Below are 144,179 nucleotides of genomic sequence, written 5' to 3'. Positions count from 1 at the left end.
GTATTACTGTGTACCTAAATAGTGTACATATTTGTCAATTTTGATGGCATTTCATCACACTGGTGTGTGTTGCATTTTTTGTAGATGCAATAATGTGCTTAATAATGTACCTTTCATTGAACATTTGAGTTATTTTCATTTTTCCCCTTAAAGATAAGGTTGCTATAAACATCCTGGGATACATCACTCTTTATTTTTTCTTAGCTATGTCCTTAGGCATATGCCTGAAGACTCCCTTCTATAGGTCCCTTCCTCACATCCACCCTGTCACTCTACTGTGACATGCCATCAGTGTGACAAATGTGATGAGTTGGTTTTCCTTCTGTATAGTTGATAGCGTGCAACTCAGGCTGGCGTATACACAGAAGAGACCTTATTGGCTCATAAAACTGAAAGTCCAAGGGCGGGGCTGGCCACAGTACTTCAATGCAGAGGCTCAGAGCACATCAGCTGGCCGTTTTTCTAATCTCTTTGTTCTGCATTCTCCAGCAGTTGATTTTGTCCTCTGCTACATACTCCATGGAACTGTGAAGGCAACAGCAGCTGCTAAGCTCACACCTTCATAAAATACAGTAAAAGAAAATGTACCTTTCCCACAAGCCCCAGCAAACATCTTTATTCGTCTCATTGGCTCCAAATGAGTTATATACCATCTCTGAACCAATTACTGTGGCTAGGGGATTGAGGTGGTTGGTGAAATACAGTGATAGAATTAAATTAAGGGTGGCTGGGTGAGTGGTCAATCTATTCACATGGTGGAATTGAAGATGTTTCCTCAAGAAGATTTGGACTTTTGTTGTCAGAAAGAAGGAGCATGCAGTCCACTACAACCATTAATATGTCTCTTTCTCCGTATAGGACTATAAACTCTGAGGACAGACTATAAACTCTGCAGACTTCACCATTGTGTTCACAACACCCAGAACAATGTCTGACACAGGGAAGGTGAGTAGTTAGTGACTATTCACTGAATGGAAAAAAATTCCCCAAAGTGAAATAACCAAGCCAGAGGAATTAAGCATTTTTTAAAAAAATATAAATTTCTTTATTTTAATTGGAGGTTAATTACTTTACAATATTGTATTGGTTTTGCCTAAAGGTCTTATTACCTGCTGCCAGATTCATCTCCAGAAAAAAAAAAAAAGTACCAATGTATAATAGAATTGTGGTAAAGAATAGGTTGATGGTAATGCACATCAGGATTACAACAGACTAGTTCCAAATTGGGAAAGGAGTACATCAAGGCTGTATATTGTTACCCTGCTTATTTAGCTTCTATGCAGAGTACATCATGAGAAATGCCAGATTGGATGAAGCACAAGCTGGAATCAAGATGGCCAATACCAATAACCTCAGATATGCAGATAACACCACCTTTATGGCAGAAAGTGGAGAAGAACTGAAGAGCCTCTTGATGAAGGTGAAAGAGGAGTGAAAAAATTGCCTTAAAACTCAACGTTCAAAAAACTAAGATCATGGCATCTGGTCCCATCACTTCATGGCAAATAGATGTGGAAACAATGGAAACAGTGGTTGACTTTATTTTGGGGGGCTCCAAAATTACTGCAGATGGTGCAGCAGGCATGAAATTAAAAGACTCTTGCTCCTTGGAAGAAAAGTTATAACCAACATAGACAGCATAGTAAAAGGCAGAGACATTACTTTACCAACAAAGGTCCATCTAGTCAAAGCTATGCTTTTCCAGTGGTCATGTACGGATGTGAGAGTTGGACCATACAGAAGGTTGAGTGTTGAAGAATTGATGCTTTTGAACTGTGGTGTTGGAAAAGACTCTTGAGAGTCCCTTGAACAGCAAGGAGATCAAACCAGTCAATCCTAAAGGAAATCAGTCCTGAATATTCATTGGAAGGAATGATGCTGAAGCTGAAGCTGAAGCTTCAAAACTTTGGCCACCTGATTCAAATAGCCAACTCACTGGAAAAGACCCTGATTCTGGGAAAGATTGAAGGCAGGAGGACAAGGGTCTACAGAGGATGAGATGGTTGGATGGCATCACTGACTTGATGGACATAGTTTGAGTAAGCTCCAGAAGATGGTGAAGGACAGGGAAGCCTGGCATGCTGCAGCCCATGGAGTCGTAAAGAGTTGGACACAACTGAGTGACTGGACAACAACAATATTAGGATAGCTATGCAAGGGACTCATGCAGTACATTCTGTTTGTTGTTTATTTATAAATAAATAAATATGTATTTATTCTTTACTTTTGGCTCTGCTGGGTCTTTGCTGCTGCTCAGGCTTTTCTCTAGCTGTGGCGAGCAGGCGCTACTCTATAGTTGCAATGCACAGGCTTCTTACTGCAGTGGCTCTTCTTGTTTCGGAGCATGGGCTCTAGGGCGTGAGAGCTTCAGTAGCTGAAGCACGTGGACTCAATGGCTGTGACTCCTGGACTCTAGAGCACAGGATCAATAGTTGTGGCACATGGACTTAGTTGTTCCACAGCATACGGGATCTTCCTGGATCAGGGATCAAACATGTCTCCTTCATTGGCAGGCAGATTCTTTATCAGTGAGCCACTACTGAAGCCCCTGGTTCATTTCTGATAATGTAGTATGTGTCAGCAGATTTTTAGGATGCTTTATTTTATGCATTTAATCATTAACAAAGTTGATCACTAGCAGGGCTAAAATATTATATAAATTTGGCCAATACAATTTTTCAAAATAGTAAGATTTTATAAATCCTTCTTTCCAACTTAAATCTTTCATTATATTTCCACATTTTATTGGTCTCTGAAGATTTTTTTAATTGTAGTAAAATACACATAGCATAAAATTTGTCATCTTAGCCATTATTCAGTGTACAGTTCAGTGAAATGATGTGAAATGAACTCGGTCAGTCATATCCGACTCTTTGAGACCCTGTAGACTGTAGCCTACCAGGCTTCTCCTGCCGTGGGATTCTCCAGGAAAGAATACTGGAGTGGGTTGCCATTTCTTTCTCCACAGGATCTTCCCGACCCAGGGATCGAACCGAGGTCTCCCACATTGTGGGCAGACGCTTTACCCTCCGAGCCACCAGGGAAGCCCATACAGTTCAGTAGTGTTAAGTTATATTCACATTGTTGTGAAACCAATCTCCATTACTCTTTTCATATTGTAAAATTAAAATTTTATACCCATGAAACATCACCTCCCCATTCTCCCCTTCACCCAGCATCTAGCAACCACCATTCCACTTTCTGTCTCCATGAATTTGACTGTTGCACTGGCCATAACAAACACCCTCTTCTGAAAACACAAGAGAAGACTCTATACATGGACATCACCAGATGGTCAACATCAAAATCAAATTGATTATATTCTTTGCAGCCAAAGATGGAGAAGCTCTATACAGTCAGCAAAAACAAGACCAGGAGCTGACTGTGGCTCAGACCATGAACTCCTTATTGCCAAATTCAGGCTTAAATTGAATAAAGTAGGGAAAACCACTAGACCATTCAGGTATGACCTAAATCAAATCCCTTATGATTATACAGTGGAAGCAAAAAATAGATTTAAGGGACTAGATCTGATAGATAGAGTGCCTGATGAACTATGGACTGAGGTTCATAACATTGCACAGGAGACAGGGATCAAGACCATCCCCATGGAAAAGAAATGCAAAAAAGCAAAATACCTGTCTGGGGAGGCCTTAAAAACAGCTGTGAAAAGAAGAAAAGTGAAAAGCAAAGGAGAAAAGGAAAGATGTAAGCATCTGAATGCAGAGTTCCAAAGAATAGCAAGAAGAGATAAGAAAGCCTTCCTCAGCCATCAATGCAAAGAAATAGAGGAAAACAACAGAAAGGGAAAGACTAGAGATCTCTTCAAGAAAATCAGAGATACCAAAGGAACATTTCATGCAAAGATGGGCTCGATAAAGGACAGAAATGGTATGGACCTAACAGAAGCAGAAGTTATTAAGAAGAGATGGCAAGAATACACAGAAGAATTGTACAAAAAAGATCTTCATGACCCAGATAATCATGATGGTGTGATCATTGACCTAGAGCCAGACATCCTGGAATGTGAAGTCAAGTGGGCCTTAGAAAGCATCACTACGAACAAAGCTAGTGGAGGTGATAGAATTCCAGTTGAGCTATTCCAAATCCTGAAAGATGATGCTGTGAAAGTCCTGTACTCAATATGCCAGCAAATTTGGAAAACTCAGCAGTGGCCACAGGACTGGAAAAGGTCAGTTTTCATTCCAATCCCAAAGAAAGGCAATGTCAAAGAATGCTCAAACTACCGCATAATTGCATTCATCTCACACTCTAGTAAAGTAATGCTCAAAATTCTCCAAGCTAGGCTTCAGCAATATGTGAACTGTGAACCTCCTAATGTTCAAGCTGGTTTTAGAAAAGGCAGAGGAACCAGAGATCAAATTGCCAACATTCGCTGGATCATGGAAAAAGCAAAAGAGTTCCAGAAAAGCATCTATTTCTGCTTTATTGACTATGCCAAAGCCTTTGACTGTGTGGATCACAATAAACTGTGGGAAATTCTGAAAGAGATGGGAATACCAGACCACCTGATCTGCCTCTTGAAAAATTTGTATGCAGATCAGGAAGCAACAGTTAGAACTGGACATGGAACAACAGACTGGTTCCAAATAGGAAAAGGAGCACATCAAGGCTGTATATTGTCACCCTGTTTATTTAACTTATATGCAGAGTACATCATGAGAAACACTGGACTGGAAGAAACACAAGCTGGAATCAAGATTGCCGGGAGAAATATCAATAACCTCAGCTATGCAGATGACACCACCCTTATGGCAGAAAGTGAAGAGGAACTCAAAAGCCTCTTGATGAAAGTGAAAGTGGAGAGTGAAAAAGTTGGCTTAAAGCTCAACATTCAGAAAACAAAGATCATGGCATCCGGTCCCATCACTTCATGGGAAATAGATGGGGAAACAGTGGAAACAGTGTCAGACTTTATTTTTCTGGGCTCCAAAATCACTGCAGATGGTGACTGCAGCCATGAAATTAAAAGACACTTACTCCTTGGAAGGAAAGTTATGACCAACCTAGATAGCATATTCAAAAGCAGAGACATTACTTTGCCAACAAAGGTTCGTCTAGTCAAGGCTGTGGTTTTTCCTGTGGTCATGTATGGACGTGAGAGTTGGACTGTGAAGAAGGCTGAGTGCTGAAGAATTGATGCTTTTGAACTGTGGTGTTGAGAAGACTCTTGAGAATCCCTTGGACTGCAAGGAGACCCAACCAGTCCATTCTGAAGGAGATCAGCCCTGGGATTTCTTTGGAAGGAATGATGCTAAAGCTGAAACTCCAGTACTTTGGCCACCTCATGCAAAGAGTTGACTCATTGGAAAAGACTCTGCTGCTGGGAGGGATTGGGGGCAAGAGGAGAAGGGGACGACAGAGGAGGAGATGGCTGGATGGCATCACTGACTCGATGGATGTGAGTCTGAGTGAACTCCGGGAGTTGGTGATGGACAGGGAGGCCTGGCGTGCTGCAGTTCATGGGGTCACAAAGAGTCGGACACGACTGAGCGACTAATCTGATCTGATGTACCTCATATAGGACTTCACTGGTGGCTCAGACAGTAAAGCGTCTGCCTACAATGCGGAGACCTGGGTTCGATCCCTGTGTCAGGAAGATCCCCTGGAGAAGGAAATGGCAACCCACTCTAGTAATCGTGCCTGGAGAATCCCATGGACGGAGGAGCCTGGTAGGCTACAGTCTATAGGGTCGCAAAGAATCAGACACAACTGAGCGACTTCACTTTCACTTTCACTTTTCATGTATCTCATATACAGTATTTGTCCTCGTGACTGACTTGTTTTACTTACTACAATGTCCTCAAGTTTCATCCATGTTGTAGCCTGTGTCAGAACTTCCTTCCTTTTTAAGGCTGAATAATATTTGGCTCAGTGGTTTAAAAAAAAAAAAAAAAAAAGAAGCCAATGCAGGAATAACAGGAGATGTGGGTTCTATCCCTGGGTCAAAAAGATCCCTTGGAGGAGGAAATGGCAACACATCCAATATCCTTGCCTGGATAATCCCATAGACAGAGGAGCCTGGTGGGCTATAGTCCATGGGGTCACAAAGAGTTGGACAGGACTGAGTGACTCAACACACATGCAATATTTCATTGCATGTGTATGTTACATTGGTTTATCTATTCGTCTGTGGATGAACACAGGTTGTTTCCATCTTTTGGGTATTTTGAGTAATTCTTCAATGGACATGCTTGTACAGATATCTGTTCAAGGCCTTGTTTTTCACAGTGACAATGCCATTACATTTTATTTTCCAACCAATAGTGCATAAATGTTCTAATTTCTCCATTTTCTCACCAACATTTTCAAGAACCCAGAAAATTTTGGAGAAACCATGGGTTGTTTCCCATTGAACTGTCTTCCTGGTGTCATTGTCAGGAAGCCAGACATTTCCTGAGGATAAAAAAATAATGGCATCTCTTAACATATGTAACAGCAGCAAAAGAGAATAATGGGAAAAATATAAAACAAGAGGATAAATGATAGAAAATATTATGGATTTCAAGGAATATAGACCACAGTTAGGAGAAAGAGAGTAAAAGAAACCAAGCTTCCTGTGAATAAGAGCCTACAAGTCTTCCACAGGTCATAAGCAATAAGGACAGTAGAAACGAGGTAGGAGATAAATAGGCCCCTGGGCTGGACACCTGGTGTCTGTCAAGTGGGGCAAAATTGAAAGCTCTCTTTCCTAGAGACTCCAAGGACAAAATTAATGACAGGAGCTCAGCTCTGCTGGAGTAAAGAGATAAGATGACCACTCCTGATGTCAAGATCTACCTAACTAAAGAAAGACTCCTCCGGAGTCAAAAAGAGAAGGGCACCACCCCATAATAGGTGATATCAAGCCTCCCCCAGACCTCTGTGCTGAAATCCATCTTAGAAAAAGATGCGCATGCAGATAGGGGAGGGTCCTAGGGAAGATCAGATGTGGGAAAAGAAGTGAGATAACTGGACAAAGGCAAAACTGTTCTATATAATGATTTAATCACCTGTTTATGGTGCTCTTCCTCAGGGAGGATACCCACACCCTTTCTCTTTAGGTGCATATTTCTGCCTTGCTTCTGTCTTAACTAAACAAACCCTTTCTCTGTGTGCTCTGCCATATGTTGTACTGTGTCTCTAATAGTAAACTTTGTACCCATCTCTACCGTTTTTGACTCTTTGAGAAATTAATTTTTCAAACAGGGCAAGAGTCAGGGAAACTGCTTCTAGTTTCCAGTCCTCGGTGATCTAGTGGTCAGGATTCCTGGTTTTCCATCCAGGCTACTCAAGTTCAGTTCCTAGCAGGGAACTAAGACTCTGCTTCAAGACCACTTGCTGCTATCTTCCCAAGATCAAAAACACCAACAGAAACATCTTGAGAGAAGTTAACAGACGGTGATCGAAGTTCATTTATTTACTGAGCTTGTTCTATGTGTCAGGCACTTTTGGAGACACTGGAGGTTAGACCATTGAACAAAATAGACAAGCCCCACCTTCATGGAGTTTTCATGATAGAGAAGGAAGCTGATGATTGAGGAAATATATAGCATTTTAGATGGCAAGTTCTATGGAGAGAATGACAGAGTAAGGGTAAAAGTAGTACATTGGCAGGACTGGTATGTGTTCCCATGTTATACAGAAAGACCAGAAATAGACCCTCTATTATAGTGACATTTGAATAGAGATCTGAAGGAACAGAGGGATTGAGAGGAGTGAACCATTCAGGTATCTGGGAGAAGAACTACCAGACAGAAGAAAGAGAATGAGAAAAACCACTAGGGTAGAAACAAGCCGAGGGATGTTGGAGGGACAGTAAGGAAACCCATGTGGCTTGAACGGACGGGAGAAGGGAAAGTGAGAGGAAACAATGTCAAGAGTAGCAGGGGACCAAATTGTGCAGGGACTTTGGGTCTTATTCTGAGAGAGCTGGCAAGCCCCAGAGGAGTTAGAATGAGGGATGGTTTGACCTAACTCCTGTTTTTTACATATCATTCTGTTGGAGTATTTGGCAAAAAGAGGAAACTGTCTAGGGCTGATTGCAGGCAGAGAAGCCAGTTAGAATGCAATTGACATAATCCAGGACAGATGGCAGTAGCTGGGATGAGGGTGGGAGTGATGGTTGTGGAGGAAGTTGTCAGGGTTTAGATATATTTTGAAGGTTAAGCTGTCAACATTTGGTGATGATTTGGACGTGGACTGTGAGGGAAAGAGAGGGTTAAATGATGTCCGGACTTTGGCCTGAGCTACCTGTAGGTTTGGCTTGCCATTTGCTGAGAAGACCAAAGGAAGAGAGATTTGGTGAGAGGGACCGGGAGTTCAGGTTTGGACTTAGTCTTAGAAGCTGACTAGATGTGGAGTGGTTGAGGAGGTGGTTGTATGCAACTGGCAGCTCAGGGAAAGTTGGGGTGAAAACGGCAGCCCCAGACATAGCCCAGTCACCTCTGACTGTGAATGTCACCACAGCCAAAGATTAGAGGCTGGAACATAATTCACATGTCTCACTTTTTTATGTTATAAGGTATTTGCAATGAGTTGCATAGATCTAAAACCTAACAGAATTGAGTAACAGCAATGTATATAACAATATATTTTCAAGTAATATCTTTCAGTAAAGACTACATCCTCCCCATGAGCCATTTGTATTCATCTTGTCTCTTGTCTCCCTGTTAGAGCCCCCCATGTCGCCTCTCACCACCCAGAGCCTTGTGCCCCAACAATGACCCAGGAAACTCTGACTGCTCACCCTTCAGACCTTGGTTCCTGTATCCCTTTCCTCAGAAGCCTCAAGCCCTGAGCTCCAGCCATCCTACAAGTGTCAACCCTTCTTTCCAGGGGAGTTTTATATTTATTCTAGTGATCATGTGATTAACATCCCTCTTGCTCATTAGAGTGTAAACCTAGTATAAAATTTTATTCACAGTAGTTTCTCTGGGACCTAGCCTATATCTGGCACAGATACTCAATCATTGTTGCATCAGTGAGTAAAGAGAAAGAAAAACAGACAATAACATTTTACCTTAATCATTTGAGAAACCTGAGCAACGAGTGTGGTCACTAAGGTCCAAGTCCTCTAATTTAACATTAATAATCCCCTAAAAACCATGATAAAGTGAAAGGAAAAATTTAAATGTGTTTACATGTTATTTGTTGTTCAGTCACCCAGTCACGTCTGACTCTGCCACGCCATGGACTACAGCATGCCAGGCCTCCCTGTCACTCATCATCTTTTGGAGTTTGCACAAGTTCGTGTTCATTGCATTGGTGATGCCATCCAGTCGTCTCATCCTCTGACGCCCTCTTCTCCTTCTGCCCTCAATCTTTCCCAGTACCAGGGACTTTTCCAATGAGCCATCTTTTCGAATCAGATGACCAAAATACTGGAGCTTCAGCTTCAGCCTCAGTCCTTCCAGTGAATATTCAGGGTTGATCTCCCTTCAGATTGACTGGTTTGATCTCCTTGCTGTCCAAGAGACTTTCAGGAGTCTTCTCCAGCACCAAAGTTTGAAGGCATCCTATAAGAGGATCCTATTTCCCAAAGAGCTAAAAAAAATTATAAAATTGCTCCTCACACCTTTGCATTTCATATTTGATGACATTTTCATCATTCTTTAAACATTCCTAAATTTTGTACTTTTTCTTTGACAATTTTTTAAAGAAATTGAACACATTCTCAACTGGCTTAATTGTAAATACCAGTCAAATGAGGTTAAAGTTTCACTGTCAGCATACCTGATGGTTTGTATCATTGTTTTAATCAAATTAAGTTTATAAGATCTATACTTTTATCACTATTATTGGCATTGTCATTTTCCTTTCATTTTTATAAAATAACAAGGGACAAATGTACTAAAATACTTAAATGCATACACTATTGTACAGATGGAAATGGTGACAGTAAAACAGACTGGGAAGTTCAAGCAGTCCATCTTTCCACTTAAACAATGATCCAACTGGCCACAACTGTCTGGAGTAACAATTTTTGAACCCTATCATCTAGTTAAACACTTGTAGTATCCAAGGGAGACCTTGATAAAGAGGATAGCATGTTTCAATGAATTTCAGCCTGTTGTATATTAGATTACCAGTCACCAGTGCCTAACCCTGTGGCAGGCATCTGTGGGGATAATTGCCAGCACTCCTGGTGTGGCTTCCTAGAACCAGGCTGGACATAGGACCTTCTCTTCCAAATGTCAAGACTGTGTATTCTGATTGCTGGTTGCTGCTTTTGGTCACTGAGGGACCAGCAGTCACTGTTTCAGCTCCCATGGGCTGCAGTGGCTTCCCAAGAACTTAAAGAGACTCTCCTTTTTGGAGTCAAACATTTAAGTAAATCTTTGTCAAGACACTGACTGCAGAGAAAATGGAATAGAAACTTCAACAACAATACACAACAAGGAATACACACTTTGCAAAAATAGTCTGGAAAAGTCACAAAAGATGGCTCCAACTCTCAAAAAGCAACTCCTGAGGACTTCCAGAACCACCATAATATCTGAAATGTCCAGCTTCTCAATAAAAAATTATAAAACTTACAAATAAATAGGAAAACATAGCCCATTCATGGGAAAGAAGCTTTTGAACTGTGGTATTGGAGGAGATTCTTGAGAGTCCCTTGGACTGCAAAGAGATCCAACAAGTCCATCCTAAAGGAAATCAGTTCTAAATATTCATTGGAAGGACTGATAGTGAAGCTGAAACTCCAATACTTTGGCCACCTGATGGGAAGAACTGACTCATCTGAAAAGACCCTGATGCTGGGAAAGATTGGAGGCAGGAGAAGAAGGTGATGACAGAGGATGAAATGGTTGAATGGTATTACTGATTCGATGGACATGAGTTTGAGTAAGCTCTGGGAGTTAGTGATGGACAGGGAAGCCTGGCGTACTGCACTTCATGGGGTTGCAGGGAGTCGGACATGACTGAGCAACTGAACTGAACTGACTGATCCCTAGGGAAGCCTAGACATTGAAATTATTACTCACAATGTTAAATCAACTGTCTCAAATATGTTCTGTGAGCTAAAAGAAATCATGGACAACAAACAAAAGGAAATCAGGGGGACAACATATGAACAAAATAAGAATGTTAATCAAAATATTGATATTATAAAAAGAAACTGAGCACATTGTGGTGCTAAAAAGTACAATAACTAAAATAAAAACTTTACCAGAGGAGTTCAATAGCAAGTTGAGTAAGTGGAAGAAAGGATCAGTGAATTTAAAGAGAAAAACATTGAAATTATCCTTTCTTTGGCGCAGGAAGAAAAAAGAATGAGGAAAATGACCAGAGGCTGAGGGAGCTATAGAACACCATCAAATGCACCAGTGTTCAGATTATCAGACTTCCACAGGGGAAGAAAGAAATGAGCAGAAAAATAATTTGAGAAAAAATAGTCCCAAGCTACCCAAATCTGAGGGAAGATATGAATATACACATTCAAGAATCTCAGGTTTCCAATCTCAGAACTCCAATAAGGATTAAATTCTAAAGACATCCACATAGAATTAAAAAATAAATAAATAAAATAAAATTTCAATCAAAAAAAAAAAAAAGATACTTGAGACCCCCCCAAAAAGAAAGAAATCCACATAGAAACACATTAGAGCCAAATTGTTAAAACACAAAAACAAACAGAGAATCTTGAAAGTAGCAAGAAAAAAAATGACTCATTATGGCCAAGCAATCTTCAATGAAATAAATAGTTAATTTCTTCTCAATAACCATAAAAGCCAGAAGACAGTAGGACTTCTATCAACCTAAAAGTCTATACCTAGCAAAACTATCTTTCAAGAATGAGGGAGAAATTAACATATTTCTAGATAAACAAATGCTGAGAGTTAATCACCAGTAGACCTGCTTTGTAAGAAATGCAAAAGAGAATTCTTCAGACTGAAATTAAAAGCCACTACAGAATGGCTTCAGTCAGTAAAGAGTCTGCCTGCAGTTCAGAAAGCCTGTGTTCGATCCTTGGATTGAGAAGATCCCCTGGAGAATGAAATGGCAACCCCCTTCAGTTCTTGCCTGGAAAATCTCATGGACAGAAGAGTCTGGTGGGCTACATCCATGGGGATCTCAAGAGTCGGACACAACTTAGTGACTAAACTACCACCAAGGATGTCATCAAGAGAGTGATAATATAGTGCACAGAATGAGAGAAAATATTTGCAAAAACAAAAAAAATCTACAAATCATATATCTGATACACAGTTAAAATACAGAATATATAAAGAACCTCTAAAACTCAACAACAAAAAAATCAAACAGCCCAAATCAAAAATGGACAAAGGATTTGATGGACATTTCTCCAAAGAAGATATACAAATGGAAACAAATACATGAAAAGATGTAAATAACCTTAGTCTTTAGAGAAATACAAATCAAAAAACTGCAATGAGATACCACTTCATATCCACTAGCATGATTATTACGAAAAATTAGAAAATAAAAAGTGTTGGTGAGGATGTGAAGAAGTTGGAACACTTAGACACTGCTGGTGAGAACATACAATGTTATAGTTGCTGCATCACACCATTTAGTGGTTACCTCAAAAAGGTAAACATAGAATTACCATAAGATCCATCAATTTAATTCTAAGTATATGCCCAAAGAATTGAAAGCAAGTATTCAAAACAGATACTTTTATACTCATGTTTACAGCAGCATTGTTCACAATATACCAAAAGGTGCAAAGAGTTCAAACATCCATCAGCAGATGGATGGATAAAGAATTTGTGGTTGGGGGTGGAGGGAAGAAGGAGAGGGTAGGACAAATGGAGAGAATAACATAGAAACATATACACTGTCATGTATAAAATAGCCAGTGGGAATTTGCTGTGTGACTCAGGAAACTCAAACTCAGGCTCTGTAACCACCTAGAGGGGTGCGATGGGGTGGGAGGTAGAACAGGGACGGGACATATGTGTACCTTTGACTGATTCATGTTGACGTGTGGCAGAAACCAACACAGTATTATAAAGCAATCATCCTTCAATTAAAGATAAATAATTTTTTTAAAAAAGAAACCATACAACAGAATACTATTTAGGCCTAAAAAAAAAGAAATTCTGACACATCCTAGAACATGGATGACCTTGAAGACATTATGCTACATAAAATAACCCAGACACAAGACAATAAATATGGTAATAAGTCCACTTATTTGAGGTATATAGAATAGGTAAACTCATGAGACAGAAAGCAGAAGTAACTTGAGGCTGCTCAGTGTGGTAGTGGAGAGGTATTGTTGAATGCATACAGAGTTTCTATTTAGGATAATGAAAATTATCTGGAATTGAATAGTGGTGGTGCTTACACAACAGTGTGAATGTATTTAATGCCATTGAATTGTTCACTTAAGATGGTTAAAAAAGGAAATTTTTTTGTATTTTGTCACAATATAAAAATAATAAAATAAAATAGGGCTTCCCTGGTGTGCGGTGGTTCAGTGGTTAAGAGTCTGCCTGCCAGTGCAGGGGACACAGATTCAATCCCTGGTCTGGGAGGATCACAGATGCCATGAGGCCACTAGGTCTGTACACCACAACTACTGAATCCTGAGTACCCTAGAGCTTGTGCACCATAACAAGAAAAGCCACCCCAGGGAGAAGACTGCATGCCGCAACTAGAGGGCAGCTCCTACCCACTGCAGCCAGAGGAAGCCCTTGTGCAGCAACAAAGGTCCAGTGCAGCCAAAAATAAATTAAATCAATAATAATGTAAAATAAAATAAAAAGATCAACCCAGGTACACTGTCCACATTTGTCATTTTATCACCAGCGCCTGACTCACTGCAGACACTCAAAAAGTATTTGTTGAATGCATGCATGAATGAATGAATGTTAGCAAGAAGCAGTTCTCAAACTGTGTGATATCAGAGTATCTCTGTGTCAGAATCCTTGGAGGCCTTGTCAGCGCATAAATTGCTGGGCACAGATCAGGGATGAAACCTGAGAATTTGCATTTCTGACAAGTTTCCAAGATAACACTGATGCTGCCAGTCTGGGACCACACATTGAGAACTCCTGATTTACGAGAATAATCACCACTGTTGAAGAACAAGGCCCCTGCTCAGATATGAAGTAAATAAGTAAAGCCTTAGATTCCTCTCAAAATCCTAGTCTGGGGAGCCCAAAACATGACTGAATCTCTTATCACCCTAAGTGGAGGATACAGAAAGCCAGATTTAATAAGATTGAAAGAGAAAGTAATAAAGCTTTTTGTGTATGTGACTATTAAATTTTTACTCAATAAAGCAGGTAAAGAAACCAGTTCCTGAAGGAAGTTAGTCCTCAATGAGACCCATAAAGGCAAAACCAGAAACGGATTGAAATTCTGAGTCTGCTGCTCACTAGTTGGGTAACTTAGGGTGGAATATCCACCCTAAGTTGCTCTCTGAACTTCAAATACTATACCTTAAAATAGAGATGGGCTTCCCTGGTGGCTCAGGTCAGTTCAGTTCAGTCACTCAGTCATGTCCGACTCTTTGTGACCCCATGGACTTCAGCAAACCAGGCTTCCCTGTTCATCACCAACTCCCGGAGCTTGCTCAAACTCATCCATCAAGTTGATAATGCCATCCAATCATCTCATCCTTTGTCATCCCCTTCTCCTCCTACCTTCAATCTTTCCCAGCATCAGAGTCTTTTCTTTTTAAAAAAATTAATTTATTTTAATTGGAGGCTAATTACTTTGCAATGTTGTGGTGGTTTTTGCCATACTTTGACATGAATCAGCCACAGGTGTACATGTGTTCCCCATCCCTCTGGGTTGTCCCAGTGCACTGGCTTTGAGTGCCCTGTTTCATGCATCAAACTTGGACTGGTGATCTATTTCACATATGGCAATATACATGTTTCAGTGCTATTCTCTCAAATCATCCCACCCTCTCCTTCTCCCACAGAGTCCAAAAGTCTGTTCTTTACATCTGTATCTCTTTTGCTGTCTCGCATATAGGGTCATTGATACCATCTTTCTAAATTCCATATATATGCATTAATATGGTGCTTTCCTTTCTGGCTTACTTCACTCTGTATAATAGGCTTGAGTTTCATTCACCTCCTTAGAATTGATTCAAATGCATTCTTTTTAGTAGCTGAGTAGTATCCCATTGTGTATATGTACCACAACTTTCTTTTCTAATGATTCGGCTCTTCAAATCAGGTGGGCAAAGTATTGGAGCTTCAGCTTCAGCATCAGTCCTTCCAATGAATATTCAGGACTGATTTACTTTAAGATTGACTGGTTTGATCTCCTTGCAGTCCCAGGGACTCTTAAAAGTCTTCTCCAACACAGTTCAAAAGCGTCAATTCTTCAATGCTCAGCTTTCTTTATACTCCAACTCTCACATCCATACATGACTACTGGAAAAACCACAGCTTTGACTAGATGGACCTTTGTCAGCAAAGTAATGTCTCTGCTTTTTAATATGCTGTCTAGGTTGGTCATGCTTTTCTTCCAAGGAGCAAGTGTCTTTTAATTTCATGGCTGCAGTCACCATCTGTATTGATATTGGAACCCAAAAAAATAAAATTTGTCACTGTTTCCATTGTTTCCACATCTATTTGCCATTAAGTGATAGGACCGGATGCCATGATCTTAATTTTTTGACTGCTGAGTTTTAAGCCAGCTTTGTTAGTCTGCTGTTTCACTTTCATCAAGAGGTTCTTCAGTTCCTCTTCACTTTCTGCCATAAGGGTGGTGTCATCTACATATCTGAGGTTATTGATATTTCTCCCAGAAATCTTGATTCCAGGTTGCGTTTCATCCAGCTGAACATTTTGCATGATGTACTCTGCATATAATCTAAATAAGCAGGGTGACAATATACAGCCTTGATGCACTCCTTTCCCGATTTGGAACCAGTCTGTTGTTCCATGTCTAGTTCTAACTGTTGCTTCTTGACCTGCATACAGATTTCTCAAGAGACAGGTAAGGTGGTCTGGTATTCCCATCTCTTGAAAAATTTTCCAGTTTGTGGTTATCCACACAATCAAAGGCTCTAGCATAGTCAATAAAGCAGAAGTAGATGTTTTTCTGGAACTCTCTGGCCTTTTAGATGATCCAGCAGATGTTGGCAATTTGACCTCTGGGTCCTCTGCCTTTTCTAAACCGGGCTTGAACATCTGGAAGTTCATGGTTCATGTACTGTTGAAGCCTGGCTTGGAGAATTTTGAGCATTACTTCGCTAGCGTGTGAGATGAGTGCAACTGTGAGGTAGTTTGAACTTTCTTTGGCATTGCCTTTCTTTGGGATTGGAATGAAAACTGACCTTTTCCAGCTGCGTTTTCCAAATTTGCTGACATATTGAGTGCAGCACTTTCACAGCATCATCTTTGAGGATTTGAAACAGCTCAGCTGGAATTACATCACCTCCACTAGCTTTATTCATAGTGTTGCTTCCTAAGGCCAACTTGACTTGGCATTCCAGGATGTCTGGCTCTAGGTGAGTGATAACACCATCATGGTTATTAAGATCTTTTCTGTATAGTTCCGTGTATTCTTGCCACCTCTTCTTAATATCTTCTGCTTCTGTTAGGTCCATACCATTTCTGTCCTGTATTGAGCCCATCTTTGCATGAAATGTTCCCTTGGTATCTTTAATTTTCTTGAAGAGATAGCAGTCTTTTCCATTCTATTGTTTTCCTCTATTTCTTTGCACTGATCGCTGAAGAAGGCTTTCTTATTTCTCCTTGCTATTCTTTGCAACTCTGCATTCAGATGGGTATATCTTTCCTTTTTCCTTTTCCTTTAGCTTCTCTTCTTTTCTCAGCTATATGTAAGGCCTCCTCTAACAATTTTGCATTTTTTTTCCTTGGGGATGGTCATGATCACTGCCTTCTGTAAAATGTCACAAACCTCTGTCCATAGCTTTTCAGGCACTCTGTCTATCAGATCTAATCCCTTGAATCTATTTGTCACTTCTACTGTATAATCATAAGGGATTTGATTTAGGTTATACCTAAATGTGCTAGTAATTTCCCCTACTTTCTTCAATTTACATCTGAATTTTGCAATAAGGAGTTCATGATCTGAACCACAGTCAGCTCCTGGTCTTGTTTTTTGATGACTGTATAGAGCTTCTGGTGGTTCTGACAGTAAAGATATGCCTGCAGTGTGGGAGACCTAGGTTTCGTCCCAGGGTTGGGAAGATCCCCTGGAGAAGCTCATGGCCATTCCAGTTTTCTTGCCTGGATTATCCCCATGGACAGAGGAGCCTAGTGGGCTGAAGTACATGGGGTCACAAAGAGTTGGATATGACTGAGCAACTAAGCACAGCACAAAATAGAGATGGTAACAGAAAACTGATGGGGTTATCATAAGCTTTAGAAGAAAAAGAGCAAAATTAAAATATAGGCAATGCTCTCTTACCCAACTGCTACTTGTTGGGAAGCCCAGTACAAAATAGCCGGTTGGAGGAAGTCCTTGGGAAAATGGCAAAGGGCCAGAAATACCCCGGCTTGGTGTGCTTGGGCAGAATAACATCTCCTGCCTTTGGTTATGCCCGGTGCCAAGATTTAATAATAAGTATTAAGGATGTTGCTTGAGAGAACAGGTTATGGGATAAGCACATGGGTCACTTAGAGCACGCTGTCCTTGAAATATTTTTACTGATTAGGTGTTAACCCTGTACGCGCTCTGCTGGCTATATACTCTAAGCTCTTTGTTCCTACTTCTATAAAAAGGCTTGACTGCAGAAATAAACTTGTCAGTCCTTGCAAGAGACTGTCTGAGTGTCCTTCTTTCAGGTTCGTCGCTTCCAAGTCCCGGGGAGAAAAGTCCCCAACAAGTGGCGCCACGAACAGGGACTTGAAAAGAAGGCTGAACAAAGCAACGAGCCCCTGCAGAAAGAGGTAAGCAGGATGGGACAACATAGCAGTAAAATTCCTTTCATTTCTACAATACATCATTTTTTGAAACAAAACAGTGTTAATGTTTCAAGAGATCTGTTGAATGACTGCTATCATATTTTACTGGAACAATTCATGGTTCCCAGAAGAGGGAACACTCAATCTAGACATATAGAAAAGGGTTAAAAATAATGTTTTGCGAGCATATTGGCAAGGGTTACATGGTCACTCATACGGGCTATCATAGAACAAATTGAAGGGCATAATGTTAATTTAGAAGTAAAAAACTATTCAATCTTTACATGAACATGAGCATAAGGAACAAGATATGCAAGGTGCTTTGAAATATAAGAATGTTATGCTCAATCAGACACAGTCCTTAAAAAAACAACTTAGAGACATATATACAGGATGTGTCAAAACTGAAGCCACTTAGAATGGAGGTCATTTCATTCAATGGACAGCCCAAATCTGAGGTTTTTCCTTCTGCTCCACCTGTAACAGCAATTGCTAACTTTGCTCGTACTAATCATTTCACTTCTCCTCAGGAGATGCCTGCTTGCACTCTCGCTTTCCCAATGCAATTTAATCAACATGCCCAAGACCAAAATACTTGGGCTAATCTAGATTTTGGCATGTTTTCTATCTTTAAGAAAGCATGCACTCTGTATGGACCTACTTCTCCTTATTGTATAGAATTTCTTGGAGGATGGGCTGACCATTGGATGCCATATGATTTTTTTCAAATAGCAAAGACAATTCAAAATCCTCAACAATTACTTCAATGGCAAATATGGGTTAATGATGAGGCCCAACAAATGCTGATTGACCAGCAATCTCATGGTAACCCTGCCAATTTAACCTATGATGTACTCACTGGAACAAGAGCCATGGCCGATATGATTGCGCAATTAGCTAATATTACCCCTCAGATGTTACATTTCATTAAAGAAACTGCCTGCAGGGCATAAGCAAAGGTTGATAGCAATAACTCTGATGGTTCATTTGTTAAGATTATTCAAGGACATGAAGAGTAATATTCTCAATTTATAGGAAAATTAAAGGATGCAATTGAGAAATCTATTAAGGATGTGACTTTACAAAATATTATTTTAAAACAACTTGCTTTTGAAAATGTTAATGAGGAATGTCAATCCATGCTTAGACCAATTCAAGAGACTAGCTCTCTTATGGAATATTTGAAAGCTTATAAGGATACCAGATCTAATTTCCATAGAGCAAAATTGGCAACATTAGAACACATGTATACCTGTGGAGGAATCATTTTGATATTTGGCAAAACTAATACAATTATGTAAAGTTTAAAAATAAAATAAAATTAGAAAAAAAAAAAAGAAAGAAACCTTTAATGTACAGAAAGCTACTAATGCCAAATGTTTTAACTGTGGGAAGCCCAGCCATATGAAAAAACAATGTCGCATGCCAACACAGGCCAGAAAAAATAATACTACTTCTAATAAGAAGAGACCCCCAGGAGTATGTCCAAGATGTAAAAAGGGGTTCCATTGGCTGAATGAATGTCATTCTAAATTTGATAAGGATGGAAACACTTTGAACCCCGGTGCACAACAAAAACAACAGGGAAACTGATAAAGGGGACATCCTCTAGCCCCACTACAAAAGGAGGACCTAGCGTTATGATGCTACAAGCAGCTACATCTAAGAGTGCTTGCATTGATATACCTAGTTCTTATGATATGGAACTAATAGAATTATACAACCCCCACAAAATTCCCACTGGATATTATGGCCTGATTCCACCCGGGACAGTGGGACTGATTTTGGGACGTAGTAGCTGCACAATGAGAGGTTTAGTGGTATTGACCGTTGTTGTGGATGAAGATTATGAAGGGGAAATAAATGTTATGGTAAATGTTGTGAAAATGGGAAATATATACTTACAAATAGGAGAACATTTTGCACAATTATTACTTTTGCCATATGTCAAACCAATGAAGGCATCTGATAAAGTTTGGCAGGGAGGCTTTGGCAGTACCAACCTTACTGCTGCACTATCCGCCTTATTAAGGAACATCAGAAACCCATACTTACTTTACGCATACGGGAAAAAATTTTCACAGGCATATTAGATACCAGAGCTAACATTTCAATCATTAGAGCTGCAGAATGGCCCCTTGATTGGGGTAAGAGTATGGCTCCTTCTAGACTATTAGGAGTGAGTAAAACTGATGCCACACAAACTTTTGTCAGTGCATCCTTTTTACAAGTGTATGGCCCTGATCAAATTGTAGCTTATCTTAAACCATATATTACTAATATCCCTATCAGTTTATGGGGATGGGATTTTCTTGAACAAACGAAAGCCACAATTTCTTTAAATGAACCTTCTTAATGGGGGCCATTGAGTTAACACTGCTGCCTTTCGATTGGGAATCTGATACGCCAATATGGACACCTCAATGGCCCCTAACTAAAGAAAAATTGGCAACTCTTACACAATTAGTTGGAGACGGAAATGGCAACCCACTCCAGTGTTCTTGCCTGGAGAATCCCAGGGATGGGGGAGCCTGGTGGGCTGCCGTCTGTGGGGTCACACAGAGTCGGACACTACTGAAGCGACTTAGCAGCACACAATTAGTAAATGAACAATTACAAAAAGCTCATATAGAACCTTCATTTTCCCCATGGAATTCCCCTGTTTTTGTAATAAAAAAGAAATCAGGAAAATAGCAAATGTTGATAGATTTAAGAAATGTTAATAATACCATGTTACCTATGGGGCCCTTACAACCCAGATTGCCCTCCCCTTCTATGGTACCAAAAGGATGGTCTATAGTTATTATTGACTTAAAAGACTGCTTTTTTACTATACCTTTGCACCCTAAAGATAGAAAACGTTTTGCCTTTTCAGTTCCGTCTATAAATCCTGTTCATGGCTCCTGTTAAAAGATTTCAATGGAAGGTGCTACCTCAGGAAATGATGAACTCTCCTACCATTTGCCAATATCTCATATCTGTTTTATTACAACCCACTAGAGATAAGTATCCTACTGCATTTATAATTCATTACATGGATGATACACTTCTTTCTATGGAACCTGAACTCTATTTGCAACAGTTATATAATGAAGTTACTACTACTCTTCAAAATCATGGCCTGCTTGTTGCGCCAGATAAAATTCAGTGGAAAGCACCCTTTAATTATTTAGGACATGTTATGGAAGAATCTAAAATCAAACTTCAAAAACTCAAATTTCTGTGCAGTCTCTATGCACACTGAATGATTTTCAAAAATTGCTAGGAGATATTAATTGGCTGCGGCCATCTGTTGGCATCCCCACCTATGCCTTACAAAATCTATTTAAAATTTTAAAGGGATCCCCTGACCCTAATAACCCTAGGCAGCTAACAAAAGAGGCCAAAGAAGAACTGGCCTTAGTGGAGAAACGCATTCAACAATCTTTTTCAACTCGGCTAGATTATGATCAACCAGTTTCTTTATATATATTCCCCACTGAACATTCGCCCACTGCAATTATAGTTCAGCATAGTCCAATAGAATGGGTATATTTACACACTAAACAGTCTAAAAAATTGTATCATATATTGAGAAAATAGGGCACTTAATTGTGTCAGGAAGAAGCTGTATACAAACTTTGACTGGATTTGATCCATATGCAATACACATTCCCTTGACAAAAAAGGAATTACAAATTGCCTTACAGTATAACTTGACCATGCAAATGGCATTAAGTGATTTTCAAAATGTTATCTCATTTCATTTGCCGAAAGGAAAATTATGGGACTTTCTACAATGTACTAAATTCATTGTAACTAATATCATTGCATCCCAGCCTATTTCCAATGCACCCACCTATTTCATTGATGGCAACAAGAAAGGCATAGCAGGGATTGTCGGCCCTGATATCAAAGAGAAATTACCCACTACCTATTCTTCAGTACAAAGAGTTGAGTTGTATGCTTTATATGCTCTTTTGTCGCTTCAACCATTATCCTTCAACGTATATACTGATTCCAAATACCTTGCTTCCCTTTTTCCTGATTTTGTTACCGCCTTTTTATACAACCTAGATGAAGAATTATATACTCCCTTTTCACAGACTCAGGCTTTAATTCGCTCACGTATGGAACCTTCCTTTATTGCACATATACGTGCTCATTCAGGTTTACCTGGCCCTCTGGTTGCAGGAAATGATGCCCTTGACGGGCTCATAGCTCCCATTTTTACGTCTGCCAGTGACGAACATGCTAATCTTCATACCAATGCTAACAGATTGCACTCTAAATACCATATTCTTCTCACTGAAGCGTGGCATATTAATGAAACCTGTGATGTCTGCGTCCCTCTGCGCTTACGAACTACGAGTTCAGGAGTTAATCCCCGGGGGGAAACAGCCTAACTCCCTTTGGCAATCCTGTTTCACTCACTGCTCCTTAGGAAAGTTTTCCTTGCTTTTTGTCTCAGTTGATACATTTTCAGGCTTTATCTAGGCAGTACCTGTCTCTTCAGAATCCAGTAAACACGCCATTTCCACACTCTTACTCACCTTCCCCGTTATGGGGATTCCTTCTTTCTTGAAAACAGACAATGGACCTGCATTCACCTTGCATTCGTTTCGTTCATTTTTATCAGAATGGAACATAACACACATTACAGGAATACCCTATATCCTCAGGGTCAAGCCATTATTGAAAGAGCCCATCGCACCCTAAAAACTCATTTATTAAAACAGAAAGGGGGAATATGGAAGAGGAGATACACTTCTTATCCCATGAACCCTCAATTACTATTACCTTTAACTCTTTATTCCCTGAATTTTTTAAACTTAACAAAAAATAATTCTGATACTCGTGCAGATAGACATTTTGCAGAAGACAAAAACAGCAAATTAGAAATCAATACACCAATATGGTATAAGCAATTTAATCAGTGGCTTCCAGGAATCTTATGACTCCTAGGCAAGGGTTATGGTCTTGTCATTGCAGATGGAGAGGAAATCTGGGTTCCCCTTTGCCATGTCCGTTACCGAGAGGGGCCCCAAGACTGGACTCCCTCGGGAAGTGACGAAGTTGAGGAAAAGGGTCTCGTCAATGACTTTGGAGGAGCCAATGAGGAAACGCCATCGTCTGAATCCTTACCTGACATGGACTAAAGTGAAAAACATGACTCGTCAGGCTGAGCAGACACTGAAGAGTACTGGAACTCCTATGACTCCAGATAAGCTGTTTCTGGCAATGTTAGCTGTTCTTTCCTGTTCCTCTGGGGTAAGTGCAGAATATGTTTATTGGGCATACATACCCAACCCACCATTTCTCTCCATAATGGATTGGGTAGATAAAGCCCCTATGATCTTTACTAATGACAGCATGCATTTTCCAAGTCCCTGGTCCACAAAGCGACCAATTCATTAAAAAGGTGAGGGAAAGCCAATCAACATTTCCATGGGATTCAAAACCTTGCCTATCTGTTTCGGATCTCATCCCCTTTGCATGACTATCTTCCCACAGTGGTGGGCATACTCTGCCAACAATGGGACTGCTTTGCATCTGGGAATGTTTGCTATGGCATCTTTCTTACTTAATGGCTCCAAGTGACATTATCCAGGCCAGATAGCCAACTACTTGGACTCGCTTTTTCAACCAGAGGAACCTTCATGTCATACTGTATCTTGGAGAAGAAAACAGGAGATACAACCATTACATTGGTCTGATTGTCGAGGCCAATTTGGGAAAGTTTCTATAATTCAGCAAAATCATTCTAATCATACATTTAAATTTGTTGACTGGGGACCTCACGGGTTGTTTGTAAACTGTTCTGAAGAGCAGGAAGAACATCATAACTGCTCCTGGTTTAATAGATCAAGCATTGGAGGCTTTCATAAATCTAAGACAAGTTTCTGGACTGATAAGGACATATTGCTGAATTGGTATAACGGGGGCTTATCACCCCCATGACCCAGGATTGTTGTCCCCTTTGTGGGGCCAGAGCAATGGCACATTTGGAAAATTTCAGCAGCCTTAGAGCACTTTGCTAGTGTTTATGGGACTATGGTGTGTTTCATCCTTCTAATTATACCTTCCTATACAATAGTACTGGCTATATTCAATCATGTGTTCACCTTCCATACTTGTTTATTGTAGGGCATTTTGATATTGACTTATCGACTAAGATTGTCAATTGTACTGCATGTGCATTGTATACCTGCCTTAATCACATCATTTCATATCACAATGCTAGCATTGTGCTAGTTAAACAAGGATCTGAGTTATGGCTTCCTGTAAACTTAACTGAGCCTTGGACTGATTCTGTATTTCTTTCTGTATTGTTGAAAACTGGACTTAGGTGATCTAAGCGCATCATTGGGTAGATTATTGCAGGCATCTTAAGCCTTATCTCTATTGTGACTGTAGGAACTTTTCTGGTATGGCTTTACATAATTCTATACAAAGTCATGATTTTATCACTGCTTGGCACAAAGACTCTCATGGTCTTTGGACTCGACAAGCTCAAATAGATCAGCAATTACAAACATGACTTAATGAGTTACAAACTGTGGTTATCCACTTAGGAGATCAAGTGCAGCAACTGACTTTCCAAACACGTATACATTGTCACTGGAATTTTACTTCTTTTTGTCTGACTCACATGCCCTATAATAGCACTGAATATCCTTGGGATAAAGTTAAAGCGCATTTGCAGGATCTCACAGACAACTCGAGTTTAGACATCACTTTGTTGAAACAACAAGTTGCTAATTTTCAAGTTAAGGTACCTAAGGAATTGTACAGCACTCAATTTTACGATACTTTAACCAAAACCCTATCGTCTCTAGACCCTAGAGCTTGGTTTTCAGGAAGCAACATTTTTATATATGTATTAATCACCCTGCTTTTTCTGTCATTGCTTATAGGATATAGATGTCTCTACTCAAGACTCCATGCCTCCCACAATGGAGTCCAACTAGCAGCTGCCATGCTTAAATTAAAAAAAAAGGAGGATATGTTGGGAAGCCCAGTACAAATAGCCAGTTGGAGGAAGTCCTTGGGAAAATGGCAAAGGGCCAGAAATACCCCAGCTTGGTGTGCTTGGGCAGAAAAACATCTCCTGCCTTTGGTTATGCCTGGCGCCGAGATTTAATAATAAATATTAAGGATGTTGCTTGAGAAAACGGGTTATGGGATAAGCACATGGGTCACTTAGAACGCGCTGTCCTTGAAATATTTTTACTGATTAGGTGTTAACCCTGTATGCGCTCTGCTGGCTGTATACTCTAAGCTCTTTGTTCCTACTTCTATAAAAAGGCTTGACTGCAGAAATAAACTTGTCAGTCCTTGCAAGAGACTGTCCGAGTGTCCTTCTTTCAGGTTCATTGCTTCCAAGTCCCAGGGAGAAAATCCCCAACACTACTCAACCAACTTGCCAATTTAATTTCTCCATCTTCCTGACCTAGGCCTGCTGCAGGTTCATGGCCGGCATACTCTTGCCTGTCCTTCCCATGGAATCAGCCTTCTGTATCCACAGATGCAGACACTTGGATGTGGAGAGCTGTCTATACTCCACTATTTTATATTGTATAAGGGACTTGAACATCTATGGCTTTTGGTACCCATGGGAGTCCTGGAACCAATTCCCATGGATAACATGGATTGATACTGTACTTTTGCTACCACCAGCAGAGTCAGAGGCATTACAAATCAGGTGTGTCTGTTATCAAACCTGTGTGCTGGCTGTACTTACCAATGTAATTATGTAATTTAACTCAATATTACTTAAATCCATGAAATATGAGTGCAAAAAGAAAGAACACTATTGTTTCTATGGAAGACAACTTGAATGCTTTGGAAAGTCTCCTAAAGGCAAGTTGTTAAATAAATTACTATCAGACTTCATAAACGTGAGACATCTGTGAAAGCGTGGGAAAACAGTTAAAATCTATAAAGATGCTTTGCTTCATTGGTCCACATACCTTTAAGTCCTTGCTCCACTTAAGAGGATCTCAAACTGGAAATCTTAGCAGATCACAGAAGTGGTTTATGCAAGAATAACATATGGAACACCAGTCAGCTTCTGTCCTCAAAGGAAGAGTTTCAGCCTTGTATCAATAGATCATCCTGCAAAATGAACAGAATCATGTTTTAAAGTAAAATGTTTAAAGTCTGAAGAAATCACTCTGTATGCTTCCCCACTTCAACTTTCACAGCCCACAGCACCAATCCAACCACACTGGGTAAGAAGTGTTCACAGTACTTGGTGCTGCTGAAATGTTACTTCTTCTCCCACCACTACCCCTGCCACCTTGAGAGTTCCATTTGGTTTCACACCCAAATGTCATTCCTGTTAACATTTCATTGGTAAATACACACTGTTGAAGTGTGCTATTTACAGAGACAATTTGCAGCCCGGGACATTTCCATTTTACACTTTCCAGAAGCCTCCCCAACAGCTCAGCAAGATGCAGGGAGGCTGGGGAGAGTGGCAGCACAGACACACTCAGGAGTATTCACCCAGCCTTTAATACAAGTATAGCACCTGCTCTTACACAGCACACTGATGATGATAAGCTCTTGGAAGGTGATAAGCTCCTGGCACCCCTTGGAGCTGGGCCACTGCTGTTCTTTTCCACTTAGAAGGTTAGGGAGTGGGTCACAGAAAGGTTAATTGACTTGCTTAAGTCAGCACTACAAGTCAATAGGAGAGATGGAGTCAGATGTCCGGTGGCTGAGGTTGCCACCTGTCAGACCTGGTCTCGAAGTTTCCGGTTTAATTCCTTTCCCAAGAGCTTATATGTGTTTGTTTAGCACAACAATACCTTTATGTAAAATATAAAGTATGTGTGTATGTGTGTGTGTGTATATGCATGTCTATCTTTCCTCCTTCATGAGAACACCTGGGAAAGAAACAGTCTGTTCAAAGTTTTGTCACGTTCACTTCCTCTAGTTTCTCAATTGACTGGAAAGAACCCAGCTCCCCCACTCTCCCTGCCCCTATTTCTGCATTTGCTGATAACTTGTTTCTTAAAGAAAGAAGCAGATGCCAGGGCCGCTGCATACACCATTCCAGTGCATTCACAGCAACAAGAAAAAGCTGGGAGAAACAGCCCAATCTGGGCAAAGAACTGCAGCCTGGAGATAAACTCGCCTGAAGAGCAGGCTGTCCTTGCCCTCATCAAGTCCTAGAATTGGAAGACAAGCAGCCTATCTATGGCTAAAACATCCTACTGTGTAAAGATAGGGTTCCTTGGTGCTCAAAACATTCCTCTTTCCCAGGCCCCTCAGCTGTGGCCGCATCATGGTTAGGACACTTGAAGAGGTCGGTCATAAGTTGTGACTGTTGGCATGTAAGCTGCTTGCATGGTAAAAGGAGGAAAAGTTATGCAAATATCACCTCAGTCTGAGGAGCAAATACAGGTGGGCCACAGAGTGAATGTAAGCAGGGAGGATTGATAAGATCCTGTCGTCTCTCCCAGGGCCCACCTGAGAGCCTCTGGGACCAACATTCAGTCATCCACAAACATCTATCAGGTAGTTACTATGCACTCTGGGTGCTGACCTTCAGAGGAAACCCCCACTCCCCACAGCATGGAGGGGAGTAGGCAGAAAAAGATTAGGAAGAAGAATGAGGAAGAGACTAAACCCATGGGCTTGGTACAGTCTCTGTAGCTGCCTAATGAGTCACCATGTGCCATCCCAAACTCCACCCTGAGACCAGAACCCTTCTGCCTGCCCTGTGCCTTCTGCTTTCCTCCCAAGCTTTAGGGATCCATAGAGGGTGATGGCCCAGACCCACGAGGTTGGTAGGAATCTGTGTCACATGGAACCAGCAAGACCATAAAGGAATCCTTCATTCTGGTCTTGGTGTCTGTGTGCATGCTCAGTCACTTCAGTCGTGTCTGCAACTTTTTGTGACCCCATGGACTGTAGCCCCAAGACCCCTCTGCCCACGGGGTTCTCCAGGCAAGAATACTGGAGTGGGTTGCCATGCCCTCCTTCAGGGGATTTTCCCTACCCAGGGATCAAACCAGTGTTCCCCTTGTCTCCTTCACTGTAGGCAGATTCTTTACTGCTGAGCTAATGGTCTTGGTAGAGCAAAAAATAGGGAAAACACTTCAACTACTTTGCTGTAACTCAGGTTTTCAAGGCACACATGGGCCTAGAAACTCTTCAGGGGTCAGTCCCTACCTGTTAGTTCAAGATCGGTTTAAAGTCATACAACTGTTATAAAAAAGATGAGAGATAACAAATGCTGATGAGAATGTGGAGAAAAGGGTTAACACTTGTGCATGATTGGTAGGAATGTAAACTCATGCAACCTCTATGGAAAAGAGTGTGGAGGTTACTCAAAAATTAAAAATAGAGTTACCATATGATCCACTCCTTCCCTGGTGGCTCAAATGGTGAAATACCTGCCTGCAGTGCAGAAGACCTGGGTTCAGTCTCTGGGTCAGGAAGATCCCCTGGAGGAGGAAATGGCAATCCACTGTAGTATTCTTGGCTGGAGAATTCCATGGACAGAGGAACCTAGAAGGCCATAGTCCACAAGGTTGCAAAGAATCAGACACAACTGAGCAACTAACACACAACACACACATATGATCCAGCAATACCAAGTTTTGGTATTTATCAGAAGAAAATGAAACACTACCTTGAAGAGTTATCTGCACCTCCATGTTCACTGAAGTGTTACAGTTGAGACATGGAAACAACATAAGTAGTTAAATAAAATGTGATCTACATATATTTTATTTATAAATAAACCTATATTTATACTATACACACAATGGAATATTATTCAGCCATAAAAAAGAAAACAACCATGCCATTTGTAACAACATGAATAGATCTGAGTGCATTAATCTAAGTGAAATAAGTCAGACGAGAAAGACAAATACTGTATGGTATGATCTCACTTATGTGTGGACTCTAAGAAAGCCAAATTCACAGAAACATAGAGTAGATGAGTGGTTGCCAGGGGCTGGGAGCTGGTGGAAACAGGGAGATGTTCCAAAGTACAATCATCAGTTAGATGAATAAGCTCTGGACATGTGATGTACAGCATGGTGACTATAGGTAATAATACTGTATTATTGCTGGAAGGAAAACTATGACAAATCTAGGCAGCATATTAAAATCAGAGACATCACTTTGCCAACAAAGGTGCATATAGTCAAAGCTATGGTTTTCAGTAGTCATGTATGGATGTGAGAGTTGGACCATAAAGAAGGCTGAGTGCTGAAGAATGGATGCTTTCAAATTGTGGTGCTGAAGAAGACTCTTGAGAGTCCCTTGGACTGCTAGAAGATCAAACCAGTCAATCCTAAAGAAAGGACTGATGCTGAAGCTGAAGCTCCAATGGTTTGGCCATCTGATGTGAAGAGCTGACTCTCCGGAAAAGACCCTGTTGCTGGGAAAGATTGAAGGCCAAAGGAAAAGAAGGCAGCAGAAAATGAGATAGTTAGATAGCATCACCAAGTCAATGGACATGAATCTGAGCAAATTCCAGGAGATAGCGAAGGACAGGGAAGCCTGGTGTGCTACAGTTCATGGGGTCGCAAAGAATCAGACACAACTTAGCGACTGAACAATAACTGTATTATAACTGGAAAGTTACTAAAGAGTAGATCATAAATGTTTTTAACACACACAAAGTAATTACGTGAGTTGATGGAGATGTTAATTAACATTTTGGAATGATTTCAAGATATATACATATATCAAATCAACACATTGGACACTTTAAACTTACACAAAGTTATATGTCAATTATATCTCAATATAGTTAAAAAAAGAGAGAGAGAGAGAGTAAGCCACATCACAGAAAAGCCAACATTTGCAAATGTGACCTCGCTTACTTTTTAAAAAAAGATTGTATTTTGGAGGCAGCATGTGAAACTGAAGCAGCACTAACTATCCTGGGGTTTAAGGAGACCTGGTGGGGACGTCCCTAAAGGTCCAGTGGTTAAGAATCTGCCTGCCAGTGCAGGGGACACGGGTTAAATCCTGGGTCCAGGAAGATTCCACATGTCATGGGACAATGGGGCCCATGGGCCACAACTGCTGAATCCACGCTCTAGAGCCCCTGAGTCGAAAATACTGAAGCCTGTGCATCTAGAGCCCACGTTTCGCAGCAAGAGAAGCCGCCACAATGAGAAGACCACACACTGCAACCAAAGAAAGCCCGTGTGCAGCGACAGAAAACCTGTGCACCGCAACAAAGAGCCAGCATAGCCAAACATAGTTAATCAATTAATTAATTTTAAAGAAGAAGGAGAAGAGCTGGCATCCCAACTCTGTTACAAACTAGTGCTGGGCCAACTGATTCACAACACTCAGACACCTTACGTCACCCATTTGCCCCTGAATTTGGGGTACGCATTTCACAAGGTATGCAGAGCCCATTGGTGTCTGAGTCCTGCTTCACAGGAGAGCTGAGGGCTGGTCCTTCATTCCTTACCTCAATGAAAGGGTGACTATTTGCTTCCTGTTTCCAGAACCACCTTCTAAACTCTGCTCTGAATAGGAAGCCGGCAGGTGGTCAGGGAGTGAGGTAACGGCCCATATTTCCTCCTGGCGCATTCACTGAAAGGGGCAACAGCCCTGTGATGAAGCCCTATCGCCCCTCCAGGTCCCAGGTCCTGGACCAAGGCTGCTGAGAGCCCCACCCAAGGTGTTCTTTGAGAATCCCCACCACACGGACGGAACTCCAGGGCACCAAGCTACACTCCTTCCTGGGGACTCATCGTGTGGAAACCAAAGTTCCAGTCCCCTGGTCTCATTTACAAAGAGCTGACCCCATGGCAGAATCCCTGGGAGATGAACTGAGGCTTTTATTAGAATTATATCACAGTCAACTTCCCCTGAACATTCTCATTCCCTTACAGGTGCTGCAGCCCAGAGCCCTCCTGCACCCCTTAACCCCCTTACTCAGTCTCTAGCTCAGAGTCTGTCTCTCAGCAAAGAAGCTAATCTAATCTAGGACAGTTACACACCACATCCACAAACAGGCTCATTCAGATGTTTTAGAATGACAAAGGAACACTTCATCCCACACCTCTTGCTGAAAGGATGACTAACTGCAGAGTGGTGTGTGTGTGTGTGTGTGTGTGTGTGTGTGTGTGTGTGTGTGTGTGTGTACACACATACACATGCATCTACTCCAGAAGAACTGAGAGAAAACCAGTGATGTTATACATGGAACAGAACATGAGATTAGGTCAGATTGGTTAATTAAGGCTCATTCTCTGCCATCTCCTGAGATGAAAGCTACCATGGACTCACACAGGAAACAATTAACCCCACTTGAGTTCAAGCAGCTTATGTGAGCAGAGAGAGCCCATTCCTTTTTCTGGAGTCATTAATTAATAAGTCTGCTTCTTCCCCATCCCTCATTACCATCAAAGCTTCTCTCACTGGTGGCATCAATTGTCATTCTATGCAATTCCCCAACTGACAGCACGAATGCAAATTTGTAGGAGAAATCACAGGGTGAGGGCACACTGTGCCAGGGGATGTTAACCGCTGTTTCTGTGGAGATGCTCCTTTTGCTTGAAAGCTTATCCTGGCTCAGGCAAGGAGCAGCGGTCTGGAGAGACACCAGCCATAAACCCAGAGGTCCTAAGAATCCTCACTAATATAAATGAATGTGGCTTCCATTTGACAGGGTGAGGAAAATGGTGTGTTTTTAAATAAGACCTGAAGCGCTGTAGGTAAATGAGAGGCCTTCCTTCACAGGCATGCATGTGTACCACTCAGATCCTTGGGCTGGATGCTTGTTTTGGAATTATCCCTATCCACAGTGCTTTTAAATGGGCCTAGTTATTTGTAAACAAGGTTACTGACTGTCATTTTTAACCACACTGGTCCCAAAAAAGACGTACTGCCTTCTCATGGGGCCTTTTTCCTTTATGCTCGTGATCTTGTATTTCTCCAATGTTGTAATGAAGAGCAAAGAGAGAGATTGGTCCAGGTAAAGGATTCTAGGAATTCTGCAGATCTCAGACCAGTCTCTAAGGGGATAAATCTCAGCAGCTAAGGCCATGGGAGATGGAATTATAAAGGAGAAGACCACCGATGTACAGCCTGGGAAGCACATAATGAGGAAGGAGGAGATGTGTGTGTGTTTGCAGACAGAAACACTCAGAGCCACTGTCCTGTGCATCTGACTATCTGAAGTTATCTGAAGTAGTAATTGGAAAATTAAGCAGAGTCAGAGCAAAGGGAGATTTATGGGTTATTTTATCCAGTTTAGCAATGGCAACCCACTCCAGTACTCTCGCCTGGAAAATCCCATGGATGGAGGAGCCTGGTAGGCTGCAGTCCATGGGGTTGCTAAGGGTTGGACATGACTGAGCGACTTCACTTTCACTTTTCACTTTCATGCATTGGAGAAGGAAATGGCAACCCACTCCAGTGTTCTTGCCTGGAGAATCCCAGGGATGGGGAACCCTGGTGGGCTGCTGTCTCTGGGGTCGCACAGAGTTGGACACAACTGAAGCGACGTAGCATATCCAGTTTAGGGAAGACCATGGAGAATGGTCTCAGGGCTGAACTAGAGTTTACTGTTGGAGAAACTATAATTTTTATCTTTCTTTTAAATTCCGTCTTTTTTCTCCCCATCAGGCAATGCTACATAAATACAAACTCTTTGTTTCTGAACCCTTCTTTTTCTAAGCTCTATATATACTACCACCCTACAGTTGGCATTTATCATAAAATGTTGCAGTTACCAATATTATATGTTTATCACATAAAAATAATAAATTTAAAACAGATCGGTGGCATTTCAGGGAGGCTCTGAAGAGCTCCCAGTCCTTTATGTCTCAGCATAGAAAGAATTCAGCCAGAAGCAAAGTGATAGATAAGAAGTGATTTATTAGAATACGATGTTTGTGAGGCTTACAGGTGGGTGGGCAAGAAGGTACCATGTTCCGAGAACTTTGTGAGCTACAGTTTCATAATCAAAGGAAAGGTGGAGGAAAAGATTTTTTTATAATCAAAGGAAAGCTGGACAAGAATTCTTTGTCATTCTTGACATCATGCTCCTACATCGGCTGCTCCTCAAAGTTGGGCAGGGAAGTTTCCTTGTCCCTACATGTTTAGGCTAGGTCTACAAATTACTGCTTTTTATGTGTGCAGAGTGCGCCCGAACTTACTGAGCTCACTGGGCACAATGTGAGTCTCGTGCCACTGCTGTTTTAGTGTTTGGGGGCATATCTTGTGCATCTGTTGAATGGTTTTCTTGCTAAGCAAGCCTGCTTGGTTTTGTGGTTAATCAAACTTGCTTTCTTGTGTAATTATTAACTTAAAGGGGTCTCCCATATTTCCATATTTTTTTTACATACAATTCCCTAGTGAGATTAACTATTTAATCTCCTACTTTGTCCCTTTACTCTGTCTCTATCACATTTACTTTAGGTGACAGTATGTATTCTGTTCTTCATCGTAGGGGTTTACCTGCGTGGTGTTTCTCCATGTTCCTACTATACCCATATTCTTTTTCTAAATTATGACACTGGGATCCATATGGTGGTCTTTATAAAGTTCTATTAGAACTCAAATTGAGGAACTAAGAAACAGAAAGGGACGGCAGAGGTAACAATAAGAAAGGACAGTGGAGGAAGGGTGGACAGAGAAGTGAACTTGTTGGGGAAATGAGCCAAGATTCACACTCACACATGTGAAAAAAATTTGGAAGACGCAATGTTCCAAGAATGAAGAAATCTTTGGTAAAGGGTAAAGGTAGCCAACCTGCTAGTTGTAATTAGTAACCTTAGGGCTTCCAAACTCAGTGTGCCACCTGCTACATCAATGAATTCCCAAGGGTTTAGAAGAACTCTTTAGAAAACAGTTCAGACCTATGCAACTTTTAGTCTCAAATCCCTAACTTATTTCCTACCTAGAGAGCTGAGCTGTAAAACTTCTTTAGCCCCTCTACGCTAGAAAACAACTGCCAGTTCCACGTATCCTTTCTCCAGGGAATGGCCCTCATTTCCACATGCTTTTTTTTTTTTAATTTTTTAAACTTTACAATATTGTATTAGTTTTGCCAAATATCAAAATGAATCTGCATGCTTTTTAAAATGATGTGAAGTAAGAAGAAAGGAAGCACTTATGCAACAGCAGAGTAAGGATCCCCAAATCCCAGCTCCTCCATAACAACAACTATAACACTAGAAAGAAAGTTACCAAAGTCAAGGTTTCAGAATTCTCAAAGTTAACCAAAGTCTTGCAACAATTCAAAAAAAAAAAAAATGTATTCAAGAAAAACAGCTGAATATTGGTAAGAACAATGAGCCTTGCAGTATTTTCACTTGTTTTAATTCCACTCCCATTTCCCTAGCTCCATATTAGCCTCAAAAACCAATAGCCTAACAATACAGTGACTATGAAAGTCGTCAGCCAAACAGCCACTAGAGTGGGGAGAATGGGTTTGGAACGCTTCTAAAAACTTGTCTCCAGAGCATTATCACTCTTTAAACAGTTTGACAGCTGACTGAAAAGCTCCTTTCTCAGCCCCTGTCTTTATTTGACCTGACTCAGAACAAGCAGTCCTATTCCCAGGGCATTCATCAAAAACAATCAGTAGCAGTTGTTTAACATTTCAGCTGCCTAAAGCAGAATACCTCAAGGGATATTCTGAGGGCTGAAAACAGGTAGAACCAGAAAAAATCTAAAAGGAAGAGCTGAAGAACAGGATCCTCAAGTAAAGGAGAATAATTTTACAGGGAATGAAGGGATGGAGCCAAACCAAAAACAATACCCAGTTGTGGATGTGACTGGTGATAGAAGCAAGGTCTGATGCTGTAAAGAGCAATAATGCTTAGGAACCTGGAATGTTAGGTCCATGAATCAAGGCAAATTGGAAGTGGTCAAACAGGAGATGGCAAGGGTGAACATCGACATTCTAGGAATCAGTGAACTAAGATGGACTGGAATGGGTGAATTTAACTCAGACGACTGTTACATCTACTACTGTGGGCAGAAATCCCTTAGAAAAAATGGAGTAGACATCATGGTCAACAAAAGAATCTGAAATGCAGTACTTGGATGCAATCTCAAAAATGACAGAATGATCTCTGTTCATTTCCAAGGCAAACCATTCAATATCACAGTAATCCAAGTCTATGCCCCAACCAGTAACGCTGAAGAAGCTGAAGTTGAACAGTTCTATGAAGACCTACAAGACCTTTTAGAACGAACACCCAAAAAAGATATCCTTTTCATTATAGGAGACTGGAAGGCAAAGGTAAGAAGTCAAGAAACACCTGGAGTAACAGGCAAATTTGGCCTTTGAGTACAGAATGCAGCAGGGCAAAGGCTAATAGACTTTTGCCAAGAGAATGCACTGGTCATAGCAAACACCCTCTTCCAGCAACACAAGATAAGACTCTACACATGGACATCACCAGATGGTCAACACCAAAATCAGATTGATTATATTCTCTGCAGCCAAAGATGGAGAAGCTCTATACAGTCAGCAAAAACAAGACCAGGAGCTGACTGTGGCTCAGATCATGAACTCCTTACTGCCAAATTCAGACTTAAATTGAAGAAAGTGGGGAAAACCACTAGACCATTCAGGTATGACCTAAATCAAATCCCTTATGATTATACAGTGGAAGTGAGAAATAGATTTAAGGGACTAGACCTGATAGAGTGCCTGATGAACCATGGATGGAGGTTCGTGACATTGTACAGGAGACAGAGATCAAGACCATCCCCATGGAAAATAAATGCAAAAAAGCAAAATGGCTGTCTGAGGAGGTCCTAAAAACAGCTGTGAAAAGAAGAGAAGCGAAAAGCAAAGGAGAAAAGGAAAGATATAAGCATCTGAACGCAGAGTTCCAAAGAATAGCAAGGAGAGATAAGAAAGCCTTCCTCAGTGATCAGTGCAACAAAATAGAGGAAAACAATATAACAGGAGAGACTAGAGATCTGTTCAAGAAAATTAGAGATTCCAAGGGAACGTTTCATGCAAAGATGGGCTCAATAAAGGACAGAAATGGTATGGACCTAACAGAAGCAGAAAATATTAAGAGGTGGCAAGTATATACAGAAAAACTATACAAAAAAGATCTTCACAACCCAGATAATCATGATGGTGTGATCATTCACCTAGAGCCAGTCTTCCTAGAATGTGAAGTCAAGTGAGCCTTAGGAAGTATCACTATGAACAAAGCTAATGGAGGTGATGGAATTCCAGTGGAGCTATTTCAAATCTTAAAATACGATGCTGTGAAAGTGATACACTCAACATGTCAGCAAATTTGGAAAACTCAGCAGTGGCCACAGGACTGGAAAAGGTCCGTTTTCATTCCAATCCCAAAGAAAGGCAATGCCAAGGAATGCTCAAACTACCGCACAATTGCAGTCATCTCACACACTAGTAAAGTAATGCTCAAAATTCTCCAAGCCAGGCTTCAGCAATATGTGAACCGTGAACTTCCAGATGTTCAAGCTGGTTTTAGAAAAGGCAGAGGAACCAGAGATCAAATTGCCAACATCTGCTAGATCATCAGAAAAGCAAGAGAGTTCCAGAAAAACATCTATTTCTGCTTTATTGTCTATGCCAAAGCCTTTGACTGTGTGGATCACAATAAATTGTGGAAAATTCTGAAAGAGATGGAAATACCAGACCACCTGATCTGCCTCTTGAGAAATCTGTATGCAGGTCAGGAAGCAACAGTTAGAACTGGACATGGAACAATAGACTGGTTTCAAATAGGAAAAGGAGTACGTCAAGGCTGAACTGGACTGAGGCTATAATCACAATTATATCAAATCTTGGCAGTTGTATTACCTATTGCTGTATGACAAATTACCCTGAAATAATAGTTTCTGAGAGTCAGGAATCTGGGAGTGGCTTAGGTAAGTAGTTCTGACTCAGAGTCTCTTGTAGGGTTGTGGCCAATCTGTTGGCCAGAGTTGCTGAAAACTTGGTTGGAGCTGGAGCATTCAGTGCCAAGCTCTGTTATGAGGCTATTGGCAGACAGCCTCAAGGCCTCAGTTCCCGGCCACGCTGTCCTCTCTTTAGGGCTGATCACACACTGGCTTCCCCCACGGGGTGAGTAGACTGAGATAGGGTGTGAGCCCCAGGACAGGAGTCACTGTCTTTTCAAACCTCACCTTGCATGTGGCAGACCACCACTTCTGCCACTATGACATGGGCCACAGATCAGCACTGTGAGATGCAGAGAGGAGGACCCAGAGGTGCAAATACCAGATCCCACAAATGCGTTATTCAAATTTCTGCATCCTACTGCTATGTGGTTGACTGGTTCTATCAGGTAGAGAGAGGAATGCCGATACGTCCAGCTGAAATTGTGAATACGACTCTCCTTTCGGCTCTGTCACTTTCTGTTTATGCATTTGGAGCTGTGTGTTTAGATGCACGCACATTTAGAGCTATTACATCTTCGTAGGGCACGGTTTCCTTTGTCATAAAAAGACTTGCCTTAACCCTGGTGAGATTCTGGGCTTAAGAATTGGTTTTGTCTGACAGTAATAACCATTCCAGCTTTCTTTTGTTTACTGTTCTCATCGACTGACTTTTATCTTATATATGATTTGCTATTTAATAAAAGTGGGTCACCCACGTTCCTTGGCTTGTGATCCCCTTCCTCCGTTTTCAAAGCCAGAAACAGAGGGCAGAGTCTTTCTTGTGCTACCATTTCTCTGTGGCCAGGAAAACCTCTCCACTTACAAGGACTTGTGTGATGACACTTAACTCACCTGCATAATCCAGGATCGATCTCCCCATTGCAGGGCCCTTAACCTTGAGTACTTTCATCTCCTCAAAGTGCTTTTGTGTGACTGACACTCTTGCATTTGATCTGTTTGAGGTACTAGGAAACCATTGCACAGCTGCTCCCTTTGTTTACCTTCATTAGGAGCTCAACAGCCTCAGCTCTACGTAGGCCTTTAAAAAGTTAAAATTTTGCAGATTGTTTAGATCTTTCTCATCAGGTAGGAGCAATGTGATCTTGCAACTTTCTGCGTCATAAGTAGCAGTGAAAATTCTACTTAATAGCTAACAAATATTTAACTAGATATTTAATAAAAACATTTTTAGAGAAACAAGGGAAAGGGGAGAAATGAAATTGATTGTGAAATGAGCCAGGGTAAATGCTAATCACATAACTGAGAAGCTGGTTACAAGACGTCTAAATGAGGACGGAAAAAAAGATTATACCTGCAGTAGATTTTTCTACTTTTAATTTTAAAAATTTAAGGCTAATATACAAAGATATAATTCCTGGTTAAACCATCCCAATGCCCTCTCAAAGACTGGCATATTTGATACCATCTGGTAAGCAAGATAAATGGTCTCTGGAGTACCCTTAGCTTAGCAGATCTTCATTATCAGAATTAGTATCATATGATCATAGATTAACATACATATCCTTCCACCCGCATTCAAAGCTGGGGGACAACATGACTCCAGCATTTACAATAAAGGACAATATGTGCTGGCAGCTGGCAAAATCTATCCTAAGTCTGGAACCAAAGAATGTATCTTCCCTGAATCCTGATTCTTGCCCCTAAAAGCAGATAAAATATAGCTTTCTAACCTAGAAAGGGCAGATATTTCAGTCACAGAAATAGAGCGGCACCTGAAATGTATCTCCTTGTCCCAAGCAAAGCGAACATAATTTGATTTGTGGATTTATCAAGACTGGGAACAGTGCTTTCTATACGTATAGGATGAGTATGTGTGTGGGCAGAAGTAGTCATTTTTATGGCATCTTTTCCTGTTATTTTTTGACATTTAATAGAAATTACTAAGACTTATGTAAAAGATTTAATTTATTACATGACTTCAAGTCATTTCTATATAGTGGAGACTTTTTTCTTTCAGAAATTCTGAGGCACTGTTGGATCAAGACAGGGAACAAAGAAACAGCGTAGAAAAACTAAAGAGAGAGTTAAATCTCTTCCAAGCACACTTCTCTCCTACAAGTCGCAAACGGGGCCCAGCTGTCTCTCATTGGTGTGGAACTATTTCCTGGGCATTTATGCTCCTGGGGAAACTATGTAGCAAGGTTCTCTGAGGGATGAGCCTCTGAGCAGTGTGTGTTCACATAGTGAGGTCAGCCAAAGGCGGGTGTATTTGAGGTCACTTATGTCTGGGCTCGGAGAAGGCAATGGCACCCCACTCCAGTACTCTTGCCTGGAAAATCCCATGGACGAGGAGCCTGGTGGGCTGCAGTCCATGGGGTCGCTAAGAGTCGGACACGACTGAGCGAATTCACTTTCACTTTTCACTTTCATGCATTGGAGAAGGAAATGGCAACCCACTCCAGTGTTCTTGCCTGGAGAATCCCAGGGACGGGGAGCCTGGTGGGCCGCCGTCTATGGGGTCACACAGAGTCGGACACGACTGAAGCGACTTAGCAGCAGCAGCAGGTTTGTGCTCAGTAATATTGGGTGAACCAAAGGTTCGTTCAGGTTTTCCCTAACATCTTACGGAAAAACCCAAATGAACATTTTGACCAACCCCAAAATTTGGAGAATGTCTTTGATTCCACAGTTGTACCTGTTTAAGTTGCTTGCACAGAGGAGGGGAGAAAAAAGCAAGAAAATACAAAAAAGAACAAAGCATCCTTGTATCCCTGTGCTACCTCTGAGGGTCAGCCTACTGCTGCCAGAGTACTTGGCTTTGCTGTTTGACCCTTTCACAGCACAGGGCTGTGAAAGAATATGGGCATGTGGATGAGTAAAAGCAGAGCCCCAGAGCTGCCTGTTCCATGCTGGGCAAGGTCCAGACATGTCTGAAGTCTATTCTAACTCAACCGAGCAAGACTTACATTGTGTTCCCACTGGATCGATGCAGAGGCCAGCTTGGTGAGGCTAAGTAACTTATGCAAGGTTGCACAGCTAATAAGTGACCAAATCAGAATTCAATCCTGTTAAAGCCCTACCTTCCTTCAAGGCACCAGCTGCCTCCATCCTGAAGTGCATTTCCACTTGCAGCCCAGGAAGTAGCTCCACCTGGCAGGAAGGACAGCAGCCTATAATCCTGGATCAGCCTCACTGGGCTGGCCAAGTTTTGCCAGGGCTATTTTTTGGGATTCTCTAACTGTGGTCTTCATCTGTCCTGTTCGAGACACTTTGTCAGCCAATGATTCAATGATTCTTAAGATGTGAAATGCCAGTTTGTCCAAACCCCCAGTTAGGAAGTGAAGTTTGAAGGCTTTGCCCAAGGTAACCCTGCTCTTAGTGAGATGCCTGGCCCTCAGTGCAGCTCCTTCTGTGTACCTGCAGCCCATCTGAGGACAGTCAGAGGCTTGTTTAGGCCTGACTCCCAAAGGATGTCAGATGTTCATCCCAGACTGAGTTAGAAAACAATGTCCCTTCCATCTGAGGACATTGCGTGGTCCCTGCTTGGAAGTTCTCTGCGGTGGCAGAGCTCCTTGGATGCTGGTGGGCAGCCGGGGCTGCTGACTCAGGACTGTGTCCCCTGGGCAGTAGGGATTTTGTGTGTCAGTGGCAGCCAGCTCCACTGCATGGACCAAACTCTGCGGGTGACCAGGGAAGTACACCTGAATCCAACCCCTCCCTCAAGGCCAAGGTCAAATTTAACCCCCTCCTAACGTCCTCATAGTCAATAAAGCAGAAATAGATGTTTTTCTGAAACTCTCTTGTTTTTTCCATGATTCAGCAGATGTTGGCAATTTGATCTCTGGTTCCTCTGCCTTTTCTAAAACCAGCTTGGACATCTGGAAGTTCACGGTTCACATATTGCTGAAGCCTGGCTTGGAGAATTTTGATCATTACTTTACTAGTGTGTGAGATGAGTGCAATTGTGCAGTAGTTTGAGCATTCTTTGGCATTGCCTTTCTTTGGGATTGGAATGAAAAGTGACCTTTTCCAGTCCTGTGGCCACTGCTGAGTTTTCCAAATTTGCTGGCATATTGAGTGCAGCACTTTCACAGCATCATCTTTCAGGATTTGAAATAGCTCAACTAGAATTCCATCACCTCCACTAGCTTTGTTCATAGTGATGCTTTCTAAGGCCCACTTGACTTCACATTCCAGGATGTCTGGCTCTAGGTGAGTGATCACACCATCATGATTATCTTGGTCGTGAAGATCTTTTTTGTACAGTTCTTCTGTGTATTCTTGCCACCTCTTCTTAACATCTTCTGCTCCTGTTAGGTCCATACCATTTCTGTCCTTTATTGAGCCCATCTTTGCATGAAATGTTCCCTTGGTATCTCTAATTTTCTTGAACAGATCTCTAGTCTTTCCCATTCTGTTTTCTTCTATTTCTTTGCATTGATCGCTGAGGAAGGCTTTCTTATCTCTCCTTGCTATTCTTTGAAACTCTGCATTCAGATGCTTATATCTTTCCTTTTCTCCTTTGCTTTTTCTTCTTTTTACAACTATTTGTAAGGCCTCCCCAGACAGCCATTTTGCTTTTTTGCATTTATTTTCCATGGGGATGGTCTTGATCCCTGTCTCCTGTGCAATGTCACGAACCTCCATCCATAGTTCATCAGGCACTCTATCAGATCTAGTCCCTTAAATCTATTTCTCAGTTCCACTGTATAATCATAAGGGATTTCATTGAGGTCATACCTGAATGGTCTAGTGGTTTTCCCTACTTTCTTCAATTTAAGTCTGAATTTGGCAATAAGGAGCTCATGATCTGAGCCACAGTCAGCTCCCAGTGTTGTTTTGTTGACTGTATAGAGCTTCCCCATCTTTGGCTGCAAAGAATATAATCAATCTGATTTTGGTGTTGACCCTCTGGTGATGTCCATGTTAGAGTCTTCTCTTGTGTTGTTGGAAGAGGGTGTTTGCTATGACCAGTGCGTTCTCTTGGCAAAACTCTATTAGCCTTTGCCCTGCATCATTCTGTACTCAAAGGCCAAATTTGCCTGTTACCACAGGTGTTTCTTGACTTCCTACTTTTGCATTCCAGTCCCCCATAATGAAAAGGACATCCTTTTTGGGTGTTAGTTCTAAAAGGTCTTGTAGGTCTTCATAGAACTGTTCAACTTCAGCTTCTTCAGCGTTACTGGTTGGGGCATAGACTTGGATTACTGTGATATTGAATGGTTTGCCTTGGAAATGAACAGAGATCATTCTGTCGTTTTTGAGATTGCATCCAAGTACTGCATTTCAGACTCTTTTGTTGACCATGATGGCTACTCCATTTCTTCTAAGGGATTCCTGCCCACAGTAGTAGATATAATGGTCATCTGAGTTAAATTCACCCATTCCAGTCCATTTTAGTTCGCTGATTCCTAGAATGTCAACGTTCACTTTTTCCATCTCCTGTTTGAGCGCTTCCAGTTTGCCTTGATTCATGGACCTGACATTCCAGGTTCCTATGCAATATTGCTCTTTACAGCATCGGACCTTGCTTCTATTACCAGTCACATCCACAACTGGGTATTGTTTTTGCTTTGGCTCCATCCCTTCATTTTTTCTGGAGTTATTTATCCACTGATCTCCAGTAGCATATTGAGCACCTACTGACCTGGGGAGTTCATCTTTCAGTATCCTATCATTTTGCCTTTTTATACTGTTCATGGGGTTCTCAAGACAAGAATACTGAGTGGTTTGCCATTCCCTTCTCCAGTGGACCACATTCTGTCAGACCTCTCCACTATGACCCGCCCATCTTGGGAAACCTATATGCAGGTCAGGAAGCAACAGTTAGAATTGGACATGGAACAACAGACTGGTTCCAAATAGGAAAAAGAGTATGTCAAGGCTGTATATTGTCACCCTGCTTATTTAACTTCTATACAGACTACATCATGAGAAATGCTGGGCTGGAAGAAACACAAGCTGGAATCAAGATTGCTGGGAGAAATATCAATAACCTCACCCTTATGGCAGAAGAGAAGAGGGACTCAAAAGCCTCTTGATGAAAGTGAAAGAGGAGAGTGAAAAAGTTGGCTTAAAGCTCAACATTCAGAAAACAAAGATCATGGCATCCGGTCCCATCACTTCATGGGAAATAGATGAGGAAACAGTGGAAACAGTGTCAGACTTTAATTTTTGGGCTCCAAAATCACTGCAGATGGTGACTTCAGCCATGAAATTAAAAGACGCTTACTCCTTGGAAGGAAAGTTATGACCAACCTAGATAGCATATTGAAAAGCAGAGACATTACTTTGCCAACAAAGGTCCATCTAGTCAAGGCTATGGTTTTTCCTGTGGTTATGTATGGACGTGAGAGTTGGACTGTGAAGAAAGCTGAGCGCCAAAGAATTGATGCTTTTGAACTGTGATGTTGGAGAAGACTCTTGAGAGTCCCTTGGACTTCAAGGAGATCCAACCAGTCCATTCTATAGGAGATCAGCCCTGGCTGTTCATTGGAAGGACTGATGCTAAAGCTGAAACTCCAGTACTTTAGCCACCTCATGCAAAGAGTTGACGCATTAGAGAAGACTCTGATGCTGGGAGGGTTTGGGGGCAGGAGGAGAAGGGGATGACAGAGGATGAGATGGCTTGATGGCATCACCGACTTGAGGGACATAAGTTTGAGTGAACTCTGGGAGTTGGTGATGGACAGGGACGCCTGGCGTGCTGGGATTAATGGGGTCGCAAAGAGTCGGACACGACTGAGCGACTGAACTGAACTGAATGTCCTCGTGCACTAGCTAGTCTAGTACCTAGCTCAGAGTGAGTCCTTCACCTGTCAGGTGTACACCCCTGCATGGTACCTGCCACCCATTTGGCAGGTGGCTGTGAGCTGTCACCTGAGGCTGTCACATGGTCACAGCATCATTCTGGGTGAGGGTCAGAGTCACATGTTTGGGGGCCATGGTTTCTCACAAAGTGCTCCCACAGACAGGACCTTGCTCACCAGCTCCTCAGCGCTTCTCTTGGGCATTTAACCCTGCATAGTAAGTCCCCTAAATACAAACCTTCATCTTGCAAACTTTCAAAAGTATGAACATAACATTCCGTCAACATCAGGCATGAGTGAAGTTGCAGCTTGCCCTCCTTCTCCTATTGCTGACAAGCCTTTGGCTCTTCTATATCCCACCTCCTCTCCCTCCTCCAGCAAGTAACTCTTCCTGCCTGTTCACTCAATGCCAGCACCTGTATGCCAGCTGTTCTATTGTCCTACTGTGTTTTTCAAGGTACTGTACTGTAAGGTTTGAAATATTGGGTTTTTACTTTGTGTTTATGTTTTATGTATTATTTGTGTGAAAAGTATTGCAAACCTATTACAGTACAGTACTATATAACCAATTGTTTAGCTGGGTGCCTAGGCTAAATTTGTTGGACTTACAAATTGGACTTATGAATGCACTCTCAGAACAGAACTTGTTCATATGTAGGGACTTACTGTATATCAGCTCCCAAACATCAGGCATAAGAGGAGGGGAAAACAGTGTAATGAGACTTTGGCATGGCTACTCCAGCCTGAGGAGCCTGTTACATCTCAGAGTCAGTGACTTGGTGAGATCTTGGCAGCATGGGGAGGGCGCAGCGAGGATGAGTCTGGTTCTGCCTCTCTGGCCGCACAACTTTGGGGCAAGGCCTCCTTTTTGTGTCCTCATGTGCAGAATGTTGATGCCCAGACACCCACCTAACAGGTCTTCTGAAGCAGGTCACTCATGATTGTGACCTGCACAGAGCAGGTTAGCTGCTGGCACTTGTCATCATTTGCTACTGCATGTTCATGGGTGTGATTACTTGATTAAGGACTGTCTTATCCACTAACAGACACACTTGGTGAAGCTGAAAACTGTTTTGCTGCTTCTGCACTTCAGTGACTCACAGTACACTCTCTAGCATACAGTACACAACTGGTGAATAGTTGGTGAGTATGTGATTGTCTGAGTGAGAGGAAAGCACTGAGTATTTGTTGAATCACAAAAGAGCAAGGTGATCAGCAAGGGCTGCTGATGTCGATTCTTGACCTGGGTGCTGGTGACATCCATCGGCCATACATACAAATTTCAAAATGTAGGTTTCATTCTTGTTCAGATGTGGCCAGTCCAACAGATCAGGAGACAATGACTATTGTAAAGATAGTTTATTAGTCATGGTTCCCATGAGGAAGGGGTGCCCTGTGCCACAGGGATGAGGGCAGGTAGAGGGAAGGCACCAGGGTGTCAAGAGGGAGGCAGAATCACGGGCATGAAACTGGACTATGGCTTCCATGGAAATAAACCGGTGAGGCAGGGTCAGCAGGCTCAGGACTGGCTGATTGGAATAATTTCAGGGCTCCAGGGAGGAGGGTCTTCCCCAGTGGTCTGGTACCTGGACCTGGGTGATCAGGGCAGGGGGACAGTGGCCCCAAGTGAGAGTCTCATAGGGGAGGTGGTTGGGATGTGGGCTCTGGATTGGTTGGTTTGTATATGAAAGGAGTTTATTGTCTTTAGGAGTCAGCCAACTTTCGGAGGGGCAGCCCCTCCAGAGTCATGAAGGTCTCAAGACGTCAAAACATCAGAAATACAGAAAATAAAAAGATGTGATGAATACAGCATGTAATCTGGTCACCCCCTTGTATGCATATTATACATCAATAAAAAGCGTACAACTACAATGAAGTAGTTGTTTGTAAAGCCACCCTGACACCCTCCGTTTCTCAGGATGCTACATAGGCACACAGGGATGGCAGGCTTTGATTCCTAGTAGGAGAGAAGGGCTCCCTCGGCAGGGCTGGCGGCTGAGGCCACAGCAGATCCTGGAGGGGCCTTCTCGCTCCTTATTGTAGGAAGGGGACCCCTTCAAGAAGCTGCTCCTTCTTCAGCTCCGTTCTCCATGCCCAGCCCCTCCATCCCAGCATCTCCATGCCCCTGCCATCTTTCCAAGCTGCCTGCTTTGAGGGGCTCCATCTGGGACCGTGTACATAGTTGGAATATAAACGCAAAGCTGTGCCTTCTCTGGAGGATGCTCAATCCATCCAAGACCAAAGACCACGCATCTGTGGTCTGAAAAGGTCTGAGCCACAGGGGCCCTCTTTCACTTGGATGGGTTCCATGCATGGCTTATCATGGTGGAGTCTGGCAAGGTTGCTGCAGCGTCATGTTGGGCCACACGGCCAAAGTTCTGGCTGTCCTGCCTGACCTTAGGATGAGCTTACTAACCCTGCCCTGCCCCAGCCTCCTCATCTATAAATGCAAATTATGATATTAAAATTAATAAGGCCCCAGGTGACTCTAGTGGTAAAGAATCTGCCTGCAATGCAGGAGAACTGGGTTCGATCCCTGGGTTGGGAAGATCCACTGGAGAAGGAAATGGCTACCCATGCCAGTATTCTTGCCTGGAGAATTCCATGGGTAGAGGAGCATGGTGGGCTCCAGTCCATGGGACTGCAAAGAGTCAGACATGACTGAATGACTGAGCACCCTTTATAGGGTTACTGTGAATCTCAAATGAGTTACTATACCTAAAACATGTCCAGAACATAGAAAATATAATGGAAGTGCTTGTTAAGTTTGTAGAGTACTGTCTAGTAATTAGGCACAAATGACCATTAGTTCAAAAAATGGTTGTAATCACCATTAATTTTACCGACTGACATGGTTCTTAGTTGCTCAGTCTTGTCCAACTCTTTGCAACCCCATAGACTGTAGTCCACCAGGCTCCTTTGTCCATGGAATTCTCCAGGCAAGAATACTGGAGTAGGGAGCCATTTCCTTCTCCAAGGGATCTTCCCAACCTAGGGATTGAACCCAGCTCTGCCTGTATTGCAGGCAGATTCTTTACCATCTGAGCCACTAGTTTTTCTTTCTTCTTTTAAAATTTATTTATTTTTAATCGAAGGGTAGTTGCTTTACAGTATTGCATTGCTTTCTACCAAACATCAACATGAATCAGCCATAGGTTCACCCACATCCCCTCCCACCTGAACACCCCACCCGCTTCCCTCCCCATCCCACCCCACTAGGCTGTTACCTTCTCAAGCCTCAAACATTCATTTTCAGACCCTTATTGAGTAGTCCCTCAGTGCCAGGATCTGAACTACTCCCTGGAGATTTCTAACCCAATGTGTCAGTAGGGGATAGCGGCAGTCATTTGCTGAAAATTTACTAAGCATCAGATCATGCGTTAAATGCTTGGCACAGGTGAGCTGGCATAACCCTGCCACATGATCACAGGATGTCTTTAGTCCCATTTTACACACAAGGGAGTTGGGGCTGGCAGGGCACTGCACTTGCCCACGTCAACAGTGATGTGGTCTGACCAATGTTGACCTGGGCACACATAGCATGGTGAATTTTACCCAGATGGGGAGACAGAACCTTCAAGGTTTCCAGGAAGTGTGACTCCTGACCTGAGTTTTGAAGAATGCATTGGTGTTATCCCAGCCAGCAAAGATGAATGCAGTCTGGGCAGAGGAAAATTGTGGGCACAAAGTGAAGTGCTGGGCAGCTGAACACCTGGATGACCCCAGTGTACCTGTGAAACCTGAGGGATGCTGCTGGAGAGGTGCCAGGGGACAGGCCATTCTCTAGAAGTTACCAGAAGAGTCCAGAATTCATTCTCAGGGGCCAAATTCTGTATACCTTTGTCATCTGAAATGGCCAAAATTCCAACCACAAACATATGAGACAATTTCCCATCACCTGCCTTTCAGATGACACAGACCAGATCTTGAAATAAAGGCCTGCCTTTGGTTTAATGGGAAAATACCAAGTGCTCTGACTCCATAGGACCAGATGTTCTTTGAATCTGAACGCCTCTCCCAACTTCACTGCTCAAGGGACAGGTTAGGCTGGGAATGAAGGGAGACCATAGGTGGCAAGGTGGCCCTGACCCAGCAGGAGAGCCCGGCTGCAGATCAATCCCAGCCTCACAGCCTGTGGGGCCACACCCAGCAGCTGCAGCTGGTTATTTGGGACAGCATCTCCCCAGTGTGATCAGCAAAGGTGAGGATGAGCTGGGGTATGTGCCAGTTGGGTGAGGTGGTTCCCACTGCCTCTTCCTCCAGCTCTGATCTCACCATCCACCATGAGCCAACATAGGGCTGCCTCCCACAAGCACTTCCCCCAGCAGAAAAAGGGGCCCTAGATGAGCTCTCAGCCCTGGCTGCCCAGTATTACCCAGACACTTCTGATTCAGAGAGACTAGGTGGGCCGTGCCCCTCAGAGGCACAGAGCTCCACTGCCGTCGGAAGTGCAGTCTGGACTCTCCTCCAACTGCCCTGCCCCAGTCTCTGACAGGACGCACAGGAAGGAGCCAGCCCCTCTCAGCCCCTGTGAGCCAAATGCAGTTCCCACATGTCTCAGGAGGACACACCTGATAAGAAGCACAGCAAGGAGAGTAACCACATTTGCATACTGGTCTAGACACACTCCCTCTAGTCTAATCCCACATCCTTGGAAGAGATATTTGAGGACAAGTATTTACCCATCAATTCCTCAACTATGGCCTAAGTAAAGAACAGTAATTGGCCTACATTAACTGTCTTTTTCTTGTCCAGTGACTGTAACAAGGGAGACATGATCACACACTGGAGGCAGCTACAGGACGCCAACATCATTACAGTGTGGATTTGAGGGACAGAAGAGATTAAAAAAAAATAAGAGGTGTCCGCTATGGTGAGTGGGAAGCATCAGAATATAAACAATAACACTGTACTACTGTTCGGTGGTAAGCACAGGGGACGGTGCAGAGGGGCCCCGACGTCTACACAGTGGGACAGAGAGGGGCACACTGTTTTGAATAAAGCAGCTGCACACAAGCTTGGGCTATATACATTTGTTTGTTTATTCATTCATTGGTTCATTTGTTTGTTTTCTAAAGCCAGAACCAAGAAAGACAGTCCTAGCAAGGCAGTGATTGGAAACTCAAGACTTGAAGGTGGTCCACGGGAACCAGAAAGATTTACAGTTCAAGTTCACACAGCTGGTAACTTGCAGATTGAGTGCTGAGGCCAACCCTATCCAATTTCAAAGCCCATGCTCTTTCCTTTGCTCATCACTATAGCTCTTTAGGTAGAAAAATATTTTGCCAGTCTAAGCAAGTACGAAAAAAAGCTCATAAAGCTATTCATTGGTTTGTTTGCTGATATAATGACTTGGTTTTTTAAGGTTTCTTAGAGGCATACAAAAACACATAATTTTCAAAAATTACTTATTAAGCATTTACCATGCCAGCAGGCACATGCTAGAGCTTTTACCTACACCATTGCATTTTATCTACAATAGCCCTTTGGTAGGCAGTATTATTATCTCCATTTTTGGGGATTAAAAAAATGGGATTTAAAGAGACATTAATTTGCACAATGTGATACAGTTAGTATGAGTAAAGCTAGAATTCAAGTCAGGTCCAAGGCCTTAAGCTCTTAACTGTTAGATTAAATAGCTGAAAAGTCAAGGTAAAGGAAAAACATAATTAAGAAATTGCAGCCTGATTATACCCTAGAATTGCATTCCATATCATCCTGATTGGAAGTCAGGAATGAGCCAGAAATACTGAAGATTCCCAGCAGACAAAGCAAAAATGAATATTGATTATGAGTCACAATATCCTTAAGATAAAAACAAATTTAGGACAGCCCGACTTTTGTGATATTGTGAATTTTACCCACGAGTCTTCACAAAGAGAATAATAGTGTATGATGTCATGGATAATGTCCTGACCAAACCTTTGCAATGAATACAATGATAAGCTTTATACGTCTTACACTTGCAATTCACACACTTTCACCACAGTTAGGATAAAACAAAAGAATGTGTGAGTTTGAGAATTTCTGTGTGAGGCCAAACCATTGCAATCCAATTCACAGCTCTCTGAGGAACTGATCTGAGCCAGGGTGTGTGTGTGTGTGTGTGTGTGTGTGTGTGTGTGTGTGTTCAGCCTGCACTTCTTTCAAGGGATCCTCTGTATGTATTTGACTGGGAGTTATACAGGGAGCCCTTGTTGTGATTTCTGTTAAAATTAAGGTGCTAAAGAAGGTGGACCCGGGTGGATGGTTGCCCTGTCTACGTGGAATAATTTGGTTTTGATCACTGTTATTCTCTGGTGGCTCACCGGTAAAGAATCTGCCTGCAGTGTAGGAGTCTCAGGAAGATTGCCTGGAGAAGGAAATGGAAACCCACTCCAGTATTCTTGCCTGGGAAATCCCATGGACAGAGGAGACTGGCGGGTTACAGTCAGTGGGGTCGCAAAAGAGTCAGAAACGACTTAGCAACTAAACAACAACAGTTTTATAAATATTGTTTTTAAATATCAATAAGCAATGTAAAGTCATTCACAGGAGACCAAATTTAAGACAGCAGTCACTGCCTGCTACTTCAGTAAAAGGCCCCGGGAGTCCACTTCTTGAATGTTTGTCAGAATGTCTTCTGATCCCTCATCCATCATTTCCCATTGAGAATATAGAAAAGTTCTCAAAGAATGAAGGTATTTTAAGAAAGGAGGTGCTACTGCATGTGTAGCTTCAAGCCTCGAATATCTCAGAGTAAATCACTTTCCTTTTTTGCCTTCACCCCTACCTAAGTGGGGCTTCTCCAGTAGCTCAATGGTAAAAGAATCTACCTGCAATGCAGGAGACCGGGGTTTAATCCCTGGGTCAGGAAGAACCCACAAAGAAGGAAATGGCAACCCGCTCCACTATTCTTGCCCAGGAAATCCCATGGACAGAGGAGCCTGGCCGGCTATAGTTCATGGAGTCGCAAAGAGTCAGACACAACTGAAGTGACTAAGCAAGCAAGCAAAATTCTCTGAATTTTGAATTAATATGAATTTTTTTGAATTCTATGAAATTCTATGAATTGTTCTTTTAAGAACAATATATGAAATACAAATTCACATGCCAATGCTACTTTGTGTTCTCTCAATTGTTTTGAAAATAAAGTAGTGATTCTTACTGTTTAATTCTAAATAGAAAAGTATTTTAGGACTTCCCTCATGGTCCAGTGGTTGAGAATCTGCCTGCCAACGCAGTGTACATGGGCTCAATCCCTGGTCCAGGACGATTTCACATACTGTGGGGCAACTAAGCCTGTACGCCACAACTGCTGAGCCTGAGCTCCACAGTCCATGCATGACAGCTAGAGAAAGCCCATGTAGAGCAACAAAGACCCGGTGCAGCCAAAAACAATAAACAAGAAAAGAAAAAATAGCATTTTAATAATCTAATAAACAATGGCCAATGTGAGCAGTTGAATTATAGATGGAAGCAAATGAGGCAGCTCCCTTTAAAGTATAGCTTTGATCATGCAATAAAGAATTGTTTGATTTTCCTCTCTTCTTTATAATGGAAACAAAGTGCCTTATAAATGAAGCTTTTATTAAGAATTGAAAGAAAGCAGTGAGAACAAAAGGAACTTGGAATGCAGTGGAATTGGTGAGGAAGACATATTAGTAGAAAGTACATCAAAATATATGAAAATGTCAAATAAAATATGACTTGGAATGTCAGCTAGGTAGTATTCAGCATATAGCTTAAAACTGGAAACAAAATATTCTGATGTTTCTATTTAAGTCAGGAATGAAATGAAAAACTAGTAGGCCTATTAGCATGAAGTGAAGAATTCACAATCTGGCTCATCAAAAAGAATTCCTGGATTTCAATGTAAAAGAAAACTATTAAATTCATTTTAGAATCATCTGTGATAGTTTTTGCTTGTGAAATGGTGTTCATAATACAGACTGAATTTAATGGTGGCTAAGATCCAACTCTGCAAAAAATGAATGGCGTGTATATTTAATGAGAAAAAATGGGATAATGATTAGTGAAAATGGGCTGATGTCTTTATGACACCAATTACAGAAACCAGAAAAAATTCATTGAATAAAAATATGGAACTTAAAAACATCTTTACTGCTGTGACATACAGTTATATATTGATGTTTAAGTTAGGATGCAGACTTTAGGTGAATTCATCCATTTTTAGTTTTTTAGTTCTAGTTTTAACTAGAATGAAAATAACTTGGTTAAACACTTTCCTTTTCTTTTGACCTCACTCACATTTGCCCTTGTGATCACAGCCGAACGGTATTATGCTCCCAGTTGCACCACTGAGACTTGTCTGTCTGATTCTCTCTTATACCCCCAGCACCTAGAACAGTGCACACAATTGCGGTTTAAGAAGCATTTGATAAAAGAATAAACCGTTTTGAATGAGTGAATGAATGTCATTTAGATACAGAAGTAAATGCCTCAAAAACTTGGAAACAAATTGACTCTCTGAAAATGACATTAATAAGATATACAGTGGTAAAGAATTGCCTGCCAATGCAGGAGATGTGGGTTTGATCCCTGGGTCAGGAAGATGAAGGAAATGGCAACCCACTCCAGTATTCTTGCCTGGGAAATCCCACAGGAGCCTGGACACAGGAGCCTGGCAAGTTATGGTCCATGGGGTCAAAAAAGGAGTTGGATATGACTTAGCAACTAAACAAAAACAACAAAATATAATCAAGATATGGGTTATGTACTAGGGAGTTATGACATAACATGATGGCAGCCAAGAAAATAAAAGACGAATTTTTATATGTTGCTGTAAAAAATTAAGTAACAGAATGGGATCTGGTAAATAGGGGATGTCAATGATTAAGAATTTTTTTTCCCCTGGCTACCTTAATAGTAAGAAAATAAGCTCCATGAGAGCAGAGACTTTTTGGTTTGGATGGATGGATGGATGAAGGGATATATGGGTGGGTGGGTGGTTTCATGGATGGGCAGATGAAGGAATGGACAGATGATTCATTCATCCATGTAGTAAAGAATTGTATGGGTTTCCCTAGTGGCTCAGATGGTACAGAATCTTCCTGCAATGCAGACCTGGGTTCGATCCCTCAGTTGGGAAGATCCCCTGGAGAAGGGAATGGCTAACCACTCCAGTATGCTTGCCTGGAGGATTCCATGGACAGAGGAGCCTGGCCGGCCACAGTCCACGACATCGCAAAGAGTCAGACACGCCTGAGAGACTAACACTTTCACTTTTCAAAGACTTGTCCACACTAATCCAAATGGTAAGAGACTCACTGCATCCCAAGCGCCCTGTTCCCCACACCTGCATCTCCACCAGCTGCAGGGGCCTCATAGGAGAGGTGCACATCCTGGAAGACTGAGCATGGCTGTGTCTCGCTGCCAGGGAAAGGCGGGCATGAGCACATGAGGTGAACTGTGACCCCCACCTTCCAGCTCTGCAAGATGCTCACGGGCATCACCCAGCTCTTCTGCCTGGTCACCTGCTTACCCCCAGGTATATCTCTTGTCTACCTGGCTGCACTCCAGGTAACAGGAAAAGAACCCAGTCTACTTTCTCCTGGAGAATGACCAGGCAGATGCACATACAACTTCAGTTCGTGAGTCAGTAGCCACATGGCCACACCAAGTAGGCTGGGAAGCACAGTCTTGATGCTGTGTGGCCACATCCCTGGTGAATCTCTTCCTCTGCAAAGGGAAGATAGATACAGAAGGACAGCATCGGTCCTTTACTGGTGTGGTGGGGCCATTTGTGGGCTATTTTGCAGGGGAAGGTAATCTGGCACCAGTAAAATTAAAATGTTGATGTTTGTAAATAAGTTGTTGCAGTTTGCCAATTATATCTCTCCTTGATTGTCTTTCATTTCAACAGGACTCTGAATGATGATCAAGGCAGAGAGCTGTGGTTGGCACACCTGTGTAAATGAATAAGGCTTTGATGGCCCATGGACTCCATCAGACAAGCATGTGACAGCAGGGATAGGGAAGGGGAGAAAGGCACAGACCACATTTTAATGCTGGGGTTGGGGAAGAGTGCAGAAGCCTGGGCTAGACAGCCAGGTGGGAGTCCAGGAGCAAGTTGGGACTGTCAGCATTTGAAGCTCAGAGGAATGATGTAAAGACCCATGTGAAGGACCTTGCAGATCCCTTTACACAAAAATCACCCACAAAGGATGAGAACAAGCTTCCCAAGGACTCTGAAACTGGGTAGGGGTTCACACATTCAGTAAGAATCACCATCAACAGATCTGTCCCCTGTAAACCTCTTCCAAGTTTGGGGATCATAACATTGTGAGTTAACTCAGAAACTAGCTGACACTTGGCTCACTGATACAGTGAAGGTTCCCAAGCTAGCATGAATGTATGTCATCAGATCACAGGGGAACCCTGGGTTAGGGGTCCGACCCACCACAAGCCCTGCCCATATGAGTGACCTGCTTGTACCACCTCAGCATTTCTATCACTGGCATGACTCATGGCAACAGAATTAGCCTAACACCAAGCATGTGACCTCATGGCTTAAACATGTGTGTTTATACCAGGATGACTGCCTACCAACTAGAAAATGCAACAGAATGGGCACACCTGTCCATACAGCCATCCATGTGGGACACAGGTGAAACTCTGGTCACCAAGAATCACAGAAACTCTCAGGGCAAATAAACACAGAAAATCCCCAAATACCTTTTCCCCAGCACTAAAAAATTAAGACTATTCCAATATTTCTGATTTAACATGGCTGATTTGAGATTCACATCTCAGGAGAGGAAAAAATGACAAATCTCTTGCCAACAGCTACAAGGGAAATAAAATAACAAAACTTTACAAAAATATCCAAATCAGAAATACACTGTAAATATAATCAAAGGTATATAGTGCTCTGCCTATCAATTTGCTTAAGTGATCTTTTCGTTTTCAGTGAAAATTATACACATAGCATTCTCAACAAATGTGTAATTTGGATGGAGAAAAGCCCAGAGCTAGTGTAAAATTCATCTCAATCAGTTGGTGTTTAGCTATTTCTAAAATGAAATAGAACAGAAACAATTTCAAAGCTCCCAAAAAGTTACTGGATTCAAAGAAGTATCAAATAAAAAGGAAACACATGCAAAACCCCCAGCATCCAGCCCTCAGAGGATGTTCTGATTCCAGTAGATTGTGTCCACTTTAGGAACCCAAATGTCTTTCTATCTACATATTAAAATATTGTGCGTTGCCTGGAGTGAAGACTATCAGTTTAAGTATATGACCAAAGGGCAAAGACCACTAAGATAGTAATGGTTATGAAGGTCAAGGCTTTTCATAAATTTTGCATTTTCTTTTACTGGTTCTGTTATTAAACCCCAATTTCTGATACTTTCAAAAGCAACTTCAGTGTCCAAAAGGAAAACCCACCAAACCCCAACTTCATGCAAGGGGATCCCTCAACATAAACATCCTTTCCCTGTGCCTCTCTGGCCCAGGGATGGGATGGATCTTGTCTGGTCAACTCTAGGTGACCAAACCTTAATATATTAAAATGTCAGCATCCCAGTTTCCAGTGGAAATCTTCAAAAGAGCCACAACGAATAACAAGCCCCTCTTAAACTCCCTATGTTGTCCTCACCAAATACAGAGCATGCCCATCACTACCCAGTTCTTGTTTAACTTTATTTTTTTTAATTTATTTATTTTAGTTGGAGGCTAATTACTTTACAATATTGTAGTGGTTTTTGCCATACATTGATATGAATGTATCATATCCACGGAGTGGTGGCTGCATGGGTGCAGGAGGGCCTAGAGGAGCTACTCCACATTCAAGGTCATGAGGGGCGACAGTGAGGAGATACCCCTCGTCCAAGGTAAGGAGCAGCCGTGAAGAGATACCCCATGTCCAAGGTAAGGGAAACCCAAGTAAGATGGTAAGTGTTCCAAGAGGGCATCAGAGGGCAGACACACTGAAACCATAATTACAGAAAACTAGTCAATCTAATCACACTAGGACCACAGCCTTGTCTAACTCAATGAAACTAAGCCATGCCTGTGGGGCCACCCAAGACGGGCGGGTCATGGTGGAGAGGTCTGACAGAATGTGGTCCACTGGAAAAGGGAATGGCAAACCACTTCAGTATTCTTGCCTTGAGAACCCCATTAGCAGTATGAAAAGGCAAAATGATACAATACTGAAAAAGGAACTCCCCAGGTCAGTAGGTGCCCAATATGCTACTGGAGATCAATGGAGAAATAACTCCAGAAAGAATGAAGGGGTGGAGCCAAAGCAAAAACAATACCCAGTTGTGGATGTGACTGGTGATAGAAACAAGGTCCGATGCTGTAAAGAGCAATATTGCATAGGAACCTGGAATGTCAGGCCCATGAATCAAGGCAAATTGGAAGTGGTCAAACAGGAGACGGCAAGAGTGAACATCGACATGATAGGAATCAACGAACTAAGATGGACTGGAATGGGTGAATTTAACTCAGATGACCATTATATCTACTACTGTGGGCAGGTCCCTTGAAAGAAATGGAGTAGCCATCATAGTCAACAAAAGAGTCTGAAATGCAGTACTTGGATGCAATCTCAAAAACAACAGAATGATCTCTGTTCGTTTCCAAGGCAAACCATTCAATATCATGGTAATCCAAGTCTATGCCCCAACCACCAATTCTGAAGAAGCTGAACAGTTCTGTGAAGACCTGCAAGACCTTTTAGAACTAACACCCAAAAAAGATGTCCTTTTCATTGTAGGGGACTGGAATGCAAAAGTAGGAAGTCAAGAAACACCTGGAGTAACAGGCAAATTTGGCCTTGGAATACAGAATGAAGCAGGACAAAGGCTAATAGAGTTTTGCCAAGAGAATGCATTGGTCATAGCAAACACCCTCTTCCAACAACACAAGAGAAGACTCTACACATGGACATCACCAGATGGTCAACACCAAAATCAGATTGATTATATTCTTTGCAGCCAAAGATGGAGAAGCTCTATACAGTCAGCAAAAACAAGACCGGGAGATGACTGTGGCTAAGATCATGAATCCCTTATTGCCAAATTCAGACTTAAATTGAAGAAAGCAGGGAAAACCACTAGACCATTCAGGTATGACCTAAATCAAATCCCTTATGATTATACACTGGAAGTGAGAAATAGATTTAAGGGACTAGATCTGATAGATAGAGTGCCTCATGAACTATGGACTGAGGTTCATGACATTGTACAGGAGACAGGGATCAAAATAATCCCCATAGAAAAGAAATGCAAAAAAGCAAAATGGCTGTCTGGGGAGGCCTTACAAATAGCTGTGAAAAGAAGAGAAGCGAAAAGCAAAGGAGAAAACAAAGATACAAGCATCTGAATGCAGAGTTCCAAAGAATAGCAAGAAGAGATAAGAAAGCCTTCCTCAGCAATCAATGCAAAGAAATAGAGGAAAACAACAGAATTGGAAAGACTAGAGATCTCTTCAAGAATATTAGAAATACCAAGGGAACATTTCATGCAAAGATGGGCTCGATAAACGACAGAAATGGTATGGACCTAACAGGAGCAGAAGATATTAAGAAGAGGTGGCAGGAATACACAGAACTGTACAGAAAAGATCTTCACGACCAAGATAATCACGATGGTATGATCACTCACCTAGAGCCAGACATCCTGGAATGTGAAGTCAAGTGGGCCTTAGAAAGCATCACTATGAACAAAGCTAGTGGAGGTGATGGAATTCCAGTGGAGCTATTTCAAATCCTGAAAGATGATGCTGTGAAAGTGCTGCACTCAATATGCGAGCAAATTTGGAAAACTCAGCAGTGGCCACAGGACTGGAAAAGGATTTTCATTCTAATCCCAAAGAAAGGCAATGCCAAAGAACACTCGGAACTACCGCACAATTGTATTCATCTCACACGCTGGTAAAGTAATGCTCAAAATTCTCCAAGCTAGGCTTCAGCAATATGTGAACCATGAACTTCCAGATGTTCAAGCTGGTTTTAGAAAAGGCAGAGGAACCAGAGATCAAATTGCCAACATCTGCTGAATCATGGAAAAAGCAAGACAGTTCCAGAAAAACATCTATTTCTGCTTTATTGGCTATGCCAAAGACTTTGACTGTGTGGATCACAATAAACTGTGGAAAATTCTGAAAGAGATGGGAATACCAGACCACCTGACCTGCGTCCTGAGAAACCTATATGCAGGTCATGAGGCAACAGTTAGAACTGGACATGGAACAACAGACTGGTTCCAAATCGGGAAAAGAAGTATGTCAAGGCTGTATATTATCACCCTGCTTATTTAACTTCTATACAGACTACATCATGAGAAATGCTGGGCTGGAAGAAGCACAAGCTGGAATCAAGATTGCTGGGAGAAATATCAATAACCTCACCCTTATGGCAGAAGAGAAGAGGAACTCAAAAGCCTCTTGATGAAAGTGAAAGAGGAGAGTGAAAAAGTTGGCTTAAAGCTCAACATTCAGAAAACAAAGATCATGGCATCTGGTCCCATCACTTCATGGGAAATAGACGGGGAAACAGTGGAAACAGTGTCAGACTTTATTTTTGGGGGCTCCAAAATCACTGCAGATGGTGATTCCAGCCATGAAATTAAAAGACGCTTACTCCTTGGAAGGAAAGTTATGACCAACCTAGACAGCATATTCAAAAGCTGAGACATTACTTTGCCAACAAAGGTCCGTCTAGTCAAGGCTGTGGTTTTTCCAGTGGTCATGTATGGATGTGAGAGTTGGACTGTGAAGAAAGCTGAGCACAGAAGAATTGATGCTTTTGAACTGTGGTGTTTGAGAAGACTCTTGCAAGTCCCTTGGACTGCAAGGAGATCCAACCAGTCCATTCTGAAGGAGATCAGCCCTGGGTGTTCTTTGGAAGGAATGATGCTAAAGCTGAAACTCCAGTACTTTGGCCACCTCATGCAAAGAGATGACTCATTGGAAAAAACTCTGATGCTGGGAGGGATTGGGGGCAGGAGGAGAAGGGGACGACAGAGGATGAGATGGCTGGATGGCATCACCGACTCAATAGATGTGAGTCTGAGCGAACTCTGAGAGTTGGTGATGGACAGGGAGGCCTGGTGTGCTGCGATTCATGGGGTCGCAAAGCATCGGGCACGACTGAGTGACTGAACTGAACTGAACTGAACTGATATGAATCAGCCACGGGTGTACATGTGTTCCCCATCCTGAACCCCCACCCCATGCCTCTGGGTCATCCCAGTGCACCAGCCCTGAGCACCCTGTATCATGTATCGAACCTGGACTGGCGATCTGTTTCATATATGATAATATACATGTTTCAGTGCTATTCTCTCAGATCTTCCCACTCTCGCCTTCTCCCATAGAGTCCAGAAGACTGTTCTGTACATATTGTGTCTCTTTTGCTGTGTCATATACAGGTTTATCATTACCATCTTTCTAAATTCCATATATATGTGTTAGTATACTGTATTGGTGTTTTTCTTTCTGGCTTACTTCACTCATAGGCTCGTTTCATCCACCTCATTAGAACTGATTCAAATGTATTCTTTTTAATGGCTGAGTAATATTCCATTGTGTATATGTACCTGTTTATTTTTAATCATAACGTTTTCTAAGAATGTTTCTTGTGACTTCCTGTTTGGTTATAGGAGCACAGAGCTGTTTGGTTGCTTTTGTCGTGGGACCTAATCCAGATTCAAGGATTGCTTATTTTATCTCAATAATTTCTTAATCTAGAATATCCTCTTTTTCTTTTTTCAGGACATTCACTTTTTGATGAGCTTTCTAGAATGTCCCCAATTCTTGTTTTGTCAGACTGTTTTCTTGCAGTGTCACTTAAGTTGTTCCTCTAGTCCTCAACTTTCTGAAAGTTAGATCTAGAACAGTGCTGACCAATAGAAGTATGATGTGTATCACACATGATTCTAAATTTGCCTGTTTCCCCACTAAAACATGTTTTAAAACAGGTGAAGTTACTGTTAATAACATACTGAAGTCCCATAACTAAACTCTTTTCATAACTAAAAATCATTTTAACACTTAGTGTTTTTAGATTAATAATGAAATATTTTACATTACTTCTTCATACTAAATTTTCAAAACATGAAACATTTTTAAATTTATTTATTTTAATTGGAGGCTAATTACTTTACAATATTGTAGTGGTTTTTGCCATACATTGAATGAATCAGCCATGGGTATACATTACACGTGTTTTTTTATACTTAGAGCACATCTCAAGCACATATGACTGGCTTGTGGCTACCATATTAAATAGTACAGGTCTGGAGACTTGACTGGATTCTGGCAGCAATATTTCTCAGGAGACAATATGTCAGCAGGTCACTACTTAGTGGTGGTATGTTAACATGGCCAGATCTCTCTTTCACCAAAGACTTTTTTTACCAAATCTCTTTAACAAAGATTCCTTCCTCCCTCCTGTACTCAGCAAGTAGTCCTTGGGAGGATATTTCACATCATTCTTGGGACAACAGGAATAATTTTAATATAGACTGACATTAAATGATTTTATAGAATTATTTTAACTTTTCTTATGTGTGATAAGGGGATTGTGGCTATGCAGAAGAATCACATTATTAGGAGCAGGATAAAGTTTTTAGGAGTGAAACATCATGACATTGGCAACTTCCTTTTACACTATATTAGCAAAAGTTTTATATATGTAGATACAGATAAATCTGACACATTTACAGAGAGATAAAGCAAATATGTCTAAATATTTACATTTTTCAATCCGGGTGCAGAGCATATGAGTGCTTATTGTACTATACTTTGATCTTTCTATCATTCTGAAATATTTTACAAGAAAGATTTGAGGGCAAGTTTTTTGAAATAATGATAATAGCACTTATTCTCTTCCGAGGACTATGCTAAAATGTACTAAAAGTCCATTGTCACATTTACTCCCTGAAACAACTAGACAAGGTAGGTGCTATTATTGTCCCACTTTTCCTGACAGGAGAACCAAGGAACAGAGAAGTTAGGTGATTTGCATAAATTCACTCAGTTTAATAAATGACAAGGATGGCTGAAATTAAGTATGTCTAACTTGGACTCTGTGTTCTGAACCAGAAAAATGCATTGTCTCCTCAGCATTCACAACAAAGAATCAACATTTGGAAAAGGCATTTTCCTAGGTATTTATTCTGAGGATCCAGCAGCAGTAGGATATGAACTTAGAAAACTCAAACCTTGATTCAGGACCCTGATGTTGACAGCACCCAAGGGCAGACCTGCTCACAGCACCAGAGGTGCCTTGTCCCCTGACATCAATGGGGCTTTGCACTTGCTTGGTCTATTGTCTCTAAGAACTATGATGATCTTCTCCATCCTAGAACAGACGCAAGTTAATTCAAATACTACTGGTTCTAAAGCTAAATCGGATTTCAGCTCATTTCTCTCTCATTGGTAGTAGAATAGTGACGATATTGAGAACAGTTACTGCTTACTGAACACTTGCTGGTGCCAATCAGTCTTGTGAATGCTCTTACATACTACCTAACTCAATCCTCCAACCACTCTGTGAGCTGTGTTCTGGGAGGAAAATGACGCACCAAAGCCTCAGGCAGTAAGCAAAGCCTTGGAGCATAGTTCCAGAACATGCTTTTCACCACAGCAGGGCAGGGTGGGAGGAGCCATCCCCAAAGAGCTTGTCACACGGAAACACGTTAAAGGCAGGGTTGGCTGTGAGTACCCTGGCAGTGGCCATGGCATCATATTACTCTCTGAGGAGGAGACAGGGGATTGGCAGGGGAGAATACCCATACCTGTTGAACTTCCACGGCTGATAGCAGGTGTAGTCCTTTAATAACCACTGTCCTGCTTAAGATGCAGGACCCCTCTGGGGTAAATAATAATTATCTCCATGTCACAGAGGAGAAAATGAAACTTGGGAAATTACGTCACTTCCCCAGAATCTCACCACTAAGAAATGGTTCTTGCTACACAAAGTTAACAAGTGTTTGCTGAATGAAAGCACAAATACATAGTTTCATAATTTAAAAATAAAAACACAGAAGCTGTCAGATTCCATAAGCTAGATGTATTGACAACCCTACCATGGGCACACTGGGAGGGTATGGTGGATGAAGGGAAAGAACTCAGAGCCAAATTCTCACATCTAAACAGTCACAGGAAACCCAAGGCAATACCAGCTGACTCTGAAAAGCAGGTTCTAGAACCAAACTTGGAGCAGTTGGTGCACACCCATGAGCACTCAGTGCAGAGTCCACTCAGGAGGAGGTGTCTGAGCTGGAGCAGAAGGCAAAGGCAGTCTGGGTGACCCCACTGGTCACTCTGGAAAAGCAGGTGAGGAGGATCCCCTCAGAGCTGAGAGAAAAAGGCTTTTAGCTGTGGGTGGGCACAGGTCCCTGGACACAGGCTCAGCAAACAGAACTCAGATCAGGAAATTTGGTGCAGTGCACCAACTGTACATCTGTACACAGTAGCCCTGAAGGTAGACAGATAGTTGGAGAATCTCTTTCAGAGCCTCTGGACCCTGGACACTACCTGTCTCCTGGTCCAGCTCTGTGTGGACTGTGACCTCCTGCTGATACAAGCTGGCCTCACTGAGCATCCTACCCCTGAGCTTCTCTGGACAGAGGCCTCCTCCCCATCTCCCACCTGAAGCCTAACAAAGCAGGTGCAGCCCAAGGGACAGGAGCAGACACAATTTCCTTTCTAATCTCTCTCTCTGCTTCATGGTCCTGCCCCAGCTCCTGCTCCCTGGATCATAGTCCAGAAATAAAGTAAGATCACACATGTCCTCTGTCTCACACTCTGCTTTCTAGTGAGCCCAGGCTAAGAGAGAATCAACAGAAGCCCCCTTCCCCAGAAAAATGCACATGCAAGCAAACTGAGGCATGGTGTCTCCGTGGGTTTATGGTTCCCCTGTGGGCCAGGTTAAGACCTTCCATCTTAGTGGGGTAGGTAGTAGTTTCAGTTTCTAAGTAGACACATACTTTGCTTCTCTTATTCATGAAGACACTCCAGGACTTCTGACACTGGGAAAGCTCAAGAGTTAATCATGGGGAGGGGAGCTCATCAAAGCACAGAGAAGCCTCAAAACAGCACAAGAAGCAGAAAGCAGATGGTAGTGAGGCTCCCGAAGAGCTGGAGGGAGGTTTGAAATGAATCTGAGATGGGTAAGTGTGTTCCTGTCCGACTGCTCAGCCCTTGACCAATCTCAGCTCACATGGTCTTTTCCCAAAAATGCCCTTTGTATCAGGAAGAAGCATCAACACTGTTCAATAAGATGAAAATTTCATTACAAAACTTTTCACGGTCCAGAAGCCCACCAACAGGAAGGGCTACTCGCCCAGACCACAGCTCCTCCAGCCATCCCACATGACCAGACACCTAAACCACTGCACCCCTCCCCCAACACCCTGTATCCACGCCCTACCACCTGGGATGTGGGTGGGTTTTGTTATTAGATGGCTGACATTTTAAGATATTGAGGTTTGGTCACCTAGAGTTTATCAGAGACATTGAAAGACCTGAAGGTTCTCCCTCATCCTAAGGAGGGAAGAAGCAGCCCCACGGCCAGGTGCCTGTCTCTACTAGGATGTGCTTGGAAGGAGCTGGAGGAAATTATCAGCAATTGCCAGACACACAGCTAATAGACATGCAGGCTAATCATTTTGAGAGCCTGTCAACTGACAACCAGCAGCAACATCCAAAAGCTACGCAGAGAACCTCCAAGGGGCAAGTAAGCACTCAGATCTGCCTGGTGCCCCTACTTTGTGCAAAGTCACTACAGACAGACAGGCCGGCTGCTTTTAACCCACTTCAGCTCCTCTGGATACATGCTCAGCTTTTCACATCCCCATTGCAAAGTGAGCCACCAGCCCCTGCATTTCCAGCCCTGCGAGGCGATGAGCCAGCAGCAGGACGTGTGGCCAGGAGCCTCACGGGAATTCAAATTCAGCACAGCTGTCTTCTGCCTGGTCTCAAATCTAAATAACAGCAAAAACTAGGCACCTGGCAGACAGGTTCAGAAAACCTCAGCCTCTGCAGCTGAAAGCACCCTCCTGACATATGCCAGATTACAGATGATGGATCTGGAAATTGCAACAATTAAGAAGCTAAAAAATACAATGCTGGCATCACATTTCCAGATGTGACTAAAATGTAAGCTGTGGGTGGGCTTTAAGTGGAAGGAGGCTGCAGTAAAGCTTCCCTGTGGTAAATAGCAACCTCAGAGGTTCAAACCACACAGCATCAGCCCACTCGCTCATTCTCTCAAATATTTATTCTACAAAGACACTTTCATTGACATTTGTGGAAGCAGGAAGTGGGAGAGCAGGCTTTTAAACTGCTCTGCTAAAAACCCAGAATATCCAAGAGGCTTTCATTAGCAAACATGAACCAAGCACCTACTATGTGCTGGCGCTGTCCCTGGTGCTGAAACAGCAGCAAACAGCACAGTCCCTGTTCAAGTGGAGTTCAACTTCTACTGGGAGAGGGGACACCAGACAGAATTAGCCCATAAAACACGTATAAATTGGGAGTAATAAATACTGAGGGAAAAGGGATAATGCAGCAAAGGGAACAGGACATTCAAAGTGGGGAGTCCGGAGCTCTAGTTTGGGTTCCTAGAGAAGGCTTCCCAGAGAAGAGACTTTCAAGTAAAGCTCTGAAAGAAAAGGAGACCCTGGTGATCCAATAAGGGTAGTAGGGGGAGAAGGAGGCAGAGCCAGGAAAACTATGGGGTAGACGAAGGTGAGAGGAGGAAGCGGTGGGGAGGAAAGAACTAGAAAGGAAGGGCAGAGCCTGGGAAGGGGGAGGGAGGCTGAGCCAGAAGAAGCAGGGAACTGGGGAAGGAAGAGAGGGCAGAGCAAGCTGTGCCATGTACCCAGGCATTTCATTGTGGTAACCCTATTTTCATCTGTTAAAATTACAGATGATTTTGCATTGGAAAATCGTTCACTGTTAAAGGAAGGGAGGAACAGTTTGAAAACACCTTTCAGCCATGTGGTATGAAAGCCTTTAGAATAAGATGGTGCTGGGTTCAATTCCCAGGTCTGTCATTTGTGGCCTGAGCATCCTGGAGCTCTGACTTACATCTGACCCTCCCTTTCTGCCCACCCAGTAGAGGGGGCTTGGAGAAAGAGCACCTGGCATAGAGTTTGCAACTTACCAGGACTCAGAGGACTGTTTCCCTGATCCTCCTCTACCACGGTCAGGCTGGGCTTGAGAGATGCACAGATTGGGAACTGCCTTCAAGGAACCACAGCCAGGAAGCGAGGTGAGGGAGTACACAGGGACATGGTAAAAGGCAGCATCAGGCTGCTACTGAGCTAGAGATCTAACCTACAGAAACCTGTTTTCAGCTACAGGGACTGGGAGAGGCAATGAATTAGGGAGGACACGGGTGGAAGGAACGAGCTGCAGGTTTAATAAGTAGGGTGTGTTGGAGGACAGCACACACCTTGCTGAAGGTCCGTCCTTGACACCTAGAAAGGCTGTCAATGGACTGTAGTCAGATCACAGAGAACCTCTGGTGCCAGGATTAGACAGTTATTTTTAGAAGAAAAAGGGTTCTTAAAGGTTTTTAAGGTGAAGTTTTTAAGGTCTGAACCATTTAGACACAAGGTGTGGGACAGATGACCAGAAGGAGTATGAGACAGGGGGATGACAGGGGCTGGTGTGTAGTGTGGACGCTGGTGGTGGGTGCTCGGGGCCCAGCAGGGTTAGGTAACAGTCCAGGCAGCCGACTCAACAGCCGCCCTGCCCTCTATGGTCATCAACTCCAGAGAAAAGGCAACTCAAGGAGTAAAAACTGGAAATTTTGAGAGGGACTTTGCTCAGAGCAAATTGCTGATAGAGGAGGGATGGAAAGGAAGCAGCTGAGACTGGGAGTGGCCCCTGGGGACATGGGGTCTGAGGGAGAGTGAGCACCTGGGGCCCTGGAGCTGAAGGAGGCAGAAAAGCCAAAGGTACCTGGAGATGAGGAAGAGGGGCCAACCCAGGAGCCCTAGGATCGTCTCAAGAGCAGCTTCAGCAGGAAGGATGTCAAGGTAAATAGGAACCACAAGCGTAGACTACTCCTTATATCTGGTTAGTGGTCAGAAGAGGCTGGGGTGATTTGGGTGATTATTGGACTTCCCTGGTAGCTCAGACGGTAAAGCGTCTGCCTACAATGCAGGAGACCCAGGTTCAATCCCTGGGTTGAGAAGATCCCCTGGAGAAGGAAATGGCAACCCACTGCAGTACTCTTGCCTGGAAAATCCCAGGGACGGAGGAGTCTGGTGGGCTACAGTCCATGGGGTCGCAAAGAGTTGGACACAACTGAGCGATGTCACTTTCTTTCATAGGATCAGTAATCAAGTTTATTAAATTAAGGATATTCTGGGTCCATCGGTAAACAGAAAGGAAAATGCTGAGCAGAGAGACAGAGGATGTGGTGAGAAGATTGGGAAAAGGCTTGTTTGACTCATTTGTGTGTGTGTGTGCTCAGTCATTCAGTCATGTCCGACTTGCTGCAACCCTTTGGACTGTAGCCCGCCAGGCTCCTCTGTCCATGGGATTTTTCAGGCAGGAATACTGGAGCAGGTTGTCATTTCCTCCCCCAGGGGACATTTCCGATTCAGGGATCAAATCCATGTTTCCTGCACTGCAGGAACTCTTTACCACTGAGTCATTGGAGAAGCCCGTTTGACTAATTTAACCTGTGACAAAAGCTCAGAATACAGAAGATAGAGAAGATACCAGTCAGAGAAGATACCAGCCAGAGACCCAGGACACTGCATGCTGTGAGCACCCACATCTGAACACACAAGGGCGGTCACCTCAGTCCTGAAAGTGGCCTCGGTGGCCAGTTCAACGTGGCCCCGTGCTACACACTGACTGCCATGGCTGCCCTCATGCTTGCTGTGGAGTTCATCACCACTGTGGCATCCACCAGGCATGCTCTGCTGGGAACTTCATGGTTCTGTTTTCCTGAATACGTTTCTCACCCCAAAGCCTGTGAAGCCTGGTCCAGCAGCCTGCAGCACGCCTGGCGCCCATTCTGATGAGTCGCAGCCTTGGCACTCCTTTGTAACAAGAACCCTGTCCTACTCAACTCAGCTGCATTCAGAATGAACGTTTTTCAAACCTTTCTCTCGTCCATGACATTTATGTCCTACAATCAGCCTCAACCTCATACAGAATCATTACCACAGTCCAGGAACCATTAATTCAGACCACTGCAAAGCTGTGCTGCCTCAGACGCACATCTCCCTCTAAGGAAGACATTTTCCTCCCAACAGGTGGGCCCAGATAAGGATTGAGAATAGGATTTTGTGGAGAACCACTGTGCTTGTTACTTCCTCCTGCCACGGTTTGCTGCCCCCTGGAGTGGGAGTGGGCACAGGACAACCAGAGAACAACAAAGGAGAGGATGTTTGTGAGAGTATGGTGGGCACACGGGTGGAAGGACGACAGGCAGGCTGAGACAGGGCGTGTGGAGGGGAGGCGACACTGAGGACAAGCCCTTGGCGTGTGGAGGCTTCTGAGGGAGGGCAAACTGCTGGCGCCTGGTGGCCAATGGGAACAGACATGGCGACCCCAGAAGTGGGGCCAGGGGCTGGGGAGGATCCTCAGCTACAAAGAACGGTGGCAGGAAACCGGAGGGACGGGATAGAGCCACATTGCCGGCAAGTGGGAGGGGCTTGGAGGGAGCGGGAGTGGAGGGAGGGCAGAGTCCACAACAAGTCAACCAGGGTGCTCCAGCCCAGGGCCCAGGATGACACAAGTGACACCCGTCAGAGAGAGAACTTTCCACACAGGGTGAGGAGGAGAGACAGAGACAGGCGTGAGACCCTCAGAAAGGAAAGTGAAATGAGAAAGAGAAACAAGAGAGTCAGGAACACACAAGAGGGAACAGAGAGTCAAAAGGGATCTAGCCCTGGCCTCTGCAGTAGACATAAAACTCAAAGCATAAAGCTGATTAGACAGAAGAGGCAGGGTTGCAGCTGAATTATTTTGAAGATAACATGAGGAACCAGGCAAGTGAAACTTTTCACCCAAATCCCTCCCAGGAAAGCATGAGCCTTTCTTGACCTGATGCTGGGGAGCTGTGGAGGAAGAACACAGGTCATGAAGGCCCAGCTGCTTTGGTCCATGGGGTGTGGTACAGCCAGGGCTTTGCTCCCCAGGACAGCCAGAGCAGCCCCACAAAATCACATCCCAGGCAGAGCCCCCACACTAATCCTCTCTACCCAACTCCCAACACCTCTGACTCACCCTTCAGGTGCCTGTCTTTGGCCAAACCAGTGAGACAAGTGACATCTGTGCAGCCTCCTGAAGGCCCCTATTGGCTCCTAGTCATTCAGGCAAGTCTCAACTCAGATGTCACTTGCCCAGGGGAGCCTTGCCTCACCCCGTGCCTGCACTCATGCCCCCTGCAATGACCCTGCTTACCTAGTGGCGGGCTCAGTCATCCAGCTCCACAAAGAGCAGCACCACTTGGCACAGATGGACTGATGCCCGCTTGTTGGGGCCACCTCTCTCCCCATGAAGTCTAGTCTGTTGCTGTTTAGTCGCTGAGTCATGTCCGACTCTTTGGCAACACCATGGACTGTAGCCCACCAGGTTCCTCTGTCCATGGGATTTCCCAGGCAAGAATACTGGAGTGGGTTGCTATTTCCTACTTCAGGAGAGCTTACTGACCCAGAGATCAAACCTGAGTCTCCTGCATTGGCAGCCAGATTCTTTACCACTGAGCCACCAGTGAAGCCCAGAAGTCTAGTCTAATAAAGTAAAAATGAGCACAGCTGAGCTCCCATGATTATCACTAAGAATGTGGTTTCTTCTTCCCTGTTATAACCACAACAGAGTGGAAAGTTTTTCCTCCTCCAAGGAAGATTTAGAGTCCAAGCAGAGATGACTGAGGAAATGATGGGGCAGGTGGGAGTGGGGTCATTCACTCCAGGGATACCCGGATCCACAGCCCCCTCATCCCCTCTCCCAGACTGCAGGCACCTCTGAGCCTGGAGCGTGGCCCTGCAGTTCCACCACCAGGACGCCCATGAAACTGCTCCAGGCCTGAGCCCTCAGACAGTCCCAAAGCAGGAGGGATTCCTGAACTTCTGGCAGAGGAAAAAATAGGCGCAAATCTGTGAGGGTCTTGGAGACCAGTGACTCTCCTGCTGGGGTATTTGACCAGGAGGCTAAGCCAAAAATATAGTTTTAATTCCAGCTCTGTTTATAATCTGTGTCCTTGAAAGTTCCCCCACCAGCTCTAGCACACCATTTCCAGGTGTGAAGAGAAGTAACATCATCAACCCCTCAGAGGATGATGCAGAGAACCAGACACATGGACAGAATTCCGCCAACACAGAGCATGAAGTAAAAGATGGGAGAGCCCTGGACCCACCTCCAGTAAAGCACTACACAGGCTCAGTTACCCAACACAAGAAATACAATCAAATCTGAGGCCTGAACATGGGGTATTTCCGTTAGGCAGCCAAAAAATCCATTTTATACTGTCTGCTACAGGTGCTTGAAAAATTAGCACTAAAATAAAAAGCCTTTTGCTTAGTGATGATCCTTCAAATAATTCAAGTTTATATTTTGGCTGACTAAAAAAGGGATATCAAGAGAATTCCAACATAAATTCCACAAAGATAATGTGTAAGAAAAAAAGCAAATATCCCAATTGAGAAATAGGCCAATATTACATAAGAAACATAATTGCATAATTTAAGATAATCACGATGGTGTGATCACTCACCTAGAGCCAGACATCCTGGAATGTGAAGTCAAGTGGGCCTTACAAAGCATCACTATGAACAAAGCTAGTGGAGGTGATGGAATTCCAGTTGAGCTATTTCAAATCCTGAAAGATGATGCTGTGAAAGGGCTGCACTCAATATGCCAGCAAATTTGGAAAACTCAGCAGTGGCCACAGGACTGGAAAAGGTCAGTTTTCATTCCAATCCCGAAGAAAGGCAATGCCAAAGAATGCTCAAACTACCACACAATTGCACTCATCTCACACGCTAGTAAAGTAATGCTCAAAAATCTCCAAGCCAGGCTTCAGCAATATGTGAACCGTGAACTTCCAGATGTTCAAGCTGGTTTTAGAAAAGGCAGAGGAACCAGAGATCAAATTGCCAACATCCGATGGATCATGGAAAAAGCAAGAGAGTTCCAGAAAAGCATCTATTTCTGCTTTATTGACTATGCCAAAGCCTTTGACTGTGTGGATCACAATAAACTGTGGAAAATTCTGAAAGAGATGGGAATACCAGACCACCTGATCTGCCTCTTGAGAAATTTGTATGCAGGTCATGAGGCAACAGTTAGAACTGGACATGGAACAACAGATTGGTTCCAAATAGGAAAAGGAGTTCGTCAAGGCTTATTTAACTTCTATGCAGAGTACATCATGAGAAACGCTGGGCTGGAAGAAACACAAGCTGGAATCAAGATTGTCGGGAGAAATATCAATAACCTCAGCTATGCAGATGACACCACCCTTATGGCAGAAAGTGAAGAGGAACTCAAAAGCCTCTTGATGAAGGTGAAAGAGAGTGAAAAAGTTGGCTTAAAGCTCAACATTCAGAAAACGAAGATCATAGCATCCAGTCCCATCACTTCATGGGAAATAGATGGGGAAACAGTGGAAACAGTGTCAGACTTTATTTTTCTGGGCTCCAAAATCACTGCAGATGATGACTGCAGCCATGAAATTAAGAGACGCTTACTCCTTGGAAGGAAAATTATGACCAACCTAGACAACATATTCAAAAGCAGAGACATTACTTTGCCAACAAAGGTTCGTCTAGTCAAGGCTATGGTTTTTCCTGTGGTCATGTATGGATGTGAGAGTTGGACTGTGAAGAAGGCTGATCACAGAAGAATTGATGCTTTTGAACTGTGGTGTTGGAAAAGACTCTTGAGAGTCCCTTGGACTTCAAGGAGATCCAACCAGTCCATTCTGAAGGAGATCAACCCTGGGATTTCTTTGGAAGGAATGATGCTAAAGCTGAAACTCCAGTACTTTGGCCACCTCATGCAAAGAGTTGACTCATTGGAAAAAACTCTGATGCTGGGAGGGATTGGGGGCAGGAGAAGGGGATGACAGAGGATGAGATGGCTGGATGGCACCACTGACTCGATGGACATGAGTCTGAGTGAACTCCGGGAGTTGGTGATGGACAGGGAGGTCTGGCATGCTGCAATTCATGGGGTCGCAAAGAGTCAGACACAACTGAGTGACTGAACTGAACTGAACTGAAGAAATAAAATGGTAAAATATAAAAAATGAAAAATCTCTTAGTAATTAGAGAAATTCAAAACAAAACATTTCACCATCAAAGAGGCATCAAAAGAAAGAAAATCAATAAAGTTGATTCACTGGAGGGAAAATAAATTTGTACACTTTCTGGAGGACAATTTGCCAATATTTACATAAATCCTTAAAAACCAACAGGATTTTCTGACAATACAACTTATGGGAATTTATCTTATAGAAATAATTAAAGACAGAAGTAAAGAATTGGCTGCAAGCATCATCTGTAAAAGAAAATTTGGAAAGAATCTGACATCTATCATTGGGGATTTATTAAATAAAACAGCTGCATCTGCTCAGCAGATTATTATGTAGCCTCTACAAAGTGTGTCTGGTATCTGTATAGTCCTCAAGATGTTACTAAAATATTACCCAGGAAAAAAAACCTGGTAAGTACAACAAAAAAATACATTTATGATCTAATTCGGCAACTACACATTTACTTAAACACATATCTGCTGGTGCTGCTGCCGCTAAGTCACCTCAGTTGTGTCCGACTCTGTGACCCCATAGACGGCAGCCCATCAAGTTCCCCCGTCCCTGGGATTCTCTAGGCAAGAACACTGGAGTGGGTTGCCATTTCCTTCTCCAAAACAAGTATCACATATATATATGTGTAGGTGGAATGATGATTGTGGCTGTCCGGGAAGCTAAGACAGAGGATATTTCTACATTTTTTCCTTTATTTTTATTTTCTGAAGTTGCTACATATTGCTTAGGCAATATGAGAAAAAAGTATTTAATATTAAATTAAAATTTAAAAAATAAGAAAATAAAATTCCAAAATAAACTTCTGTGTGCGGAAGCAGGAAGAACATGGAACCCCAGGCCTAGAATCTTCTCACCAAGCATCCACTTGCACAGTAGGGGCCACTATCCCTGCCTGGAGCAGCCACCCGGCTGACGCCAACCACGTCTCAACGCTCCTATTTGCCCAGCTCCATCCAAGGGTGCAGGAGGAGGGCACCTCCTTGGAAGGAGGGCAGAAAAGCTGTGTTTCAAGAACATGCCCCATGTTTCTTGAAGAATGTAAAAGGCAAAGAGATTTAAATTGGACTTCATTATATAACCATGTACCTGAAGTGAAAAAAACAAGTTCTACATAATTCCTAGGGACTTCGCAGGTAGCACAGTGGTTAAGAATCTGCCTACCAATGAAAGAGACACAGGAGACGTGGGTTCGATCTCTGGGCTGGGAAGAGCCCCTGGAGTAGGAAATGACAACCCACTTCAGTATTCTCGCCTGGAAAAATCCATGGACAGAGGAGCCTGGCAGGTTACAGTCCATAGGGTTGCAAACAGTCTGACATAACTGAGCAACTGAGCATGCAGTTCCTAGTGGGAAGAGGGGACCTTAAACCACTGGACTAAGACAAAGAACCACATTTAGAACAGCCACAAGGGAGATCTGGCAATTTTTATTCAACTCACCAGGATCTATTTTCAGGATGCTATTGTAATGTTTTCGGAGAAGGCAATGGCACCCCACTCCAGTACTCTTTCCTGGAAAACCCCATGGGCGGAGGAGCCTGGTAGGCTGCAGTCCATTGGGTCGCTAAGAGTCGGACACGACTGAGCGACTTGACTTTCACTTTTCACTTTCATGCACTGGAGAAGGAAATGGCAACCCACTCCACTGTTCTTGCCTGGAGAAGCCCGGGGATGAGGGTTGGCTGCCGTCTATGGGGTCACGCAGAGTCGGACATGACTGAAGCGACTTAGCAGCAGCAGCAGCATTGTAATGTTTACTGCATTAAAAAAATACGTTAGAAAATATTTGGTGTGAAAAAATCAGTGTAAAAGGCAATACATATTTTATAAACCCCAAAGGATTTTGCACACATTTCAATGCTGTGAATTTAAGCATCTGAAGCCCGACATCCTCCAGCTCGCCCAGGCCCAGGGCCACGGTGGCATGTCCTGGCGCAGCTTAGACAGCGTATCTTTTCTCTCCCTCGCGCTTGGACTTATGGTGCTTCACATAGTCGCTGTGCAGCTCCTTGAAGACGTCTCTCACCCCCAGTTGCAGTGAGGCCCGCAGGAACTGGATGTCGGACTCAATGCACAGGTCCAGGATGAGGTAGATACCCTCTTGCAGGAGGACTTTCACCGCTGGATACAAAGTGACCTGGGATGAGGGAATACACTTGTCTGTCAGAGCAAACAGGCAGATGCCAGGCCCTAGAATACCTGATGAGGGAGTCCAACTTTGGCTGCCAATTTGAGAAAAGATGCTCCTTTTAAAATGTCATTTTGCACGTTAACTTAATTGAATATTCATATCTCAAAAGTTTATATTTGGAGGAAATAGAGGTCAATTCAAGCCAACAAAAACCTGTAGCAAAACATCATGAAATCACAGAGGTAGCTTTGCTATTCAGTAAATGATGCTTCTGTGCTTACCAGGGGTATTTAAAAACTGGAAGCTTTAGATTTAAAAATCTTATAGTAAAAGTCACCTTATGGGTCCCATTCTTCCATGTGGCCAATCTTACTGGAAGCTATCCTACCTGTGGGATGAGGGCAGCAAAGTGACCACTTTCCCCCAGAGCAGGGCAGGTGGGCAGCATTCTCCAAGCAGATCCCTGATAGATCTTGTCACAGGGCCCAACGTCAGATGTGATTTCTGATTTCTAATTACCATTTAATAGGTTTTTAGTTCTTTCAACAATAACACAATGGGCCCTAAATCCCTAAATGCCCAGAATAATTTAATCGGTCCCTATATTCAAAGAGGCAATCCTTCCAAAGAATCTGGGTTAACCAAAATCTGGGCTGCAGCAGAAGTGGGCAGTCCAGCCCTGGTGTGACCACATCTGCTACTGGCACAAACTTTCAGACCAGAGATTCAGACTGGTATCTGGACAAAAAGGCCAAGACAGCAGGCACCGCTCACCCTGCAAGGGCCTCAGAGGCTTCAGCTGGACCTGGGCTGCACAGCGTCTGCACACCACAGCAGCAGCAACCAGAAGCTGCAGGAAGGTTCGAGCCGACAAGCCTCGGGGGCGGCCGGTTCTTTATTAGTGTCCTGATGACCTAGCAGCTCATGCCTCTCTGCAGACATGCAGCTTCTAGCGAGGATACAGTTTATTAACTAGAAGAAGCGTGATTCACCAAGGTAACCTCTGGGAGGCATAGTCCTAAAGAGGCGATTTGTTTCTACTGCTAATGATGCTATTCTTCACAGTTATGGTTATTTTCATATGATAGCTCAAAAAGCATTTGACAGATGATTACCTTAATTAAATTTTACTATTTTATAGATGATAAGAACATTCAAGGACGGCAGGAGTGACTGGTCTGTGATTCCATACTAAGGTATTAGGGAAGGAAAGAAAAAATGAAACAGACAAACTAAAAACAGAAGTCTTTAACCTCACTAGCTGGGGTGAGGACCTGCTCACTCATTCACTGAATCATCACTCACGAAACAAATAATCCCCCTTCCAATGGCAAGAAGAGACACAGTAATTTCCCCAGTGGCAGAACAGATATCTGAACTAAGTGCTGGAGTTCAGATGTCACAATCCTTTTACCTGGCGTCTCCTGGTGAAGGCAAAGCCCAGAGCACGGGGTGGGGTGGGGTGGGGGAACAGGAAGGCAGTAGGATCAGACCACCACAAGCCCTGCACACCTTTACCTTAGACAACTTATTTAGAAAACAAGGGGGGGAAGCCAGTTTCTACAACATTGGCCAATGAATGAAAACACTTCTAGGTAACTTTTAAAAGGCCCCTAGGCCAGGTGAGTAGGAGAAGGCAATGGCAACCCACTCTAGTACTCTCACCTGGAAAATCCCATGGACGGAGGAGCCTGGTAGGCTGCGGTCCATGGGATCGCTAGGAGTCGGACATGACTGAGCGACTTCACTTTCACTTTTCCTTTCACGCATTGGAGAAGGAAATGGCAACCCACTCCAGTGTTCTTGCCTGGAGAATCCCAGGGACAGGGGAGCCTGGTGGGCTGCCGTCGATGGGGTCGCACAGAGTCAGACACAACTGAAGTGACTTAGCAGCAGCAGCAGGCCAGGTGAGTAGTGCAAACTATTTACCCAAAGCTATCAATAAAGAGAGAAAACTGTAAATCTGATCTACGGGTAAAAGAGAAGATAAAAGTGACCATAATTTCCCTGACACATACCCAGGGTAACACAACACTGCATGGAAGAAACAAGGTCTTCAGCAGCGGCTGCCTCCCCCTGACCGAGGCTGTCATCAGCCCCAATCACTGACACACCTTCACCCATGGCACCTGCCTCCAAAACGTGAGGGGAAGGCAAGTCACCCCGCCATCCAGCTTGTAGTTAAAACAACATGTCTTCCTGGTCACCAAAGATTTACAGTTCTCTCAGTAGAAGCTGCTAATGCACACAAAATACTTTCTTCATTACCAATTTTAAAAACAAATAAAAGGTAAAACACAGACTGTCCTGCCAATGGATTCTGGGACACAACGCCCTGAGATAATTCCCAAAGCCTTTGGTCTTCAAGATTAAAAATTAAAAAATAACTGATAAGCATAAATTAGACATGTATAATGAGGCTGGGATGTGAAAGACTTTTCATACAGTAAATCTCAGGATGATAAACAGTGACTTCACACTTCAAATTAGACTCTCCTCTTGTCCTTAGGTAAGAGATACTGTGGTGTCTCATTCAGTTCTTCAGCTCATGTTCCAACAAAAGCTCACACAGTAATGACTGCTTGGGAAATATCAAGAGTCTATAAAAATGCTAAACAATTGCAAGGAAACCAAACTCCAAGCCCACATCTCATTCAAAGGATGACTTGAAGGGGCTCTTGCGTGTGGCTCTGGCTCCCATACACCTGCCTCCCGCCCACATGATGGGCATCTCCACTGACTGAGGGAGCAGAATCGGGGCTGTGGAAACGCCCTGAAACAGGGTCAGGACGGAAGCCAAGACCACGCCAGGCTTTCTGAGGAATCCCATTTAGATGACCCTCCTTGGAGGAAACACTGACTCCTCTAATGTAACACTTTACCAGCGACTCACCACCATTCTTAAGAGTCACAACAGGATATTCTATCGAGAGCAAGATATACTACGCAAGTAGAGAGATATATACCTGAACATAGTGTACTCTAAGCCTCTGACTTTCCATTTAAACAAATAAGACATGAAGTCTTATGATGAACTTACTACACAGGTCACAGGGGGTCTTGTGGAATTACAAAAATAGCACATTGACACACCAAAATGAGATCACTGTTGAAGAATGAATGAATTATCCCGAAGCCTAAAGTCAGATGAACTGGGATTACAGCCTTTAATCCAACTGAACAAGTCTACCGGGATCTTTCCCAGGTCACCTACTTGAGTGAGAGCAGCTGAGTCACATGCACAAAGAACCCTTGAGCCCCCTGCTGCTGAGGGACCCTAGGACCTCTTTCTGTCTCCTGCTCTAGGACTTGGGTAATATTTCATCTCCCTTATGACCCAAGAGACCAAGCAAAATAGGCCTAGGGTTTGTGCTGGAGCAAGAAAAGGCCTAACGGTGGCCGCAGGAGCCCACAGGCCTCGCTGCCAGCCTCTGCATCTTTGTATGGCTCTCTCAGTGACCCTGCAGGGCTGCTGCACTCTCAGAGCAGCTGCCACCAGGGAGGACCACCAGGCCCCATGGGTCACACTGCCAGAAGGCCTGTGATCGAGGGCTGCGAACAGAAGCACCTGGGAAGGCAGGCGGCTCGGCCTACCTTCTGTGCCTCCACCACATACTGGGCCACCATGAAGGGGGAAAACACCCGGAACTCCTCGGCCCGCGCTGCCATGTGGCTGTACATCCTTTCCACGAGGCGGGCACACTCCAGTACCGCCGGCAGGTCCTCTGCACTTCCTGTGGAAGAAAAGTGTTTCCAAACTGATTAATTCAGAAACCATGCATTTTAACTCTCCTAATTTTACACTTTCAACATAGCCCCAATTATTCAAACCTTTTGTTTTTGTTTTGTTTTGTTTTTCCCTAGATGCTTTAATTGGCTCAATTTGAAGACAGAATTAGGGGGAGACAATGCATTCAAATATTTATCTATATTACAAAGAGAAGAACACTTACAATACTCAAGAGTCCATGATTGTTTTTTTAAGAGATGAACTAGAATAACCAAGATTTTAGGATGAATCTAGGATTCCTATTGTATTTAAAAAGGACATGAATATCTAAAAGAAAAATTTTAATGTGGAAAAAAAGAAAAACCATCTTAAAAAAAAGGTTTTTGATATCAAATGGTTCTAAAGATAAGATGGGTCTTTGCCTCATTAAGTTTCAGAAGTCGTCTAGGATTTTTCTTTCGTAGTCGGATATATATATATATATATATGTATATATGACTCAACTAACATTACTAGATCTACCCAGTTTCCCAGATTTATTTCAGACTCCTAGCTCTTCCCCTAGAGTGCCAGGATCACCCAGGCCTTAACAAACTCCTCCTCAGAATTCTAACAGTCTGAAATGTACCACAACCCAGGGTACATATGCCATCCCAAGTCTGTCACAGCAGGGTGGGCCGGGTACCCTGGCACAGCAGAGCAACCTCCCTGGTTTTCCCTCAGCAGAGTAATACACTGTTTTTATTAAATTCTAGAAAATCCAAATAAGCCTATAATGACAAAAAGCACATTGGCTGCTGCCAGGGGCTGGGGCTGGACCCCAAGAGGGCTCTTCTGTGGATGAAACAAATGCTGTTTTAATTGTCATGGTGCTTTCCTGCATGAATTTATCCATCAAAACTCACTGAAGTATAAATTTCAAATGGATGCAGTTTCTCACACATATATTATGCAACATTGAGCTTAATTTTTGGAATGCACAATAACCTTTTTTAAACATTGAATATACATACAAATATCTTACACATAAGCAATTTTTCTAGGTGAATGCTCTTTTATGAAAGTACATAAACTGTTAACATCACTCCACTGAACATTTCAATAAGTAATACTTATGAGTGAGCCTCTTTAGCTTCTAATCTATACCACATCTTCTCTCTTGAAACTCTGAAGACACATGCGGTTCACTCAGGAATTCCTGGCACCTGTTATTTCAGTCCAAATTTAACATGTGGTCATTAAAGAGTATTTTTTTTTTTAAGTCACTTGAGTCGTGTCCGACCCTGTGTGACCCCATAGACGGAAGCCCACCAGGCTCCCCCGTCCTTGGGATTCTCCAGGCAAGAACACTGGAGTGGGTTGCCATTGCCTTCTCCAATGCAGGAAAGTGAAAAGTGAAAGGGAAGTTGCTCAGTCCTGTCCGACTCTTAGCGACCCCATGGACCATAGCCTACTAGGCTCCTCCATCCATGGGATTTTCCAGGCAAGAATACTGGAGTGGGGTGCCATTGCCTCCTCCATAAAGAGTATAACCACCCACACAAAAAAAAAATAACCAGCTAAGATGCTCTGCAATTAAGCCATGAACACATCAGAGAGCCCAGTCTGGCCTGACTGGAGGTGACTGGGCCACACCAGCAACGACGAGGCAGAACCCAGAGCCCAAGATCAAACTTGAGGCATGCTGATGACCACATGCTGCACACACCCAATCCAGCCTGACTGCCAGGCCAGGACCAGGTCTTCTGCCACAGTGGATGGCACAGCCAGAACCAGGCTCTTGCTCTTGAGTTCAGAACTGATCTCAGTGGCCTAAGCAAAGAGCTGGGGTCACGCCCAGGGGCAGGAACCTGTTTCCAAATCCTGTTGCCAGACAGACTCACAAAGCACAGGGGCAGGAACCTGTTTCCAAATCCTGTTGCCAGAAAGACTCACAAAGTCACATGAAAATGCAAAATACCTAATTGTGCTACTAGCTGACCCCAAAATTAGGCAAAATAATTTGGTTATTACAGTAATAACTCTACCTATTCTCTTTCTGCAAAAGGTAATTGGTTAAGTAGCTTAAATCCCCAAGTCTAAACCCATTAACCTGATTCACAAGTGGGGATTACCACCATATACTTGGGTGATTACCACCTATATATTTCTAGTTCAGAACTATTGCCTTGGGGTTTCCCCCCTGATGCCCTCCAAGCTGAGCTCTCAGGCCCTCCTTTGTAGTCCCAAGCACCCAGCACACCCACCCTTGTGCCAGGCACATCACATGGTATGTTCATGCCACACAAATTTGAAACAGCACAGTATAGAGCGCCTCACTTTATATGCAAATTTCTAAATAATGAGAATCTCCTACAAATTAGAAGTTTAGCAAGAATCAACCAACTTCAAGGCTGGAAAACCAGCTGTACACATAATTTATGCGATTGCCATATGGCAGTTTGCTTCACTGTTAAACAAACACGAACTTGCAGAGATACAGTGGGAATGGTGAGCTGCAGAGACTCCACCCTTTTAAAACATGAGTGATGAGCTGGCTCGGCCACTGCCTGCTCCCCTTTAATCTCCCCACTGACCTACGAGCTCCAGAAATAGTTCTTGAATCCACATACTTCTTTTCCTTCAGAAAAGAACTATTTCAATTAGGGGATGTCAAATGCATTCACTGCTGTGGATATAGTAAAAACTGTGTTCTTGCCTGGAGAATCCCAGGGACAGGGGAGCCTGGTGGGCTGCCATCTCTGGGTTCACACAGAGTTGGACACAACTGAAGCGACTTAGCAGCAGCAGCAATGACTTTTTTTTTTAATCTAACATTTAAAAAAACTGTTCTGAGTATTTCTTTAATGATCTGAACATGTATCTTATTTAAACTTCACTGGGTTGTTTAAGTTGGGTGGTTTTTTACCTTTGGTAACATGTGGCCAGAGACTCCTGTAAAATAAACACATTTGAAATTGTGCATAATACCGTTTCTCTGAATTACCTTTATCTTTCTGCCGTCCTTCATGTATAATTGAACGCACCAATCTATGAAAACAGTTCAGGAAAGAAGGGATGGTTTTCAGCATTACCTGCAATAAGAGACAAAAGAATATAAAAATATGTAGGCAAGTGTTTAAGTTCTACTTGAAAGGAAGTTGTATTTATTTCCTTCTTAACTTTATCCATCAGGATACTCAAAACAGTTGCAGCAACTCCTTCTAGCCAGGACTTTCTAGGGAAATGCTCACTCTACTTACTTAACTGCTTTACATCCTGTTTTCATGGTTGGAGTAGGGCTCCCACACTGCATAACTTTAGGAATCTAATGAAGCCATCCTGGTTTAGAATTTGCTGAATCTAAGTTGTTTCTGGTGCATTCTGGATATGGGTAGAAACAAATAACAAAAAGTACAGTAGCCAATGTATTCAAGTACAATGGGCACTAGAGAAAAAGGTTACATAAAGCAAACCCATTTAAAATGAGAAACAAAATTTCTCATTATTTAGCAATGAAAAGGTCTGGCTGAGACTTTATCTTGAAAAATGATATCTAAGTTATAAACAGGATTCTTTTATGCTCAACCGTCCTGAGATCTCAAGGTTGCCAGGAGAAATATCAATAACCTCAGATATGCAGATGACACCACTCTTACGGCAGAAAGTGAAGAGGAACTAAAAAGCCTCTTGACGAAAGTGAGAGTGAAAAAGTTGGCTTAAAGCTCAACATTCAGAAAACAGAGATCATGGCATCCAGTCTCATTACTTCACGGCAAATAGATGGGGAAACAATGGAAACAGTGACAGACTTTATTTTGGGGGGCTCCAAAATCACTGCAGATGGTGACTGCAGCCATGAAATTAAAAGACACTTGCTCCTTGGAAGAAAAGCTATGATCAACCTAGACAGCATATTAAAAAGCAGACATTACTTTGCCAACAAAGGTCCATCTAGTCAAAGTTATGGTTTTTCCAGTAGTCACGTATGAGAGTTGGATTATAAAGAGAGCTGAGTGCTGAAGAACTGATACTTTTGAACTGTGGTGTTTAGAAAACAATCTTGAGAGTCCCTTGGACTGCAAGATCAAACCAGTCCATCCTAAAGGAAATCAGTCCTGAATATTCATTGGAAGGACTGATCTGAAGCTGAAACTCCAATTCTTTGGCCACCAGATGCGAAGAATTGACTTAATGGTAAAGACCCTGATGCTGGGAAAGATTGAAGGCAGGAGAAGGGGACGACAGAGGATGCGATGGTTGGATGGCATCACTGACTCAATGGACATGAGTTTGAACAAGCTCTGGGAGTTGGTGATGGACAGGAAAGCCTGGCGTGCTGCAGTCCATGGGGTCACAAAGGGTCGGACACGATTGAGAAAACCAAACTGAATTGAACTGATCCTGAGATCATAGTCAAAACAAGGCACTGTCAAATAAAGCAGCCAGAAGCCACACGTGGCTACTGAAATTTAAATTAAGTTAAAATTCAGTTCCTAGTCATACAATCTCTAGCCCAAATTTCACATGGTCAAGACATGGCCAACAGTTCCCGTGGGAGATGCAGGTACAAACACCGCCCCCCAGGAGAAGTTCTATTCGGCAGCACTGCTCTAAGGCTCAGGGTGAACAAAGAGTGAATCGAGTGCTGACTCTCTTCTTTGGTGCAAGTTTATTCAAGCAAGGTCTGGAGAGCATAATATGCCATTCTTTATGTCAAAACATCAACTTCCGCAACATGTTCAGAAAGAGGTCATCCTGCCAAGTCTTTCAGTGTGTCACCATGTTTCCTGAGGCCCTCGCTTCATCCTGACATCACAGTGATGAAAAGCACACAAATCCAAGGTCAGACCATCTGAGCTCACACCCCGCTTAACATGCAGTCCTAGACAGCGCTGAGTCTTTCCGCGCCTATTTCCTCATTTGCAAACTGAGGATAACAACAGGTTGTCATGAGGGTTAGATAAGGTAAAACATCAAAAGCTCAGAATGGCACCAGCTGCTGTACTGCTGGGTACCCTGGCTGGGCTCACTCTGTGCTGTTCTCTTCAGATTCACCCGAGCAGATTCTAGCCTGGGGTTTGTATCAACCCTTTTGTATCACCTACTGCATACATACATGACTCAACGCACGGGCCCTGCTCCCTGCAGTGTGCCCACAGGCTGTCACACGTCACGTCCTTCTTTATTGCAATGCCATGTTGTTATCCTTGCCAGCTCTCTTCTACTATTAAACGGTCTAATTCTGCTCAATGGTTTTTCATCATTGGTTTTGCAGGAGATGCACACAGCTTTCCAATGTTACTTTCAAAAACTGCATGAAACCCCACAGCTTTTGCAAGATCTGCAGTTCCAGTTTATAATTGATTGGTATTGACCTCTTCCCTGGTGGCTCACATGGTAAAGCGTCTGCCTATAATGCGGGAGACCCAGGTTCAATCCCTGGGTTGGGAAGATCTCCTGGAGAGGGAAATGGCAACCCACTCCAGTATTCTCGCCTGGAAAATCCCATGGACGGAGGAACCTGGTAGGCTACATTCCATGGGGCTGCAAAGAGTCGGACACGACTGAGCAACTTCACTTCCACTTTATTGTATGTATATTCTACAGTCACACAATAATCTAAGAATCAGCAGGGATCTAACAAACAAAGATGCTGACAAGATGGGCAGGGCCAAAGGTGATTGTTAAGTGGGGAGGACACTGGATGGAGTGCTTAGTTTACCAGAAAATAAATTTTTCAAAAACTACACTATTGGCAGGTCTCCAAACTTAGAGCATTAAAACATTTAAAAATATTTGAGTGTGCCTATGTATATGTGCATCTGTCCTATTCAGAAGTTCCCATGTATCATGTTGAGCAGTGGCACAGCAAAATGAACATTGGTCAAAGAAATCCAGTCTTCTAGATAAAATTCAGACTCAGCGAGGTGACAGTGATCAAATCATTGAGCAGCCCTGAGCATCAGTTTCTCTGCCAATGAAATGGGATTGTCACTGACTACAGAAGTGCTGTAGGGGTGAAACAAGACACACAGAACACGTTCAGTAAATGTTAGCTGAACTGAAATCTTTTCTATGAAGCATTTGTTCCTAGTCTCATTTTATTTAAAAAGTGGCATACTATAAAACCAGAACTCAGGATGCCTCACTCACTGTATCCAACTGAATTATAAACCCAAGATGATTATAAATTATAATTCATAATTTATATGAATTATAAACCTAAGCCAATGAGTGACATTTAAATATATGATCCCTGTGTCTCAGCAGTAATGAATCTGCCTGCAATGCAGGAGATGCAGGTTCAATCCCTGGGTTGGGAAGATCCCCTGGAGAAGGAAATGGCAATCTACTCCAGTATTCTTGTCTGGGAAATCCCATGGACAGAGAAACCTGGTGGGCCACAGTCCAAGGGGTCACAAAGAGTCAGACACATCTTAGTGACTAAACAACAACTGCAAAAACAGAATAATTTCTAATGGGCTTCCAGAAACACCTACTACACAGACATGTTTCAAGTGTCAGATTCAACACAGCCTGATGTGAAGGTCACACACTCCTGTGCATGAGAAACCACTTGGGCCCTAGAAACCACTGGAAGCAAAAAGTTTGCCTTGCAAATCCTTACGCTCATCCTGCTGCTGTTCTTCTGAAGGTTGCACTTCCCTGTCCACACGCACCCTGCCCTCCTCACCTTCGGGTGACACTGCAGGATTGAAAAGAGCACGTTGTGTGCCCTCGAGAAGATATGCCCATACTCAAGGGGCTTCAGGTGGTCCAAGGGCGCGGTCAGCAGGATGCTGAAGGCCAGGCTGACGTGGTGTGGGTTGCTGATGGCCCCTTCCCCCTGCCGCAGCAGCGCAGCCAGGACGTCCAAGACAGGCCCCACCAGAGCCAGGGCTGAGGGCTGCTCCTGACAAGCCTCTCGGGTCTGCAGCTACAGGGCAAGGAACAAGGGACAGAACATGAAGGCAAATCTCCAGGGAAATAGCCCCAAACCCCAAGTGACAGAGGTAAGAAAGTCCAGACTCCAGCACTGACCAGGTCCCACCCTAATCTCCATCCACACCCCTACCCTCTTCCTCCTGAAGCTCCCCCTACCCATACCTAAGTACAAATGGGCTTTGCCCACTAATGCAGGTTCCCAGTGAAACAACAAAGCAACAAAACAGAAGATCAGAGAGAAGGCTTAGACCCTATGCCCAGAGAATGTGCTAATCCAGAGCTATGCTCATGTAGCACAATTTAGACTCGGAGCTGATAATGACGTAAGCACAAGCTGTGAGCACAGTGCTCACAGCTGACTTCAGGACACAGCCCCAGAAACATGCTCTGCATAAGAAAACCAGAGCATGACAGAAGCAGAAGCGACTGAAAGGCAGGGACAGGGGTATGCACAACCCAGAGGTACTCACCATCAGAGCCGTGACCATCTGCGGGCATGTGCGCCAGAATAAACTGGCCTTCTCTTCACTGCATGGACAGTTCAGGAGTAACTTAACCAATGTTGCAGCCGACAACACAGCCTAGGGGACAAGGGAAAATATTAGCAGTGGAAGGAGCTGGCTCCGGAAGGAGGCCCATCTCGGGAAGCAGGCCAGTCACGGTGCAGTGACAAAGCAGAGCCCGTTAGAGTCCCATGCTGGGGTGGGAATGAGACTTGGCTCTGGTCAAGTCCTGAGGGTGACGCCCTTTACACCACCTGAGGGAATATATGAACTAGGTGGGCAGAACTGGGGCAAAGGAAGAGCCTTCTCTGTAGCGCCTCACTAAACCAAACACAGAAACATGCCAGGACAGTGAAACAGAAGAGGTTGCAGACATTTTAATCAGAGGCCCAGTTCATCAAGGTGGTGTCAAAAGAGGAGGCCACCGTACCTTACCCAAGAGATCCATCTGTGCTCAGGGATAAAAAGCAGGGCCAGAAGAAAACACGGACAAAGTGTAACAATTAGACCAAGTGCCATGATGACAGGTGATGGTTTTAAACCATGAGAAGGGACGGAAAGTGACTATGACCCATGTGGGCATCTCACACCGTGAACTCGAGCCTTATGGTGGCCCCTTCCTCCTCTCCTAATATTGTAGTCTCCCCCACCACGAAATCCTAGCTTCTGCGCTTTGCCCTTGCTCCCTCTGACCAGACACCCCCCTCTCTCTCTGCTGAGATCCACTCCCCTCTCCACCTCCCTGGAGGTTGTGTCTCCCCATCAAGGGTCTGCTCACTGCCCCAGCCCCTGCCATCCATCTCTCCACTCACATCCATTCCACCTTCCCCTGTCTCCACAGCAACATCCCCAGTTCCATTCAAATCTTCATCTCTGAACTCAGCTCAGTCTTCACCTCTTCCACGACGTTCCTCTGACTAGCTGATGGGTATCTTTCTTTCTCTTTAATAAATAAATACTGCATGCAAGATCTGTTTCTTGACCAGGGATCAAATCCGAGCTCCCCACAGTGGAAGCACAGGGTCTTAACCACTGAACTGCCAGGGCAGTCCCTGACAGGTGTAAATGGAAATTCATGAGTTGTATTAGCTGGTTGGCTGAAGGAAAGCCCAGAGGCCTTCTCAAAGCTAGGCCTTCGGAGCTGCAGACAGGGGGCAGGGGGGCAGGGCTCACATGGAGAAGCAAGCTCCCTCTGTCGCCCCCAATCTGCCCCCAATCAGCTCTCCTCCCACTCACGTCAAAACCCACCTCTGGGTGCCAATTCTAACCAGGAGTCAAGAAAGCCCTCTGAAGCAGAGAGAGCCTGGGACCCAGTGAGCCCCTAGGTTTCCTCCTCCTGTGCAAGCGACAGCCTCCAGCCAGTCTGGTGCTCAGGTCAGGGGGCCAAACTCGAGCACTTTGGCTCTGCACAGAGGCTCCCTGGACACATTGACCTAGTGTGAAGTCAGGGCTTCGTTAGCAATGACCGAGTAGGCTGGGGGCAGAAGGCCCAAGGGCAGCTTGCTACCCTGAGAGATTCTCAAATGGGAGCTGGGCTATGTAACCAAACCAAGTAACATTTTCAAAAGTATGATGTGAGTGATATCAAACAATGGAGAGTAGAACTTAACTTTTTGTGTGTCAATATTATGCGTGTGTGCATGCTATGCATGCTAAGTCTCTTTAGTTGTGTCTGACTCTATGCGACCCTATGAACTGTAGCTTGCCAGGCTCCTCTGTCCATGGGATTCTCCAAGCAAGAATATTGGAGTGGGTTGCCATTTCCTTCTCCAGGGGATTTTCCCGACCCAGGGATGGAACTCACATCTCTTACATCATCTCCTGCACTGGCAAGCAGGTTCTTTACCACTAGCACCACCTGGGAAGTCCAATAGTATTCCATATGATAAGAACACAGTTGTAATTTGAAAGAGTTCCCCTTTGGAAAATACAGCCTCTGTGCATTGAGGACCTGGGCTCCCCTGAGTCCACAGCTCCGTCCCAAACTCCCGCAGTGCCTACAGTCGCTATCGGATTGATATTGCACATTTGTGTCATTGCAGCACTGACACAGCCATTTCTAACTTTTCCCATTGAAGCCAAAGGAGCAACCCACCTGCAGATCTGCTCTCCACAGGTTACTGACGTCCAGTCCCTGGAGGATACACTGCAGCCACATGCGGAAGTCCTCTGTCGTCCCAGCCTCTAACATTTGGGTGAACAAGGCTCCCAAGTGAGGCTCAATCTCCTCAACTATCTGAACCGGAATTGCAGGATCTGTGAGGGAAACAAGACTGCTAAGATATGGCAGACAAGGGGCAGGTTAAATAAACCATTTCAATAAGATGAAATGGTGTGCAGTCAGTAAAGGCCAGCATTTCGGAGACGTGGGGACAGTTATGGTGCAAGTGAAAAAGCAGGGCACACTCACAGCCTGACACCACCCTCTCATACCCGGCCCTTGTGCCCTGCCCACAGCACCTGTGCACCCGTGTAGAGAGTCCAAGAGGATGCTGATGGTGATGTTTAGCAGGGCTTATCTCTGGACTGTGGGAGACAGGTGACTGACAATTGCTTCATACTCTTTTCTACTTTTCTTACATTCTTTTATGAACTCAGTAGGGGCTCAGGGGTGGGGTGGTCTTTTACATAGATGGGGATGTTGAAGGGATGGAAAGAAGCCCAGGCTCATGGAGCCCACCTGCTGCAGTCACCCCAGTACCCCTACTTAATGCAGGACAGTCTTACGAACTACACCCAGGGTCCACAGGTTCATCAGAGAGCCACAGTCAGTGGGCTCAAGGCCCTTTACGATCCAACCCCAGCATAACTGTTCCAGACAGCAGATGAGCCCACCCTGAGCAAGTCCCTCCTGTGCCCCAATCTGTGTTTCCTACAGGCAGCACTGGGGGCGAGTGGACAGGCCCAAGGCTCATCCAGGTCCAAGTGTCCCACAGCTGCAGGATTCTGGAGGCACGACCTCCCTGAGCCTCAACTCTCTCGATCTGTGAAATGGGTGGGACAGCACCAACTCCTAGAGTTGGTCAAACACTGTACGGCTGAACGTCAGCACCGTGACCTCACTGCCCTCCCCTCACCCATCTCCCGCAGGAGGCCTTGCCTGCCAGAGTCCACTGTGCTGGTTGCTTCAAAGCCTTTCATCACCCTGTGACTCTGGTAACTTGTGTGAATGTCTGTTTACTAAATTAGGTCAAAGCCAACACCTCATTCATCTCCAGAGGAGGACACAGTTCCACCCATATAGGAAGCATTTTTAAAAGTGATGGTTTTTTATAACTGAATCGAGGTAGTCAATTCTCCTGTCAGACAGCATTTCTTATAAATTCTCATTTTTCTGAGCTGAGACCTACTTGACTCACCCCCAAGGACCAAGGTGGTCACCTTAACCCTGTCTCTCCTAGCCCAAAGCCCCGGGCCACCCTCCTCGGCCTTTCCTCCAGACCTCTCACCACCCTGGTCCCTTCTAGAGGCGAATCTAGCAGCTCAGGTGCGTGAGGCCTGCCCCCATGGCAACACTGGCAATACTTAGGCCGGTGATCTGGGAGTGCAGTGGGGTATGAGGCCTCACCCCCTGACCCAGCTCTGTCTGGGGTACAAAGTACCACAAGTCCAGGGACACATAATTAGGACTCAGAGGCTGCCTCCAATCACAGGGGTCTCAGGGATAAAGGAAGACACTCCATTCTATTTAACAAAGGGGAAGGGGGCCAGAGCTTTAGACCACCAGCGGCCATTTCTTAGGACATTGGTTTTAAATGCTCTAACAGAACGTGTTAAATGAGTTAACAGAAGACTGAATTTTACCCATTAACAAGGTGACACCATTCCCTGAGAGAGGCTGACAGAGTGAAACAGAACACGTGACCAAGGCCCCCCAGTCAGCCCATACCCAGAGCAGACCCTGGCCCTGCTCTGCCCTGGCCATGGCCCAGGAGGCCTCTCTTCCTACAAAGCCCAAGGACATCTGTGGGTGTGAGCATACCACGGCCCCCGCTCGCCACCGCAGCCTCCCATCAGGGCACAGAGAGGTCGGTGTGCACTGAGGGCTGGGCTAGGCTGGCGGCCCCCGCCTCTCCTCAGACGATCCTAACCAGCCCCCACCTCAGGAACAAGCAAACGAGAAGCCAACAGGTCTACGGCAACTGGGACAGTGCCGCCCTGATGAGATCACGTTAGGGATGGACTCTGGTCTGCTGACCTCTGACCTGGGGACAGCAGGGAGTGAATTCTGCATGAAGACACTGGCCGGGTTTTTGGTCCTGATTAGCTGGCCTGCAAGGCTGACATCCAGCTAAAACACTGCAATGACATCATGGGCTGAGCCGCTGTCCAATCAGGACTCAGGGCCCCACAATGGCCAGGACCACAGAGACCTGGGGAACAACATCCGCCCTCACGGAATTTCATGAGGTTCCCTATAAATTAAGTCACCTGCAATTTTAAAAGGTTGGCAGGTTTAATCTTTCTTAAGTCCACTGGTGGTGCTGAAGATCTGATACTGGAGAGCCTACAAATAGGGATGAAGCTGTCTACGTTGACTTCTGGGGCCAAGACAGAAAGACTCAATCAGAGAAGAGTGATTCAAAACTATAAACTAGAACGACCTCCAAAATAAGTGAAGAACTAAAGCATGAAACAATACATGTAGAAGCCTGCTATTTGTGTAAAAAGCCGGGAAACAATTGTGAGTAACTGCTCACATGCACAAAGGGAGACACTAGAAATGAACACCAGGGAGGGCTTCTACCAGCTCCTGGTGTAGTACCCTCTGAAATGCACACCTGTTTCAAAAAAGGGGGTGGGCAGAAAGTCACCTGGCTGCCACCCAGTGACCTTTCACCAAAAGCTCTACAGTACACAAGTAGCTCAAGAGAAAACGTCTCACCTGCAAGGACTTTTCTCACAGAATGAAACACGGAGGTACACACAGAATCCTTCTGAGGATGTAGTTCTGGGACCAAAAAGAACAGAGTTAAAAACTGCACGGCTGCCTGGAAAGATGGGGGATCTCCCACTAGGGCTGGCAATTCCAACAGGATCTGAGCATAGATGGTCTGGTAGAGGGTGGTGTAGGCGGACAGCGCTTTGTCTGTCCCTTTCGAAACATCTGTCCAATTTTGCCTGGAGCGCAGGGCCACATCGGCCTCCAAGAGTGAGCCCAAGGACGAGATGACAGCGGGTGGGAGGCGACCCTGGGCCCCAGGGGCCATGCAGTGCTGGAGCAGGGCCCCCGCCTGCAGCACCACCTCCTTCAACAGCTTGGGCAGCACTTCTGGGGCCTCGTCCTGCTGCTTCTGCTCCTTGACTAAAGGCCCCAGCACTTGGCACACCTTAGATAAGGACACCAGCATGAGCTGCTGGCCCAGAGGAACCTGATCTTCTGACCGTTGGCCTGAAGTCACTTCATTGTGCAGTTGGTGCCCTGAGAGGAAGGCAAGGATTTTCCCAAAATTGAGCCCCAGACTGAGCTTTCTCTGGATAAGCATCTGCAGGAGCTGTTCTAAGAACGTTCCCACCACCTGGAGGAATTCCAGCCAAGAGGGGTCATTCACACTCACAAGAAACCTCCTACTGGCTCTGAACAAGGAGGTCAGTGTGACCTCAAAGATATCGCTAACATACATGACCCTAAGCACAGCCTGGGCACTCTTGCCTCTCTGCAGGCAACCGAGAAGCTGGTAGCATGTCCTCAAAACCCTGAGGGTGAGGGAGGAGGAGCAAGAGCTGCCTGGCGTGGTGACGGCCACAGACAGTAACAGAAGAAAACAATGCACATGATAGGGTGCCAGGAGGCTGTCCAGCTGTAGAGCAGAAAGAACTCCCAAAAGCTGCAGGATGCTCTCCAACTGCCCCCCCTCCAGCTGAATGGGGGAGTCAGCCCTGGCCAACGAGAGTATGTTTGGGGCAATTTCTTCTCTTGGTTCTACACCTTCAGCCCCAACTTTGGCGAATCTGCTTTCCCAGTGAGCCACGACCATGTAGTCCTCTTCAAAGAGCCAGGGCAGCTGCTGGCGGAGAAGAGCTGTCTCCCTCTGCGCAGCGGCACACAGGATGCTGCCGCAGCGTGCGGTCAAGCCCAGGAAGAACGCAGAGTGGAGGGACTGCATTTCGGGGAAGAGAGGGCTGTGGAGGACGGCCTGGGAGATCTTTCCAAGTGTGATATCTGGTTCCTCCTCCACTAAGCCTTCCTGGGCTTTGCTCACTGGTAAAGTTCTCAGCAGGATGCTGGCCAGGTACTGTAGGTCATCTGGACCAAGATATGATATTAAAATCATGATATTGGACATGACCAAGTGCCAGTGGGCAATGGGGTAGGTGTGCACACTCACTGTCCCGACCTGGCCATCCCAGGAAGCCGACATCCCCCGGGTCACACTCGCTCTCCCAGAGCCCAGGATATAGGCGGCATCACGCCTCAGAGCACAGAGGGCTTCTTCAGACTGGAAACTGGCTTGCAGTAAGGTGTTCTTCATTCTTTGCAGGTGGAGCTGCTCCAAGCAGTACTGACTGAGGGAGTCGGACTGAACCGTGAACTCCTCTATCTCCTCCCAATGCTTGGCCTCGACGCCAGGGAGTAGCGGAAGGGGGCCTGAGGGCTCTGGGGTGGCGCCCGCCAAGGTCCCGGGCTCAGAGCGGTATGGGCTGCAGCTCAAGCGCAGCACGGTGTCCACCTGGGCCCAGGTGTGGGCAAGCAGAAGCGCAGAGTCGCCAACCTTCTGCTGCCAGAGCTCAGGCGTTGAGGGCCAGGGCTTGCGAAGAAGGTCCAGCAGGGGCTTCACGAGGCCCTGCAGCATCCCGTCCATGGCCTGCCGCATGCGCCTGACCACGGGCAGGGGTGAGCCAGCATCCAGGCTCCGCGCGTTGACCATGACACAGCACAGCAGCGAGCTCAGCGACAGGGACTTCAGGGCCATGTCCTCGTCACCCCTCAAGCCAGACAAGACCAGAGACTGGAACCGCTCCTGCACGAGAGCCCACATGTCCAGGACCTGGCTCAGGGGCAGCTCCGGGAGGCACTCTTGGAGCACCGCAGCAGGGCCAGCAGTCAGCACTGGCAGCCTCAGCGCCTCAGCTGCGGGGCGACAGAGCACCCCCAGCACCTCCTCGAACAGCCGGGGTACCTGCCGGAGCTTGGCGTATGTCTGGAAGAGCGTGTGGATCAGTGCCTCCTGGGCTTTCTGGGTCCGCAACTCTGTGACTTCTGCATCGATCCATGCTGAAGCCAACAGGTCATCCAGGTCTGGCTCCAGGATCAAATGATTCAGGGAGAGCAAAACCTTCAGGCAGCGGAACCAGGCTGGCACAAGGGCCTGTGGGTGTTTTAGCAGCAACTCAGCCAGATGACGGTAAAAGTGGAACTGAGCCTCACCATGCCGGATTCGGTCAGCAGCGATGTTGTAGATAGTGTTACTGGCCACCGAGTTTAGAAGCTGTTCCACAACCAGGAGTTCTGTGGTCCAATCGGACATGGACAGGGCTTGCCTCTGCTCCTCCAGGTGTGAAATTCTTAAGCAGCCAAAAAGTTGAGGGAGCACCTTGAAGCAAAGCAGTTGGTTCCCCTCCTTGAGGTAAGACTCAACAAAGAGTTTGTACAGCAAGGCCACAGAGTTGGCCACCACTGAAGCCTGAAGGGATGGGTCACAGTAGCCGGCATCCACCAGCCTGGCAATCATAGTGCCCAGGGGAGCTAGAAGATTCTTCATGGCCCCTATCTTTGAGTCGCCTTGCTGCTGATCCAAGAGCTCCTCTTTGTATGAAGGGAGCAGCTCAGGCTGAAAAGCTCCACCTTGAAGCACAGCCTCAATCTGATTCCTAATGTCCCGGCCTAGCGCTGGCCGCAGCTGGCCCTGGCCAGCCTGAGTCCATGTGCCCCCCAAGAGATAGTGTCTCAAGACCAGGCAGGGCTGGAGCAGGTGCCCAGTCACCTCCCCAAAGGCGCGTCTCGGGTTGACCTGCTGCTGCTGAAGTGAGAGGTAGTGGCTGAGGCTCAGGTGAATGACTTCAAATAACTGGGGTATTATGGCTCCTGGCTGCCGACAGGCCAACCAGCAGAGCTGGCTCAGCAGGTCAACTATCAGCTCCTGCCTGGCCGTGTAGACGACAGCAAGTGCAGGTGTCGAGAGGATACCCTGGCAGCAGCTCAGCACAACACAGATGTTCCTCTGGGATCCCAAAAGAGAGAACTCGGCTATCCTCTCATTGATGATCTGAGTATTGAGAAAGAAAGGAAACTCGTCACTGACCCTAAACCCGCAGACACTCAAAAAACACAACACAATGAGCAAACTCACTCCTTGCCCTGATCTTAATGAGAAAGAAATGCCCAGATTAGCACATCTAAATGAACCTGACTTTTCCTTAGCACATCAAAGGAAGGCAGAGGACCTGTCTTAATTCCTACCAATATAAATTAAGAAAAGGGCTCCATGCCTTTATATATCTGCTGTCCCTTTCTAAATAGCAGAGTTTTATAAGGCTTAAAGTCCAAAGATTTCATGTTTTCTTAGAACCTAAACCTATAATTCAACTTAGATGCTACAGGTACATGGGACAGTAGCCTTTGGTTATGATCCTGTGGTCCAAAACACATTTCTATAATCAGTAATACTGTTTGTACCTGAAAAAGCCAAAGCAAAAGGCATTCTTAAAAGAAGAAAACAAACGTTGCCAGTTACTACTTATGGTAATAGCAAACCCAGTCTATAGCTTTCAAAATTCTGAAATTCACAAAAAACAGAAATCACAAGGGCCAGGCAGATTCCAAAATTCACTTATGGGCTATGCAACTTGCTTCCAGCCTCACAACATCTGAATATCAAATTTATCCCAGGTGCTAAGTTATGAGTAGCCCAATGACACACATGTGTTTATCTCCATCCATATAACTGCTGGCTCCGGAAAAGCTGAACCAAAAATACTTTGTACTTAAATGCCAGCACTCTACTACAGTAATCTCCAAATATTTCTGATTATACAACTTTTTCCACTTTTATACCTGATAAGGTTATAAATTACACACATGCACCATAGTATGAGTATTTTATACAATTATAAAACATACATAAAAATTAAGGTGACCTTTTAAAAATCATATAAAGATGAAATAGTTTCTTCTCACATCCCCTAAGGACCATTCAGAATAATCCAGTTTGGTGACCACTGACCTATTATTTTATAAAGTGATATAATTCAGAGTATAATTTCAAGAACCACTAAAGCCTATAAACCATAAGGCATCAACCATTTAATTCCTCTGTTCCCAGCCTCTACTGCTTTTCTCCTGCCCACTGAGTCAAAAACCTTTGAGGAAATTCTCATCTAGATTTTGACCTTTGATTTCCCTCTAGTCCAACAAAAAGGTGGGGGAAAAAAGTTATAAAGTAGCATCATTTGCTGGATACCTTTCGTAATTAAAAAGGTAATTAACCAGCTTATGAAAAATTTCTAATCTTTTATTCAATATTAAATAATATAAAGTGCTTAGTTCAGTCAGTAATGAAAGCCATGGCAGATGAGGCCTGCCCACCGCTCACCTCCTGCTGTGCAGCCCAGTTCCTAACTCCCAGGGGTTAGGGACACCTGGTATAGAGAATTTGATATGCATTCAATAAATATCAATCATTATTATAACTCTAAACGTACTATTTTTTTCTTCTCCCCTGCTGTTGTGCTGTGTGTGTGCTCAGTCGTTTCCGACTCTTTGCAACCCCAAAGACTCCAGGCTCCTCCATCCATGAAATTTTCCAGCAAGAATACTGGAGCGTGTTGCCATTTCCTACTCCACGAGATCTTCTAGACACAAGGATCGAACCTGCGTCTCATGCATCTCCTACATTGGCAGGTGGATTCTTTATCACTAGCACCACCTGGGAAGCCATCTCCCCTCCTACCTTGATATTTTCTGCATCTTGATATAATTAACCATAAGACAATTAAGCCTCTGGTATTAACAGGAAATCAACAGAGATACATGTAACACATACAGGATAACACAGGAAACTGTTAATTACCTTGATGAGGGAAATATGAAGGTTAACTGTTTTTCCATTCTTGAGGAGGTTCTGCAGTTTTCTGCTATGTAGAATGTTATCTACATAGATCCAAAGCCTTTCAACAATGTCTTCCTTCAGTTCAAGTTTTTTCTTATAAAATGCAACCAACGACTGCCTTGCCCAATCAAGCAGTACCTAAATTTGGAAAAAAATATACTTAAAATTAATGAATTTCTTTATCAAGAAAAACACTGGACATTTATAGGGACATCCCATGAATAACCAAATACAACTGCCAGGGGGAAAAACTTTCTTTAAAATTTATCTTTGGTAATATTATGTTTTGGTACCTTAAAATATGTTTATTAAACAATCAATTAAAAAAAAAAAAAAAAAACTAACTTTGGGGATTGCCCTGGTGGTCCAGTGGCTAAGACTCCATGCTCCCAATGCAGGGGGCATGGGTTCAATCCCTTGTCAGGGAATAGGATCCCACATGCCACAACTAAAAGATCCTGAATACTGCAACAAAGATCTTGTGTGCCCCAACTAAGACCCAGCGCAGCCAAATAAATAAATTAAATAAAAAAGAAAAAAACTAATTTTGCCTTTACCTGGGGCCAATAAAAAGTTTCAAGTGAAACAGTTTCTTCTAATTAATCACTTCTAAATTTTAAAAGGTAAAAGCACAACAATTGCTCAGGATGGCCACAAAAAGAATGACACACCAAAGCAAAGATGCAGAGTCAGGAGACCAGAGTTTGTGTCCTGGCTTCCTGAGTTACCTGCAGCTTCATCTCTAAACCTACTTATTGCATTCAGAAGACAGAGTCTTCTATGAATGACTCACAAATGCTGTATTAGGAGGAGGGCTGAACATGGATAGTTTTCATTATTGTGACATGATTCCTTATTCATAAACACAAGGAAAGGTGGTGAGGCCTCAGCTCAAGACACCAGAAATGTCCATAACAGCATGAATAGTCAAATGCTAAAAGAAAAAAACTCTCCCGAGAAGGATAGGGGAAACCTTGATCAAATTGCCTGCCACAGCTGTCAGGTGACCCTCAGGCAGATTTAGACACTACTAGTTCTGCTGGTGCTGTACAAAGTGGATCTCATCATTTCAACAGTGGTAATCCATCTTTGACACATTTTGAACTGCTTTATTGTTGTTGTTTAGTCACTAAGTTGTGTCTGATATCTTTTGCAACCCCATGTACTGTAGCCCACCAGACTCCTCTGTCCATGGGATTTCCCAGGCAAGAATACTGGAGTGGGTTGCCATTTCCTTCTTCAGGGGATCTTCCCAACCCAGAGATCGAACCTGTGTCTCCTGCATTGGCAGGTGACTTCTTTACTGATGAGGCACCAAATGACTGTATGTTAATCCAATTTAATGAGTTCATCATCCTGGTGTCTCCACTATATTAACAGTTTTTCTTAGTCAGATAAGTTTGAGAAATGTTAACAAAGAACGATGTCTTTCTTGCTTCCTAATCTGTTTCTAATCTATCACTTTATAATCTATTTCCCCTTGGGTTATTGCAAATGCTAAAGCTTCTCTACTTCCCAACCTTTGATTTATCAAGTTCCAAAGATGTTTAAAAAGCACCAATAAGAATTGCTTATGGAGCATCACTTAGGATTTACAAATAAATGAAACTGCCAACAGACTCAGAACCTAATTCCTGTAACCCAAGTCCAAATTTGTTCACTGATGCACATACTTAGGGCTTCCCAAGTGGCACCAGTGGTAAAGAACCTGCCTGCCAATGCAGGTGATATAGAGACGTGGGTTCAATCCCTGGGTTGGGAAGATCCCCTGGAGGAGGGCATGGCAACCCACTCCAGTATTCTTGCCTGGAGAATCCCATGGACAGAGGAGCCTGGCAGGCTACGGTCCATAGGGTCACAAAGAGTTGAACAGAGTTGAAGTAACTTAGCACACACCCACATAATTTGGAATATAAGAGATATTTTCAAACATAAAAGACATGCTGAGGTTTTGTAACAGAAAAAGTTTGTTAGTGAAATATCTATTAACTTTTTCTCACTGAAACTACTTTTAACTTTCTAACCATGCTTCCTTCTTCAGCCTTTTCTCTAATCTTTTAAAATTTTAACTAAACATCAATATGCAATTTAATAAGTGATCATTAGTTTAGGTCATAAAAATGTAACTTGTGCATTAAACTTACTTGTTCTTTATTTGGAAGAAGACACTGGTGGGAAATCCAAGCAAAGTGAGCTAGTTTTAGTTTATCTTCCCAGGACGTTGTCTTGCTTTTAAGTTTCACAGAAATGCCAGAATAAACAGCTGCCATTTCGGCACCTACAATTTAAAGCAATGGAAAATAATATATTATATAAAGGTCAAACTTAATAGGCACCAAAAATGAACATCATGTACCTTATTGTCTACATAACTTATACTCCTTTTAAAAAAATTCTTCAATGAATTAAAACACCATTGGGCAGAAGTCAATATATAAGATGCTTGAGTCCATGAGTTTTCTAGAAGAAAACTTTCATGCTTTTCACATGAAAGCAGACAGAAGATGGATTACACACACATGTACAAGTTCTCCTGCTGTGATCCAATATGACATCCTCAGAAGTCAGTGTGCAGGAATTCACTGAAACAAAACCCAAAGTGTTCATATTACTTGCGAACACTCAAATTACTTTTATTTTCACACATGGCTTTAGATTGAAAGGGTTGTTACAGCAAAAATGTCCTAATACATACATACTGTAGAGTATGTATTAGGATCCACTCCTAATACATAGGAGTTTTAAACTTTAAACAGTTTAAAAAGATAAGCAGTATTTGGAAATGGTAATATTTCTCCAAGTTCAAAAGAAATAAAGTATAAACCCAGTGCCAATAGAAAGACTTATTTCAGTTGCAACAATAACTTCATTAACTTACGAAAATACACTGTTTCTAAAGACTCTACAGAATACACGTATACAATTAACGCTAGAAAAATACAATACAAAAAAATTATGACTAAAGCAGCAATACAAACATACCAACCACTTATAATCCTATAAAACTGAGGTAAATGTAGCTTTGAGTTTCCTAAAAGTCATAGTAAAAATGGAAAACATATCAGATTAAATCATTTTCATTATATAAAAGTAAACAAGTCAGGTACTCAAAGGAGAAAGTTTTTCATGATACTTAATACTGAAATAAAGAGATCCCAGGTGGCTCAGTGGGTAAAGAATATGCCTGCAATGTAGGACACACAGAGATGCCAAGTCCATCCCGGGGTCCAGAAGATCCCCTGGAGAAGGGCATGGCAACACACTTCAGTATTCTTGCCTGGAGAACCCCGTGGACAGAGGAACCTGGTGGACCACAGTCCACAGGGTCACAAAGAGTCGGACACGACTGAAGGACTGACCACAGCACTGCAAATAACAACAAAATAGGACCAATGAAATATGGAGAAAAAATCGCAGACTCACGATTCTATTTTAAATACTCTCAAACGAAAAGAGTTTGATCTACTGAGAGCTGGATCACTGGATTTTTTTAATCTAAGGGGTCCGAAATTCTCCAGACCTACCTTCAGAACTAATTCTCTATAGGCACCTTTACAAGGGAATAAGGAATGAAAGTACCCTTCCTCTGTTACAGAGACCAGAACAGTCAAAAGATGTCAGTCTGCCCGTGTGTCAAAACATCCAATATACATCCAACAGTTACTAACTTAACTGTTCAATTCAATGTTAGACAGCCATCAGGACCGTCACGACAGCTACCAAGTACTTAAAAAGCGTCTGAAGAACTGGCTACAAAGACGCCCCAGACAACTCTTCTAGGCCTGCCAACCTTGGGCTCCCGGTGACCGCAACGATCTCTGCGAACGCGCGTGGAAAGTCGGGTTGAGGACCACAAATCCACGAGGACAGCAAAGCCGCGTCCGTCTTTGCGCGTTCACACGCCGGAACCCTGAGGAACTCAAGGAAGCTAACAGCCAGGAGCCAGGCGAGAGGCCGCGAAGGAGCGACCAGCGGGGAGGACCCTGCCTTGGTGGGGAGCTCACCTGGAGGGACGTGGTCACCTGGTAGGAGCCGCGATTGGGGCGGAAGGTCGGCCGGGAGGGGACTCACCTGTAGGCCACCCCAGGTGAGGAACTCACGCAGGCCCCGCCGTGAGGGGCAGCGGACTGGTCGGAGGGCAGTCCCCGAGTCGGGAACTCTCCCGGCGGTCAGTCCCGGGTGGGAACCTCACGGGGACTGACAGCGACAACGGGACCCACTCCGGAGCTACCACGTGAGGGCCTCGCTTCTACCGCCCAAAGCCGGCCGCGCGGAGCTGGACGGCGCGGCGCTGGGAGGGGCGTTAGGAGCGCGGGGGCGGGGTGGCGCGCGCGCCAGGCATAGCCAGCCGAGCGCCGAGGCGCCGCGCCCATTGGCGGAGACAGCTGCGCGTCGAGGCCCAAACGGCCCGGCCCAGCCCGCGGCGGCTCCGCGTTAGTCAGTCATGGGGCGGCCGCCCAGAGCCGCCGCGGGGGCGGCGGGGCTCGGGGCTCGGGGGTCCGGCTGAGCCGGCCGCGGATAGCGAGCCTGCCGCGAAGGCGACGGAGGCGGACGCGGGGCGACCCCGGCGGCAGCGGCGGCGGGGGAAGCGAGAGCCGCCTGGGATGTTCAGTGAGTGCGGGCGGCGGGCGCGGGTGGCGGCGCGGCCTAGGCGGTGGGGGCGGGGCGGGCCGGCGTGGCTGCGGGCGGCGGCCCCGCCCGGAGCGCGGGCCCGCTCTCTCGGGCGTTTAAGCTAGAGGAGTGTCTCTAGGCCAAAGTCGGGCTGAAACTTGGCACATGGTGGCGGGGAGGACGCTGACGAGCGCGGCGGTCCCCACCTGCAAGGGCGCCCTCGAGGCGGCCGCACCCCTGACAGCCGGCTGCGGGCTGTGAGCCGCGGAGCCCGGAGGCCGCGGAGCGCCTGGGCGAGGCGTGGGCGGGGAGCCGAAGGTGAGCAAGCCGGCATCCCGGGCTCGGCGGAAGTGCGGCCCTTCAGACCGCGGCGGGGGCGCCCCGGGTCGGCCCCCAGCGTCGGCCGGCTGAGCTCTGAGCTCTGACCTCTCACCTTGCAGGTGGAGGTCTCGGAGCTGAAAGCCAGCCTGCGGGACCCGGGCCGCGCCGGGAGGGGCGTGCGGGGACTGTGTGCTCCTAGGTGACCCAGCGTTGCCGGGTAGGGGGAAGGGGACTGCGGTGGCCGATCTCGGTCTGGGTCCCAGCCCTGCTTGAGGGTGGAAGTCTGAAGAGGAGTTCGGGCCTTGTCCTTACACTCAGGGAAGCTTCTCGTAGTGGATGGGCTTGGTGTCTACATCGGCCTTCTGTGGAAACCATGTACCTACCTGTAATCTCTATGAGCATTCGTTTCTTCTTTTGGGGTATTGACTGATAACTTAAAAGTGGACTTTTTAAAGGATACCCAAAAAAGGAATAACGTATATGAAAATGCCTGACAAATAGGATGTGTTCTGTTAATACTAGTTATCGGCTATTACATTTACTTTTTTGGTAGAGTACTTGGTAGGTTCCTTGTGGGCGTGGGTTTTTTGCATTAAATGTGAGGTATGCTAACTTTTGATTTTTATGAATTATAAATATTTCCTGCCTTAAGAATCCGTATTAAGCTGGGAAACCAAAAAGTGGGCTTACCTTGAGCATTTTTTTTGTTTGTTTTGGTTGTCAACAGTAAATCAGTGTGTTTGGGAGTAATTTTGATGCTTCTGCCTCTAAATGTGTTAATACTTGGTTCTGTCACTGGAAAATTAGGTAAAGTCCTCCCTTAACTATGCAGTCAACCAATTTTTTGGTTTTACTTTTGCAAACAGACATCCTTCATAATACCTATGAAGGACATGTTTGGAGAAAGGGTTTTTGTTTGATGATTCAGCTGGAAGGAGGCCCCAAAGATGCTGTTAAACAGCATTACCCAGGACAGTGCTAGAAGCCCTTCTAGCCTCTCTGACAGGTAGCTTCTCAGGTAGTAACTATTCTGATCATGCCTTCAACAAGCACGTGGTAAGTTCTCACTGTTCTGTTCCCCAAGAGAACCCTTGGAGCAGCAAGACATAAAGGGGAAGAGCTCAGACCCAGCAGCCAGGTGACCCAAGCGCCCCCCCTCAACCTGGGCACTGTGGACCCCACGGCACCTGTCTGACTTCTGTGAGCCTCAACTTTCTCATCTGAGGAATGTTCCCTCCCCTATGGTCAGTAAGTGCTAGGTATTAGTATAATGGTGGTGTAGGAAACTAATAGTGTGGTGATTCCCAGGATAGAAGTTTGTTCCACGGTTTGGTGGACAGAGAGAATCAGGCTTGAGGAAGAGATGGCCAAGCTGGGCTGTGAAGCCTCAGTGAGACTTAGGTAAACCAGATAGGAGTGCCAGTTTGGGGAGAGGGAAAGGGGAGGGGTTCCTCCAATTAAAGAAGGAGAATTTGACCAAAGCCCCTAAGGCTAGACAGCGGGGTGGTACCCACCTGTTTTGTAAACAGACAGATCAGAGTAACCTTGAGATGACTAGATGGAGATGGGATTTTTTTTTTATCTTCCCCACTGGTGGAGGAAGGAGAAAGTTTTTAAGCTCAGCACAGATGGCATCAGATTAGCTTTTTGGAAAGATTATACCTGTAGTAATGTGGAATTGAAAGTAGGGAAGGCTCAGCCACTTGTCCTGGTAGCTTTGTGTCTGCCTTTGACTCTGAAAGGAAAAGGACTGCTTACTGGAGGCAGGTATTTTAATCCAAATCTGGAAGCTTGGAGAGCACTTTGAGAAGGCATGAAGAAACCTGGAGACCATTCCAGGCAACTTTTTCTCTTGAAAAGATCTTCAGGGATATATTTTATATGCCTAACTACAAGACAGGATCTCCCCCCCACCTCCCCCATGAAGTTCAGTTCAGTCGCTCAGTCGTGTCCAACTCTTTGCAACCCCATGAACCGCAGCACACCAGGCCTCCCTGTCCATCACCAACTCCTGGAGTCCACCCAAACCTATGTCCATTGAGTCGGTGGTGCCATCCAACCATCTCATCCTCTGTCGTCCCCTTCTCCTCCTGCCCTGAATCTTTCTCAGCATCGGGGTCTTTTCCAGTGAGTCAGCTCTTCGCATCAGGTGGCCAGAGTATTGGAGTTTCAGCTTCAGCATCAGTCCTTCCAATGAACACCCACGACTGATCTCCTTTAGGATGGACTGGTTGGATCTCCTTGCAGTCCAAGGGACTCTCAAGAGTCTTCTCCAATACCACAGTTCAAAAGCATCAATTCTTCGGTGCTCAGCTTTCTTTATAGTCCAACTCTCACATCCATACATGACTACTGGAAAAACCATAGCTTTGACTAGACGGACCTTTGTTGACAAAATATCCCTGAAAGTATCCCACTTAAAAGAAAGTGTCACCACACGCTTAAGTGTCTCCTATTACAAACACTGTAATTACGCTTTCCAACAACTAAGGTGCCGTTTGGGAAATGTACTGGACTGAAACAATCTCAGTCAATGCTAGTTTGGGATTATTTATACAATCAGTATAGTATTAATAAGTGATAAGTAAAACAGGTGTACCTACCTGAATGGGTATTGATGGCTTTGTTGACATTTCCAGTGATGTGCGGGTTCAAGAAGTGCTCTGTCATAGGTGATTTGATAGATACGAAGGTGATGTGTTCTAGAAAATGGAATTGATGATTCAGGGTGGCTAAAGTGACCACAGAGGCATAGATGTTGAAGATATAAATGGATGCTTGCGTGCATGCTAAGTCGCTTCAGTGGTGTCTGCCTCTCTGCTGGTCAGTGGTTTCTGACTCTATAGACTAGAGCCCGCCAGGCTCTTCTGTCCATAGGGTTCTCCAGGCAAGAACACTGGAGTGGATTGCCATGCTCTCCTCCAGGGAATCTTCCTGATCCAGGAATGGAACCTTTTTTTTTTTAAGTTAACCAAATATTTTTCTTTATTAATTTTCTTATTGCAAGGGTAAAGTTGTCTTAGGTTTGAGCTTGCTTTTATTTGAATGTTTTACAGACAGTAACTGCTGCTCTGTTTGTTTACTGAAACAAATTCCTTTTTCCTTTCTCATTTTTTTTTTAACTTGAAGATGGTTTAAAGAACTTTGTGTATTGGCAAGCTTTAGAAAATATTATAGAAAATTCCTATTCATAAATCTTTGTTTAGCAATCAGATAAGATATCTTTCTGGTAAGATGTATTTAAATGTATCTGTATCTTAGTAACCTTATAGGGTTTGATAATAAGAAAAAGGTAGTACCATTTTTACAAGCAAAATACTAAACTTTTGGAGATTTGGCAGTTCAGTAATCAGAAGTATTTTGCAAAACTTTGTGAATTGACATTTTTAAGTCATGATACTGCTGCTTTATTTTCACAAAATAATACCATGCTCTGGAACTGTGTTCAATACAGTAAGCATTGGCCACGTGTGGTTGCTTTAATTAAAATGAAAACTTCAGTTCTTCAGTTGCATTAGTCACATTTTAATTGCTAAATAGCCCTTTGTGGCTGGTGGCTACCGCGCTGAACAGTGCAGAGGTACAGCATTTCCATCATTGCAGGAAGTCCTATGGGCAGTACTGTTGTTGTAGTTGTTAAGTCGTGTCCCAGTCTTTTGTGATCCCATGGACTATAGCCCGCCAGGCTCCTCTGTCCATGGGATTTCCCAGGCAGGAATACTGAAGTGGTTGTCATTTACTTCTCCAAGGGATCTTCCCGACCCAGGAATTGAACCCACATCTCCTGCACTGGCAGACTGGGAAGCCCACTGGGAAGCCCATGGGCAGTACTATAGAATAAAAAAGTGATCTTTCCACTGAGACACACACGAGGGTTTAATGTCACTAAAGCATCTCCAGAACCTCATTTGAATCCAGTTTCAGAGAGAATGATAAACAGAGGAAACTGTATCCCCCTTATTCTGAGAGCACAATATCCTGTTTCTTCTGTGTGCAGACGTTGTAAATGGAGTCCATGTGAAAAGTTTTCTTTATAAAATCAGACATGGTAGATATAGGTTGGAGAAGGCAATGGCACCCCACTCCAGTACTCTTCCCTGGAGAATCCCAGGGACGGGGGAGCCTGGTGGACTGCCGTCTATGGGGTCGCACAGAGTCGGACACGGCTGAAGTGACTTAGCAGCAGCAGCAGCAGATATAGGTAGCCATTCTATAGATTGTGCCATACCCTTCCACGTTAACAAACTTGTATAAAAATAAGTTTTCTGAGCCCTAAAACAAGTGTTGAAGTAGGAATTAAATATTTGTGGCTTTCTTGGTTCATAAAAATACAGAGAAATCATGTGCCCAAAGTAAACCGTTGGGAATTCAAGCAGGAGCTAGACAAAGCTCACTTTATTTTTAATGTGAATTTCCAAGATAAAAGCCCTGTTCTGGGGCAACTAAGAAACAGTGATGGCAGGAGAGGGCAGCTGCATTGGTTGTGGAGGATGGTTTGTAGCATGGAGTAGCATAATCAGATTTGTCTTTTTCTCTGACCACCTTCAAAAGGGTGTTTGAGGTAGGCCTAGAGGTGGGAGGGTATTGGAATAGTCCAGGTGAGAAGTGATTTGTGCTGTCAAAAAGCAGCAGTGAGGATGTAGCACAGTGGCTACAAGACAGAATCCTGTCTGGAATAGAAGGAGATGAAGACCGTTTAGAGGTCAGGTTGGGGGAGCCAAGAGAAGATGACCACTAGTTTTTGCTTGTTTGGTTGGTTTTGTTTGAAGGATGGAAGAGGGGAGCCAGAAGACACGCTTGCATGGGAGGTGGCGTATTCAGCATCCTGGAAACCATGTAAAGATAATAAGGGGAAAATGACTTAGATTTGACAAGAGTTGAGGAATCTTAAGTCTAAGTAAACAGCTTGCTGATGTTGGCTGGCTGAGTAAGGAGATTACTGCAGGTTTGGAGTGGCTGGGGGTAGGAAGCTATGGGAAAAGAAAGTAATTGACAAGAAAAGACTTCTGGGACTTTATGGAGGTCTCAGCTGATGTTAGAGAAGATCAATTTCTAGTGTCATCTGGCTGCCAGACTGTATGATTTCTGCTCCACCCTATCCCCTCCCAGATTGTACATTGCTTCCTAAGCCCCCAGCTGTGAGCCTTATTCTTGTGGCATATTATTTCCATGGGAAAGAGCACAGCTTTTAGTTATTCTGCAAGTTTTAAAATTATATCATGTATGACCAAAACCGAGAATAGTCTGGTTCATATATTTTTAAGCTATGATTTATATTTCCACAGAGTATTTAATCATGATGATTAATGAAAAACCTTAGGTTTTTAGATGCTACTTAGAATGATCTGTCGGAGAAGGTAATGGCACCCCACTCCAGTACTCTTGCCTGGAAAATCCCATGAATGGAGGAGCCTGGTGGGCTGCAGTCCATGGGGTCGCTAAGAGTCAGGCAGGACTCAGCGACTTCACTTTCACTTTCACTTTCTTGCATTGGAGAAGGCAATGGCAACCCACTCCAGTGTTCTTGCCTAGAGAATCCCAGGGACGGGGGAGCCTCGTGGGCTGCCGTCTATGGGGTCGCACAGAGTCGGACATGACTGAAGCAACTTAGCAGCAGCAGCAGCAGCAACATTTTATATTTGTATATAAATATATGTATTTTTGTATATGCATATCTCCAGCCTTTACTGTTTGTTCTGTTGTATGACTTTTATGCAATTGAAAAGTCAATCTTCAGATTATGTTTTAAAAAATCTTCAGATTATGTTTTGAAAGAGTCAACATGAATCAGTTTGCAAGGATTATTTGTCAGTGATTTTGGAACAGCTTGTTCGGTGCAGTATCTGGATAAAACAGTTATTTAGTTATTCAGTGAAAGAAATTTCAATGGATAACAATTATATATGGATAAATTTTTTAATATTTAAAGAATAACAGATTTTTGGAATATGAGGTATTTTAAATCTTAAAACAAATGGAGGAAATCACAAAAGAGAAGTCCAATGCCTATAATTGAAACTGAAAACTTAAACATATCCAAATAAATTATCAAAAACACATCTTCCACATACAGACAAAAAAATTAGAAGCTCTTGATTTAAAGAAAGTTACCCTGATGGGGACAATCACTTGTGTACGGATAATGTTGTTTGCATTCCAGAGTGGACACCATGTTTTGATTCTGAAGAAGAAAATATTTTTTACATCACTGGAGTGAACCTAGAAAATTCATCCAGCTGTCAGTGTTCATCTGGACTGCAGTATTCTTCACTTCAGGCAGAGGAGTGTTTGAGGCCAATAGCAGCATCAGGGGTTCCTGATATTCTGTGTGTGTGTGTGTGTGTGCGCGTGTGTATTTGGCTGGATCAGGTCTTAGTTATGGCATGTGGAATCGTTCCCTGAAGTGAAAGTGTTGGTCACTTAGTCATGTCCAACTCTCTGTGACCCCATGAACTGTAGCTCACCAGGCTCCTCTGTCCATGGAATTCTCCAGGTAAGAATACTGGAGTGGGTTGCCATTCCCTTCTCCAGGGGATCTTCCTGGCCCAGGGATCAAACCTGGGTCTCCTGCGTTGCAGGCAGATTCTTTACCATCTGAGCCACCAGGGAAGCCCCTAGTTCCCTGACCAGGGGTTAAACCTGGGCCCCCTGCATTGGGAGCGCATAGTCTTAACCACTGGACCACTAGGGAAGTCCAAGGAGTTTCTGTCCTTCTTGATCATAAATTTAGCAGTGAAGGAAGATAGTCCTTTTGAAGGGGAAATTTCAAACTAGCTTGAATTACCACCTCAGATTAGTTTGAATATTACCCCTGCATTTCCTCCCTTCTAAGAATTCATGACAGGATTTCCCTGGTGGTCCGTTGAGAGTCCACATGCCAGTGCAGGGAATGTGGGTTCAATCCCTAGTCCAAGAAGTACCCATGTGTCATGGGGCATCTAACCCCAAGAGCCACAACCACTGAAGCCCACGTGCCCTAGAGCTGGTGCTCTGCAACAAGAGAGGTCACTGCCGTGAGAACCTGTGCTCTTCAAATAGCGAGTAGCCCCTGTTTGTCACAACTAGAGAAAGCTCACACAAGACAGCGGAGACCCAGCACAGCCAAGAATAAAATCAAAAGAATTCCTGAGAACTTTTCTAATATGTATACATATCCTCTTATTATTCTGATGCTTATCTGTACCTGGTGTTATAGATGAAGAGTGAAAGAGGTAAGCAACATGACTGAAATGTAAACACACTGATCTGAATGGAGTTTGGGGGGGGAATCTGTGGGGCTTCTGTTTTTTTACCATTTTGTGTTGGGGTGTAGCCGATTAACAATGTTGTGGTAGTGTCAGGTGAACAGCAAAGGGACTCAAGCCAACGGCCATGCATATACATGTAACCATTCTCCCTGTGGGGCTTTATTATTAGGTTGGTACAAAAATAATTGCTGTTTTGGACCGTGAATTTTAAATCATTATAACTAGGTTCAGACACATCTTTATTAATCAAAATAGGAGCTGTTACAATCAACACATTTTTGCCAACAAGAAAAAAGTTTATTTCTGTAGCATAAAAATGCATGCTTTGGGATTTGATGAACTCTTCGAAAGCATTTTCTGCCTTCTGCTGGTTGTGGACACGTTTTCCCTGCAAAAAGTTGTCAAGATGCTTGAAGAAGTGGTAGTTGGTTGACGAGAGGTCAGATGAATATGGCGAATGAGGCAAAACTTCGTAGTCCAATTCATTGAAGTTTTGAAGCATTGGTTGTATGACTTGCAGTCAGGAGTTGTCATGGAGAAGAATTAGGCCCTTTCTGTTGACCAGTGTTGGCTGCAGGCATTGCAGTTTTCAGTGTATCTCATCGATTTCCTGAGGATACTTCCCAGATATAGCGGTTTCACTGGGATTCAGAAAGCTGTAGTGGATCAGGCAGGCAGTAGACCACTAAACAGTAACTGTGACCCTTTTTTGGTGCAAATTTGGCTTTTCGAAGTGCTTTGGAGCTGCTTCTCAGTCCAGTCACTGAGCTGGTTATATAAAACGTATAAATATATATATAAATAATACATGTATAAAATAAATATATATATATATTTATATAAAACAATCACTGGTTGTTATATAAAATCCACTTTTTGTCCCACATCACAATCTGATTGAGTAATGGTGTGTTGTTGTGTATATTAAGAGAAGACAATACTTCAAAATGATGATTTTTTTTTTTTTTTTTTTTTTTTTGGTCAGCTCCTGAGGAACCCACTTACCAGGTTTTTTCACCTTTCCAATTTGCTTCAAATGCCGAATAACTGTAGAATGGTCGACAATGAGTTCTTCAGCAGCTTCTTGTGTAGTCGTAAGAGGATCAGCTTCAATGATTGCTCTCAGCTGCTCGTTGTCAACTTCTGATGGCCAGCCACTACTCTTCTCATCTTCAAGGCTCTTGTCTCCTTTGCAGAACTTCTTGAACCACCACATTAGCTAATTGATCATTAGCAGTTCCTAGGCCAAATGCGTTGTTGATGGCGCAAGTTTTCTCCACTGCTTTATGACCCATTTTGAACTTTGTCACACCTCATTTCCACAGTCTAAAATAAATATAAACAGCAAGTAATAAAGTCATTAGCAAAAAAAAATAATGTGAGAAAATGTCATTAAAACATAATATATAACCACATTTATAAAAATGTGGTTATATCAGATCAGATCAGTCGCTCAGTCGTGTCCGACTCTTTGCAACCCCATGAATCGCAGCACGCAAGGCCTCCCTGTCCATCACCAACTCCCGGAGTTCACTCAGACTCACGTCCATCCAGTCAGCGATGCCATCCAGCCATCTCATCCTCTGTCGTCCCCTTCTCCTCCTGCCCCCAATCCCTCCCAGCATCAGAGTCTTTTCCAATGAGTCAACTCTTCGCACGAGGTGGCCAAAGTACTGGAGTTTCAGCTTTAGCATCATTCCTTCCAAAGAAATCCCAGGGCTGATCTCCTTCAGAATGGACTGGTTGGATCTCCTTGCAGTCCAAGGGACTCTCAAGAGTCTTCTCCAGCACCACAGTTCAAAAGCATCAATTCTTCGGCGCTCAGCCTTCTTCACAGTCCAACTCTCACATCCATACATGACCACAGGAAAAGCAGCCTTGACTAGATGAACCTTTGTTGGCAAAGTAATGTCTCTGCTTTTGAATATGCTATCTAGGTTGCTCATAACTTTCCTTCCAAGGAGTAAGCGTCTCTTAATTTCATGGCTGTAGTCACCATCTGCAGTGATTTTGGAGCCCAGAAAAATAGTCTGACACTGTTTCCACTGTTTCCCCATCTAATTCCCATGAAGTGGTGGGACCGGATGCCATGATCTTCGTTTTCTGAATGTTGAGCTTTAAGCCAACTTTTTCCCTCTCCACTTTCACTTTCATCAAGAGGCTTTTGAGTTCCTCTTCACTTTCTTCCATAAGGGTGGTGTCATCTGCATAGCTGAGGTTATTTATGTTTCTCTCGGCAATCTTGATTCCAGTTTGTGTTTCTTCCAGTCCAGCGTTTCTCATGATGTACTCTGCATAGAAGTTAAATAAACAGGGTGACAATAAACAGCCTTGACGAACTCCTTTTCCTATTTGGAACCAGTCTGTTGTTCCATGTCCAGTTCTAACTGTTGCTTCCTGACCTGCATACAAATTTCTCAAGAGGCAGATCAGGTGGTCTGGTATTCCCATCTCTTTCAGAATTTTCCACAGTTTATTGTGATCCACACAGTCAAAGGCTTTGGCATAGTCAATAAAGCAGAAATAGATGCTTTTCTGGAACTCTCATGCTTTTTCCATGATCCAGCGGATATTGGCAATTTGATCTCTGGTTCCTCTGCCTTTTCTAAAACCAGCTTGAACATCAGGAAGTTCATGGTTCACATATTGCTGAAGCCTAGCTTGGAGAATTTTGAGCATTACTTTACTAGCGTGTGAGATGCGTGCAATTGTGCAGTAGTTTGAGCATTCTTTGGCATTGCCTTTCTTTGGGATTGGAATGAAAACTGACCTTTTCCAGTCCTGTGGCCACTGCTGAGTTTTCCAAATGTGCTGTCATATTGAGTGCAGCACTTTCACAGCATCATCTTTCAGGATTTGAAATAGTTCAACTGGAATTCCATCACCTCCACTAGCTTTGTTCGTAGTGATGCTTTCTAAGGCCCACTTGACTTCACATTCCAGGATGTCTGGCTCTAGGTCAGTGATCACACCATTGTGATTAACTTGGTTGTGAAGATCTTTTTTGTACAGTTCTTCTGTGTATTCTTGCCACCTCTTCTTAATATCTTCTGCTTCTGTTAGGTCCATACCATTTCTGTCCTTTATCGAGCTCATCTTTACATGAAATGTTCCTTTGGTATCTCTGATTTTCTTGAAGAGATCCCTAGTCTTTCCCATTCTGTTGTTCTCCTCTATTTCTTTGCATTGATCGCTGAAGAAGGCTTTCTTATCTCTTCTTGCTATTCTTTGGAACTCTGCATTCAGATGCTTATATCTTTCCTTTTCTCCTTTGCTTTTCACTTCTCTTCTTTTCACAGCTATTTGTAAGGCCTCCCCAGACAGCCATTTTGCTTTTTTGCATTTCTTTTCTATGGGAATGGTCTTGATCCCTGTCTCCTGTACAATGTCACGAACCTCATTCCATAGTTCATCAGGCACTCTATCTATCAGATCAAGGCCCTTAAATCTATTTCTCACTTCCACTGTATAATCATAAGAGATTTGATTTAGGTCATACCTGAATGGTCTAGTGGTTTTCCCTACTTTCTTCAATTTAAGTCTGAATTTGGCAATAAGGAGTTCATGGTCTGAGCCACAGTCAGCTCCTGGTCTTATTTTTGCTGACTGTATAGAGTTTCTCCATCTTTGGCTGCAAAGAATATAATCAATCTGATTTTGGTGTTGACCATCTGGTGATGTCCATGTGTAGAGTCTTCTCTTGTGTTGTTGGAAGAGGGTGTTTGCTATGACCAGTGCATTTTCTTGGCAAAACTCTATCAGTCTTTGCCCTGCTTCATTCCATATTCCAAGGCCATATTTGCCCGTTACTCCAGGTGTGTCTTGATTTCCTACTTTTGCATTCCAGTCCCCTATAATGAAAAGGACATCTTTTTTGGGTGTTAGTTCTAAAAGGTCTTGTAGGTCTTCATAGAACCGTTCAACTTCAGCTTCTTCAGCGTTACTGGTTGGGACATAGACTTGGATTACTGTGATATTGAATGGTTATAACCACATTTATTTAAAAATGTATTCCAGTATAAAACAGCAAATTTAACAACACAAAAGCTACAATTATTTTTGTACCAACCTAATATCTAGGGTATTCTCATTTTCCATGATTGAAGTTGGCCAGGTGGTCATTGGGACAGTATATAAGGTGGGAGAGACCATGAGGTTGGTCATGAAGGCCCTCAAGTCGGCTCGATGGCCCCTACCCATGCATGACATCCAGCTGTCCGTGTGACTCCCCTACAGGTCATGAAACGGGTCCGCACGGAGCAGATCCAGATGGCCGTGTCCTGCTACCTCAAACGCCGGCAGTACGGGGATGCGGACGGTCCGGTGAAGCAAGGCCTGCGGCTATCGCAGAGCACTGAGGAGATGGCCGCCAGCCTCACAGGTACCTTGCCCTTCTCCCAGAGGCAGCAGCTGGCCCAAGTGCCTCTTTGAAAACCCATCATAACACACCCTCCCTTGGAATCCCAGGGCTTTTGAGCTGTTCCTGATGTTGTGTACAACTTTCTCCTTCCCTGAACGGGGCCAGGGTCGTCTCTTTCCTCTTGCATGGGCCCCTCCCATCTCACCTGGACCTCATTCATGGAAGGCTAGGTTCTCCAGAATGAGTCCTTTGGGAAGTGGTTGGAAGTGTTGGCATCATACACATATTCCTGAGACTTACAATGTGTTTTTGCTTTTGTTGTTTGAAATTGTTTTGAAATTGGATTTGGATTTTTTCAAAAAATTTTGAGAAATTTTTCCTGCAGTACTTTTAGATTGGTTATAAGTGTCTTTAAATGGCCAATGGTGAAGCTTGAGATTACAGTGCCTTCTCTCGCTCAGCCCTGGCTCCTCGTAAGAAGCCCAGCAGGCATCTGCCTCCTTGTCTTCCATGTCAGACTCACTCACTCTCCCTCACCTTCAGACTCAGATGGGTTCCCCTGACAAAGGAGGGGCCAGGTGATGGACTTGGAATAGATTCCTCAATGCCTTACTGTTTCTAGTAAGATGGCCAGTGTACCAGACATGAGTAAGTCCTTCTGAGCTTGTCATCACAGTCTTGGGTAAGCGCCTACTGCCTTGTCTTCTTTGGAACCTGTGCTGCTGCTGATAGACAGTAGGGCAACCACTGTAAAATTTGTGTTCTCAGTTGTCTTGATTTAGATATAATGGCATATCAGGAGAAATTATAAAAAATTGCCAGGAAAAGTGAGAAGCATGAAATGTGATTACCATAAAATTTTATCCTGAATAATTTAATTGAGTAATCTGAATAATTATGTCTGCATTCAGCAGACCATCTTGAAGGCCTGCCAGTGGCCAGGTGCTGAGAAGTTCTAGAGAGAGTTGAGACTTGATCCTGGCTTCTGAGGTGCTTCATATCATAGTCGGGAAATGAGGCAGGTAAATCAGCATTCGTGGGAGAGTGACTTGGTGAGTCCTGTGAGGGGGATGCTCAGCCTCCATGAAAACAAAGAACATACTCTTTACAGGTAGATCAACAGGTCAAAAAGGCTTCCCAAAAGGTCTAGTGGTTCCCAGCATATAGTCAGGGGTCAGTAAATCATAGAAAGAATGAGCTGAGTTTCCAAAGAACCGTTAGGAGCTTATCAGGGGGAGAGTTCAAGGGGAGCATCCAAGGTACCAAATGTGGATTTTTGGAAGATGACTCTGGCGTCCATGTTAACCGAGGAAGGGCCAGATGAGAACCAGGGGAGCTACTCAGAAGGCTACGGTATGATCCAGTCTGAAGTGAGGACAGCCTGAGCTGAAAGGCTCAGAAGAGTGAGGGGAGAATGTGGTGAGCACTTGTGACTAAGGACTCAAGACTGGCTTCCTCATGGAGGGGCAGCAGGAGAAGGAGGCTGTTCCTACATGTGCAGCCTTCCATCAAGTCTCTTGAGTTTCATAGGGGACACTGATTCTTCTCACCCATCTCTCCATCTCCGTGTGTTGTATGTCATGACTCTGCTTCCTTCTTGCATAAATTACATCTGTGCTTAATTACATGTGTGTCAGTGTTTCATCCAGATTGTTGCTAAAGATGGCTCCTCAGTCCCCAGCCACCTTTTCCCAGTCCTGAGGTTCCCACCCCCAGAAAAAAGGGTAGGAGAACTTTGCTTTTCTTTTTGGAAAGCATGAACTCACAGAATGGTGATGAAGTATATGTTTACATCCTGAGTATTGAGATTCCAGCCTTCTTCCTCCTCACATTACTGAGAACTTTGGCAGCCAAGCACCTACTGACCAGGAAAGTGATTAACTATTGCTTGTCCCTGGTGAATCCGCCCTGCCCAACAAAAGAGACCTAAAGACATCACCAGGAAGATGCCATCCACGTCCTCTTGGGTGATAAACCCACGCCCAGAGTTCTTATCAGCTCTGTGATGCTGATGCTGACTTTCAGAAATCTAGAGACTGTTGGTTCAGACCTTGAAAGAAACTGATCTATTTCACGTGAAAAATGGAAGTGAAAAGAAATGATGAGAAGCATCTTGGAGAAAACAAATAGCAGAAAGAAGAGAAACCTCAGAAATACCATCACTGATAGTCTTAAAACAAGAGAATGCTATTTTGAGAGAAAAAAGAACGTTCAAATGTTTGTGTTGTTGTTGTTCAGTTGCTCAGTCATGTCCGACTCTGTGACCTCACGAACTGCAGCACGCCAGGCTTCTCTGTCCATCACCAACTCCTGGAGCTTGCTCAAACTCATGTCTGTCGTCCCCTTCTCCTGCCTTCAGTCATTCCCAGCATCGAGGTTCTTTTTTAACGAGTCGGCTTTTTGCATCAGGTGGCCAAAGTATTGAAGCTTCAGTTTCAGCATCAGTCCTTCCAGTGAATATTCAGTGTGATTTCCTTTAGGATTGACTGGTTTGATCTCCTTGTAGTCCAAGGGACTCTCAAGAGTCTTCTCCAACACCACAGTTCAAAACCACATATTTATGTATGTACATGTACTTACATGACAGTACAACTGAAAAATCAGTAGAAGAGTTGAAAGTTGAGAAAGCCTTCCAGAGAGTACAGCAGAAAGATAAAAAATGGAATCTGGGAGAGGTTAAAGGATCAGTTCTGGAAGCCTATCTAGAAATTGTAGGAGTCCCAGAAGAAAACACAAGAGAGAGTCAACAAAATGATTCAAGAAAATTTCTCAGAATTGCAAGATGTAAATTTCCAGATTGAAAGGGCCCCCTGAATGTCCAGCACCCAGGTTGAAGGTAGACCCATCCCAGGGCACATGATGGTGCAGTACCAGGTCCTAGGCTCAGATGCGTCCAGAGGAGTCTTTCATGAGTCTCTGCACCTCTCCTCTCATCCAGCTTGTGTATCCTGTGCTTTATACCTTTTGTTCCTCTGCTGTCACGTCACTGGGTGTCAGGAAGGGCAGGTAGATGTGTCAGTCATACTTAACCAGAAGCCCCAATGTCCTTTGAAAATGTACTAAGATGCCCGATGCTACTGATGCCCCTCAACACCAGCTGCCACCCATCCTGCCACATTTTAGGCTAATGATTGTCTTTCTGTACGCATCTTGTCTGTCTCTTCCTCTGTAGTCCAATCAGAATCTGGTTGTGCCAACATAGTGTCCGCAGCCCCTTGCCAGGCAGAGCCCCAGCAATATGAAGTACAGTTCGGACGGCTGCGGAATTTTCTCACCGGTAAGTACTCAGCACCAGCACCCTTTTTTATCAAAAAGGGGTGATGCACATTTCCCTCAGAACCTGCTATGTTCCAGCTATGTTTTAGGTGCCAGGGATCCAAAGGTAGTTGAACACAAGTCTTGTATTCAAACTTATAGTTTGTTGGAACTCCTGAGAGAGTTAAATCAGGAGGTTAAAGGGCTCTGAGTATGCTATTCACTAGTCCATGGCCTTCAGCACAGTGATTGTGACTTGTGCTGAATAAGTGGAGGCTCAGTCAGCCCTGTAAGGATGCCTCCTTACATGCGGCGGATGTGAAATGGACGTTGCTATCACTGCCAGTAAGATAGTACATCTCAAAATCGCCTTTTTCCCGTATTTCCAAAAGTGCAAGAGAGTAATAATACTCATGCATCAGCAACATAAAATTTAAAAGTTGTAATTTAGACCAGTTTGTGGGTGGTGTAATAACCGTGGAAATACAGAACCAGTAGAATTAATTATAATGAGGTTTCATAATTCACTGTTTGACATTGTCACTTTTAAAAATGAAGTCATGTAGCCTGTTGGTGCCTTTAGTTCCTCATATGTAGCATAAACAAGGCTATTCAAAGACAAAACCAAGTGATTTTGACTAGTCCTAAGACAACTGATTATAATTTTAATGTTGGAAAGATGATTACAATAAAAGTGACTACGTTAATTCTGGTTATTAATCAAAGTCTTTTGTTGAGTACTTTCCTTACACAAAACATCTTGAGGTACAAGAAATACAAAACTTTCTCTGTCCTCAACAGATGGAGAGTAATTAGTCACGTATTGGTTAGTAGAAAATTATAGTTCAAATACTTTGAAGTTCTTTTATTTTTCTTTCCTTATTTGAACGATCCTTGAGTTAATAATTTTAGTAAGCAATCAAGTATATAAACCAAAAATAATATACCTGATTATACACTGAGAGTTCTAATTTTACTTCACCCTCATAGTGGCTAGTGTTTTAAAGCAAAGAATCCACATTTCCTGCATTCTGTAGTTGGGCAAAATGACCAGTATGTTTCAGGAGATAAAGGTTACAAAATAAAACCCTAGAGAGGGTTATCTTATCAGTTTCACAGATGTTGAGTGATGGGATTCATAAATAGAGAATAGTCTGTTCAATTGTTACAGAAATTAAAAAATTGTGAAGATTAACAGTTTAATAAAAAGAATCTATTCTGTTTAAACTGTAAAGAAAGAAACTCCAGTAAGATCATTATATCGTATGAATGTTAAATCTCTGAGAACAGCGATTAGTTGCTTTCTGTGTCGGCTAAAGATAAAAAAAGAAAAACTGGATTTATAAAAAGAATTTCAATCAGAGGTAAGCAAGAACTTGGAGATGAGATATTTTTAACTATTGGCATTGGTTTTTGAGGCTTTAAGCAATTTTTAAATTTTTTTAAAATCTGTTTTTAGAAAATTATTTCACTTGGTTTATACAGCTATGATTTCCCCTTTCTAGATGAGTTCTCTCATCAATCTAGTGATGAGGAAGTTGGTTTAGAAAGAAATGCCTGGCCTCATTTAGCCCCTGTCTTGCATCCATTCAGACTGTATGTACATGAGGCACTGATTGCACTGGGGCTAGGGGGAACAGTAGAGTGTGTTGGTGGGGGGCCTGCCCTCTGATGACGGAGCCAGACAACTTGGGAAGCTCCAAATCTGTCACTGAGATAGTCTCTATTAGCCTTTTCCTGTGTAATTTCTCATCTTGTTTCAAAACTGAGAAAGTTGCCTGTTTGTCTATAATTTAATTCTTCAGTCCTTGGTCACAGGTTATTTTGAAAGGGAGAATATATATGGTTTTTCCTTACAGAATGCTTTTTCCTGGAACATTTTTCTCTACCATCAGGTCTCTGAAGAGTAGTCAGCCAAATCAAATGAATAATTATCTCCTGAGCCCCAGGATAGAAGTATAACATATAGTCATTAATCTGAATTGGTGATTAATCCTAAGAGGGCTAAAAGTCACAGTTTTTGCATGAAATGTGACAGTAGGGGAAGTGTTTTCATGAACCAGTATGGAACCAGTCATGGGGTATTGAGTCTGCATTTGAAGTGAAGGGAGAGAGAGATTGGGGTGTGGCAGTTAGAGGCGGCTTTCTGTAGGAGGGTAGGCTTTACATTAGCACTTGGATTTCAGACATCTGTGGAAGAGAAGTAGAAGGATTCGGGCTCTGTGCAGAGGCATGGACAGAGTGGCAGAGGTGGTGATTATGTTTTCAGGAACCTTGAAGAAGCCCTTTGTTGAAAATGGGCTTTCAGATTGAAGATAAAGACAGAATGGAGGCAGGATTTGACCACAGGCTTAGATGTGTGACCTTCATCCTGCGTGATGGAGACAGGCCTGGGTGTGACTGTGGATAGGGGAGCAGTGGACAGAGTGTGTGTTAACGGGGCGATGGAGGCCAGCCCAAGTGCACAGAGGCCCTGAGCAGGGAGACAGGGCTGCGGAAGTGGAAAGCGGTGTTTTGAGTCCATAGTTCTATCGTCAAGGTGAGATATCCAGGAGTAAAGGAGGGAGAGCTGAGAATGACGGGCTTGGAGTGGGGGGTGGGGGGTGGTATACTGGGCAGAAATAAGTCAGGTTTTACTTTTTAAATGGTTAGGATGATGGCATCCTGCTGCATAGCATGTAAGGTACATAACTCAGCATCAGCTATGGGAAAGTACAAATTAAAGGCTAGGAGATGAAAAATCCTAAAGGAAATAATGGAGAAAGTGAGTACCAAGGCTGTAGCACCTGCAACATGTTTCTTCTCTAGAAGCTATGGGGTGAGAGGTTCTGTGAGCTCGCCTGTTGAGGGCCTTTTCTCTAAGACACTCAGTAGGAAGAGCATAGACTGGAGTCAGTCACTCTGATCTGAACCTGCAGATACCTGGGACTCTTAGATACAGTTTGGGTGTAAGTGCCTGGCTCATAGAAGCCACACACGCAGTGTTAGTTCCTTAAAGTGAGGTGAGCCTTTGAAGAGCAAGGTAGGAAGAGGAGCTCACAGGCATGGATGGGAAGGGTCAGGTCAGTGGTGCTGCCTACAAACAAAGGAAGGTGTTGGGTTGTGTCTGAAGGCCCAACCCTGTGGAGAAAGGCCAGGGAATGAGAATTGGTGTTTGTTTGACTTAGTGTCCTTTCAGTAAAACATAAGGTGTATATTATGATTACAAGGGAACAAGATTAAAATTGAGCTAAAACTTCAAGTTAATCTCACCTTGTTCCAGATATGTTGATGGGAATTTTTAAAGTACCGCATCCCTATTTCTGGATGGCTAGTGTTTTGTGTTTTTTTTTTATTCTGAGCTTAGTAAATTAAAATACCTCTCATTTTCAAAAATAAGCCTGAAACTTAAGATTGTAAGGAGTTGAAAACAGCCCTTCACCCCAATAGAACATATTGAATGTCTAATTGATAAAATTGAATCTTTTTGTTAGTATTTTGAGATTGAAATTTTCCAGAGGTCTTCTAAAGAATTACAGTATTCAAAGAAATACCAAAATCTGTATTAGTCAGGGTTCTCTAGAGAAACAGAACCAACAGAATGGAATGTATATATAAAGAAAGAGATTTATCTTAAGGAGTTGGCTCATATGATTGCAGAGACTGACAAGTCCAAAATCTTCAGGGTAGGCCTGCAGACTGGGACCCAGGAGAGCCACAGTTCATGTCCAAAAGCAGTCTGCTGGCAGAATTCCCTCTTCTCCTCTTTGTGTTCCTAAGACCTTCAGCTGATTGGATAAGTCCCACCCACATATGGAGGGGAACCCACTATGCTTAGTCTACTGATTTAAATGTTCATCTCATCTAAAAAATTTCCTTCACAGAAACATCTAGAATGTTTGACGCAATATCTAAGCACTGTGTCCTAGCTTCATTGACACATAAAATTAACCATCATAAGTCTACCCACTGAACTTGGCACCCATACCCAACTTCTTAAAAGATAATTAATCTCCAAATAAAGATGATTAACAAGGTCATAATTCTGCCTAACACTCGGTACAGCTATATTTGGCCACTGGGTGCGAATAGCCGACTAATTGGAAAAGACCCTGATGTTGGGAAGGATTGAAGGCAATAGGAGAAGGGGGCAGCAGAGGATGAGATGATTAGATTGCATTGTTGACTCAACAGACATGAACTTCAGCCAACTGTGGGAGATAGTGAAGGACAGGGAAGTCTGGCAGTCTGTGGGGGTACATAGAGTCAGACAAGACTTAGCAACTGAACAACAACCAAGAATTCCCCAATCACTTTCTCAGAAGAAGAAACAAAGTCCACAGGTAATGTTTACTCTTCCTGAAACTCCGTGATTTGAATACTGTGATACAGGGACTTCCTGGTGGTCCAGTGGTCAGGACTCTGTGCTTCCACTGCAGGGGACATGGGTTCAGTCCCTGGTCAGGGAACTAAGACCCTGCATGCCATGTGGCACAGCCAAAAAAAGGAGTAAATACTATGATGCAAAGTCAGTGTAACTTATATTCTATGGTAAGGGGATAAGAAAAGAAAGGAAACAAAGGTATTTGCTTCTGTACAGATACTCACACCAACATGTTCATAATAAGGAGGAGTACTCATGATAGGTACAGTTCTGAGGTCTGAAACTGGTCACATGGTCATAGCTGGTCTTTAACTACCTTTTTCTACTCCCTATTCAGTATTGCTTTTACCTTTAGTTAGCACCTCAGCTGGTCCTGGTTCTTTACATGGTGGGATGACACAAACCTTCGTTCCTGAAGGGTCTGGGCCACTACTAGTCCTGCCTTGGTTGGATTGCTGCATTTGTTTATTCACCTTCACCTCAGGGATGGTAGCACTAAGATGCCGTTAGTGACCTCCTCTGTTGCAGACACGCTCTCCTTTCCCCCTGTGGAGCAGCAGTGCAGCTTCCTCTCGGCAGTCAGGCTCAGTCACCCAGGGCCAGCACCAGAAAACCCTGCACCTGTTGGCTCAGAGGCAGGAGCCTACAGCAGCTGGGCAGCAGCCCTAATTCAGTGTGGGATCACTGTAATTGAAGTTCATCTTCTAAGAATGCGTTTGAGTGGGGGCATGTTTATCCTTAAATGCACATACTATGCAGTTAATTCACCTGTGGTAAGATGAAATAGAGCATTAAGCAGAGGTAACATGCTGGAATCATCTCCCTTCTGATTAGAGAGATAAGTGCCCTAATTCAGTATTCCTGAGTCTTGAGACAGGTCTGGATTCCTTTCCATGGAATAAAAAAAGAAAATATCAGAATGTTACATAAGTGCTAACTTAAAGCATTTTTATATTAATTTACTTAGGTACATACAGACATTACACTAGATATGAAACTTGTATGCTTCCTTTATTTTGTTTGAACCTAAACTCATCTACAAATAAAGTACAAGTAAAATCACAAAAAATAAAGTTCAGATTAGCCAGTGAATATAACAGATGGATTTTGCCATAAATAGCTCACTGCTCCACATGGCGGAGAAGGCAATGGCACCCCACTCCAGTACTGTTGCCTGGAAAATCCCATGGACGGAGGAGCCTGGTAGGCTGCAGTCCATGGGGTCGCTAAGAGTCGGACACGACTGAGCGACTTCACTTTCACTTTTCACTTTCATGCATTGGAGAAGGAAATGGCAACCCACTCCAGTGTTCTTGCCTGGAGAATCCCAGGGATGGGGGAGCCTGGTGGGCTGCCGTCTGTGGGGTCACACAGAGTCTGACACGACTGAAGCGACTTAGCAGCAGCAGCTCCACATGGACCGAGGGCTGATGTTCCCCTGTTGCCCCGAGGTGCTGGTGCACAGGCGTCCCTCCTTGCTGGCCACTTGCCTCTGTCCACGTGGCCGTGGAACCTTTGCTCTGTCACAGCTCTCTGCCCTCCCTCACTTAGGTGTCACACACACACACACCTCTGTGCTATTCTCATTAGCCTGTGACAAAACTGGACACTTATTTGAACATTCTTTGTCATGTGGTTTCATGGTGTTTAAGTCTCACATTGGTAAATTATTTAGTTTTAATGACATGAAAATATTCCTCTTATAAATTATCACTGCAAAGAGAAGTTGTCCTTTTTAACCAACAAAATCAAAATAAGTACACTGACAGGTGTGAGACACTTAGGGATGAACAATGTCGTCTTAGCATTGGGACATGCCAACCAGGGGGCTGTATGTGTAAGTGAACCCACTAAACTAAGAACTTTGATGTTATTGCAGGAGATGAGAGCACTAAAACTGTATGCCAGTACTTGCTAAAGACTATCCAGATAATTCTGAATTTACCTGTGTTTACTTTTTAAATTATCAAATTAAAGTTTCTGTGAAGAACTCGGTCTCCCCAGAATCCACGTAAGGTCTCTCCAAGGCCTGAGATCCCAATTTAAGCAACGCTAATACATTGGGGAAAATACTAACCCAAAGGCCTGGATACAAGCTCCTTTGAATGTATGTGAGAAGAGGCACACTGTTTAGCCTCTGGGCATCAAATTCCAGGTTTGCTGGCCTTCTGGGTCTGATCTTCCTTCCTTGGTCCAAAGTCTTTGGCTTCAAGTTTCCAGAATTTTGTGTTGGGCTTATGCTTCAATCCATAGCCTCAGAAAGTAAGGTCCTGGCCAGAAGGGGACTGTGCGCTCCACAGGAGACCATGCTGGTTATAAAGGCTTCACTTGTTTTTCCTTACAGATTCTGACTCCCAGCACAGCCATGAAGTGATGCCTCTCCTCTACCCTCTCTTTGTCTACCTCCATCTCACCCTGATCCAGAACAGTCCGAAGAGCACAGTGGAAAGCTTTTACAGCCGCTTCCATGGAATGTTTCTGCAGAATGCCAGCCAGAAGGATGTTATCGAGCAGCTCCAGACCACTCAGACCATCCAGGACATCCTGTCTAACTTCCGGCTGCGAGCCTTCCTGGACAACAAATACGTGGTTCGTCTGCAGGAAGACAGCTACAACTACCTTCTCCGCTACCTCCAGAGTGACAACAACACCGCGCTGTGCAGGATCCTCGCCTGGCACATCCATCTGGACGTGCAGCCCGCCAAGAGGACAGACTACCAGCTCTACACCAGTGGTGGTTCCTTCCGAGGCGAGGGTGGCGGCCTGGAGCCCGCCGACATGCCAGCGCCCATCCTGCAGAATGAGGCCGCGCTGGAGCTCCTGCAGGAGAGCATCAAGCGCGTCAAGGACGGCCCCCCCTCCCTCACCACCATCTACTTCTATGCCTTCTACAACACAGAGCAGCTGCTGAACACTGCAGAGGTCTCCCCGGACAGCAAGCTGCTTGCAGCAGGCTTTGACAACTCCTGTATAAAACTGTGGAGTCTGCGTTCCAAGAAGTTAAAGTCCGAACCCCATCAAGTAGATGTGTCCCGCATCCACTTGGCTTGTGATTTCCTAGAGGAGGAGGTAGGCATATCGATTTTTCTTCCCTGCACCTGCCTTACTAATGTGCTTCGAGTATTCTTACCAAACATGACAGATCTTACAGCAAATGGACTTCATTATATTCCTCATAATATAACTAATGCCAGACTAATGCCTAGTAACCTGTAACCAGTGAATTCCTGCTAATGGCCAACCTTGGCCAAGAGGGAAATGTTAATATGAGCTGAACATCATTAAGGAATGGTCAGTATGTATTACTACCTGAAATGTGGATACCATTGCTGAGCCTAAAGACCTTTAGCTATGTGTGTGAGTGTGCATGTGTACATATATAAGTAATCAGAAGTAGGTTTACTGGGTCAAAAGGTATATTGCTGTTTCCCAAGGGTAAACTAGGATGCTGTTTGTCTTTCCCCTCCCCCCAACCCTGGGTGCCCTTGGCCTTTCACAGCAGTGCAGTCCTCTGACTTCTCCCAGGGTGCCCTGTTTTCGTCCAGCAGTCTGTGTAATGATTTTGTTTGCTTTGATTGGGGGTGGTCATTGGAAAGGGCAGGCCTAGTGGCCTGAGTTTCAAGTCACTGAGAAGCACTGGTTCAGAAAAAGTGAGGGCAAAGGGAAATAGACATGGAACTTCACAGAGTTCACCTTGCCTGAGAGTGGTGCCTCAGAATTTGCAGGATGAATACCTTTGTCATATCACCATTGGAATTCAGGTAGCTCAGACTCAGCTTACTTTGGATAGAAAATTCTTTGCACTAGGTTGAAAGGTTAAGGGTTTTTTTAAAAAGTCACCCAAGTTAATTTCCAGTTGCTGATACGATGTCAAGAATATTGGATGTATAAAGTCAGCCTTTTTTACCTATTCCTGTTTTCTGAGTCATTTTCCAGTTAGCATGGCCTTTGAGTCTTTGCTTCTTGAAGCTGAGAGAGGAAAATTAGAGGAGTTTGTTATGATGAATAAAGAATCTAAATTCTGATGCACAAACTTTGATTTCTACAATCTGTAGTGCCTTCCAGAATACTTTTCATTGCATATTTGAATTATCAAGTTTCTTTTCATTGGGGACAGTTTTAGCTTCTTGGAGGCTCTTCACATGCAGTGAGGGATACTGCCCTCATCTACTCTGAATTTTCTGTTTAGAAAAATTATTTCTGCTGACCTTACTAGTTTTGATGATATGATACTGGTTTGGGGATTAGTCTAGGCATTAAAAAATAATATAAAGGAAGATAGCAAAGGCAGAAAGATAGCTGCAAAGATAGAAAGAACATTAGATTAAAATAAAAATTTTTAAGATCCCCCCCAGCTACCACTGAATTTTATAATATGTGAATTTTATCTCATTTTTTAAAAAAGAGCAATAACCAAAATCTTCTGTGTAAGCATAAAATTACCCCCAATTCAGCTGGATTTACAGCACTGCCCTCAGCTTCTGCCGTTTGTACTGGAAGGTAATCTTGATTGGCCTCGGGAATCTGTTTGATGGCCCAGTACTGCTGCTTCTGTCACCCTGCTGCTGGCAGCCGCCTTGTGGTAGAGACAGGCGGAGTGGAGAGCAGGACTGCTCTCCCACTTTTTTTTTCATTTTATCAGTAATATTTTCTTTTCCACTTTATTTTTTTGGAGGCTGATTACTATGCAGTATTGTACTGGTTTTGTCATACATTAACATGAATCTGCCACAGGTGTACATGCGTTCCCCATCTTCAACCCCCCTCCCACCTTCCTCCCCATACCATCCCTCTGAGTCATCCCAGTGCACCAGCCCCGAGCACCCTGTCTCATGCATCGAACCTGGACTGGCAATCTGTTTCACATATGATAATATACATGTTTCAATGCCATTCTCCCAAATCATCCCACCCTCTCCCTCTCCCACAGAGTCCATAAGACTGTTCTATACATCTGTGTCTCTTTTGCTGTCTTGCATACAGGGTTATTGTTACCTTTTTTCTAAATTCCATATATATGCATTAGTATACAGTATTGCTGTTTTTCTTTCTGGCTTACTTCACTCTGTATAATAGGCTCCAGTTTCATCCACCTCATTAGAACTGATTCAAATGTATTGTTTTTAATGGCTGAGTAATACTCCATTGTGTATATGTACCACAGCTTTCTTATCCATTTGTCTGCTGATGGACATCTAGGTTGCTTCCATGTCCTGGCTATTGTAAACAGTGCTGCAATGAACATTGGGGTACACGTGTCTCTTTCAATTCTGGTTTCCTCATTGTGTATGCCCAGCAGTGGGATTGCTGGGTCATATGGCAGTTCTATTTCCAGTTTTTTCAGGAATCTCCACACTGTTCTCCATAGTAGCTGTACTAGTTTGCATTTCCACCAACAGTGTAAGAGGGTTCTCTTTTCTTCACACCCTCTCCAGCATTTATTGCTTGTAGACTTTTGGATAGCAGCCATTCTGACTGGCGTGAAATGGTACCTCATTGTGGTTTTGATTTGCATTTCTCTAATAATGAGTGATGTTGAGCATCTTTTCATGTGTTTGTTAGCCATCTGTATGTCTTCTTTAGAGAAATGTCTGTTTAGTTCTTTCGCCCATTTTTTTATTGGGTCATTTATTTTTCTGAAATTGAGCTGCAGGAGTTGCTTGTATATTTGTGAGATTAATTCTTTGTCCATTGCTTCGTTTGCTACTATTTTCTCCCATTCTGAAGGCAGTCTTTTCACCTTGCTTATAGTTTCCTTTGTTGTGCAAAAGCCTTTAATTTTAATTAGGTCCCATTTGTTTATTTTTGCTTTTATTTCCAATATTCTGGGAGGTGGGGCATAGAGGATCCTGCTGTGATTTTATGTCGGAGAGTGTTTTGCCTTTGTTATGTCTCTAGGAGTTTTATAGTTTCTGGCCTTATGTTTAGATCTTTAATCCATTTTGAGTTTATTTTTGTGTATGGTGTTAGAAAGTGTTCTAGTTTTATTTTTTTTACAAGTCGTTGACCAGTTTTCCCAGCACCATTTGTTAAAAAGATTGTCTTTTCTCCATTGTATATTCTTGCCTCCTTTGTCAAAGATAAGGTGTCCATAGGTGCATGGATTTATCTCTGGGCTTTCTATTTTGTTTTATTGATCTATATTTCTGTCTTTGTGCCAGTACCATACTGTCTTGATGACTGTGGCTTTATAGTAGAGCCTGAAGTCGGGGAGGTTGATTCCTCCAGTTCCATTCTTCTTTCTCAAGATTGCTTTGGCTATTCAAGGTTTTTTGTATTTCCATACAAATTGTGAAATTATTTGTTCTAGTTCTATGAAAAATACCGTTGGTAGCTTGATAGGGATTGCATTGAATCTATAGATTGCTTTGGGTAGTATACTCATATTCACTATATTGATTCTTCCGATCCATGAACACGGTATATTTCTCCATCTATTTGTGTCCTCTTTGATTTCTTTCACCAGTGTTTTATAGTTTTCTATATATAGGTCTTTGGTTTCTTTAGGTAGATATATTCATAAGTATTTTATTCTTTTTGTTGCAATGGTGAATGGAATCGTTTCCTTAATTTCTCTTTCTGTTTTCTCATTGTTAGTGTATAGGAATGTAGGGGATTTCTGTGTGTTGATTTTATATCCTGCAACTTTACTATATTCATTGATTAGCTCTAGTAATTTTCTGGTGGAGTCTTTAGGGTTTTCTATGTAGAGGATCATGTTATCTGCAAACAGTGAGAGTTTTACTTCTTCTTTTCCAGTCTGGATTCCTTTTATTTCTTTCTCTGCTCTGATTGCTGTGGCCAAAACTTCCAAAACTATGTTGAATAGTACTGGTGAGAGTGGGCACCCTTGTCTTGTTCCTGACTTTAGGGGATATGCTCTCAATTTTTCACCATTGAGGATAATGTTTGCTGTGGGTTTGTCATATATAGGTTTTATTATGTTGAGATATGTTCCTTTTATTCCTGCTTTCTGGAGGGTTTTTATCATAAATGGATGTTGAATTTTGTCAAAAACTTCTCTGCTTCTATTGAGATAATAATATGGTTTTTATTTTTCAGTTTGTTAATGTGTTGTATTACATTAATTGATTTGCAGATATTATATTCCTGGGATAAAGCCCACTTGGTCATGATGTATGATCTTTTTAATGTGTTGTTTGGATTCTGTTTGCTAGAATTTTGTTAAGGATTTTTGCATCTATGTTCATCAGTGATATTGGCCTGTGGTTTTCTTTTTTTGTGACATCTTTGTCAGGTTTTGGTATTAGGGTGATGGTGGCCTCATTGAATGAGTTTGGAAGTTTACCTTCCTCTGTGATTTTCTGGAAGAGTTTGAGTAGGATAGGTGTTAGCTCTTCTCTGAATTTTTGGTAGAATTCAGCTGTGAAGCCGTCTGGTCCTGGGCTTTTGTTTGCTGGAATATTTCTGATTACAGTTTCCATTCTCTCCCACTTTGCGCCATACCGGACAACGGAGAGAGCTTGTCGATTGTCAGTTGCGTATTTTTAATATTTATGCAGCATGATAAAACCACAGGACCAAAAAGGAGAACTTGCCCTCCTTTCCAGTTATGTGGATAGGACACCAGCCTCCCTGCAACCTCAGCCCAGCAGTGCAGCTCCTGTGTTCAGTTCATTTAATGTCTGGTCATTCTGCCCCAACCTGGTCATCTTTAAGTTTGAAAAGTAAAGTCAGTGTTGTCAATAATACTCAGTTCTGTAGTTTGTGTACCAGACTGTCATAGATCTATGCTAGCCAATAGGAATATAGTGTGAGCCGTATGTGTAATTTAAGTTTTTCTAGTCATCACATTAAAAAGGTAAGAAGTAGTTGGTATTAATTTTAATAATGTATTTTCAATTCATTGTAGCCAAAATATTATCATTCTGCATATAAGCAATATTTTCAAAATTTTAATGAAATCTGTTACATTCTGCCTTTTTGTCTTAAGCCTTGGAAACCGTTGTGTATTTACACATATAGCACATGTCCATTTACACTGCCCAGCAGCCACCTTTTCTCTCCTCCATCAGGCTGCTGTCTGCTCACACAGTAGCAGTGTCTCACCTGCTTCCAGGTGTTACCCACTCCCAAGCCCAGCCATATTTAATTTCTTTCGGCTCCATTGGTAGCTTATTGGAGACAACCCAAGGCGTGTTCAGATCCCAGAGCACCCTGACCTAGGACTCACTGCGCTGTAACGAGGGCACTGGGGACACACTAGTCCAGAAGCAGACTCAGGGCTCCTTGGTCTAAGGCAGCATCAGCAGACTGTAGTGTTCAAAGAGCTGTTTTTTCTTGTTCTTTTAAAATTTCTATTTTAAGCATATCTTATAATGTATATAATACAGTTTATTATTACATGAATGTATTTTACAAATTAAAAATTCATATTTGGGATGCATCTGGGGTAGAATTTACTGTGGTGGGGGGCGGGGTTAGACAGTTGTAGAACATTTGGGGTGTTGTCCTATTAGCGTGGGAGGGATGGGAGGGGTCTGTGTGGTCAGGCTTGGGTGACCCATTGCTTGTTTCAGGGTTTCAGCTCAACTGCACTGAGGCCATTGTGGGGCTGGCTGAGCCACAGAAGAAAATGTGTCCAAACTATTTTAAGCTGTGGTCCTGGCAGGGAGTTGATAGGGCTAGCCTGCAGGACTATTCTCGTTTCCTGATTTCTTGGTTTATAGAGTCAACAGGCACTTTACACAGGCTCAGGACAGTCATGGGGCCCCTGAGAAGTCCACCTGCCTCCCAGTGCATCCTCCTGTCTCTGCCCCTGAGCACTCAGAGGCAGGACCCACTGCCAGGACTTCCTGCTCCAAACGAAGACGTCTTACGCCTCAATAAACTCTCTGGTGTAGAGCAGTGAGTCATTCCTGAAATTTTAAAATATTATTGTAACCTCTTTGGAAAGGAAAATTACTAATATTCTTGGTAATGCTCAGTAGAACCTTAAGCTCCCAAATGCTTATGTGTTTTCAATGTTGATTATCTGGAATAGCCATTTTGAATATCCATGAACATCAATGTTTATTTTCTCATTTCTCAAAAATGTATACGTTGGAGGCATTCGTAAAAGGATGGCTTTTTTCTGTACAAAGGCTCACAAAGGTATGTATTTCTAAGCCAGCAAGGCCCATTTGGTTCAGGAAGCTTCATCTTAACTCTATTCCTCCAGTGTATAACTGAAACTCATTTGACTTTATGAATTCCAGGATTGAGATAGTTGCAGTTGTAAGGAGCTTGTCTGCGAGAGAATGAAAAGAAAGTAGATTTGAACCCACAGAATATGCTTGGGCGTGTGTCAGGGGGCGCGCCCCCCCCCCCCCCCCCGGCCCCTGCCCCTTTTACCAGGAGTTGTCTTTCTTATCCCCACACATAGGGGTTTATTTCCAGGAATCACAAGAGTCACTTGACTCTGAGAGGAATTCTGAATCCTTGCCTCCTTTTTTACTTTGGGGAAATATTTGAGCCCATCCAGAAGGTCACGGTTTCAAAACTGTTCTTTTTTTTGGGTACCAACCGTTCATGTCTGGTTACAGGGCATGGGTGTAAGTTACTGATGACTGCACTTTCCTGGCCCACAGTTATTTCTGTGATATGTCCAGGTTTTATTTTTGGCTAAATTCCCACAGTGGTTCTGTATGCATCTTGAAGTGAAGCCACATCTGCCTCCATCATTGACCCCAGCTCTGGGGGTGATTTTTCTTGACTAGAAACAGGGAGCACTGTGGCCTACAAAGCAGTCAAGACTGACAGGGGAAGACATGCCTGTAGAATAAAAGAATCTAAGAACATAAAATCAAAAATAAATTTTTTCGAGTGATTGACTTTTGAAGTCTGTCCTTAGCATAAGAGAAAGGTCCACGGTCATTACTCTGCAGTAGTAGCCTCACTATAGTGTTAGCTGCAAGGTGAATTTAAAGAAAGCAAGTTTGTAAGTTGTAGGAGACTTTTCATTTAGTTCTGCAATTACAAGGCGCTATCCTGGGGTCGCCCTGAAGGACAGAGCCATTTACTGGGTAGATGCTATTTCCCAAGCAGGTCTCTTTGTTTCTGGACATTTTGTTTTCCATGGCAGACCGCTAAACTCTCTTCTCTTGTGTGTGTCCCCACTACCCCCAGGATGACGAGGACGACAACTTAGGCACAGAGATGAAGGTCCTGCGGGGACACTGTGGGCCAGTGTACAGCACCAGGTTCCTCGCGGACAGCTCGGGGCTGCTCTCCTGCTCTGAAGACATGTCCATCAGGTACTGGGACCTGGGCAGCTTCACCAACACCGTGCTGTACCAGGGCCACGCCTACCCCGTGTGGGACCTGGACATCAGCCCGCACAGCCTGTACTTCGCCAGCGCGTCCCACGACCGCACGGCCCGGCTGTGGTCATTTGATCGGACGTACCCGCTGCGAATCTACGCCGGGCACCTGGCAGACGTGGACTGCGTCAAGTTCCACCCCAATTCAAACTACTTAGCCACGGGCTCAACCGACAAGACGGTGCGGCTGTGGAGCACTCAGCAGGGGAACTCCGTGAGGCTCTTCACGGGCCACCGCGGCCCTGTGCTCTCCCTGGCTTTTTCCCCCAACGGTAAGTACCTGGCATCAGCAGGCGAGGACCAGCGGCTGAAGCTGTGGGACTTGGCATCCGGGACCCTCTACAAAGAGCTGCGGGGCCACACGGACAACATCACCAGCCTCACCTTCAGCCCAGACAGCAGCCTGGTCGCGTCAGCGTCCATGGACAACTCCGTGCGTGTCTGGGACATCAGAAGCTCACACTGTAGCACACCTGCCGATGGCTCATCCAGCGAGCTCGTGGGCGTCTACACCGGCCAGATGAGCAATGTGCTGAGCGTGCAGTTCATGGCCTGCAACCTCCTGCTGGTGACTGGAATCACACAAGAAAATCAGGAACATTGATTTGGATCTTTGATATGACAGACTGGGGCGTGCGAAGGGCTCCAGACGGCAAGTCTTAGGACAGACAGATGGAATCACTAACAGACTGTGAAAGACTCCCCGTGTCCTCCCTTGCCCTGCAGATGTCCTGAAACCACCACTCTCGACTTAGCCCCGAAGTGTGGAAGGATAGGGGCAGGAAGGGTGGTGATGGGGAGCAAATGTGAGATAGGAATCACGGAGATTCCACTGTGTCCTCGTGTGGCCCTCCCTATCTCTGGCGCCAAGGTGCCCTTGCCTCGCTGGGGCTGCACTTGACCTGAGGATGTTTGCCAGGCACCCTCCCTGGGAGCAGTGCCGCAGGGTCACTGGGTGGAAGGGACTCTATCCAGGTAGGAAAGTGGGAGTGAGAATTAGGAAAGGGGGCAGGGTCATCCTGGCAAATGTCTTTCCTTTTCTGTGATTACAGAGAACCAGGATTTTTTATTATTGTTATTATAATTATTACTGAGAAGAGGAAACCTAGCACTGGCAGAGGGGGCCTTCTCTGCTCTCATCTTTCAGGTTTTACTCCTGGCACTGGCTGTGATACTTGGAATTTTGAGGTTCAGGGAATTCAGAGAACTTGGTCATACAGTGTATTGGGAGAAAGGGAAAATTCCTGGGTGACAGTTGGATCACTCCAGCTGACATGTTTCTAGAAGTGGGTGGGCACATTTGACTGAGAAAGTCTTGGGCTCTTGCAGCAATGGTGGGAAAGAAAGATTCTTTTTGTGGCTGCACTTCTGTTAACAATTCTCTCCCCCGAAAGGACGGATTGTGGTAAAGAAATGAAAGTAATTAGAAGTGGAAAGTCTAAAAGTGAAAGAATTAAAAAATGTTGAATTTCCAAATGATTCCGAGGTGTGGCTTTTCCAGCATCTTTTCCTCCTGAGATCATCCCTCCCACCTGCTTTGCAATAGCAGTTTAATAAACAGTCTGTGAAAAGGATTAAATATTTCTGTTTTCTGAAAAGAGTTATTTTGTATTTTGTTTTCTATTAAAATGTGTTTAGTTTCCAAAAAACAGTGTTGGCATCTCTTTTAACAGGCGGGTGTGCGGGCCGTTCTGGAAGGCACAGGGCACCTGTCTTTGGAGTGACAGCCAGTCGTGCAGACTGGACTCCCCAGCTGCCCTCCTGTCTCCCCTTGTATTCTGTTCAGCTGGCCTCAAATTGTGTTTCTTCTTGGCATTCACAGGGATTATTGAAAGCATTTAACACTTTTTTACACATCCAAGCTTGCCAGTTGCTGACCAGAGATGACATATATTTTTTTATCTGTAGTTATTTGGTGAGATCCTATTTGCGTTTTCTTTAAAGACCCCATGATAAAATCCCTAAGGGGCATTACAAATGATGTCATTTAACTAACTCCAACCATTTATTGTACCATTTCAGGTAAAGGACTTATTTAAAGATGTAAATGATGTGTGAAATTTTTTAATGTACTTTTAAAACATAATTTTCTGACAAGGACACTAGAATTCTATGCCCAGAAAGTTTTTTTTTAACTTGAGCCTAAAATACTAATTAACAGGAAATGTTTCTTATTCATAAAAACTCATGTATTTGAGACATTGTAAGAAATCTTTGGCAACTTAGCCAGACAGCATCACCTTCCACATGGTCTACTGGTAAAGCCTGGGATTCAAATGTGTTCTTATCTATAATAAATGAGCTCTTAGATTGTGTGGTATATTGCTAGAAACCATGAATTCCTAAATTGAGCTGAATCATTCTCAGAAGTGAAAATATCACTGATTTTAGGTTTCATGTTTGTTTTTTAATGCAGAATTTCTTTGATTAAACACATAAATGCCTTAGTTTGCCTTCATACTACGGATCTCATACACACTGTGATTTCATGTCAGGCTCTTAATGATCTGCATCTTTGGCCCTTTTCTTTTCTGGATTAATTTTAATGTGAACTAATTTAACTTTATAGAATGCCCCTCACTATTTTCCCAGAATCTTAGAAATATTGTAAGGGTCTGTATGTGTCCTTATGTCCACAAGCTGCCTAAGAACATGGTTACACTCAATTCTTTAGGTTCCTTTCTTGTATTATCTTCAGAGCAATCCTGTGAGGCAGATAGGACTAGAGATATTACCAGTTTGTAGATGAAATACTAAGATACCTGGAAGAACTGTTTTATCTATCTGTACCCAACACGGAATAGTCACGTCTCAGATGTATTATAGAGAGGGTCTATATTTCAAATCTTAAAGTTCTAGATAAAGGATATAGCCCTGAAGATAGAAAAACTTAAAAAACTCTGGAAAGGAAACATAAATTATTTAAAAGGCATGTATATAGTGCCTTCTATCTGCCAGAAACTCCAATTACTTTATGAAAATTAATTTATCTCCATAACATCCCTGTAAGTTAAGTGCCATTTTTATCCTCATTTTACAGATGAAGACTGAGGCACTGAAGGGTTAAGTCACGTGCCAAGGGTCATCGGTTACAGCTAATAACTGATGAGATCAGAATCTGAACTAGGCAGTCTGGCTCAGGGTCCATGCTTCTTGCAGTTTCCCTTCCTCCCCACAGAACCAGGTAAAGCGTGGCCTGAGGTCTGTAGTAACAATGTTTCTGGCAATAGTTAAAAGACTCATGCTTCTCTGTCAGGTCAACAATAAGCAGGATCAAGAACTGGCAGTAAGAAAAAACATATACATGAAAGACACCTGAGAATATTAAGTTACTTTAAAACACAATGATAATCTTTGCGAAGTGTGTAAGGTGGGGGGAAAAAACAGCTGAAATTTCTTAGAAAAATCTCTGTAATTTAGCAATAGACTGGCCAAAAGAGCAAAAATTAGGATGAAGGAATGAGACATAAAACAGAAAACAATTTAAAATTATGTTCAAGATCCAGCTTCTAAGGATATCTATGATTACTAGTTATTCATTTGTTTTATGCCTGTATTTAAAATGTCTTGGTTGTATTTAAAAAAAAAAAAACTTGCATATGTAGGCTTCTGATTTTGCTATTGCCCAGATTGGTATTAAGTATATGAATTAAAAGATTAGTCTGTACTTCAAGTCGTCTTTCAGTTGCATGTTTTAGAAGAGTGTTGGTTGTATCTCTGCCCGACTGACACCAAGACTCCAAACTGTTGTCACTACATAGCAGCCAGATGACTCAAACTGCTTTGTGGGGAACAGAAAATCTTCACTGTGGAGCTTAAAGAATGCAGACATTCCTTGTCAGTTTCACCCACTGAAGGACACTTTGGATCAGTCAGTTCAGTCGCTCAGTCATGTCCAACTCTTTGTGAGCCCATGAACTGCAGCACACCAGGCCTCCCTGTCCATCACCAACTCCCAGAGTCCACCCAAACCCATGTGCATCGAGTCGGTGATGCCATCCAGCCATCTCATCCTCTGTCGTCCCCTTCTCCTCCTGCCCCCAATCCCTCCCAGCATCGGGGTCTTTTCCAATGAGTCAGCTCTTCGCATTAGGTGGCCAAAGTATTGGAGTTTCAGCTTCAGCATCAGTCCTTCCCAATGAACACCCAGGACTGGTCTCCTTTAGGATGGACTGGTTGGATCTCCTGGCAGTACAAGGGACTCTCAAGAGTCTTCTCCAACACCACAGTTCAAAAGCATCAATTCTTCAGCACTCAGCTTTCTTTATAGTCCAACTCTCACATCCATACATGACCACTGGAAAAACCATAACCTTGACTAGATGGACCTTTGTTGGCAAAGTAATGTCTCTGCTTTTTAATATGCTGTCTAACTTCCCTGGTGGCTCAGACAGTAAAGCGTCTGTCTACAATGCGGGAGACCCGGGTTCGAGCCCTGGGTTGGGAAGATCCCCTGAAGAAGGAAATGGCAATCCACTCCAGTACTATTGCCTGGAAAATCCCATGGACAGAGGAGCCTGGTAGGCTACAGTCCATGGGGTCGCAAAGAGTCGGACACGACTGAGCAACTTCACTTTCTTTCACTTTAATATGCTGTTTAGGTTGGTCATAACTTTACTTCCAAGGAGTAAGCGTCTTTTAATTTCATGCCTGCAATCACCATCTGCAGTCATTTTGGAGCCCAAAAATATAAAGTCTGCCACTGTTTCCAGTTTCCCCACCTATTTGCCATGAAGTGATGGGACCAGATGCCATGATCTTCGTTTTCTGAATGTTGAGCTTTAAGCCAACTTTTTCACTCTCCACTTTCACTTTCATCAAGAGGCTCTTTAGTTCTTCTTCACTTTCTGCCATAAGGGTGGTGTCATCTGCATATCTGAGGTTATTGATACTTCTGGCAATCTTGATTCCAGCTTGTACTTCTTCCAGCCCAGCATTTCTCATGATGTACTCTGCATAGAAGTTATATAAACAGGGTGGCAATAGACAGCCCTGACGTACTTCTTTTCCTATTTGGATCCGGTCTGTTGTTCCATGTCCAGTTCTAACTGTTGCTTCCTGACCTGCATACTGGTTTCTCAAGAGGCAGGTCAGGTGGTCTGGTATTCCCATCTCTTTCAGAATTTTCCAGTTTATTGTGGTCCACACAGTCAAAGGCTTTGGCATAGTCAATAAAGCAAAAATAGATGTTTTTCTGGAACTCTCTTGCTTTTTCAATACTTTGGATACTCCCCTGTGAGTGACTGAAATTCAAAAAAAATTACCCTAATGTGTCTGTTATGATCAAATGTGTTAGTGGGTGGAAATAAAACGGATACTGTCCCTGGCGTGAATTTAGAGAAGGGGGCAGGTATTAATCAAATGATAGCCAGAAACGTAATTTCAATCTGTAGTGCATGCTGTACTATACTATGGATGCTATGGAAGAGTATACCCAGGGATCTGAAGAAGTAGTTCAGCTCAGACCTGGACAGTGGCTGGGAGTTAGCCAGGTGGAGTTCAAGAGGGAACCCACTACACCAAGGAGTCCAGCAGGGCTGAGGCAGTGTAACAAGCCCACACATAACTGGCACAGCTTTGGGCACCATCAGGAGTTCAGCTTTTATCCCTGGTGTGGTGGGAGCCACTGCAGGATATAAAAGTTTCCCTCTTGATATCACTGGCAACAGGAGGCATACAGACATCACGTATACAACTGGAATTCAATGTCTGGGTAACTAGGCATCATTCACTGAACCCAAAATGCCAGGCACTGCAGGGCACCGCTGAGAGATGGAAGCCATCTGCCCTACCAAGTGGCCCCTGGGGCAATGAACTGAGAGCAGCCTCCAACCAAGAGCCAGTGAGGACCTAACTCTGCCAACAGCCACACAGTTGAGCTTGGGTGCAGACTCTGCCTGGCCAAACCTTCAAATAAGACTGCTCCTGGCTGACCTGGAGGCAGAGGCATTGCGTAAGTGTACAGATTCCCAACCCACACTGGAGTTTGGGATGGTTTCTTGTGTAGCAGTAGATAACCAGCCCATCTGTCCCACTCCACAGTCCACTCTCTCAACTAGTACAGTACAGACAATGACAGAATTACTGATTTAAAAAGTGATCACTGGCAGGCACAAGGAACACAGAACAGAGGGCCCAACGAAGTTCACTGCAGTTGTGCAGGGGAGAGAGGCAGACGGCTGGGGCCAGAGTGGCCACAGAAGACATGGAGAGAAGAGGATACATGCACTGAGTGCTTCAGAGTGGGATTTGGCTGGACTCTGTCCTGGATGGGATGGGAGGAAAGAAGAAAGGATATGTGGCTGATCCCTGTGGTTCTGGTGGCTAGTGTTGCCACCCACTGTGATGAAACTACTAGAGGAAGAAGAGTTTCAAGGAAAAGATAGTTTGCACCTCTTAGGTTTGAGGTGCTTATGAGAGAACCAAGTGAAGATGTCAGACTGGCCTTTGGAGAGGGACAGATGACTGTGCTCAGGAGAGGTCGAGCCTGAGAGGCTAGTTCAGAGGTTGTCTTCATTACAGTGCTTTCTGCCACTTGGAACAGAAACAGGACTCCAAGTGGCTTTTAAAATAAGGAACCGTATTCATTCATATAACAAAGTGGAGAGGTCAGGTATCTCATGTGCATCTCACTAAGGATTCTGCTCTGTCTGTAATTCCACTGCTCTTCTTGGCTGCCTTCATCACAGGCCGGCTTTCCTCAAGGTTGTGAGAGGGCTACTGACAGCAGGCTCATCAATGTCCCGTGGGCATGTGACCTTACTTTGTAGATCTGACATCAAACCTCCAATTTAAATTAGGCCTGCTAATCACTGAGCCAGGCCTTGACACAGGCAAGAATCCTTGACATGTAGTTGGAAAGTTTGGAAATAGATGTGGTGGCCAAGAATACTCAGGAGGCAATCAGGGCTTAAAACGTGAAGTTCTTGACATTTATAGGTCAGAAAGGAGTTACAGCCAACAAAGGAAGAAAAACAGGCGTGGGCTTTTCCTCCAGAAACCTAGAGGAGAAAATGCTTCAAAATCAGAGTGGTCAGCTTACTACCAAGAATTCAAATGAGATAAGGATTCGAGAATATCCATTAGATTTGAGGGGTGGGGGTGGAGCACTAAAAGTTATGATTGAATAATGAATTAGAGCATTGAAACTGCTCGAAAAGTTAAAAGCTAATAGGAAGCAAATATGAACACTGTGAAGGTGACACAAAAGGGAAGAAGGACAGAACTGGACCACAGTGCTGAGACAACTGGCTATCCACAGGGGAAAAATTAAAATTAGACCCCTACCTCACTACATGTGAAAATCAATTTGAGGTAAGTGAAAACCTAAATGTGAAAGGCAGAAACACAAAGCATTTAAAAGAATATCCTCATGACTTTGAGACAGGAAAGAAGAAAAGGATTGATTAAGTTTAAAAACATCCATTCATCAAAAGAACCACAAAAAGAAATAATGGCCAGGGTATGAATGGGAGCTGGTACCTGTAACGCGGGAGGGACAGAGACAAAAGTCTAGAGCTGTACTTTGCAGTAGAACCAGCTGTGGGGCTGGGAATGTGCTCTGGTTCTGTCCTGTGGAACGTTCTGTGAGGCTGGGAATGTTATCCTGTTCTCTACTGTCCAGTAAGGTAGCTAGTAGCACATTTCAGCATTTGAAATAGTGATAGTGTAACTGAGGATGTGATTTTTTTTTAATTTAATGAATTTAACCTCTTGAGACTATCTGGCTAACATATTAGTCTGCAGAATTCTAAATTACGAAGAAATCGTGTAAACCAGTGAGAAAAAAAGCCTACAGTCAATGGGGAAGAAAAGCAAAAGTCTTAAAAAGAAACACTTCAGAAAAGAAACTCAATTGGTCGGTAAACAAATTTAAAATTATTCATCCTTGTATTACTCAGGAAAATGCAATTTAAAACAGTGAGATTCTATTATAGACACATCAGACTAACCACCATAAAAGCTCAACAGTGCTAAGTGTTGGTGTTTTGGGACCCTCCTAACACAGGTTGGGAATGGATATTCCTGACGTCTTTCAGACACGGTCTGGAATCACACAGCGAAGCTGGAGAAAGGCAGACTCTGCCATCACCTATCATCCCACCGCTGTCTGGACTGCAGGCTCACACTGCCCAGGAGTGGACCCTGAAACTCACACAACAGTGTTCTCCATTCCCCAGAGCTGAAAACAAACTCAGTGCTCCTGAGGAGAAAGGAAACGTTCATTATTGAGTAGTCACATGGTGATAAACTGCAACAGGAAAACCCGACAGAGCTACAGGCAAGGAAGTGGATGTCCCTCCCAGTGCTGAGTGAAGAGAAAGTCCTCAGAATGGATCCGTGTACACAGAGTTCAAATCTCACAGAACGAACCATAGTATTTTCTAATATGTGTTCAAAGACAAACTGTAAGAGGGCTGGAGTCCAGGTCAGAAGGGGCCACCAGCGTGCCGGGCGTGACTTAGGTAGCGGTGGCCCCCGCGGGCACTCGAGAACTGTCGCTTATGTGTTATGTGGCGCAGCTGAGCCTTATTTCCATTATGTTTAAAACATTTCCAAAGGAGTAAAAAGTTGAGGTGAGAGTGCAGGGTGGAGCTAGTGCAGGAGACGTCTTAAAAGGGGCAGAAACAGACGTGTGAAAGCAGACAGAATTCGTTTGCCTGCTTTTTTGTTTTTGTTGATTTTAATGAAAGTTCCCAAAGCAAGGCTTTTAAACTTTTAGACTTCAACCTGCAGGAAAAAAATACGTTTTATACTGTGACAGAGAATGCATAGATACAGGGTTTCATTGAACCTAAGACTCCATTGATTACGAGGCATTTTTAAACTCTCATCAAATGATGAACTATGCTTTATCATTGTTTGTAAGTTTTATTTTATGTTTATGTGATGCTTTTGAACTGTTGTGTTGGAGAAGACGCTTGAGAGTCCCTTGGACTGCAAGGAGATCCAACCAGTCAATCCTATAGGAAATCAGTCCTGAATATTCACTGGAAGGACTGATGCTGAAACTGAAACTCCAATACTTTGGCCACCTGATGTGAAGAACTGACTCATTGGTGGGTCCCTGATGGTGGGAAAGATTGAAGGCAGGAGGAGAAGGATGAAATGGCTGGATGATATCACTGACTCGAAGGACATGAGTTTGAACAGGCTCTAGGAGTTGGTGATGGACAGGGAGGCCTGGTGGGCTGCAGTCCATGGGGTTGCAAAGAGTCAGACACGACTGAGCAACTGAGCTGAATTGAACTGATGTTTATTTGAAGCACTTTCAGACTTATACAGTCTTTGAAGTGAAATACATTGGTATCAGTTTTCCTAAAGCTTCCTCACCATGAGTCCCAACTTTCTGAGTCAATCATCAGTGTCTAAGTTTGCCCCTCTTTGACCTCAAATACACCTTAGATGGAACATCTCAGAAAACGGCAGAGTCTTGTCTCTAGGATTTCATCCCAGGCCATCAATACCCATCTGGCAAGGCTTGATGTTGGCACCTTCTTTATCTTGGTGTCAATAGAAGCTTTCTGAAAGCAAACAGGCTTCTTATTCCTTCCTAAATCATCCTTAAATATTTTGCTGGCAGAACTAATGAGTGACTGCAGCGTTGAGGGCCTGGCACCTGGACTAACAAACCACTTCACATGTCACAACTGCTACCTGGCCAAGGGCAGGTACGTTGCCATCCAGTTGTGAGGCCCATCCTCTCCTGATTCCAGAAATGTTCAAAAGTGTGTTTTGTAAATTCCATTGTAGACTCAAAGAATACAGCACATAGAAAACCATTTCCGTGTGTGATGTGCTGTGAGATATTAACTTTAATACTGGTCACAACACATGCATTAAGTTCATGGCCCACAAGGGACTTCCCTGGTGGTCCACTGGTTGCGAGTTCGATCCCTAGCTGGGGAACTAAGACCTCACAAGCCATGCAGCAACCCCACCAAAGAAGTTCACAGCCCCTGAGTGGGGCCATCACAGGCAAATGGGTCAGTGCTGTCTAGGCCTCCTGAATGCTGGCAAGAGAAGCCCAGAGTGGAGAGAGGTGAGCAAGAGGCACGTCGCTGGCAGAGAGAAGCTTGGCAGCAGGAGTCAAGGAAAAGAAAGGGCAAGGGAGGCAGGCTGTAGATTAAAGAATGAGCTTCAGGACCCACATAGGTTTAATCACTGGGATTATTATTAAAACTGTATTAGGTTTTGTTCACATCATTCAGCTTTGATGACCGATATGTTTCCCAGAGCAAGTGACTTTTAGCCTCTCTGAACTTGAGACTATTTTTTTCAAAATATGAAGGAAAAAACAAGAGAACTAGAGAGTTGCCCTGATGCTGACATCTTGTCTGGGACAGCCCCAGTGACCCTGCTGCCCTCAGCCTGGACTTGAGCCCCCTGTAACCTCTCCACACTGCTTCCCTCTGGCTTCCATGAGAAGCAGTGCCCTTCTGAGACCCCTGAGGTGCCTTGGCAGCCACAGGGCATCCCTTCCTGGCCTCACCTGACTCTGCTCTGCTCTGAGCTATACTGGGATGCTTTTGGACTTATTCTCACACGGTCTTATGTTCTGATAACATAGTTCTTAAGAGTCAGTGGTTGCAGGCGTGCTTAGTCATGTTCGATTCTTTGCAACCCCATGGACTGTAGCCTACCAGGCTCCTCTGTCCATGGGGATTCTCCAGGCAAGAATACTGGAGTGTGTTGCTGTGCCCTCCTCCAGGGGATCTTCTCAACGCAGGGATTGAACCTGAGTCTCCTGTGTCTCCTGCATTGGCAGGTGAATTCTTTACCACTGCGCAATTGGCTCGCTCCTTTTTGAAGGTCCTGGACAGCTTCCCTTACTCCCCCCATCCTTTCATCTTCTTGGTGAAATGCAAAGAGTGAACCCTTTGAGGAGATGAAAGGTGGTTCTTCTCTGTGGAGCCCCACAGTGCAGCAGCAGGACTGGGCCTTAGGTTGTAAGCAATGTTCAAAGCAAAGCTATGGTAAATAAGAAACTCTTTGGGGCAATGCTCTGGTAACTGAGACATTTGGAGGTGGGAGGGGAGAGGGGAGTAGATAAAAAAGAAGGGAGCAGGATCATAATAAAAGGTACCACTTATAGACTATACTCTGTGTGCCAGGCGTCAGGCTGGATACCAGAGACTCTGTGATAAATCAGATGAGCTGGCACAGGACTGGCACTTCCGTCTTCCAGACCAGAGAGGCCATGGTCTCAGCAGGCACTCAGACAGCACTGAGCTTAAATGTTTGCTGACGGGTGGAATGTCAGCACCGTAAAATCCATCTGCTTCTCAGACGTGTGCACAACAGCCCACGAAATTCCTGTGAGCCGTGATGCTGCAGATCTGACCTCTTATCAAAAACAAATACCTAAAATACTTCCAGAAGGTCAGCAAGGGTGATGCAGCACAGGGCACTGTCTACTGGTGTGGTATCCTGCAAGTTCAAAGAGAAGAATGTTAAGTGTGTCCAGGAATTTTAAGATAATGTAAAAAAAAATGTATTACACTTAAACCTACATCAACTAAGCCTTTTCAATATTTGTGGGTGGTGCCCACTTCTAGAAGAGGTTACCAAAACTGTGTCATGTAGGGTAACTATTTCACACTTCCAGATTTGCTTAACTAGTACCTCGATCTTTCAGTTAACAGAGAGGTCAGATGTGTGACTAGGTACTCAGATACCTGAAATGTTGGCGTGTAGGTAGAACACTAACAGCATTTCCTAAGCCTTCCTGGTAACTTGTTTCGTGGGGGTTTTTTGTACCCAGGCATTTAAGCAGTTCCAAAGAACTTGAATGCCCTGCTGCTGCTGCTGCTGCTAAGTCACTTCAGTCTGTCCGACTCTGTGTGATCCCATAGACGTCAGCCCACCAGGCTCCCCTATCCCTGGGATTCTCCAGGAAGGAACACTGGAGTGGGTTGCCATTTCCTTCTCCAATGTATGAGAGTGAAAAAGTGAAAGTGAAGTGGCTCAGTCATGTCCAACTCTTAGCGACCCCGTGGACTGCAGCCCACCAGGCTCCTCCACCCATGGGATTTTCCAGGCAAGAGTACTGGAGTGGGGTGCCATTGCCTTCTCCGTGAATGCCCTAGATCTAGCCTATTAAGTAAAAACAAATTTCTTCTGCAGGTCAGTTGATTTAAAACAATGCTCAAAATTGAATTTGGTGACAAATTTCAACACTTTGTCTAAAACTTAACTCATTTTTTTTCATGTTATACGTTCTCTGACCTGATGATCTGGTCCCATACAAAAGCAGAAAATTGGCAAACTATTTTTCTTAATATTTCATTTACTGCTTTAAGACCACAGAGATGTAGGTCATGTGTTTCTACCATTTTATGTGCCTGACCCAACCTGTGCATATGCAGGTCAGGAAGCAACAGTTAGAACTGGACATGGAACGACAGACTGGTTCCAAATAGGAAAAGGAGTTCGTCAAGGCTGTATATTGTCACCCTGCTTATGTAACTTATATACAGAGTACATCATGAGGAACGCTGGGCTGGAAGAAGCACAAGCTGGAATCAAGACTGCCAGGAGAAATATCAATAACCTCAGATATGCAGATGACACCACCCTTGTGGCAGAAAGTGAAGAGGAACTAAAAAGCCTCTTGATGAAAATGAAAGTGGAGAGTGAAAAAGTTGGCTTAAAGCTCAACATTCAGAAAACGAAGATCATGGCATCTGGTCCCATTACTTCAAGGGAAATAGATGGGGAAACAGTGGAAACAGTATCAGACTTTATTTTTTGGGACTCCAAAATCACTGCAGATGGTGACTGCAGCCATGAAATTAAAAGACGCTTACTCCTTGGAAGGAAAGTTATGACCAACCTAGACAGCATATTCAAAAGCTGAGACATTACTTTGCCAACAAAGGTCCATCTAGTCAAGGCTATGGTTTTTCCTGTGGTCATGTATGGATGTGAGAGTTGCACTGTGAAGAAGGCTGAGCACTGAAGAATTGATGCTTTTGAACTGTGGTGTTGGAGAAGACTCTTGAGAGTCCCTTGGACTGTAAGGAGATCCAACCAGTCCATTCTGAAGGAGATCAGCCCTGGGATTTCTTTGGAAGGAATGATGCTAAAGCTGAAACTCCAGTACTTTGGCCACCTCATGCAAAGCATTGACTCATTGGAAAAGATTCTGATGCTGGGAGGGATTGGGGGCAGGAGGAGAAGGGGACAACAGAGGATGAGATGGCTGGATGGCGTCACCGACTTGATGGACATGAGTCTGAGTGAACTCTGGGAGTTGGTGATGGACAGGGAGGCCTGGTGTGCTGCGATTCATGGGGTCGCAAAGAATCGGACAGGACTGAGCGATTGAACTGAACTGAACTGAAATGACCCAACCTGTGAGAAGGCAACCAACCCTTCTAGGCATATACAACATGCAGTGCTGATGTCAAGCTGGTCCAGCTGGACAAGCAAGCAGTGGCCAGCATGCTGGAGCTGTGATAAGACACAAAGATAATCTCCATAAAGATTCAGGAGCTCACCTATCAGGTCAGGGGCCTGCTGGGACACATGTGCAAAGTGAAAGGCCAATTGCAGCTCCTGGCATTCCTCCCCGCAGAGAGAGAAGCCTCTCTGAATTCTGGTGAAACATTCCACCCTCAGGACAACCCCTCTAGTCCACACACCCCATCACACAAATGTGCATGGGGCATGGAACAGGAAAAGCTCTTCACCAGGCCCAGGCTGCAGGCAAAACAGTTCTGCTCGGGCCACATGATCCAACAGTCGTGAAGCTAGTGGAGATGAGGCTGTGAGGAGCCGATGGTCAGCTCAAGGGAGAGGCACGATGCAAGCCTAGCTCTGGAACAAGGTTGTCCTATCTGCTACTTGAAAAATAGCTCCTGATTACATGACTCTAATGGTAAAGAATCTGCCTGCAATGCAGGAAACTTGGGTTTAAACCCTGGGTCAGGAAGATCCTCTGGAGAAGAGAATGGCTCCCCGCTCCAGTATTCTTGCCTGGAGAATCCCATGGAAAGAGAAGCCTGGAGGGTCTACAGTCCATGGGGTCACAAAGAATGGGAGACGACTGAGTGACTAACACGTTCCACTTTTCATGCTACAGGCTCTGGGAGGGCTCAAGGGCCCTGCATCAGCACCGTCCAACACGTGCTACGTGGTGTCAGATGCATCAGTTCACAGGGTCGGGGAGCCCAGAGACAGCCCGTCACAAGATGGTGCATCCAGTTTGAGCCCGAGCAAGACAAGAGGGCACATGTGAGCCATGTGAGCAGTAGCCAAACGCCCACCCACCATGGCTGCAGTGGCACCCCTCCCTCAGCTGACAGGGATGGCTCTCTGAGGGGGCTTCCCTACAAACAGCTGAAGCGGGAAGAAAGTGCCCAGACTCGATTTATGAGGGGGTGGCTCAATGAGAAAATTCAAGTCAGAAAATGGATTGCAGCTTCATTGTAGCCACACTCAGGAGTGACCCTGAGAGATAGCAGAAAGGGGAAATCTCCTAGAGGACAGTGTACCTGGTTATGTGCACTGAGCAAAAGAAAGGGGGCCCAGAATGAGAATATATACGGGCTCACGGGCAGTGGTGAATGACCTGGCTGGCTATTTCAGTGCCATGGAAGATCAAGGACAAGGAGGTTGGAGATGGAGGACCCCTACGTGGATGGCCATCAGGGCCTGGGCTCAGGGTGGGAAGAAATGGGAAGAGCAAGCCATGCTCAGCAGAAAGCATCCACTGCAGAAGAGGCACCAATCAGCTACACCGATGACCAACTCAGCCTGTGGATGTCAGCCAATCTTCATCATCAGCCACCCCGGCAATGGAGAGATGGACACAAATATGGAATAACCACAGTGCCAGAGATGGACAGCTGACATGCAGCCCATCATGTGGACTCTCACTGGCCAAGCCTGATCTAGCTACCACTGTCTGGACGTCCAGCCTACCACCTCCCTGGTAGCACTATTTTTTGATACAACCAACCACCTACTTCGTGGCAAGTTTACATCACCCTGGAAAGGCTCACAGTTTGTCCTACAGGAATAACCCCTATTCCAAGCAGGATTGCCCTTCCTTCCCAGAGAACTACAGCCAGCCCCAAACTTGGGGGCTGTGAAGTGCCTGACCCACCTGGTGCTCACCCTAGAGACCCACTTCAGCATCCCACGTGTCCCAGCACAGGCAGGACCCAGGCACTGAGGGGAGGCCCTGCCCCAGCACAACAGAGGAGCCAGCTGGAAACAACATTCTGCCAGAATGAGACGCCATCTTCCAGGTCTCATGTTCTGGGTCTGAGGCCTCTGTGCAGCTGTGTCTTGGATCCAAGGATCCAAGAACCAAGGACATGGGAGTGGCCTGCTCACCATCCTTCTTCAGAGCCCACTGCCATCCCTACCCTTCTGCACTCTGCAGAGTCAGGGGTCCCAAAGTGAGCCCACCCTTGTCACAAAACAAAGTGTGTACAGAAACAAGTGGATACGGCTGCTATCTGGATGCTTGGTACCCATGTGTCCAGAGACCCAGAGGTAAGAGGACAAGCCCCCATCTTGGCAGGAGTACCTGGCTGTGAGCATCAGGAAGAAGCAGAGCTGCTGCCTGACCACAGGGCAGTGGTCACTCAA

At 44.0% G+C, this 144,179-nt stretch overlaps 2 protein-coding genes and 1 long non-coding RNA gene across 6 annotated transcripts; 2 read left to right on the top strand and 1 right to left on the bottom strand.

Annotated features, from left to right (window-relative positions):
• The first annotated feature begins 17,422 nt into the window (after positions 1-17,422).
• Positions 17,423-25,197, top strand: LOC113885498. Its single transcript, XR_003509229.1, has 2 exons — positions 17,423-17,855; positions 22,842-25,197. It is a non-coding gene; the product is annotated as an uncharacterized LOC113885498 (long non-coding RNA).
• A 46,968-nt stretch (positions 25,198-72,165) lies between these two features.
• URB2 (URB2 ribosome biogenesis homolog) lies at positions 72,166-98,396 on the bottom strand. 2 transcript variants are annotated; one of them, XM_027530629.1, is made up of 10 exons: positions 98,102-98,396; positions 96,242-96,375; positions 94,059-94,235; positions 88,934-92,255; positions 86,144-86,304; positions 84,016-84,126; positions 83,295-83,537; positions 79,605-79,692; positions 76,483-76,622; positions 72,166-72,894 (listed from the first exon to the last, which is right to left on the bottom strand). In XM_027530629.1, exons 2-10 carry the CDS (start codon positions 96,365-96,367, stop codon positions 72,697-72,699), a joined length of 4,566 nt encoding a protein of 1,521 aa, XP_027386430.1. In that variant the 5' UTR covers positions 96,368-96,375; positions 98,102-98,396; the 3' UTR covers positions 72,166-72,696. The 2 variants fall into 2 exon arrangements, with proteins under 2 accessions (XP_027386430.1, XP_027386429.1); XM_027530628.1 differs by having other exon boundaries at positions 98,169-98,396.
• An 87-nt stretch (positions 98,397-98,483) lies between these two features.
• On the top strand, positions 98,484-130,896 carry TAF5L (TATA-box binding protein associated factor 5 like). 3 transcript variants are annotated; one of them, XM_027530399.1, is made up of 6 exons: positions 98,534-98,708; positions 100,114-100,273; positions 110,513-110,657; positions 113,809-113,913; positions 120,599-121,323; positions 128,383-130,896. In XM_027530399.1, the coding sequence occupies exons 2-6, from the start codon at positions 100,271-100,273 to the stop codon at positions 129,178-129,180; spliced, it is 1,776 nt and encodes a 591-aa protein (XP_027386200.1). In that variant the 5' UTR covers positions 98,534-98,708; positions 100,114-100,270; the 3' UTR covers positions 129,181-130,896. The 3 variants fall into 3 exon arrangements, with proteins under 3 accessions (XP_027386201.1, XP_027386200.1, XP_027386202.1); XM_027530400.1 differs by lacking the exon at positions 100,114-100,273 and having other exon boundaries at positions 98,484-98,708; XM_027530401.1 differs by lacking the exons at positions 98,534-98,708; positions 100,114-100,273 and adding an exon at positions 105,502-105,522.
• The last annotated feature ends 13,283 nt before the right edge of the window (positions 130,897-144,179 follow it).

The sequence above is a fragment of the Bos indicus x Bos taurus genome, chromosome 28 (genome assembly GCF_003369695.1).
Source record: "Bos indicus x Bos taurus breed Angus x Brahman F1 hybrid chromosome 28, Bos_hybrid_MaternalHap_v2.0, whole genome shotgun sequence".
Taxonomy (NCBI): domain Eukaryota; kingdom Metazoa; phylum Chordata; class Mammalia; order Artiodactyla; family Bovidae; genus Bos; species Bos indicus x Bos taurus.
Note: the sequence above shows the minus strand (reverse complement) of the source record. Positions and strands in the feature narration are given on the sequence as shown.

Coding starts and splice junctions, on each gene's coding strand:
- URB2 (XM_027530629.1), bottom strand. CDS start 96,367: ATGGCAGCTGTTTATTCTGGCATTTCTGTGAAACTTAAAAGCAAGACA. Junction 86,305..88,933: donor TGTGAGAAAAGTCCTTGCAG/GTGAGACGTTTT, acceptor TTTCCCTCACAG/ATCCTGCAATTCCGGTTCAG. Junction 79,693..83,294: donor TCCTGCAGTGTCACCCGAAG/GTGAGGAGGGCA, acceptor CTCTTATTGCAG/GTAATGCTGAAAACCATCCC.
- TAF5L (XM_027530399.1), top strand. Junction 113,914..120,598: donor GCTGCGGAATTTTCTCACCG/GTAAGTACTCAG, acceptor TTTTCCTTACAG/ATTCTGACTCCCAGCACAGC. Junction 121,324..128,382: donor GTGATTTCCTAGAGGAGGAG/GTAGGCATATCG, acceptor CACTACCCCCAG/GATGACGAGGACGACAACTT.